The sequence below is a fragment of the Syngnathoides biaculeatus genome, chromosome 7 (genome assembly GCF_019802595.1).
Source record: "Syngnathoides biaculeatus isolate LvHL_M chromosome 7, ASM1980259v1, whole genome shotgun sequence".
Taxonomy (NCBI): domain Eukaryota; kingdom Metazoa; phylum Chordata; class Actinopteri; order Syngnathiformes; family Syngnathidae; genus Syngnathoides; species Syngnathoides biaculeatus.
The window spans coordinates 29,489,200-29,633,378 of NC_084646.1; the positions used below are offsets into that span (position 1 = coordinate 29,489,200).

The window sequence follows — 144,179 nt, forward strand, 5'->3', positions numbered from 1 at the left end:
CATTGTAAGTGCATGTCCACTGTGAGAGAGATGATCTAAAGAAAAATCCAGAAATCACAATGTATGATATTTTAACGATTTATTTGTGTGAAACAGCTGCAAATAAGTATTTGAACACCTGTCTATCAGCGACAGTTCTGACCATCAAAGACCTGTTAGTCCGCTTTTGAAAGTCCACCCCCACTCCATGTATTATCCTGAATCACATGCACCTGTGTGAGGTCGTTAGCTGCATAAAGACACATGTCCACTCCATACAATCAGTAAGACTCAAACTTATAACATGGCCAAGACAAAGAGCTGTCCAAAGACACCAGAGACAAAATTGTATAACTCCACATAGCTGGAAAGGGCTACGGGGAAATTGCCAAGCAGCTTCGTGAAAAAAGGTCCACTGTTGGAGCAATCATTAGAAAATGGAAGAAGCTAAATATGACCATCAATCTCGGACTGGAGCCCCATGTAAGATATCACCTTGTGGGGTTCAATGATCCTTAGAATTGTGAGGAATCAGCCCAGGACTACACGACAGGACTTGGTCAATGACCTGAAAAGAGCTGGGACCACCGTTTCCAACGTGACTGTTGGTAACACATGAAGACGTCATGGTTTGAAATCATGCATGGCACGGAAGGTTCCCCTGCTTAAACCAGCACATGTCAGGGCCCGTCTTAAGTCTACCAATGACCAAGACGATGTCCTCCCTGTCGTAGAGCTCGGTCCTTGGGGATGTCACTGAAACAATATTTCAGAGGGGCTGTTTTCTTTTGGGTGGTCCAGTGGATCAGCTAGTAAAGCATTGGCCTCACAGTTCTGAGCACCCAGGTTCGAGCCCAGCCCCGCCTGTGTGGAGTTTGCATGTTCTTCCCGTGCCTGCATGGGTTTTTTTCCAGGCACTCCAGTTTCCTCCCACATCCTAAAAATATGCAACATTAATTGGACACTCTAAATTGCCCGTAGGTGAGATTGTGAGTGTGGCTTGTTGTCTCTATGTGCCCTACGATTGACTGGTAACCAGTTCAGAGTGTACCCTGCCTCCTGCCTGTCGACAGCTGGGATAGGCTCCAGAACTCTCATGATCCTCATGAGGGAGAAGATAAGTATTTAAAAAGTATATTCCAAATGAGATCGAACTGATTGAATTGACAGGTCATTCCATCTATAGGTCTCGAAAGTGAAAATGCCCGGGGAAAACAGTAGATCTCTACTGTAAATAAAAAAAAAAACCTCAGCACTTTCATGTAACAACACATATTAGTTCCCTAAAGTTTTTGATATTCACAAATAGCACATGTAGGATCTTTGTGCTTGGCACACTTGTATCTCTTGAAACATTAATGAAAAAAACACTTCTTCTTATCCAACCATTTTCATGCTTAAATCAAGAAAACTCTTGACGATATATCAGTAAAGATGTTAAAAATTATGTTTTTATTTTGTTGGAGTGGTCACATTTACATTTTTTTCTCTCATACAAATAAACTGAACTTTCTAAAGAGGTGAAAATTTTCCACATGTTGAAAATATAGATAAATTTATTATACAAGATCACATCTACACACAAATAATGTGTGTAGGTGTTTGTTTCTTACTGCGGTCCACGGAATATACGCTCCACATCAAAATCATTCAGTGTGAAGGGCATCAAAGTGAAAAGCATTTGGGGACTTATGCACAGAATGTATAGAGATTGTGCCTCTATAAGTAGAAAATTATCCATCCATCCTTCATCCGTGGCGCTTATTCACACAAGGGTCATGGGAGTGCTGGAGACAATCCCAGCTATCTTTGGGCAGGCAATGCCACCCCGAAATGGTTGCCAGTCAGTCGTAGAGTTAAATTCCCCCTTACGAATCATTGCTACTGACTGCCCCACAATGCTTGCCTCTTCTACTCTTCCTTCTCTCTTATTTTCTTAATTCATTACCTTCTCATAGTATTATTTCCATATATCCTGTACACTGCTGGCAACACTCTCCTGCCCATCTCTCTGCTCAACTTAGCCATAGTAGTCCAGTCTTCCGGGAGCTCTTCCTGTCCACTGAGAGCCTGTCTCACCTCGTTCCGCAAGGCTGCCCAACATTCTTCCTTTCTCCGTTTCAACCACATGATTCTCTGCTCTACCTTTGTCTTCTTAATCTTCCTACCCACCACCAGAGTCATTTTACACCACCCTATGCTGTCTAGCTACACTCTCCCCTACCACTATTTTACACCTCCTTCAGATTACAACCTCTTAATGAAATGTTATCCACTTGCATACTTCATCCGCTGCACTTGTAGGTTATCCTATGTTCCTGCCCCTTCTGAAAAAAAAGTCATCACAACTGCCATTTCTATCCTTTTTGCAAAATCAACCACAGCCTTTGCCTCCAAGTTCCTTTATTAGATGCTGTACTTTACCATCCATCCATTATTCAAGCTGCTTGTCCTCACAAGAGTCACAGGAGAGCCAAAGGCTATCCCAGCTAGCTACAGGCGAAAGGCGGACCACACCCTGAACTGGTCGCAAGTCAGTCACAAGGGAGCTATCAACACCACCACTGAGCCTGAATCGTTCCCACGCTGCCCGGACCAAAGTCAGGCATCTGTACAAAAACACCATCAGTGACTCTGTACTTACCCATCACTTCTTCATTACCCGTTTCCTTCACCAACATGTCCATTACAATCTTTATCCATAATAGCAACTGAAATTAAGGCTTACCCCATACTCAATGTACCAACCTTATTCCAATGAATTTGGAATGCATTGAGAAACATACACTAAATAAATAGAGAATGCAAGGATTTGCATATCATGTTCAACCTATATTTAATGGTATACACTACACAGACAAGATATCTATCTAACCATTTTTTGAGCCACTTATCCTCACGAGGATCGTGGGATGGCTAGAGCCTATCCGAGCTGTCATCGGGCAGGAGGTGGGGTACTCCCGTAACTGGTAGCCAGCCAATCGCAGACAGACAAGATATTTAATGTTCAAACTGAGAAAGTTTATTGTTTTTAGCAGATAATCCATTCATCACTCCATTTTCTGAGCTGCTTATCCTCATGAGGGTCACGGGAGTGCTGGAGCCAATCCCAGCTCTCATCAGGCAGGAGGCATGATACACCCAGAACTGGTTGCCAGCCAATTACAGGGCACAAAGAGACAGACAACAGTCGCACTCACAATCACAGCTAAGAGCAATTTAGAGTCTCCAACTAATGCATGTTTTTAGGATGTAGGAGGAAACTGAAGTGCCCAGAGAAAAGTCACACAGGCACGGGGAGAACATGCAAACTCCATACAGCAAGACCAGGATTTGAATCCTGGTCCTAAGTAAATAATCATTAACTTAAAATTCAAAATTTATGGCCGCAAAACTTCCCGAAAAAGCTGGTAAAGGGTGATATATTCCACTGTGTTACATCACATTTGTATTTAACAACATTCAAATTAAACATTGAATTCTTGCCCATTCTTGCTTGATGCTTGTAGCCTCACCGACTCCAGCCTTGCCTATGTGGAGTTTGGATCCTTGGGTGGGTTTTCTCCAGGTACTCCGGTTTCCTCCCACATTGCCAAAACATGCATAGTAGGTTAAGTAAAGAATGTAAATTGACCATAGGTGTGAATGTGAGTGTAAATAGTTGTTAGTTTAAATGTGCCCTGCTATTGGCTGGTGACCAATTCAGGGTGGGCGGCATGGTGGATCAGCTGGTAATGTGTTGGCCTCAGAGTTCTGAGGTCCCGGGTTCAAGCCCGGACCCATCAGTCTGGAGTTTGCATGTTCTCCCCGTGCCTGCGTGGGTTTTTCTCCAGGCACTCCGGTTTCCACCCACATCCCAAAAACATGCAACTTTAATTGGACTAGATAAATTAAATTGTTTCATTGGGTGGTTTATTACAAGGTTTGGTAATACAGCTACTAAGATGAAGCCCAGTTGTGCCACAAATAAATCAAAATAGCTCTGAAAACAGAAGCATGAAGATGAAAGATTGTTTAAAAATATTTCATTACTGCTGATTTGATGAAGTCTTTGCGTGCACTTTTATTATTAATATGTACTCATATCACTGAACACTCATGTGGTTGATGAATAGTAAAGCTAATGAGTCGGACGAGCTGTAAATATATTGTAGCTACTGATTAAAGCTTAGTTGTGCTCCTAGATTTTTAATCACCACTTTAATGTATGTTTCAAATGACATGTGTTGGCCTTCTATAAAAAGATTTTTTTTATTTTTTGAGAGGTGTTTTGTGTAAAATTAATTGGAAGCAATTTTGATTGCAGAGATACAGAGGCAGTTGACTTGCATCTCGTAAGCCCGAGTGCTTCTCATCTGAACAAAATGAAGGTTTTTCAAAAACAAACAGATTTTGACAGTGAAAGCTGAGGTTTGTAGATCACAACGAGGTACCTCCGACTGACACTTCAGTGTCAAAGCGCAGAGAAAGGCTGTCAGGTTTTCAAGCTAATTAAAACCCTTAGCTTCACTTTTTTCCCAGATCACTCCTCACAGAGACCCATGAGTGGCATCAATGAGCACGCTCAGGCTTAAGTGAATGTTTACTTCCCCTAATGACTATCTGCCTCAGTGCTGCGTAAGTGCAACAACTTCTAAAATCCTCTCTGCCACTCGTTGACTCGTCTCACGTGGAGATAGTACCTCAGCCTGGGGTCTGTGTACCAGCTGTTCACCGAGGCTAGATAATTTGCTGTCCATTATTATTTTGCTACGTTATAATGAGCTCTCAGTGGTGTGCGACCTCAGAGGCAGGCAGTGTTTGTCAACAGCAGAATGCATATTTTCTGACTGAAAATATTTTGTATTTTTGCTGTGGCCGAGGTCAGACAGATAAATGAATAGGAAATAGCCGCATGAATCTGTTATAGAGCTTATTTGCTCAGGATCCCAGTGTCAGTCATAACCATTATATTATATACCCGCTCGTTACTGCACATTGGGCTCATTGATGTAAATTGGAGCTGGAGTTTATCTGATTAAAGATACATTTTCACTTTTCCACCAGACCCCGTTACATTAAAATGTGGGGCAGCAGAGTCACACCTACTTTCCTGAAATAAATCTATGAAGAAGCAAATGACATCTATATTATATATAAACAATAAGCACTACGGAATACTTAGACTCAATATGAAATATGTGCAAATAATAGGTGCAAAATGCCGAGTTGAAAATCTTTATATGACCTTGTTTTACCCTTTGTTTTATTTCACACCTGTTTATTGTATGATATAGTGAAATGTGACCAGTTCATTTCCCTAATTGACAAAGATTTCTAAATCGCTTCCCAAACACACTGTTTTCATTACTACTTTATTTTTATTATTATTTTGTAAATTGCACAAATAGCAAGTGGTTAATTAATCTACATGTTAATTAAAAAACTGAACAGTAAACAAAAAGTATACCGACAGTTTGACAAACAAGCATTCATACTTGCATTGACACTTGAATATTTAGTCTTCTACTAACCGATGTTTAGAACGAGGGAAGAACCTGGGGAAAACATTCATGCAGGGGTAGCATATGCAAATCCTGCACAAGAAATCTGGATATGAACCTTTGTCCTCTGAACTGTGAGGTGGTCACGTTAATCATATATAAAACGGTTTCAAACATGATCATTTTGATGGTTTTTACAACAACAATGGAAATACAAAATCTGGGTGTGCTGTTTTCAGTCGATGTTGGACTGCTTATTGGAAGTGGGCTTGTCGTGTACTTGTCCTTCAAAGTTATAATGGATGTAGTAGGGCCAAAGAAAAGACACTCAATCCCAAAACATGATGATGAAACTATGACAAATTAACTCTTTCGCTCAGTCCACTTTCTGCAAGTCCCTGTGCCATGGGATTCCAGAATTTCTTTGAGTTTGGGAGTCAGTGAATCTCATGGCTCAGTGGTGTTCATTTCTATAATCCAATTTCCGTATAAAACCTCCTTTGAACATCTACAGAAAAGCTGAAAGACAGCACATCTCCCTCCCTTCTTTCTTCTGGTCCCTGCTGCGTTGATTTACGCTTAGATTCCGACGCACAAGCACTGGAACAAAGCCGAGATGAAGCCGATCTAATTAACTTTTCATATGATGAGAGTGATGATTATGATGCTGCAAGAATGAGCTACAAGACGAGGGGCAAAATGATAACGTGAAGGACTTTTAGGTTTTATATGGCCCCCTCCTCTTGATCACCATCAAGATCACAACAACCATCATTAGCACTGGCATTCTCCAAATGATTGAACATGTAGAGGAATTATTTTGCCTAATGATAAGATTCATTTTCAATATACATTTACTTGATTGAACAATTACAGAGTAGTACAGTGTAAAAAAAACGATTTTGGAGAGTGGTAAAAATAATTCATGAAAATCACTGAAAATGTGCATTAATTTTAGATAGGTAAGGTACCCTAAAATAGAGGGTAAGCTTTACTTGCACTACCGATTTGACAACAGTAAAAAGTAACAAGAAAAATCAACCTAAAATCTATTGGTACTACAATATGCATCATGTGATATGTGCATGCTATAGTAATTGGCTGACGTATCATCAGCTCATGTGCGCATGCAGTAGTAGAGTGGTCATCTCACGAGTCCCAACCTGGATGTGGAATTGCTTAATGAGTAATAATTGATGTATGCCACCTCTTACGCAAGGCCAGTTGAGATAGGATCCAGCACACCTCTAACCCTTGTGAAGATAGAAACATGGATAATTGTGAGCAGTAGTGAGCACTAAATTAATCAACTGTTCTCAGTGAGCAGTTTTCACGCGTGGCTTGCAGATTCTCTTCGCCAGATTCAATATGCAAGATGGTGTTGCCTATTGGTGACATTTGATCACTTTGTTTGGTTGTTAGGTGAAGAACGTGCATAAAAGGAAACGAGTGGAAAAAGATAAAGGCATAATATGGTCAAACAATCGTAGCTAAACCTTGATTATTTGTTCCTGCTTGTATTTCGAGTCTGTCGGGTTAGGCTAGCCGGCTGTATCTGTATTTAATTTCATAAAAGTGTGTCTGTGGATTGTATGGAAAACAATAATTTCTTGGCCATGCCCACAACAGTTTTTGAACGGTAAAGGGGTAACGGTCAAAGTTGTCTGTGTTGCCATCCTATTGGGTGGCCAGTTGAGTGTTTCTATAAGTCTTTGGACGCTGCACTTTTCAAATTGAGTGTACTTACATCAGTGAAATGAATATACTCTGGCAGAACACATAGTATACAAGCTATAAGGTAGTGGTTACGTACTCTCCCACGTGACTCCTTCCCCACAACTCAGCCACTGTTTTAGGAATGTAGGGTAAACTTCATCTCAGTTTTTGAAGTATTTAAAGGGCTACTGTCATGAATGGATGAGTATGTTATTAATGAAAAAACGTCAGCCAATATGGCCCCATGTGTTTTTTCACCACAAAAAAATGATTTTGACGTATACAGGTTTTTGTAACTCCCACAATGAAAATCCTCTTGAGGGATTTGTTTTCGAGAAGAAGCAGGAAGTGACGTAAAAGACAGCGGCGCCCCCAAGTGGACTCGTTTGTTTTCATTATTTTTACCTCCGGGAAGGTAGCTCGTTGTTCCTTCGTGTTAGCCAAAATGCCGGCTCATTGCATTGCTGGACATGGCTTGAACACTCGGGAGAATGGATTAACCCTTCATAATTTTGCAAGAGACCCTGTTCGTTGTGAAAAATGGATTGCACTGGTGCAGAGGATGAGAGCTACGTGGTTTCCAAATAACAGATAGGTGTGTATACAGCGACTAAAAAAAATAATAGTTTGGGGCGGGCCACGTAATCGGTCTCTCATAACATAACAAAAGATCCGCGTACGAAATATGTCGATGTGCGCGTCGGGCTGCTGTGCGGACGGCAGCGAATCTGAAGAACCCAGCCAAGAATGCTCTCTAACCGTGTGCACGCAGTAATGCGCCCCAGCTCGACGGTGTTCATTGAGAACTGCGGTGGCTATGAACAACCCCCTAAAAGCAGCATGGCTCTGCTCCATTATATACCCCCACAGCGTCAAAAATCAGCCACACCGGCTGAGGCACCACATTCGGCGGTCACGACTTCTGCGAAGGCTGCGCGTCAGGCTTTGCGGACCAGGGCGGCTCTGAAGAACCCAGCCGAGAATGCCTCACTCAGCCGCGTGCGCGCAGTACAGAGCCCTGGCTCAAATGTGTTGCTCATCGCGTACTGCGGCGTCTGTGAACAACCCCCTAAAACAGGACGACTCAGCTCCGTCATAAGCCACACTGGCTGGCTGCGATGAGCCCCGATGGTTCATCCCCGCCACGGAAGTGGATTGGACAGGGATGCGGTTTGGTCGTGATCGCATATCATCTGAATATGGCTCGAAACAATAGTGTAATATTGCCCCGGTAACTTCACTCGGTTGTGTGGCGTTCTCCTTTTCGAAAAGAGCGTCCGTGTAAGAAGTGGCATGCTTGTCTACCATAGTAGATGGCGCAGTGTCTTTTCATTGGCGAATGTCTGGGTGACGTCACGGACGGAGGATGCAGCCAATATGGCGACCCCTTGGATATTGTAGAATGACAGTTCTGCAACTTTGCGCATGGATGACACGCTCTCCGCTCACATTTACTTTTTCGTATAGACATTGGAGTGAATAATGTTATATGTATTTTTCATTACAATATGTATTTTAGAAGGTTTATAGGGTGACACTTGGGCTTTAATAGCTATCGAATGAAAATATTCTTCACCCACAATGTGTGTGTTTTCTTTCGGCTTGTCCCTTTCGGGGTCGCCACAGCGTGTCATCTCAGATGAACGCACATATGTTTGGCACAATTTTTACGCCGGATGCCCTTCCTGACGCAACCCTTCTCAGGGAGTGGAGGCCAAGTGGCTGTTTTTTACCCTACATTTAATGGGTGAGTTATATAGACATTTTTTCGCAGTGTACTGACTTGTAGAGAGGCAATGTTTTCGCTGCTGTTAGTTACAAAGGACGCCAGTAGTACTTTACCGCTGAAATGTGTAATGTGTGTTTATGTGTGTGGTGTGCCTGTGTACCATTGCAGCACTAGATGCATGACCTTCTTTGTTCTCCTGGCAGTTTCTTAGTGCTGGGGTTCTGATAGTTTCTTGGTGCCTTGAGTACTTGGCTCGCTTGGGACGGGATGGACTCAACACCTTGCTGTACTGGCAAGAGGTTACTGGCACGACCTTGGCCCAGCACATCAGCAATCACTGTGACCCTAAATTTTGAACTGGTCAGGCCCAGAATAGGTGCTCCATCAGTGATAAAGTGCCACAACTACACTATGTATTGAGATGAAGACTCTTGCAATTTGGGGGAAAAGGGGATGTCTGTATGCAGTAGTACAAATCTGATTATTGCTCAAATCCTTGCCTTGATAGTTTGCCTGCATGTCAGTCTTAACTTGCCACATAGATGGTGTAGCACAACCTTTATGGGTGGCTTAATTAAACAAGTTATGAAAAAAGTGCATTTATTTATTTTTTATTTATAATTTTAGCAAAGGCGGTGAGGTGCCTCCTGCCCAATGACAGCTGGGATAGGCTCCAGAACTCCCACAACCTTTGTGAGGATAAGCGGCTAAGAAAATGGATGGATGGATGGAATTTTAGCTCAAGAAAGGGCAGGGATAGGACACTGCACTGACACGGAGTGAAATAAAACTTGTAAACGAAGACCAAAAAAATAATAATAAATGTTTTGCTTTGTACGAGTCTTGCCAGAAGCCACGTAGCCTAAAAAAATACATATAACAGAAAAAGAAAATTTGCTGTGGTGTTTGCCAAATAAACTGAATACATTTTGGTGCGGATCCAGATAAAAATGCCCTTCTCTTCCAATGTTTTGCTTAATTTTTTCTCAATATGTATGAATCTTCATTGCCGGTGGTATCAGAGGAAGTCCTATATAATATACTTTATATAAGGCTGTACAATTTAGTGCTGAACGTGCTGCAATTGCAAATGTGAGTACTGGATGAATTCAACGTAATATGAACGTGAACTAAGCGCTTTTCAGGAAGTGCAAGAAGCGAAGATGAAGGAATAAGTGTTCATTTATTTAGTTAAGTGGTTATTGGACATCATCTACCCTTGGAAGAGTCCTCCACTCAGCTCTTGCATCCCCTGACCACCGCCTCCTTCTGAACACCTCCCACTCTCACTGCTTCCATTACGAGTCCCAGCCAACTGGGAGCGCTTTCGCTGCTCGAATAAATTAAAAAAAAAAAAAAAAAAAAGAGACTGTGCGTTCAATACTGGAGGGAGAGGGCGCCGATCATGCTATTCACACAGCAGTACGGTCAGCGTCAGTATGTCGTGTGCGCATCGAGGTGAGATTCTTTGTGCACTCCTAGAACATCCGGGACTTGTTCTGTGGGGTTCTTTCATTTGAGCTGGATTTAAAAAATAATTTAAAAAAAGAGTGGGAGAAAAGAGTAGCAATTCTCGGACTAATCGCGCAGCCTTGGGCACATTCAGTGCTAATGATACAACTGCGTTAAAAAGTAGTTTTCTAATGCTGGCTGGTCTGTCGTGGAGCCATTCACAACTTCACTCGCCAATAAAAGGATTTTATGGAGACCAATTCCCCCAATTTACGGACTACAGCGCTTCCCAATCAGGTAACAAACGCATTAATTTCAATTAAAAATACCTCAAGTGATGGAATAGCAATGGATCCAGTTTTACTGGTCAAGTCCAGTTAATAGTGTAAATATTTGATTTTATATTGTCTTTATTTCATTTGCGCCTTTAGATTGTTTGCCTATAATGTGTCTGTTTTGTGATTATATCTCGAATTCGCTGTTTGTTGGTTTAATTTGTTATTACTGACTCAGGGACATGCATAAGGATTCCAGTCTGCCTGTTCCAAACTATTTTTAACTTGTATAAATGTAATAAATTCTATTTTGTTCTAAAACAAATATGTATCGTTAGATTGAATTATGCATAATTTATACCTCTTACACTTCACTTTTTTATATTGATTCTAACATATAAAATGTGTTTGCATTTATTATTTCACCTATTATTTTCATTGAATAAAACCAGGTTACTAAGTGCCCTTTGGGTATTTCTGTTTCCTGGATTGTGAAACCCCCTGAGGAAATTAGGTGTTAAACTCAAAAGCAGGACTTGGTGAAGCAAGTCAATCAGTCCCAAGATTTATATTTTGGTCCTCTGTCAGTCCCGTAAGTGTCACTCAAATCCAAGTCTGACCTGGATACCAGTTCGTACTACCAAAATACAGGAAATTGTCGAATGATGTCTAAACACTAGAGCACAATTCCCGGTATCTCTGAGCTCAGTTCTATAGGAAAATGTGCTCACACTTGACCAAAAAAAAACCCCAAAAGACCCAACTTAATCTCTGTCTCAACTCATCCTTCTTTATTTCCTTTAGGACACATACGTAGTGCAAGGAGAATGAGGAGTCAAGGGCGACGGTGGAAGCAGCATGAGTGGCCCCTGTATCACTGTTAGATTGACGGCCCTCATGTTTCTATGGAAGTGGATAACACTAAGCCTGCTACTGAGCTGGATGTTGGTAGGGGCCCAAGCAGCCGAGCCCGCACTTGCTGGCTTCACTGGGTCTGCAGGGGCCCTGGGCTGGCTATTGACAAGCAAGGGCCCTTTCCACCATTCTCAGGAGTTTATTGATTTCACAGAGCGCTACCAGCAAGGATTCACCACCAAATACAAAATATCCAGGTATGATTTCAGAAGCTGAAATAGAAATAAGGTTGCTTACTTATGGAAAGCAGGAACATTCTTGAAGCTTAATTTATTACTATGTTTGACTTTGCTGGGGGTTCCATCTTAAAATGGGTTTTTAAAAATTCATTTTTTTTTATTTTTTAATTCGACTATAAAAATGCTGCAAACAATTGAAAAACCTATGTGCATGTGTGTTTGTCTTACTAAGGTTTTATACTGCATATCAATAAAAAGTGAAGATGCCACACACACATTTGAGCAAAGGAGATATCCTCCTGAGCCAGTTGATGTGTGAGAAAGTAGTGAGAACCGCTTCAGAGGTGTTTGTTAGGAAGCACAGTGGGTGTGTGCATATAGAAGCCACAGGGTATTGTTGGAATTCTTCTTTCTGATATTTCTGCAGGTTGAAGAGAGATTAAAAAAAATCAGGAAAGCATTTTGAAATCCTCCTTAAAATCCTCCTTAAATGAATGCACACGATGATACACATGAATATGTTTGTGCTTTGTGAGTCTGTTTTTGAAAGTTAAATTCATAGATGTAACATGTGCGCGCTTCATATTCAGCAAGCAAATGAAGGTGTAATTTCTTCTGGTATTTTCCCCTTGAGTTGAATTCTCTTGTGAATACAAATATCGCTGAAGAAATTCAAACTTTGACGGACTCACATAAGCTGAAGTTTATCATATCTGTAAGATTGCAAAGCACACATCATCTAGAAAAGTATTGTCGGATTCGATAAAGTGTATTTTAACAGTGCATCATACTATTTTTCTAAGATTGAGTGAAAGGAGTCAGAGGGTTTCTTGTTTGTTTTGCGATCATGTGCCAGGAAGGTGGATGCTTTGTGGAAAGAGTAATGCTGTCAAAGTATCTATGCTGTATTAGATGACAAGCTGATACAATTTGGACACAGGTTTTATTGGCGCTGGCATTTAGCAACTGACAGAGGTGACAATGTCAGGAAGGGACAAAGAATTTACCATTGTTGGCTTCACAAAATATAAGCATAAAGGAGCCGAGGAAAGACTATCAATTTCATCCAAAACAATAACATTAAAATGATATTATACATCTGTACATTTGTTACATGAACAGTATTAATTACATATCTAAATAAGATAACAGATTTTTACAAAATAGCCACTTAACTAAACTGTGTTAACGGCCTAACAAAATTTATTTCAATGCAACTGCAACAGGAAACGCAGACTGTCCCAGGAATATCTTAAATTCTTTATGCCAACAAAGTAACAAACAAAAAAAAAAACAGTTCAACACAAATTACTTCTGCGATGTAGGGGGGAAAATAGTAAACATCATAAAGTGCTATTAACAAGAGGAAAATGAGTATGTAATAATTTGAATTAAAAATTGTGTTTTTTTTAAAACAAGCGCTATGTTAAAAGCAAAAAGGCATTTTAAAAAAGAAGGATAGCTCATCCTGGAAAAGAAAAAAAATCATAATAGAGCGAGAAAGGAGCCAGGAAGACACCAAAAACCAGGAACACATCAAAGATATCTTACATGTAGTCCAAAAAATGGGAGTGCGACAGGATACAGGATAGTCATCGGTAGTAAAAAGGCTGATTGAAATTAGTATCCAGGTATGCCTTGATAATAGCCACACTGCAATCAAGGGACAAAGGAGAACACAAGGAGGAGAGCAAAATGAAAAACAAGAAAGAACTCATCAGGATCATGACAGCCATTGCATTTCACACATCTGCTTGATGATTGATGATTGATGTTAAAAGCACAGAAAAGTGTGTCTTTGTGATACTGTAAGTAGTACACAGCCAGCAATAACTCCTCATTTCTGGACTGTGGCATTAAGCAATTAAGTACAAATTAAAAATGCAAAAGTTGCTCAATCCCTCCCTCTTTTCAGAGCAGAAATGTTGACAGCAAAGGCAGAGGTAACCAAATTTATTCTCCTTTGTACACACACAGTGCCCATTACATGCCAGTAAAATGTTTGTTGTTTTCTGTATTTTCTCTACTCGTTCTATGTCATTAAATGTTAAAACGGACTTTGAAAACTATCATTAAAATATTCTCAGTGTTAAGATCTCACAGTTATTGTCTTTAGTATTTTTAAAAGAAGGATACTACAATAGTACCTGCATTTAAGTGTGAAATCACACAGCAATTTTTTTTTTAAAAACCAAGCCGTTCAAATATCCATCCATCCATCCATCCATTTTCTGAGCTGCTTATCCTCATGAGGGTCGCGGGAGTGCTGGAGCCAATACCAGCTGTCATCGAGCAGGAGACAGGGTACACCCCAAACTGGTTGCCAGCCCATCACAGGGCAGATAGAGACTGACTCACTCACAATCACACCGAGGGGCAATTTAGAGTCTCCAATGAATGCACATTTTTGGGATGGTCCTCAGAATTGTGAAACCATCGCTCACCAGCTATGCCATGTGCTGCCTCGTTCAAATAATTTTAAACAATCCAGAGAAGGAAAAAGAGAAACTGTGCGCATGTTTCACAACATCATAAAATGTATCGCAGGATTAAAAAACATGGCGGTCAATTTTTTTTAACAATATCGTGAAACCCTATTTCAGTCAATTCACTACATGTGCAACATCATGTGGATTAAGTGAAAAAAACGATAGTGGCCTCTCTTTGTATGCAATGCTTACCAGCAAAATTAGGATTGAATGCATGAGTGTGTACAGCTGAACTTTCTAAAATTAGATTTTCTTTATTGCTGGTTGGTTTGAACAAATATTGAATACATGTATGTAATTTATTTTATTCAAATATGCTCACACATGTAAACAACAAATATCAAACACCGTCTACTCTCATCTTTGGCGGCTCTGTGGTGACATCTGTGGTGTTTAAACAAAGACATAGTAAACGTTTAAAATTCCTTCGGGTGCTTTGAAATGGTCCTCTTTCTCTTTTCACCCGAGTGAAGGCAAAGTGTTTTTACCTTCTTGCCTAATGTGGAAGCAATATAGGCATATAATGGATTGCCTTCAAAAGTTGGATTGAAAACAATGCTAGCCTTCGTTACGCAAATCCATTCTTTGGTTTGCACCTGCCACAAAAGGGGAGCAGTGTCTTATGTTCATAAGACGGAACCACCTCCTCAAAACTTGTGGAACTCAACAGGGCCGTATTTCTTTATTCTTGGGTATTTTAACTGAGGTATGTCATAGACATGTTAAGATACACCTTGGTTTTAAAATTCGAAGCAAAGTGAAATACATGTTCAGTAAGTAAAAAATAAAAAATATATGTGTAAAATGTTATCAACACATAGCGTTTCACAGAGCCAACCAGGGGACATGTCATTTTTTTCTCTTCATATAAGTCCTTGCCCCCCTTCCCTACCCTCCCTTGTCAAATGATCTCATGAGCTAATTTTTCTTTCTGGCTCATAAATATTCTATAAAGAAAAGTTGGCCTATGCTGTCTCTCACTGGGGCATGGAAGTTAGGGATGAGATGAAAGGCTGAAGGAGTTGGCTGGATGAGGGCAAAAGGAGGGAACCAACACCTTATTATTCCTACTAGTGGGTCGCTTCCACCCACAAGAACATTTTGGATATATTTGTTTCAGTATCTTCTAATATATAAAGGTTTGACGTTCAGTCTTTCTGAAACACTGTACCATAATTTACGATCCATGGAATGTCAAATATGACACCCTCCCAAAAAAACTCACACCATGTGGAAAATAATATGGATGAAAAATGTGTGGATTTTAAAAATAACAATGATGTTAAGTATTTGGTAAATTTAGTAAGCTCTAATAAACAGCCTTGATACATTAATGGAATACTTGAGTTCATAAGAAGTGAATCACAGGTATGAAAGCACTTGCAGGAAGCAATTTTGCTCCTTTGCATTCAGAATATGTAAAGCAATTAACGTCAGTCCTTCACTGACTGCTCTTTCTTCGCAGACACTAACAGAATAAGTTTGACATTTTCTTTTCCATCAGCAGCTGGAATTGGAAAGATGAGAAAAATACAATACTGTGATGAGATAGTATTTGGGGTAAATATGAGAGGCTCTTAAACTGTAGCATCAAGAGCAGCACCATATTAGTCAAAATGTCAGCTCCTTTTTTATCCTCTTCATGGACCATAACTTTTATATCACACCTCATCTGCCATGTTTTATCCTCTCATTTTTCTCATTCCCTCAGTGTTTTAAAGCTTCTTTAGATGTAAGTAGTCCATGTAATTGTTCCACAATTATTTGGGATGCACCAATACCAGCTATTTTCAGACTAAGTATGAGTGCAAGTACAAGCCAATCCCGACAGATACCAATACTGGACTTGAGTTGGCTGCAGCAGCATAAGTTTGAATGTAAACAAATAACTGGAGTTTTCAAACAGAAATTAGTTCAACTGTTGGTGAGTAACTCCAAAAAGAACGAATGGTTTCCTTCACTTTCCTTCACTGGAGCTCTAGCTCTCTTCCGAGATGCATTCTGTGCTGAGGGGACACCACCTGGGTGATTGTTATCTTAGGAAGGTGAAACTCCTCGCAGTTGTAGTATTGTAGGCAAATGACGAGAGCCTGCGCACACTCAGTGAGGCTTTTGATACCAGTAGAATATAACATACTGCTGAACTGGTTGGAAATGAAAAGGACTTAATGGAACAGTCTTTAGATGGTTGTACCTGGAGGAAAGGAGTTGTTTTTTTTAACCACTGGTAGTGTTCATTGTCATCGATTTGCCTAGGGGTCCCTCTAGGATCAGTTATTGAACCACTCCTGTTCAGCCCATATATATATATAATTCTTCAGAACCTTAATATTGACTATCATAGATGTGCAGATGACACACAGTTACGTATGTCCACCTGTTTCTCAAAAATACTACAGTTTAATTGAAGTGTTGTGTCACTGTCTAAAATAATTGGATGAGCCAAAAGTTAATTTTGTTGAAGGTCAGAGGACAAAGATATTTTTGGGTCAGTTAAAATTTACATTTGCTTGTTTATATATGTAAAACACGCATGCCACTTCCAACAAGTTGCCAAACATACTTTTGCGTGTGTTTTTTATTACATGTATTGAGCACTCCCTGACCATAGATGAAGCTCAAGACACTGGAGTGTGGTTACTCAATCCACTGCAAGGTCTACCAGAAGTGACACTGCAATTGACAAACACATCGTGCTACACTCTCTACGCAATGGCGAACAATGTGTTCGAATATGAGGAGCAGGAAGAGGAGGAGGATTGGGACATACAGGAGCACCCAAGTGAACTTGGAATCATGAAACTGTACATGTTTGAGCTGTTCAGGAGATAGGAACCTGACAATGATGACAACTAGCAGCCAAGTAGCAGCTGTACAAAAGAAAAAGAGGGTGGCTACTGGCTCGATGTGACGGTATGTCAAAAGCATGTCTTTTTAAACCATCATGGCTACAAATTATGGCACAATAAAGGTACAAATACTTGACCATGACTATAAATATATATTCGTACGTTTTAGTGACATGGCAGACCTGCCTAGTGCATAATAACCAGAATAGAGTCAGAGGTACAGTTATATACAAGGAAATACTCACCTCTTCTCTACCCCGCTTCGCTGCTGTACAAGGACATGCAATGAAATAATTTATAAATAACACCTTTTGCAATAAATAGGCCTAAACCAAATGATATTATACTCCATAAAGTAATCCGTCCATAATTTTTCTTCGCCCCTTATCCTCACCAGGGTCGTGGGGAGTCCTGGAACCTATCCCAGCTGCCAGGAGGGCAGGAGGCGGGGTACAGCCTGAACTGGTTGCCAGCCAATTGCAGGGCACATTAAGACAGACGCACTCACAATCACACCTAGGGGCAATTTAGAGTGTTCAATTAATGTTGCATGTTTTTGGAATGTAAGAGGAAACCGGGGTGCCCGGAGGAAACCCACGCAGGGACGGGGAGAACATGGAAACTCCACACAGGGGGGTCCGGGATAGAACCCGGTACCTCAGAACTGTTAGGCCAACGCTTTACCAAATGAACCACCGTGCCGCCCTCCATAAAGTCACAGTGCACTAATTGAACATATAGTGTAGAAAATTTACATTTAGCAATTATCTATGATTAAGACATTTTCGAGTTCTTTGACGACGTTGTCATATAGTCGGAGAGCGTCAATGTTTTTTTTTTTCAAAATTCATATTGAACACATAGGTATTTAAGTATTTAAAAAAATGTTATGCGTGGAAAAAAATTTGCACTCCATTATCACAAATATTTACAAAAATGATCTGCACTCACACGATGTCAAATTTTACATATTTTCCATAAACTATCTCGGTATTATATTAGTAGATGTAGTTCTTGAAAAAACGTGCTGAACACTAAAATAAAAATGTATCTTTCAAATCCTGATTTTATAAATGTCATGGTGCTTACCGTGTACACACATCCACTTCTTCTTCTTCTTCTTTTCCTTTCGGCTTGTCCTGTTAGTGGTCGCCACAGCGTGTCATCTCAGATGAACGCACATTTGTTTGGCACAGTTTCACGCTGGATGCGCTTCCTGACGCACCACCGATGCATTTTAGCCGGGGAGAGAAGCTTACAGCACCTGGTATTCCCAGATGGTCTCGATCCAAGTACTAACCAGGGCTAAACCTGCTTAGCTTCCGAGATCTGATTAGATCGGGCGTTCTCAGGGTAGCTTGGCTGGAAGCACACACATCCACTAATAGCTCTTTAACTTGTTACCATTACAAGTTAAAAAAGAAACCCAACCTGAAAAACACATACTGAAAGACTATCAATCCATCCATTTTCTTTGCCGCTTCTCCTCACAAGGGTTATGGGGAGTGCTGGAGCCTATCCCAGCTGTCAACGGGCAGGAGGCGGGGTACACCCTGAACTGGGTGCCAGCCATTCGCAGGGCATATAGAGACAAACAGCCGCACTCACAATCACACCTAGGGGAAATTTAGAGTGTCCAATTAATGTTGCATGTTTTTGGGATGTAGGGGGAAACCGGAGTGCCCGAAGAAAACCCACGCAGGCACGGGGAGAACATGCAAACTCCACACAGGCGGGGCCAGGATAGAACCTGGTACCTCAGAACTGTGAGGCAAATGCTTTACCAGCTGAGTCACTGTGCCGCCCTGAAAGACTAATCTTAACTAGATACATGTTGTGTGCAAGGTTCACCCACACTTCATTTTTTATTCCAATACATTTTCTCAAACTGCCCTGAAGCAATTTTGTGATCCTCTTCATACTTGTCCATTGGGCTATTGTGCTAAGTACTTAAAGGTAATTTCTTGCCATGTGCGCTGGGATAAACTCAAGCTTACCTGCGACCCTTGTGAGATAGAGTGGTACATAAAATTGCTAGTTGGATTAGGTTATTTGTAAACTTTAGATATAGATCAAGGGTGTCAAACTCATTTTTGTCACAGGCCGCATCGTAGTTACAATTTCCCTCAGAAGGCCATGATGGTGAAACCATAGAAATCCTGAATCACCTCATCATATTTACGAATTTATGAACTACTTTTGGAATCAGAAATCAAGTGGAATGGGTTTTTCAACCATTGTTCATGTTTGGTAACAAAAATATATTTATGTTATTTGCAAATTTGAAATGTTTGGACATATTTTCAAAAGAGTCACAGATTTTACCACCGAGGATTGCCTTTTCGGGCAACATAAAATTATGTGGCAGGCCAGATCTGGCCCCCGGGCCTTGAATTTGACACCTGTGATATAGATAGTGCTTGTTTTATGTTGATTTAGAAAATTACAAAGCAAGTGGCGCACATGTTGTGATGCAAGAGCATCTATACAAGTGTAACAGGAAAAATGTAGTTTTTAGACAAATTATTTTATAATTATGAATGGCCATGAGGCTTGTCCAGGGAGGCAGTTGTGGTTGAATAGAAGTCAATCTCTGTGTCCTCCAGTCATAGGTTGACTGTGTCTTCAGGAAAAAAGACAGAGCAAAGTCATTCCCCCGGATTACCAGCAGCAATAGCAATGACGAGGACATCACCCAGCACCGAGCTTATGACTTGTGACAAGTGTGTGATGGAGGAATGATCGGTGCCAGAGGTTTATGGAAGCAGTCCCCCTTACCCTAAAGATTAAGTCTGTGTGCTTGTAAATTGAAGAGAGGAGAATTTTGAAGTGACAAAGTGATCAACAGCTTAAATAGGTCAATATTTTATCATAATTTATGTGTATTTCCCCTCCCCATGAAAAATCATCCACACTATCTTGATATAAAGTAAAAACAAAACAAAACAAAAACCAAGATGCTAATTATTCATATATATAGCCACATGACTTTATTGTTATTGTAGTTTATGTTCAGTTTTGGCTTTAAATCGATACAGCGAACCCAAGAGACAGCAGCTGTATCATAAAGAGCACCATTATGGTTGTTGATTGTCCTTCCATCTTCTATTGTTTGTGTTTTTGTGGATTATGTGAATATTTGCACTTTATGCATTAACATAAGTACACAGTTCATTATGTATCATACAATTAACTGCATTTGTTGATGTTTGAGTGTGAACACACATCACTTGTCATAAATGTTACGACAAATTGCAATACAAAAGAGATCAGTAGGTCAGTTGTCAATACACTCCTCTGAAATCATGTTCTCATGCTGACTCGTGTTGTTTTTTATTGTCAGAGATTTAGTGCCATCCATGGATGCAACAAATCAATACTGCAATTTCCCTGTTTAATAAAACTCTCATCCTAAGGTTTTGTGGTTTTGTCACACTAAGTGGGATTTAACTGTGTCTTATGGATACATTGGATCGTTATAAGAAATCTGAAAACAGATAATATAAGGTCAAGAGATCATCCTATGATTGCTGCTATTATTTTTTTATGTTGTTAAAATGGTACAAATTTTTAAATCCATATATCCGTTATCTGAGCCACTTATCCTCACAAGGGTCGCGGGGCTGCTAGAGCCTATCCCAGCTAATTTCGGGCAGGGTAAACCTTGAGCTAATCACAGGGCAAATTAATACATTAATGAAAAAAATGAACATGTCATGAATGAATACAGACTATATTAATCTGTATTAACATAACACGTAGGCCACCTCTAACCGCCTCTAATACGAACACATCTAATACAAATTAAGTTTTTCAGGTGTTGAGTTCCAGCCTTGGTCACCCATCATACAGAAAAAAATAAATAAATACAGAGGAATCTCTGAAGTCAAATTGCTTACAAGTGGGAATAAAACCATCATAACTGTAACTGTACGAAAACAGTTTAAAAGTATTTTTCTGCATCTTTTTTTTTTATAAATAATTAGATATACAAACCCCATTCCAATGAATTTGGAATGTTGTGTCAAAGATGAATAAAAACAGAATGTAATGATTTGCGAATGATGTTAAATTCCATTTTTTTGTCATCATAGCACTGTACATGTTAAACCGATATTGAATTGAAGCCACCACAAAGACAAGCTATGTAGAATACAAACAGATAAATCTTAATGATTTTAGCAAATAATCATTAACTTGGAATTTTATGGTTGCAACACGTACCCAAAAAGCTGGGGCAGTTGGCAAAAAAGCCTGAGAAAGTTGAGGAATTCTCATTAAAAACCTGTTTGGAACATCCCACAGGTGAGCAGGCTAATTGAGGACAGATGGGTAGCATGATTGGGCATAAAAGGAGCTTCCCCTAATTGCTCAGTCATTCACAAGCAAAGATGAGATGACGCTTATCTCTTTGTGAACAAGTGAATGAGAAAATAGTCAAACAATTTATGGACAATGTTCCTCAATGTAAATTTAGAAATTTAGGGATTTCATCGACGGTCATCAACATCATCAAAAACGTCAGAGAATCTGGAGAAATCTCTGAATGTACTGGATGAGATTTTCTCTTTTTTGAGGGAGAAAGGTTTGGTCTGAAACCAAAGTAGAAAGTGCAGGAGTAGATGGTGTGTAATGTTAAAATTCCACCTCGGCGCAGCTTGATTGAGGATGAAAGCATAGATGATACATTGCCCAAAAAGCTAATGCTGTATTTTAAATATAGGAGGCAACATAAAATTAACCTTAAAACAGTTTTGGAGCATCATTCACCTTTCAACATGCATTGCGAAAGATATTCTGCAAGCAATAATTCAGTTTTACATCAAGAAAAACAGAAGGTGATATCATTGTGGGTGAAAAAAAAATTTAACAAAGTTGGAAGCGATATTTCAGATTTATAATTAACAGTTGGCTTGGTATGTATTTGTATTGTCATGTAATTATTTGGTTGTTGACATTATTAGTTTAAGTTTGCAAAAACAAAGTTATTCTTAAAATGTTCTAATGGAAATGTAATCTGAACCTTTTAAAGGGGCATATAACTTCAATGGATGACACTGATTGACCACAGTACATACGTCTGATGTTGCTAAAAGTGGTCAAAAGGAGCACTCACGGCCTTAGTGTGCTTGGTCAGACACCTAAAAAATTAGAGGGAACATTGCTCAGAAGCACTTCAGAATATCCATGTCAGTCAATACAGTTGGTTGATCCATCTTCTACCGTTTATCTGAAGTCGGTTCAAGTTGTCAGTAGTAGGACTCCGAGACTTCCCTCTCCCCAGCCACTTCATCTAGATTTTCCGGAGAGATGCTGAGAACCTGAAAGACGTAGTCACTCCAATGTGTCCTGGGCCATCCCTGGGGTCTCCTTCCGGTGGGACATGCCCAGAACATCTCATCAGGGAGGCGTTCAGAGGCATCTGAATCATATGCCCCGGATGACCAAGCTTCTAACTCTATCTCTAAGGGAGAGCCTGGACAATCTGCGGAAGAAAGTCATTTCAACTACTTATATCTGGAATCTTGTTCTTTCGGTCATGACCTACAGCTCGTGACTATAGGTGAAGGTATGAACGTAGATCGGTGAATTGTGAGCTTCGCCTTTCAACTTAACTCCTTCTCTAGCACAACAGACCGATACAAAGTCTGAATCACTGTAGACATCTTCCTGTTGAGCTCTTGTTCCTCTCTTCTTTCACCTGTGAACAAGACCCGAAGATCCTTGAACTCCTTCACTTGGGGCAGGATCTCAGCCCAGACCTGGAGACAGCACACCACCATTTTGAAGGCCATGGTCTCAGATTTTGAAGTGTTGATTCTCATCCCAGCCACTTCACATTCAGTTACGAACCTCTCCAGTGAGAGTTGGAGATCACCGCTTGAACACAACAGAACCACATCATCTGCAAAAAGCGGAGTTAGAATACGGAGGTCAGTAAACTTGACCCCCTTTATGCCTTGGCTACACCTGCAGATTATATCCATAAAAGTTATGAACAGTATCAATGACAAAGGACATTCTTGGTGGAGTTTAACCCTCACCAGAAATGAGTCTGACTTACTGCCGGCAATGTGGGCTAAAATCTGGCACCAGTCATACAGGGGCCCAACAACTCATATTAGGTGATTCAATACCCCATACTGCCAAAGGACTCCCCACAGGATTCCACAAGGGACATGGTTGAACAGCTTCTCCAAGTCCACAAAACACATGTAAACTGGTTGGGGAACTCCCATACACCTTCGTGGATCCTGCCCAGAATGAAGAGCTGATACATTTCTCCTCCTGAAACTGAAGTTCAACTTCCCAATGGACACTCCTCTCCATCACCCCTGAATAGATCGTATCAGGGAGACTAAGGAGTATGATTCCCCTGTAGTTGGAACACAAGACACCACCGCAGTCTGCCATTCCAGAGGCACTGTCCCCGATGTCATCACGAGGTTGCAGAGACGTATCAACCAGGACAGCCCCACAACATCCAGAGCCTATAGAAACTGTGGGTGAACCTCATCCACACCCTTGCCACTTTTTAACCACCTCAGTGACCTCAACCCCAGATAAGAGACCCCTCCTCAGAGAACTCAGACTCTGCTTCCTCATGGGAAAGGAATGTTGGTGGAATTGAGGAGGTGTTTGAAGTATTCTCTCCACCGACTCACAACATCCTGAGTACTGGAGAGGAGGTTCCATTGGCAAGTTGAATCTCAGATTCAGGAGTAGCAATGGGATTTTCGTACTGGCCATGGAACAGTGGAGCAGCTCTACACCCTTAGGAGAATCCTTGAGTTCGCCCAACCAGTCTGCATGTATTTTGTGGACTTGAGAAGGCGTTTGACCATGTCCCTCGGGGAGTCCTGTACGGGGTTATGGGGTACCAAACTCCTTGATACAGGCTCTTTGTTCTTGTACAACCGGTGTCAGAGTTCGAGGTGCATTCCCGGGAAAAAGTTGGACTCGTTTGAGGTGAGAGTTGGAAAAACTCTTGGAAAAAACATTTTTTTCAGTTTCACAGTTACAGAGAATAAACAGCACAGACACGTACTATTTGAATTTCAAAATAATGGACTTTAACCCATGGCACGGTGGTGCAACTGGAGAGTGTTGACCTTACAGTTCAGAGGAATGGGGTCCAAATCCCGGCCCCGGCTGTGTGGAGTTCAGATGTTTGCCCCATTTTCTCTGGACACTCTGGTTTCCTCCCACATCCCAAAAACATGCATTAATTGGAAACTCTAAATTGCCGCGAGGTGTGATTGTGAGTGCAACTGTTGTCTATCAACTGTTGTCTGCTATTTGGCTGTTCACTTTTCAGGGGTAGATCTGGTCCCAATTAAATGTGAAAAAACAAGCGATTACTGTAGAATGATCTGTGAATCATGTTCACCCTCTATATAACTGAATACACTACAAGACAATAATGCAGCCCTATGGGAGCACAAGCCAGTGCAATCTGGAGGCCGGTCCCAAGTCCGGATAAATGCAGAGGGTTGAATCAGGAAGGGCATCCATTGTCAAACTGTGCCAAACAAATATGAGCTTTCACCTAAAGAATACCATACCAGATCTGCCTGGGTTAACAAACCAACGTTAGCCTGCAGGGCGTCAGTGGAAATTCAGCTATTGTGGGTCGAAGACAAAGAAGAAGAGGAAAGCAGATTCATTGACAGAAGAAAAAGAGGAAAGCACAGAGCCTACAACTGAGTGTAAGGACTTTGAATGTCGCGAGTATAACAAGAAAAGCTCAGGAGTTGGTTGATATGATGATTAGGAGAAAGGTTGACATATTGTGCATCCAAGAGAGCAGGTGGAAAGGTTGTAAGTGAAGAAGTTTAGGAGCAGGGTTTGCATTATTTTACCAAGGGGCGTCAGAAAAATCCGAAAATCTCTGTTGTTCCTCTCCCATAGCAGGTCCCACTACATGTTTTCAATTGGGACTGTCTCAGTGTGGCATCTGCAGATGATGTTGCCGAAAATATGGCTGCTACTGGGATGTCGAGTGAGACTTCTGCAACTTTGCGCATGGATGACATTTTTTTTTTGATAGACATTGAAGTGAATAATGTTATTTGTATTTTTTATTAAAATATCAATTTTAGAATGTTTATAGGAATGTCGGTTGGGCTCCTAAGGTGGATGTGGTAATGTATCAGAGATCAGCTCTGAGCCCCTTCTTGTTTGCTGTGGTAATGGATAGGCTGACAGATGAGGTTAGACTGGGACCCCCTTGAATCATGATGTTCGTAGATGACATTGTGATATTCAGTGAAAGCAGGGAGCAGGTGGAGGAAAATTTTGAAAGATAGAGGCATGCACAGGAAAGTAGAGGAATGAAGATTAGCCAAAGTAAAACAGAATATATGTGCGTGAATGAGAGAGATGGAGATTGAAGCTCCAGGGAAATGAGATAGTTAAGTTGGACGATTTCAAATACTTGGGGTCAACAATACAGAGCAATGGAGAGTGTGGTAAGAAAGTGAAGAAACGGGTCCAAGCAGGTTGGAACAGCTACCGAAAGGTGTCTGGCGTGTTATGTGACAGAGGTTTATAAAACTGTCGTGAGGCCAGCCATGATGTTCATGTTAGAAATGGGGGCACTGTAGAGACAGGAAGCAGAACTGGAGGTGGTAGAAATGAAGATGTTCAGGTTCTCTCTAGAAGTGAGCACGTTGGTTAGGATTAGAAATGAGCTCATTAGCAGGACAGCCAAAGTTGGATGTTTTGGAGGCAAGGTTTGAGAGAGGAGATTTTGATGGTTTGGACATGTCTCGAGGCGAGAGAGTGAGTATATTGGTATAGAAGGCTACTGAGGGTGGAGCTCCCAGGCAAAAGAGCAAGAGGAAGACTAAAGAGAAGGTTGATGGGTATGGTGAGGGAAGACAAGAGGGCAGTGGGTGTTAGAGAGGAAGATTCAGGAGATAGGCTTGGATGTAAAAAGATGACACACTGTGGCGACACCTCATGGGACAAGCCAAAAGAAGAAAGAAAGAAAGACAGAAAGAAAAAGCCACTCGAAGACAATGTATTTTATGTTCAAACTGATAAACTTTATTGTTTTTTGCAAATAATCATTAACTTGGAAAATTATATTATACATATATATTATATTATATTATTATGGAGGTTACTTTCGGCTTGTCCCTTTCGGGGTTGCCACAGCGTGTCATCTCAGATGAACGCACATATATGTTTGGCACAATTTTTACGCCGGATGCCCTTCCGGACGCAACCCTTCTCAGGGAGTGGAGGCCCCAGTGGGATATGAACCCACAACCCCTGGTTTACCAAATCAGTGCTCTAACCACTGAGCTACGGGGCCTCCTTCATATTATATTATTATATATTATATTATTATATATTTATATTTATATATATTTATTATATAATTATATATTATATATATACCCCCAAAAAATTGGGGCAGGTGGCAAAAAAGACTGACAAATTTGAGGAATCCTCATCAAACACTTGTTTGTAACATCCTGCAGGTGAACAGACTTAATGGGAACAGGTGGGTTTTTCAGTTATTTACAAGCAAAGATGTTGCAAGGTTGACTTCTTTATAAAAAAAAAATGCTGGAGAAAATGGTTTACGGAACAACATTCCTCAATGTCTAATTTCAAGGAATGTAGACAATGTAATGTCTACAGTTCATAATTTTGTCAAAAGGAGAAAATCAGGAGCAATTACTGCATTACAATGCAGAAAAACAACATTTAATGCCTGTGACCTTTGACCGCTCAGGTGGTCCTGCATCAAAAACTGACATCAATGTGTTAAGGAAAGGGGTGCTCAATGTGTCTTAAAAGAGCAATGCATTTAGATTTATCTGAGCAATTAGATTAATTTGCCATGACTCTGCCATGACAATAACTTTCAATAAAAATGATGAACTTTCAGAATCTCTTCATGTGAGAATGTACTTAACCAAAACCAAAAAAAGTTAATGTTGTTTTTGTCGCGACCCATCGGTACGGAGGAGGACCCAAATGCAGGACTCCGGACACGCAGAGGCAGTTTGGGAAAAGTGTTTATCCGTTCCAAGGGCGGGGATCAGGCAGGCAGTTAAGTAGAGCAGCGGTAACTAAGACGTCGGGCATAAAGAGCAGGTCCGCAGGCAAGCAGGGGTCGGTACACGGGAGATCGATCAGAGATAGCAGGAATATCAAAGACGTCAAGCCTCCGGGGTCGGTCGGAGGACAGGCGGAGGTCAGTACACCAGGGTTCACGATCAGGAATGCGGGAGTGCGGGAACGAGGCATGGGTGGTGACAATCTGGCAAAGCCAGACCATCCACTGGGTCCTATATATACAGGGGTTAATCACTGCCGATGAGGCGCAGGTGTGCGCCTTCTTATCAGTACAGCTGTGTGGAGACCCGCACAGCCAGGGCTGGACCAGCAGTACCATGACGGTTTTGGGCTTTCTTGGATACAGTATGGCAGGGGTGCTCAATGCAGGGATCATGATGGAGGCAGTCTTGCTTGATTGCAGGCGTGCCCCCCCCCAAAAAAAAAAAAAAGTCAGCCAATGTTCTTTCTAAACTACACGCATGCACAATTGTGCACCGCTGGTGCAGTCACTTCACAGATATTCTGTGGCGCACAAAAAATAATAATAATCCAATGCAAATTGTTGGTGAAAGTTAAAAAAAGAAATGTTGTTGTTTTAGGATGCAATGACTGTCGGAGTATGTGAATAATGGAAGAAAAAGTGATTAAACTGGATCAGATTTTCTTTTTTCGTGGGGGAAAGATCTGGTCTGAAGCCAAAGTAGAAAGTGCAGGATAAGATGGTGTGTAATTTTAAAATTCCACCTTAGCACAGCCTGATCCAGGATTAAAGCACAGACAATACAGTGCACAAAAAGCTAATTCTGTATTTTAAATATATACATATATATACACAGTATAATTGGATCGGGCATTTCACATAAAAGGTAACTCAATGTGCTTTACATCATTAAAAGCATTAAAATCCCCCACTTACTCCCCAAAAACACCTTACAAAAAAAAGGACAATTAGAACGGATTACAGTGCAAGAAATATTGAAAAGAGGAAGTACTCTAAAACGCATGCACAGCCTCCAGTGCTCTGTTTTTTAGAAGAAGCTCCACAGCAGCTACCGTATTTTCCGAACTATAAGGCGCACCGAAAAGCCTTTAATTTTTTCAAAAGCTGACGGTGCGCTTTTATAATCCAGTGTGCCTTATATATGGATCAACATTGAGTCTTTAGTGCAGCTCCATCTAATGGAGTCATAACGTAACCCCAGCCTCCACTGGAGCGTCTATTCTAAATGCCTTTTAATGCGGTGCGCCTTGTATATGAAAAAAGTTTTAAAATAGGCCATTCATTGAAGGTGGGCCTTATAATGCAGTGTGCCTTATAGTGTGGGAAATACTGTACTTTAAGAGCTTTGGAAAACTCACCAGACTGAAGTGAGCAATTGATTATTTGCTGCAAATCAGCTAGCACTGACATCATAATAGTTTTGAAAAAGTCAGATTCTATTGAGTCAAGGCAGCTTGTTGATGGCTTTAGCTGCTGAACCATTTTCTCTACATTTTTTTTGGTCAATGTATCAATTTCTGACATGGTAATAGAATTTTCACAGGGTGGCTTCAGATGTAAAATAATTTTAACATTTTGCTGATTTATGCTGACATTTGACCTGATGAATTGTATTTTTTCACGAAAATAACAGTGGAAACTCATTGCATTTATAAGCTGTTATGAAATCTGGAGGGGGGGTGGTTGTGAGCTTGTCAACCACAGCAAACAGAGTGCAAGTATTTTTGAAGATTTTACTGAGGATTTCAGAAAAGTGTTGCTGTCTAGCCCTTACGAACTCTTGGTTAAAATTACAAAGACACTGTCTGTACCAGTCATCCTCAATTAATAGTTCAGTTTTTCTCCACTTGCCTTCTGCTTTCCTATGAATTGTTTTCACATGACATCACCCCTTGTACTGCCTCGAACTGCGGAGATTTTCGATCCCTGAGCTCCGTTACTCATACATAACCTAGGTGGACGACATTAAGTTTCTAACTCCATTTATTGAAGACGCGACCGACAGCACATCAAACCCAGACTGACTACAAGGCTAACTGGCATACACACATCATGGGACTCAGGACTGAATCACAAAAGGTGCAGTATTATACCCTTGATCTTTTACTCTATGTGACAGAAATCACGAAGGAGGAGCAGTGGAATGGACACTTGTCTGCTCAAGACACTTCGTAAATGGTTAGTTCAGTCTTGTTTTTTATAGTTGGGCTGTTGTAACTAACGAAAACTGCTGTAGTGAGTGGTGAGCACTGTAACGACTGTGGACCATTCCTCGTTGATATAAAAGCATATTCCACCGCTTTTTTGTTTTCCGTGTTAGCATACTACATACATACATAAAAAAATATATATGAGCACTTACCTGTATGCTAAGATGGAAAATGAAAGGCGGTGGAATATTATTTTTTTAATATTGAGACAAACTGCATTTAATCTATTTTTTCAAAAATTAAAACCTGTATTTTAGCTCACCACAAACAAAGTGAAATGTTTCTTATTTGTTTAAAATTTGATGACTGGCAGAAAGACAAAAGAATAAACAAATCCAGTATTTCACAAAATTCTCAAATCCTTTCAAGTGGCTAACAAAAAAAGGATCTTAACTGTAATGTTGGCATTCTGAAAGAGTATCGATTAAGCTTGTTAGTTTCGATCGGCGACACGACGATTGAGGTTAAAGCCGGTCAGCGTGATAGCAGCGTCGGGAGCTTGTCCACAAAGCCATGTCTTGGTGAAGCACAGAGCCGCTTCATTGCGAGGCTTTGAAGAGTGCGCTGATTAGCAACTCTGGAAAAAGCGTCAGCGAATTGGCGAGAGTTGTTGAAAAAAAGTCAGAAGAAGTGTCTGAGTCCCGAGACGCCCGTGAAACACAAAAACACAAACGGTAACGGAAAGCATTCCGACGTCTACAACACTGGTACGTGTTAGGTAGAGAGGTTAAATGGCGGCGCATAGTGGCGTATGTGTAATTCAGCAAAAAAAATGTGACGTCAGTGAAAATAACTCATGGTTTGATTTAGAGCTCTTGACCATTATTGTGGTCCTCCACAGTGTTCTAGGTCGCTTCAAGATGGTCTTTGTTTTAACTGGAGCAACAGTATTCATGGCATTTGATATTTTCGAGGTGAATTTATCTGAAAGTTCATCAACTGTCTTAGCATTCACAGTTTGTGGCACAGTCACAATCTCCATAAATTTAGTGGCAGTATTGTCATTTATGTACATTTTCCTAATAGACATAGAGGTTGTCTGAACTTTGGAAGTATCTGTAATTCACAAAATACACAAGAATAGTCAGAAATAGCTTCATCCTTTATGTCAATTGAGAGAGTCTCAACATCCTGAGAGATAACCAGGGCTAAGATATGACCTTGAGTGTGGATTGGACACTTAATATGTTGAAGAGGTCAAATGTGTCTTGTATGGCAAAGAATTCTTTGGATTCCCCCCGGCCCACATGTTATTCTCAACATGAATGTTAACATCTCCCATTATGACAAAATAGTTGGAGTTAGTACAAATAACTGAGGACAGTTGTGAAAAATCCTTCATAAAATTTTCAATTGTATTTCAGAGGGCTGGAAAATATTAAAACAATAACCTTTGAGTTACCTTTAACTAAAAAACATAGATATTCAAAAGAGCTTATATCACCCAATATAATTTCTTTACACTGAAAGAATGACATAAAAATAATGATACTGCTACCTTTTTTTCTTTATTCTAATTATTAATATATAATATAATTATTAATAAAATTTAAAATTGCTGATGTTTACTCATTTAAAATGCTAATAAAGCCAGAACTCATGTGTTATTGTCGACATGATGATGTCATGGAGAAACATATGCTGCCAACCAAACGTCTTTCTATGGACGTCCCTGCTTATTTCAGCAAGACAATGCCAAACCACATTCTGCATGTGTAACAACGTGGCTTTTTAGTAAGAGTCTGGGTACTACAATGTGTGGTGCATTATGAATCGTAAAATACCTCAACAGAGACTGTTGAAAAGCTGAAGCTTTACATCAAGCAAGAATGGTAAAGAATTCCCCCCACAAAACCTCCACAATTCATGTTCTCTGTTCTCAAATATGTATTGAATGCAGTTAAAAGAAAAGGTGACGCAACAGAGGTAACATTTTTGGGAGTACGTTACAGCCAGGCGGAGGAGCTGGAAAGTGTTGGCCTAACAGTTCTGAGGACCCGGGTTCAACTCCAGCCCTCCCTGTGTCGAGTTTGCATGTTCTCTCCATGCCTGTGTGGGTTTTCTCAGGGCACCCCAGTTTCCTCCCACATCCCGAAAACATGCAACATTAATTGGACACTCTAAATTGTCCTTAGGAGTGATTGTGAGTGCAGCTGTTTGTCTCCATGTGCCCTGCGATTGGCTGACTTATTGCCCTCCAGCTCAGCGCTTATACATTGGCGTTCACCACAATGGACAAGACGGTAGCCCCCCCTGCCTTTTCCTGACTGTTGTTTGTGCCTATGCACCAAGCAACAGTTCAGAGTACCCACCCATTTTGGGGTCCTTAGAGGGAATGCTGGAGAGTGCCCCTCCTGGGGATTCTATCAATCTGCTGGGGACTTCAATGCTCATTTTCCAGGAGTCCCATCGAGCATTTTTGACCTGTGGGACTCATGAGGCAGCTATTGAGTACCGGCTAGCCAAGCGAAATGGAGCTTTGGTGGGCGTTAAAGCAAAAACATGTCCATGGGAGCAGTTTGGTAAGGCCATGGAGAAAGACCTCCAGACATCTTGGAGGAAATTCTCATCCACCATCTGGCATCCCAGGAGGGAGAGCCAATGCAGCATCAACACTGAATAGTTTTACAGAACTGTGGATTTGTTTGCCTTTGTTGTGGAACAGTTTTGCTCTACAACAGGGGAGTTTTAAATACTCCCTCTGCTTATTTTTAAAAATGGTGATCATTCTGATGTTTGTTGAAAATGCAGTTCGACACCTGGTTAAGGACAAGCTAGAAGACAGAAAAAGGGATGACAGAACCAGATGTGGGAAATGAACAAGGGAGTACTACTGACAAAAAAAAGAGGAGGAAACCGGATCCATCGTCAGAAGAAAAAGAGGAATGCACAGAGCCTACTACTGAGTGTAGGGACTTTGAATGTTGGGACTATGACAGGAAAAGCTCAAGAGTTGGTTGACATGATAATTAGGAGAAAGGTTGATATTCTGTGCATCCAAGAGAGCAGGTGGAAAGGTAGAAGTTTAGGAGCAGGATTTATATTATTCTACCACGGAGTAGATGGGAAAAGAAATGGAGTAGGGGTTATTTTAAAGGAAGAGCTGGCTAAGAATGTCTTGGAGGTGAAAAGAGTATCAGATCGAGTGATGAGACTAAAATTTGAAATTGAGGGTGTTATATATAATGTGGTTAGCGGCTATGCCCCACAGGTAGGATGTGACCTAGAGTTGAAAGAGAAATTCTGGAAGGAAGTAGATGAAGTAGTTCTGAGCATCTCAGGCAGCGAGAGAGTTGTGATTGGTGCAGATTGTAATGGACATATTGGTAAAGGAGACAGGGGCGATGAAGAAGTGATGGGTAAGTACGGCATCCAGGAAAGGAACTTGCAGGAAAGGAACTTTGAGGGACAGATGGTGGTCGACTTTGCAAAAAGGATGGAGATGGCTGGAGTGAACACTTATTTCCAGAAGAGGGAGGAACATATAGTGACCTACAAGAGCGGAGGTAGAAGCACGCAGGTGGATTATATTTTGTGCAGACGATGTAATCTGAAGGAGGTTACTGACTTTAAAGTAGTGGTAGGGGAGAAGTGTAGCTCAACAGCATAGGATGGTAGTGTGTAGGATGACTCTGGTGGTGGGTAGGAAGCTTAAGAAGACAAAGGTAGAGCAGAGAACCATGTGGTGGAAGCTGAGAAAGGAAGAATGTTGTGTGGCCTTTCGGAAAGAGGTAAGGCAGGCTCTCGATGGACAGCAGAAGCTCCCGGAAGACTGGACAACGACAGCCAAGGTAATCGGAGAGACAGGCAGGAGAGTACTAGGTGTGTCTTTTGGTAGGAAAGGGGAGAAGGAGACTTGGTGGTGGAACCCCAAAATACAGGGAGTCATCCAAGGAAAGAGATTAGCGAAGAAGAAGTGGGATACTGATAGGACTGAGGCGAGGCGAAAGGAGTACATCGAGATGCAACGTAGGGCAAAGGTAGAGGGGGCAAAGGCTAAACAAGAGGCATATGAAGACATTTACACCAGGTTGGACACGAAAGAAGGAGAAAATGATCTCTACAGGTTGGCCAGACAGAGGGATAGAGAATGGAAGGATGTGCAGCAGGTAAGGGTGATTAAGGATAGAGATGGAAATGTGTTGACTGATGCCAGTCGTGTGCTAAATTGATGGAAAGAATACTTTGAGAAGTTGATGAATGAAGAAAATGAGAGAGAAAGAAGAGTTGAAGAGACAAGTGTGAAGGACCGGGAAGTGGCAATGATTACTAAGGGGGAAGTCAGAAAGGCACTACAAAGGAGGAAAAATGGAAAGGCAGTTGGTCCTGATGACATACCTGTAGAGGTATGGAAGCAATTTGGAGAGATGGCTGTGGAGTTTTTGAACTTAATCAACAGAATACTAGTGTGCGAAAAGATGCCTGAGGAATGGAGGAAAGGTGTTCTAGTTCCCATTTTTAAGAACAAAGGGGATGTTCAGAGCTGTGGGAACTATCGAGGAATAAAGTTGATGAGCCACACAATGAAGTTATGGGAAAGAGTAGTGGAGGCTAGACTCAGGACAGAAGTAAATATCTGAGAGCAACAGTACGGTTTAATGCCTAGAAAGAGTATCACAGATGCATTATTTGCCTTGAGGATGCTAGTGGAAAAGTACAGAGAAGGTCAGAAGGAGCTACATTGTGTCTTTGTGGATCTAGAGAAAGCCCATGACAGAGTACCAAGAGAGAAACTGTGGTACTGCATGCGTAAGTCTGGTGTGGCACAGAAGTATGTTAAAAGAGTACAGAACATTTATGATGGCAGCAGAACAATGGTGAGGTGTGCCTTAGGTGTGACAGAGGAATTTAAGGTGGAGGTGGGACTGCATCAGGGATCAGCTCTGAGCCCCTTCCTGTTTGCAGTGGTAATGGATAGGCTGACAGATGAGGTTAGACTGGAATCAACTTGGACCATGAAGTTCATAGATGATATTGTGATATGCAGTGAAAGCAGGGAGCATTTAGAGGAACAATTAGAAAGATGGAGACATGCACTGGAAAGGAGAGGAATGAAGATTAGCCGAAGTAAAACAGAATATATGTACATGAATGAGAAAAGTGGAGGGGGAAGAGTGTGGCTACAGGGAGAAGAGATAGCGAGGGTGGATGACTTCAAATATTTAGGGTCAACAATCCAGAGCAATGGTGAATGTGGTAAGGATGTGTAGAAACGGGTCCAAGCAGGTTGGAACAGCTGGCGAAAGGTGTCTGGTGTGTTATGTGACAGAAGAGTCTCTGCTAGGATGAAGGGCAAAGTTTACAAAGCAGTGGTGAGGCCAGCCATGATGTACGGATTAGAGACGGTGGCACTGAAGAAACAACAGGAAGGAGAACTGGAGGTGGCAGAAATGAAGATGTTGAGGTTCTCGCTCGGAGTGAGCAGGTTGGATAGGATTAGAAATGAGCTCATTAGAGGGACAGCCAAAGTTGGATGTTTTGCTGACAAGGTTCGAGAGAGCAGACTTCGATGGTTTGGACATGTTCAGAGGCGAGAGAGTGAGTATATTGGTGGTAGGGTGCTGAGGATGGAGCTGCCAGGCAAAAGAGCAAGAGGAAGACCAAAGAGAAGGTTTATGGATGTGGTGAGGGAAGACATGAGGGCAGTTGGGTTAGAGAGGAAGATGCAGGAGATAGGCTAAGATGGCAAAAGGTGATACGCTGTGGCCGAAAGGAAAAGAAGAAGAAGAAGAGTACTACTGACAAGTGGTGTCGTGTGATTCTTGTTAGTATATGTACACATGTTGGTATAACCTGTGTTGTTATTGTTGGTCCTAGCACAAGCAATTAAAGCCTATATTGTGTCTATCAAACCTATTAAAGATTGAACATCATATCACAAGCATGTTTTTTTTTAACCATAAAGAGCCCCTGTGCATCAACTCAAGCAGCTAGCATTTAACATTTTGCGACTTTGATGTACACTGTAGGTTTATGGCTGAGCATTTATGAGACTAGACCATCTGACTAGGAATAAGAATATTCTTGGTGTTGCTACAAGTTTTGGAAATGCTGGATTTTTTTCGAGCTAAAATTAAGAATTCGGGCAGCACTGTGGAGCAGCTGTTAAGTGTTGGCCTCACAGTTCTAAGTCCAAGTTTTACTCCCATCCTCCCACATGCATTATTTGGACACACTAAATTGCCCTTGGTGTGATTGTGACTATTTTCTGTCTCGATGTGCCCTGCGATTGGGTAGTCACCAGTTCAGAGTGTACCCTGTCTCCTGCCCGTTGACAGCTGGGATAGGCTCCAGCAGTCCCGCGACCCTTGGGGATAAGTGGCTAAGAAAATGGATGGATGGATGAAGAATTCTCAAAAAAATACATATATTTCTTTCATCTCCTTCCACCAAAACCCTCCTGTGTTTGAGTGCATCATTTTACTCTTCTTTTCTGGCCATATTTGGCATGTTTTTCACCTATTGATTACAATTTTAGTTATTTACAGACCTTCAGATTGCTCATTTGTCACATACTAAGTGCAGTGAGTAAAAAGCACACTGCATGTACCACTATGGTTGCATTATACTGTCCTTGTTACGTTAAAAAAAACAAAAAACGAAAAAAACAAGCTCCACATTCAACAATACTCAAGAATTAAAAAAGACATTCCAAAGCCTGGATGGTTAATGTTATGTTAGTAGACTAACGTTAAGATCACTGATTTGTACTGTTAACTTTGTCCTTCGAATCTCATGACGCAGCATCATAGAGAAAGGTTCATGTGACATCAAACTGGTGTTTGCGTGGCATTTCACTCTAAATACTATGACACTTTCACCATTTTTTTCTTGATAAGTTAACTCTTTTCAATTCAGCGTCACATTTTGTAACCCCTGTGTTCCCACTCCTCTACCAAATATCTTAACTTACATGTCCACACATCTGTGAGCAAACCATTTTATGTCACAGTTGTCACTGCCTGCTTGTCTTCATGGCCATCTCAACACTAAAATTGATTTGATACTGTGCTTTTGAATGTGTTTTTTTCTGCACAAAATGCTAAATTTGACCTGCCAATTGTGATGCAAAATTGCTTAGTTTTCTTGTATTTATTCAATGTACTCAAACTGTAAGCGGGAGGAGGCCCCATAGCTCAGTGGTTAGAGCACTGGTTTGGAAAACCAGGGGTTGTGGGTTCATATATCACTGGGGCCTCCACTCCCTGAGAAGGGTTGCGTCAGGAAGGGCATCCGGCGTAAAAATTGTGCCAAACATATGTGCGTTCATCTGAGATGACACGCTGTGGTGACCCCGAAAGGGACAAGCTGAAAGAAACACACACTCAAACTGTGAGCGAGCCACAGTGTTGTGGCCAAACACAAACACCATGTAGCGGCTCGTATCTGAAGCTTGCTCATACTGCAATTTTTGGATCACCCTGACAAAGTGGATAAATTGGTACACTTTTAAGTCAAGTTAATTATCACAATATTTTCCAGGAGTAACAGCTATTTGACACAACTCCATCGAGACACTCAAATACTTATTTTCTTCTTGAAAATCACAATCATCATGGAATAAAACGACAGCAGAGTCTATTGATACCACTGGAAGTTACAAATATTTGCTTTATTTCTTTGTGACATTGAAATACTCCAATGACTACACCTTTTGGGAATATAGTCTGTAGGTCACCACACATTAGCCTGTCTGAGAAGCAGGTTGTTTTGAAGTAGTGAAATGAAAAGTTTTTGTTAACCTTGGATTTTCATGGTTTCCCTCTGGGTGCGCTGGTATCCTCCTATGGGAAACATGCTTGTTTCATTTGTTTCAGACCATGGATGTGAATCATCTTGTCTGTTTCCAAGCATTCAGTCCTGTTATTGACTGGAGAATTGTGAGGTGTGCTCACTCACACATGCCCTTGGCAAATTGAGTGGGATTAATTTGTGCGATAGATTTTATATGATGAGAGAACCTCATTGGGTGTTTAACTGTTTCAATGCGACAGTTATGTGTGTTTTTATTTGATCTTGATAAATGTGATGATGTCCACCTTTTGTTATTTTTACATTGAGAATGTAAGAATAATTAATTCTTTCAGACTTTCTGATGACTGCAAGAGTTTGAATTAATCAGGGCTCATAATTTTACACCCATGGAAGTCCTGATGGTTTTTTTTTTTTTTCTCCCAAAGGCATTTTCCACAACGAATAATGACATTGGAGCCGATGCAAATATTACTGTAAGTCAGTCACTGCCAGTGTCATTGTTCATGTTGGACATACGTTATAGAGGCATAGTAAGTACACTCAATTGGAAAACTTTATCTGATGTATTAGCCCACCTGTCTTGAAAACAAGAAGAGGACCATCCAGCATTTATTGCTGTTTTGTGTTTTATTTTGGTGAATTCTCAACTATTTAATTTTGAGCAGGAAAGAGCATTCATACTGGATTCAATTGTATCCATCCAGATTTTAAATAACTCAGTGAAATTAATCAGGGATAGCTGTTAAACTTTGCTTTATAGTTATTAATGTATATATGTATTTTATTTTGCTTTATGTATTAGAGCGGAATTAAATGGTAGTTTGAAAAGAAAAGCAAGATTCTTTAAAAATTACACAACCAATTCCAACTCCCCCTCCTCGAGCTGTCACCTTATCATGGAAGAGGGCTTTGTTCGTCCCAATGATCATAGTGAAGAAAATAAGTATTTGAACACCTTGCTATATTGCAATTTCTCCCACTTAGAAATCATGGAGGGTTACGATATTTTCATCGAAGGTGCATGTCCACTGTGAGAGAAATCATCTAAAAAGAAAAATACACACGTTAATATTTGGTACAGTTGCCTATTTTTGCAATTACAGAGGGCAAACGTTTCCTGTAGTTGTTCACCAGGTTTGCGCACACTGCAGGAGGGATTTTGGCCCACTCCTTCACACAGATCTTCTCTAGATCAGACAGGTTTCTAGGCTGTTGCTGAGAAACACAGAGTTTCAGCTCCCTCCAAAGATTTTCTCTTGGGTTTAGGTCTGGAGACTGGCTAGGCAACGCCAGAACCTTGATATGCTTCTTATGGAGTCACTCCTTGGGTTTCCTGGCTGTGTGCTTCGGGTTATTGTGCTGTTGAAAGACACAGCCACAACCCATCTTCAATGCTGTGAATGAGGGAAAGAGGTCCTTCCCCAAAATCTCACAATACATGGCCGTGGTCATCCTCTCCTTAATACAGTGCAGTCTTCCTGTCCCATGTGCAGAAAAACACCCCCAAAGCATGATGCTACCACCCCCATGCTTCACAGTAGGGATGGTGTTCTTGGGATGGAAGTCATCACTCATCTTCCTCCAAACATAGTTGGTGGAAATGAGACCAAAAAGTTCCATTTTGGTCTCATCTGACCACAAAACCTTCTCCCATGACTCTTCTGTATCATCCAAATGGTCATTGGCAAATTTAAGATGTGCCTTGACATGACTGCACTGTAATCAGGAGAAGATGACCGTGGCCATGTATTGTTAGATTTTGGGGAGCAACCTCTTTCCCTCTGTCAGAGCATTGAAGATGGGTTGAGGCTGGGTCTTTCAACATGACAATGACCCGAAGCAAACAGCCAGGAAAACCAAGGAGTGGCTCCGTAAGAAGCGTATCAAGGTTCTGGTGTGGCCTATCCAATTTCCTGACCTAAACCCTATAGAAAATCTTTGGAGGTATCTGAAACTCCGTGTTTGTCAGCGACAGCCCAGAAACCTGTGTGATCTCGAAAAGATCTGTGTAGAGGAGTGGGCCAAAATCCCTCCTGCAGTGTGTGCAAACCTGGTGGACAACTACAGGAAACGTTTGACCTCTGTAATTGCAAACAAAGGCTACTCGACCAAATGTCAACATTGGTTTTCTCAGGTGTTCAAATACTTATTTGCAGCTTTATCACACAAATAAATTGTCAAAAAAATCATATATTGTGAGTTCTGGATTTTTCTTTTTAGATTATCTCTCTCAAAGTGGACTTGCACTTACGATGAAAATTTCAGACCCTTCCATGATTTCTCAATAGGAGAACTTGCAAGATAGTAGGTTATTCAGATACTTATTTTCTTCACTGTAAGTTGTCTAGGAGTTCATGCCCTTGGAAGGGTAACTCATGGCAAAGAGGTCCAAGGTGAAAATCAAACGAAATACAACACCAAAACCCCTATGACGAGTACAAAAATTGGATCTTAGTTTCCCTTACCCGGACGAGGCTAACCGGGGCCCCCTCTGGAGCCAGGCCTGGAGGTGGGGCTCGAAGGTGAGTGCGCTTGCAGGTAAGGGGACGGATCCTGACTGTCGTTTGTGCTTATGCACCAAACAGCAATTAAGAGTACCCACCCTTTTAGGAGTCCTGAGAGGGAGTGCTGGAAAGCGCCCCCTCTGGGGACCCCATCATTCTGCTAGGGGACTTCAATGCCCATATGGACAATGACAGTAAGACCTGGAAGGGCGAGATTGGGAAGAACAGCCCCCCTGATCAGAACCCAAGTGGTGTTCTGTTACTGGACGTCTGTGCTCATCACGGATTGTCAATAACGAACACCATGTTCAGGAATAAGGATGTCCACATGTCTACCTGGCACCAAGACACCCTTGGTCGCAGTTCGATGATCGACTTTGTGGTCGTGTCATCGGATTGAGACCACATGTCTTGGACACTCGGGTGAAAAGAGGGGCAGAGTTGTCAACTGATCACCACCTGGTGGTGAGTTGGCTCTGATAGTGGGGGAAGATGCCGGTCCAACATGGCAGGCGCAAACATATTGTGAGGGTCATCTGTGAACGGCTGGCAGATTCCCCTGTCAGAAGGAATTGACCCTTCCGTGGATATTGCGCAATCCGCGTCACTGACCAATCAGAGGCCAGAGATCTGCGTAGACCAAACCCCGTTTTTGCTCCCGCCATTTTCTCTGACAACATTGAATGGTCCAGTATAGGTTTAGTTAGCATTTTATCGCGTATTTGGGTTATTTAACAAAAAATATGGTTAAGAGGTGTAGTCACGCACTTTGTAATAGTGACGACAGGTATCCTGAAAGGCTACTTGGTGGAGTTCGATTCGTACCCTTTCCAAAACCGAAGACCCAGTACGAAAAAGGCCTTCGATGGATCAAACTTAGTGGAAGACCATATCATCAACTAAATCCATCTAATATCAACCGGAACACATATGTTTGCACGAAGGTATGCCCTATATTTGATTTTCAATACATGTCTCGTATAAATGAATTCGAAGTTCTTCGCTAGCATAACACTGCTGCATGTGAACGATTGACACACTTATTCTTTGTTGAGCGATATTTAGCGATGATCAGACTGCACAAACGTATTGATTTCTTGCTGGCTCGCGGCCAGAAGCTTAACCAGATGGTGTTTGCACGAAGATATGCCCTAAATTTGATTTTTAATACATGTCTCGTATATATGAATGAGACGTTCTCCGCTGGCATAACACTGCTACGTGTGAACGATTGACACACTTATTCTTTGTTGAGCGATATTTAGCGATGATCGGACTGCACTGTATTGATTTCTTGGTGGCTCGCGGCCAGAAGCTTAACGAGACGGTGTTTGCTCGAAGATATGCCCTAAATTTGATTTTTAATACACATCTCGTATAAATGAATGAGACGTTCTCCGCTAGCATAACATTGCTACGTGTGAATGATTGAATGAAATCAGAAGCATGGCGTCTCTCTCAGTTAAGAATGTATTGTATTTAGAATCTATAATATATCGTTGATTTGAATGAAATCGGAAGCATAGAGTCTGTCTCAATTCAGAATGTATTGTATTGTATTTGCCATTTTTACTGTTTGTCTTACGTGAGCGCATGTGGCGTGACGTCACTTCAGGAGGCATGGTTAAGTGCCCTGTACGGAGGGGTCAATTTCAACTCCTACCTCCGAAAGAAGTTTGCTCACGTCCCAGGGGGGTTGGGGGACATTTTGTCCGAATAGATTATGATCCGCGCTTCCATTGCTGACCGGAACTGTGGCTGTAAGGTGGTCAGTGTCTGTTGTAACGGCGACCCACAAATACGTTGGTGGACACCAACAGTGAAGGATGCTGTCAAGCTGAAGAATGAGTCCTATTGGGCATTTTTGGCCTGTGGGACTCCCGAGGCAGCTGATAGGTACCGACTGGCCAAGTGGAATGCAGCTTCGGTGGTTGCTGAGGCAAAAACATGGGCGTGGGGGGAGTTTGGTGAGGCTATGGAGAATAACTTCAAGACAGTTTAGAGGAAATTCCAGCGTCTCAGGAGGGGGGAGCAGTGCACCAACAACACTGTGTATAGTGGGGTTGGGGCACTGCTGGCCTTAACTCGGGATATTGTGAGCCAGTGGGGAGAATACTTCAAAGACCTCCTCAATTTCACCAACACACCCTTCCATGAGGAAGCTGACTCTGGGTGCTTTGAGGCTACCTCTGGGGTGGTTAAAAAGCTGCTTGGTGGCAGGGCCCCAGGCGTGGATGAGATTCACCCTGAGGTTAGGTGTTCTGGGCATGTCCCACTGGAAAGAGACCCCAGGGACAACTCAGGACACGCTGGAGAGACTATGTCTCTCGGCTGGCTTGGGAATGCCTCGGGATCCCTCCGGAAGGGCTTGAAGAAGTGGCTAGGGAAAGGGAAGTTTGGGTATCCCTGCTGAAGTTACTTCCCCTTTGACCCAACCCAGAAAAGCAGTAGAAAATGGATGGATGGAATTCCAACTCATTGGAGAGGTGTCACATTTACTGAGTAGTATATATAACATTTTATGCAAAGACTTTTTGGAAAAATATGAGGCATCCCGGAATCCAAATTGCCCCATCTGTCCGAACATAGTGTCAATATTTATTCTCTCAGAATGAGAAAGAAGCCGGATTTGACAAATAATAAGTGCTCAAATCCGGTTTACTGCCTATCTGATTTTTTCATTATTACTATTTACTTATTTTCAAAGGACACACTGTTAGATTTCTCTCCTGTGCATGGTGGTCGTTTGGTGATGAGCCGTGTTGTATTTGTGCCACTTTTGAGAATTTCGGCCAGATTTATTTATTTTATTTATTTATTTATTTTTAAATTGAGCCAGCCTTGGATGTTTTTTTTTTTGGATCGTAATTCTTCCATTTTGCCATCCTACCACATAGCTGAGACATATGAAGACGACAGGAGATTGTTGTCACATCTACTACAATACCGACTAGTTGCCAGGAATTCATCAGTGTTGCTGATCACCTCTTGGCAGGCTCTCTGACCATTTTTTTTTCTCGTCTTTCCATCTGCTTTGGAGGGAGTTTCGATTTCGGTGTGTTCTTGTTCTCAGGTGTTGTGTCATATTTTCTCCACTTGTCTGATGACTGAGTTCCATCGTATATTTAATGTGTTGGAAATGCTTCTGTACTCTTCTCCTGGCAGCTACATTTGAACTGTGACATCCCTCTGATCCTGTTAAAGCTCGCTGCGGATCGTCGCTTCTGGTGAAAGATATGACAACAAAAATCACAGAAAATGCCCACAACGACATCCGAACGTTATTCAGGGTCAATCAGGGTTACTTTAAATGATCGCAGGTGTGCTGAATCCCATTAACCCCCTGTTGAACCATGTTGCATTTTTGCACATGGTACATGAGGGCCACTTTTCCAGTTTACTGACTTGGCATTTGCCATGATTGACCAGTGTTGTACAATTTCAGATAACCCTGGTTGGTAAACAGAGGGTTAAACATTTGAATGTGATTGGTTAAATCCAGACTGCACGATGGCTCAGCTGGAAAGCGTTAGCTTCACAGTTCTGAGGTCCTGGATTCAATCCCGGACCCGCCTGTGTGGAGTTAGCATATTCTCCCTGTGTCTGCGTGGGTTTTCTCTGGGCACTCCGATTTCCTCCCACATCCCGAAAACATACAACATTAATTTGACACTCTAAATTGCCATTAGGTATATTGGTGAGTGCGCCTGTTTGTCTCTATGTGCCCTGTGACTGGCTGCCAACCAGTTTAGGGTGTACCCTGCCTCCTACTTGGTGACACGTGGGATAGGCTCCAGCACTCCCATGACCCTTGTGAGGATAAGCGGCTAAGAAAATGGATGGATGGATGGTTAAATCTGAATACAGCCACATACCCACTTATAGATTGGTGTACACACTTTTGGTAGCATATTTATTTTTACTTTACTTATCTAAAAGATTTTGAAATACATAATTCAATTGTACAGGTTATAAGTCACAATTAGTGCTGGAATAAGGTTTGATTTTTTTTCTTTGTCCCTATTTTGACTGCAGAAAAAGTTGACATTGTAATAGGGCTATGTAGACTTTATGTATCCCATCTGTGGTCAGGGATACAGTAGGTAATACAAAGCACCACATTTTGTTTTTTCTTAAGTTTACCAAGGTTGAATAACTTGGTAGCTCAAGAGTAATTCTAGTGTGTTGTGTTGGTTGGTGTGTTTTTACCACATCATTCATTCACCATTCCTCAGGTTGTTTCCCCTATTTGCTATATTCAGTGCAGGGCTGCACTGTAGGGCACCCTCAATGCTGTGATAGATTTGAGACACCTGAGCTCTGATGGGCAGCTAACAGGTTACTACACCCTCCCCCCACAATCCTAATCACAGCCATGAAGCTGACTCCTGCTGATAAACAATGTTCCAGCTCCCATGAAAAAAAGTCGTTGACAAGTAGGATTACATCGAGACCCTTGTTAAAGGTCTTGTCGGAGTGGACTTGTATGTTTTTCATTGGTCATTCTATGTACTCGGGATGTCAAATCAGTCTTCATTTTATAAACATCATATCCTTGTGTAACTGTGATTCGTGTAAAATTATAGTTGAGTTCCAGACTCAGCTCTCGTACCAATTAGAAGTGTCAAATGGGAAGATACATATCACTTTCAAACATCCATTTCGAGTAGATCCCTATTGATAAAGAAAAAAAAAAAAATATATATATATAATGGTGACTCGTTCGGGAGGGACAGACACAAAAAAGCAATTAATGAGCTGTTTTCAGTTTCATATATTTCCCAGGGTCTCATTGTTTTTGGTGAGAAATTGATCGGGAGCAGGCCTACACCCATGGGGGCTGAAAGATATTCGGTGTAATCTAAAATTAATTTCAGCACGGGTAGCTTTGTTTTGCAGTTTTCAGTTGCTGGATCTGTGACTCACTTAACTTTTTATAGGGAAGCTGGTGACCTTTCAAGGATTTGGAGTTTGAGATATATATATATATATATTATATATATATATATAAGTTATCTATTCTTTTCCTTTCGGCTTGTCCCATTAGGGGTCGCCACAGCATGTCATCTTTTCCCATCTGAGCCTATCTCCTGCATCTTCCTCTCTAACCCCAACTGCCCTCATGTCTTCCCTCACCACATCCATAAACCTTCTCTTTGGTATTCCTCTTGCTCTTTTGCCTGGCAGCTCCATCCTCAGCACACTTCTACCAATATACTCACTCTCTCGCCTCTGAACATGTCCAAACCATCGAAGGCTGCTCTCTCGAATCTTGTCTCCAAAACATCCAACTTTGACTGTCCCTCAAGTGAGCTCATTTCTAATCCGATCCAACCTGCTCACTCTGAGCGAGAACCTCAACATCTTCATTTATGCCACCTCCAGTTCTGCTTCCTATTGTTTCTTCAGTGCCACCGTCTCTAATCCGTACATCGTGGCCGGCCTCACCACTGTTTTGTAAACTTTGCACTTCATCGTAGCAGAGACTCTTCTATCACATAACACACCAGACACCTTCCGCCAGCTGTTCCAACCTACTTGGACCCGTTTCTTCACTTCCTTACCACACTTACCATTGCTCTGGATTGTTGACCCTAAATATTTGAAGTCCTCCACCCTCGCTATCTCTTCTCCGTGTAGCCTCACTCTTTCCCCTCCACCTTTGTCATTCACGAACATATATTCTGTTTCACTTCGGCTAATCTTTATTCCTGTCCTTTCCAGTGCATGTCTCCATCTTTCTAATTGTTCCTCTGCATGCTCCCTGCTTTCACTGCATATCACAATATCATCTGCGAACATCATGGTCCAAGGGGATTCCAGTCTAACCTCATCTGTCAGCCTATCCATGACCACTGCAAACAGGAAGGGGCTCAGAGCTGATCCCTGATGCAGTCCCACCTCCACCTTAAATTCCTCTGTCACACCTAAGGCACACCTCACCATTGTTCTGCTGCCATCATACATGTCCTGTACTATTTTAACATACTTCTCTGCCACACCAGACTTACGCATGCAGTACCACAGTTCCTCTCTTGGTACTCTGTCATAGGCTTTCTCTAGATCCACAAAGACACAATGTCGCTCCTTCTGACCTTCTCTGTACTTTTCCACTAGCATCCTCAAGGCAAATAATGCATCTGTGATACTCTTTCTAGGCATGAAACCATACTGTTGCTCTCAGATATTTACTTCTGTCCTGAGTCTAGCCTCCACTACTCTTTCCCATAACTTCATTGTGTGGCTCATCAACTTTATTCCTCGATAGTTCCCACAGCTCTGAACATCCCCTTTGTTCTTAAAAATGGGACCTAGAACACCTTTCCTCCATTCCTCAGGCATCTTTTTGCCCGCTAGGATACTGTTGAATAAGTTGGTCAAAAACTCCACAGCCATCTCCCCAAATTGCTTCCATACCCCTACAGGTATGTCATCAGGACCAACTGCCTTTCCATTTTTCATCCTTTGTAGTGCCTTTCTGACTTCCCCCTTAGTAATCATTGCCACTTCCTGGTCCTTCACACTTGCCTCTTCAACTCTTCCTTCTCTCTCATTGTCTTCATTCATCAACTTCTCAAAGTATTCTTTCCATCTATTTAGCACACTACTGGCTGCAGTCAACACATTTCCATCTATATCCTTAATCACCTTTACCTGCTGCACATCCTTCCCATCTCTATCCCTCTTTCTGGCCAACCTATAGAGATCCTTTTCTCCTTCTTTCGTGTCCAACCTGGTTTACATGTCTTCATATGCCTTTGCCACCTCCACCTTTGCCTTACGTCGCATCTCGATGTACTCCTTTCGCCTCTCCTCAGACCTCTCAGTGTCCCACTTCTTCGCTAATCTCTTTCCTTGGATGACTCCCTGTATTTTGGGGTTCCACCCACAAGTCTCCTTCTCCTCTTTCCTACCAGAAGACACACCAAGTACTCTCCCGCCTGTCTCTCTGATTACCTTGGCTGTCGTTGTCCAGTCTTCCGGGAGCTTCTGCTGTCCATCGAAAGCCTGTCTCACCTCTTTCCGAAAGGCCACACAACATTCTTTCTTTCTCAGCTTCCAGCACATGGTTCTTTGCTCTAACTTTGTCTTCTTAATCTTCCTACCCACCACCAGAGTCATCCTACACACCACCATCCTATGCTGTCAAGCTAAACTCTCCCCTACCACTACTTTACAGTCAGTAATCTCCTTCAGATTACATCGTCTCCACAAAATGTAATCTGCCTGCGTGCTTCTACCTTCGCTCTTGTAGGTCACAATATGTTCCTCCCTCTTCTGGAAATAAGTGTTCACTACAGCCATCTCCATCCTTTTTGCAAAGTCCACCACCATCTGTCCCTCAAAGTTTCGTTCCTGGATGCCGTACAGACCTATCACTTCATCGCCCCTGTTTTGTTTACCAACATGTCCATTGAAATCTGAACCAATCACAACTCTCTCGCTGGCTGGGATGCTGAGAACTACTTCATCTAGTTCCTTCCAGAATTTCTCTTTCAACACTAGATCACATCCTACTTGTGGGGCACAGCCGCTAATCACATTATTCAGAACACACTCAATGTTGAGTTCCAGCATCATCGTGCGATCTGATACTCTTTTCACCTCCAAAACAATCTTAGCCAGCTCTTCCTTTAAAATAACCCCTATTCCATTTCTCTTCCCATCTTCTCCATGGTACAATAATTTAAACTCTGCTCCTAAACTTCTAGCCTTCCTACCTTTCCACCTGCTCTCTTGGATGTACAATATATCAACCTTTCTCGTAATCATCATGTCAACCAACTCCTGAGCTTTTCCTGTCATAGTCCCAACATCCAAAGTCCCTACACTCAGTTGTAGTTCTCTGTGTGTTACTCTTTTTCTTCTGACGACGGATCCGGTCGCCTACTCTTCTTTGTCTTCGACCCACAGTAGCTGAATTTCCACTGACGCCCTGCAGGTTAGCAGTGCGGGGGGCGGGCGTTGTTACCCCGAGCCATGACCAATCCGGTATGGGATTCTTTAGATGAGCGCTCATATTTGTTTGGCACAGTTTTTACGCCGGATGCCCTTCCTTACACAATCCTCTGCATTTATCCGGACTTGGGATCGGCGTACAGATTGCACTGGTTTGTGCCCCCATAGGGCTGCATTATTACATATACTTACATATATATACTAGAGCTTTATTTATTTTTCCATCATTATGGTGTCTTTGGAAAAAATCATCTTTACTGCATAGTGAAGTTATAGTGATAAAAATCAGCATGCAGTTACTTCGAACTGGTACACTCCTTGAATTAAAATGATATTTCCATAACACCTATAACTTTCAAGTATACAGGAAAGTATGTTGAGAAACTAGGAGAGTGCAAGTTATTCTTTAAGTTGAAACAATATATTCTAAGTAGTACTTGAGTAGTGGTAATCTATGTATCAAGTCTCTGGTTCTGCACTCGATAGATAAAGACACTTTGGTATGCTCCAAGGCCAGGCTGGATATTAAATGGTTTCAGGTGAAATCTGCACTAAAAGAAGTGCTCACAGGTGCAAGGGTACAGCTAGTAAATGAAAAATACAAAATCATGATAATAAGAGCAAATGAGAAAATATCTGCCAATTATTATGAATAATCCTCAGAGAAATGCAATGTTTTTCAGAGGTTCAAAGCCATTTTCACAGACAGAACCAAGAAAAGTGTGAATGTGCAAGCACATTTGCACACACTGATTTATTTTCGGGGATGGAGGGGGGAGAAAATGACATTTTACATACTTTTGATGCAAAATGCAAAAAGCTCAGTACAAGACCTTGAATTGTATCATTTCCCATAATGTGTGGCTTCGATATTATTTTGTTTTAAATATGCATACATTGTGTTTTTTTTCTCTCCTTTTGTTTATAAATTTCAGGAAATTTGGACGATGGAAGGTGAACAGCCTGGCCTTGGAAATGCATGTGAACAATGGCGTTCCCTTGCCGATGGACCCCGAGTTCCTACAGACCATTAGAAATCTTGGAAGGCGACCCAGTCTCAGCTCCATAACTGACAAAATTATTCGGAAATACGGAACCCACTTCCTTCTTTCAGCCACACTGGGAGGTAAAATAACAATGGTTTTGTTGTAATATTCTATGTTATCCTACGATGAATCTGGTAGTCAGAACACTGGTGGACCCAAATGCTGGGAAGGAGGGACGGCAGGAGAGGAAGAAAAAAATGTTGCGGTTCACAAGACTTCTGAAAGTTTTTAATTATTTGGTAGATTTGTTCTTCAGCTATTTTAAATCAGTTAATATTCTGTGAACAACAACAGACAAAATACAGACCATCTGAGTCACTTATCCTCACAAGGGTTGCTGGAGTGCCAGAGCCAATCCCAGCTGTCATCGGGCAGGAGGCCCATCTCAGGCGCAGCCAAGTGGCTGAATTAGTTTTGAACTAATAACCTAACTCAGGTGTTAGGCCCCCCCACTTGTCACAAATGTTCTGTAAATGAGAATTATTCTCTACTTTCTACTCAATTACTGAAAGGGAACTGATGTTTTGGCTCTACCTGAAAAAAAATGGTTTGTGGTGATCAGAGGTGGGTAATAATGTGTTACATTAGTCACATTTACTCAAATAGCATCCATCCATCCATCCATTTTCTTAGCCGCTTATCCTCACATGGCTCGTGGGGAGTGCTGGAGCCTATCCCAGCTGTCAACAGAGGCAGAGTCTATCCTGAACTAGTTTCCAGGCAATTGCTGGGCTACTTAAATAGCATTTTGGATAAATTCAACTTGTTCAATAGTTTTATTATTTATGCACCCCAATGGGGGTACAAGCCAGTGCAATCTGTAGGCCTATCCTTAGAGATGACCAGGTGTCACGACCCATCGGTACGGTGGAGGACCCAAATGCAAGACTCCGGAGATGCAGAGGCAGTTTGGGAAAAGTGTTTATTCGTTCCAAGGTCAGGGATCAAGCAAACAGTCAAGTAGAGCAGCGGCAAATAAGACGTCAGGCAAGGGTCGGTAAACGGGAGATCGATTACAGATAGCAGGAGTATCAAAGATGTCAAGCTTACGGGGTCGGTCGGAGGACAGGCAGAGGTCGGTACACCAGGGTTCACGTTCAGAAATACAGGAGTGCGGGAACAAGGGATGGGTGGCGACGATCTGCCAAAGCCAGACCGTCCACTGGGTCTTATATATACAGGGGTTAATCACTGCCGATGAGGCGCAGGTGTGCGCCTCCTAATCAGTGCAGCTGTACGGGGACCCGCACAGCCAGGGCTGGACCGGCAGGACCATGACACCAGGTCTAAGATCTGACCTTGAGTTTGAGTTGAATTCTTAATATGCTAATGGAACAAACAATTCTTTGGATCTTATTTCCATGTTGTCAACATTAATGTAAAAGTTTCCTGTTGTGAAAAAATAGTCAGTACAACTAATTGACAGCAATTTTTAGTGCCATGGAGGTATATAAATTATCACAACAGTATTTTTTGTGTCAGCGGCACAGTGGATCAGCTGTAAAGTGTTGTCCTCACAGTTCTGAGAACTGGGGTTGAAATCCCGCCCTGCCTGTGTGGAATTTGCATGTTCTCTCTGTGGTTTGCTTGTATTTTCTCTGGGCACTCCGGTTTCCTCCCAAATGCAGTCCTATGGGGGGCACAAGCCAGTGCAATCTGTAGGCTGGTCCCAAGCCCGGATAAATCTGCAGCTGTGTCACAAATTTTGCCAAACAAATATAAGCGTTCATCTTAAGAATCCCATACCAGATCTGTTGTGGCCCAAGTTAACAACGTCTTTGAAAATAAATATGTGCCACCAGGATTTTAATTAAAAATCCATTCATTCAACCGTTTTCTTTGCCGCTTATCCTCACAAGGGTCGCGAGCAGTACTGGAGCCTATCCAAGCTGTCAACAGGCAGAAGGCAGGGTACACCCTGAACTGGTTGCCAGCCAATCGCAGGGCAAATAGAGACAAAGAGCCACAATCGCAATCACACCTAGGGGCAATTTAGAGTGTTCAATTAATGTTGCATGTTTTTGGGATATGGGAGGAAACCGGAGTGCCCGGAGAAAAAACACGCAGGCATGGGGAGAACATGCAAACTCCACACAGGCGGGTCCTCAGAAGTGTGAGGCCAACGCTTTACTAGCTGACCCACCATCCGCTGAATTAAAAATGCCACTGAAAATTTTATGTTGTAAAATTCACATTGTTATTTCAAAATCACATTTTCAATAGCTGTATATCAGTTAATGTTTACACACATTTACTTCCCGAAACATCTGCCCCTGGGATCGTTAACCTGCAGTGCGTCAGTGGAAATTCAGGTACTGTAGGTCGAAGACAAAGAAGAGGAGGAAAGTGGATTCATCAGCAAAAGAAGAGGAATGCACAACAACTGAGTGTAGGGACTTTAAATTTTGGGACTATGACAGGAAAAGCCCAGGAGTTGGTTGACATGATGATTACGAGAAAGGTTGATATATTGTACATCCAAGAGAGCAGGTGGAAAGGTAGTAAGGCTAGAAGTTTAGGAGCAGAGTTTAAATTATTGTACCATGGAGAAGATGGGAAGAGAAATGGAGTAGGGGTTATTTTAAAGGAAGAGCTGGCTAAGAATGTTTTGGAGGTGAAAAGAGTATCAGATCAAGTGATGAGGCTGGAACTCAACATTGAGGGTGTTCTGAATAATGTGATTAGCGGCTGTGCCCCACAAGTAGGATGTGATCTAGTGTTGAAAGAGAAATTCTGGAAGGAACTAGATGAAGTAGTTCTCAGCATCCCAGCCAGCGAGAGAGTTGTGATTGGTGCAGATTTCGATTAACATGTTGATGAAGGAAACAGGGGCAATGAAGAGGTGATCCAGGAAAGAAACTTTGAGGGACAGATGGTGGTGGACTTTGCAAAAAGGATGGAAATGGCAGTAGTAAACACTTTTTTTAACAGAAGAAGCAGGAACATAGAGTGACCTAAAAGAGCGGCGGTAGAAGCAGGCAGGGGGATTATATTTTGTGTAGGTGATGTGATCTGAAGGAGATGAAAGACTGTAAAATGGTGGTAGGGGAGAGTGTAGCTCAACAGCATAGAATGGTGGTGTATAGGATGACTTTGGTGGTGGGCAGAAAGATTAAGAAGACTTAGGTAGAGCAGAGAACCATGTGGTGGAAGTTGAGGAAAGAAGAATGCTGTGCGACCTTTCAGAAAGAGGTGAGACAGGCTCTAGATGGGCAGGAAGAGATCCCGGAAGACTGGACTAGTACAGCCAAGGTGATCAGAAAGACAGGCATTTGGTGTGTCTTCTGGTTGGAAAAGGGAGAAGGAGACTTGGTGGTGGAATCCCAAAATACAGGAAGTCAGACAAGAAAGAAGTTAGCGAAGAAGAACTGGGACACTGAGAGGACTGAGGATAAGTCAAAGGAATCCATTGAGATGCGATGTAGGACAAAGGTAGAGGTGGCGATGGCTAACCAATATTCATATGATGACATATACTGTTATGTGTGTGTGTATTTTTATTCTCTATTCTCTTTATTTTCCTATTATGCTTTTAAGTTGTTATAATGTGGGTCATTGTGACACTGTTTCCTTTCATACTTTTAAGTTCTTATGATGTGACATGGCTTCCTCTAATGCCCTTGGGTCCATGTGACACGAACTCTGTGTCGTCTGTGGCACGGCCTGTATAAGGACGAGAAAGACAGACAACGAGGCTTCTTGTTACGACCTCACCTCTGCTCTGAGAAACTACGCTGCTTGGAACACTGACTACACAGACACCTGCTGCCTGGACCGGCTGGAACTTTTGCTAACTTGGAATACCCGCTGGGACGAACATTTGCTTGTTTGGGAACGCTCGTTCAACATTGGTGACTATTCGCCGTTGTGGCTCAACTACTCTGTTCTTGAACGCCTATTTCGTGTTAGCTATTTTATCGTGTTTGTGTTGTGTTGATGTGTGTGACATTAAATTGTCAGAAACGCAATACAACTGCCTTGTCGCATTTTGCTGGTTTGAACAAAGGGGACATTAGTCTAAATTCACACGTAACAGTACGCCAGGTTGGACACGCAAGAAGGAGAAAAGGATCTTTACAGGTCCAGAACAATGGTGAGTATGGTAACGAAGTGAAGAAACGGGTCCAACAGCATTGTTGTGCCACTACAACCAAGTCTCGTTCAGCCTTGTTATTTCCTGGTAGTTATCTGACCTTGTTTTCATGTTTTTGCATCTTGGCTTTTGCCACATGTTTTTGTGCCTTTGCCTTTGTTGGACTGCATACCTATGTATGACCTTTGCCTGGAATAAACCCACCCTCGAAATCATGTCAACAACAGCTGTTTGTTGAAATTATGTGCGTAACAACAATCCTCGACATTTTGTCAGACGTCTATTGCATTTCATTTCACAGCTCACTTGCTCACATGCTAATATTGACCTGGATTTTCTAAAAGGGACTAATTTTCCTAATCACAAGTTAGTCACTTTGAAAAATCACACAGAAATCCAGATGCAGTTAAAAAAAAAATGAAGCATCCAGAGACCAATGCGTGCATCATTTCAAGTGGCTCAGATTATTGGAAGGGCCAAAAAGCCATACATTGAAGGGTAATTTATTTAAAAAAAAAACGCTTCGGTGATGTCACTTAAATGTTGTGTCCTGAAAACAAAAATCTTAAACCATTGTTATCAGCCCTTCAACTGTCCTGCCACATTGTTGAATAGAGAATATTGGACACAAGCATGATTACTGATTCACAGTTGCACTCAGACCTCCAATCTTGGGAGTATTTTAGTATTGTATTAGATGAGAGTTGTGACATACAAAACAAGTCTTGGTTGAGCTGGTAGTTGGTCTGTATGTGGAAAATGACTAAAAAATATGTATTTATTGTTAATTACTGGCCTGTGGTCTTGGTGCTCTGTAGGAGTCGATTTTTTTTTTATCATGTTGGTTTGTGACATTTACAATAAATCTGTCTGAGCAAAGGTATGTGTGTGAAGACGGAATGATATCCAGATGTGTGATATGGGTCTTTGATGTGTAGTATGCGTCTCTCTGCCCTAACAATGTAAAAAAAAAAATTGTCTCTTCATCCCTGACTGGTTGGCCACCCCTGATCGAGAACATGTTGAAGTTTCCGTCTCATTCTACCACAGCCCCTGAAGTTACAGTCTAGATTGACTACAATAGAGAGTGTGAGCAGTGGTTTATTAGCAAGGGATAGAACCACCATAATGAGTAATTACAACTGTGTATCAATTAATAATTGATACATTTGCTGTGAATAGTTTCATCTTTGTTTTTTGTTTTTACATTAATGATTCAACAGATAGCAGCATGGTGGTTCGTCTGGTTAGAGTGGTAGCCTCACAGTTCCGAGGACTGGGGTTCAAATCCTGGGCCCACCTGTGTCAAGTTTGCATGTTCTCCCTGTCTGTGCCTGCGTGGGTTTTCTACGGGTACTCCAGTTTGGCAAACACATGCATTAATTGGATACTACAAACAATGTTTTTAAGACACCCAAAAAATTTATTAAGTGTGAAAAAAATGTGCCTGATGTAGAGTTTTATTAAAATTCTATTTTGTGAGTGTGAATTGGAGGCTTATAGGAAAATGGTCGACTGTACTCTATCGCTTTGTTTGCTCTAGGGAAATGAAGGAATATGAAAAAATGAAGACCCAATCACCTATTAAGCCAGATGTTATTTGAAGGATTTTTCAATTGCAATCTTCTACTGCATACCAGTGCTGTGGTTGTCATGAGCAAGGCTTGGCCAATGCCAAGAGGGGCGTGGCCAGGCCACTGCTCTGGGCGGTGACAGCTGTCCCCGGTCAGAGCTGCTTCACATTCGGACTGTAATTAGACAGGCATTTAAGTTGGAGTTTTTGTCACTGGCATTTGCCAGTTTGTTGCCTTGCATTTGTGAGTTGCATTCACTGCCTGTGGGACTCTCCCCTTCTAATCGTCAGTTAGAGTACCCCTAGTCACAGCGATTCTGTGCCCTTTTGTTTCATCCTGTCCTGTTGAGTTGTTAGTTTGCCCCATAGTCATCGGACCTTGCTGCATGTCTTTTGGATCCCATCTAGCCGAGCATTTCTGTACCTCTGCCTTGAGGGACTGCTACACCATGTATGACCCAGTTTCCAGAATAAACTACATTGAATATTATGCCTCCGCCCCGAAGTCCTCCATTTGGGTCCGACCCTGTACCGGAGGTTCATGATAGTGGTAGCTTTATATTTGCACTTAAATAAATGTCCCATTTTGTCTCTTATAATGTGTTAGACCAGTGATCCCCAACCTTTTATCACTGCAAATCGGTCAATCCTTGACAATTTTTCCCGGTACAGGGCAGGGGAATGGGGGGGCGTTACGTCGACTTTTTGTATTTAATATTGAATATAATAAACATGATAATTAATAATATAAGAATGAAAAAATAAAATACTCGTGGAAACATGAATAAAGAACAAGAACCATCAATTCCACATTTTTTCTTTTATGTAAATATACCTACACAACAGTTCAATTTATTTTTAGTAAACACTCGATGAATATTATTTTTCAAAAGCTGAAATAAACCATCTCTGTATTTTTTTAAAGATTTTACTTGTCTTTGAACTGACCAATGGGATTTTAATGATTTAATATATCTTTGCAATTAATTCAGGGGAAGAGTCTTTAATGATCTTTGTGGACAAGCAGAAGTTGAGTCGATCAACTGAATTGAGTGACACTAATGGTACATCTGTGACTCTGGAGGCTCTCCATCAGCTGGCTTCATCCTACTTCATTGACAGGGAGACCACACTGCACAAGCTGCACCATATCCAGATTGCCTCCACTGTCATAAAGGTAAAACCCTGTTCATCTCTTCGATTGTATATAAACATAAAATGTATCATTTACAGTAAAGAAAATAAGTATTTCAACACCCTGCTATATTGCAAGTTCTCCCACTAAGAAATCATGGAGGGGTCTGGAATTTTCATCGTAGGTGCATGTCCACTATGAGAGAGATAATCTAAAAAGAAAAATCCACATGTTAAAATTTGGTACAGTAGCCTTTGTATGCAGTTACAGAGGGCAAACATTTCCTGTAGTTGTTCACCAGGTTTGCATACACTGCAGGAGGGATTTTGGCCCAGTTCTCCACACAGATCTTCGCTAGATCTCACAGGTTTCTGGGCCGTCGCTGAGAAACACAGAGGTTCAGCTACCTCCAAAGATTTTCTATTGGGTTTAGGTATAAAGACTGGCTAGGCCATGCCAGAACTTTGATATGCTTATTACGGAGCCACTCCTTGTTTTTCCTGGCTGTGTGCTTCGTGTCATTGTCATGTTGAAAGATCCAACCACCACCCATCTTCAATGCTCTAACTGAGGGAAAGCGGTTGTTCCCCAAAATCTCACAATACATGGCCGCAGTCATCCTCTCCTTAATACAGTGGAGTCGCCCTGTCCCATGTGTAGAAAAACACCCCCAAAGCATGATTCTACCACCACCATGCTTCACAGTAGGGATGGTGTACTTGGGATGGAACTCATAATTCATCTTCCTCCAAACAGGGTTAGTGGAATTATGACCAAAAAGTTTCATTTTGGTGTCATCTGACCACAAATCTTTCTCAAATGACTCCTCTGTCATTGGAAAACTTAAAACGGGCCTTGATATGTGCTGGTTTAAGCAGGGGAACCTTCCGTGCCATGCATGATTTCAAACCATGACGTCTTAGTGTATTACCAACAGTCACCTTGGAAACGGTGGTTCCAGCTCTTTTCAGGTCATTGACCAAGTCCTGGGCTGATTCTTCACCTTTCTAAGGATCACTGAGACCCCACGAGGTGATATTTTGCATGGGGCTCCACTCCGATTGAGATTGACTGTTATGTTTAGCTTCTTCCATTTTCCAATGATTTCTCCAACAGTGGTCCTTTTTTCACAAAGCTGCTTGGTAATTTCTCCGTAGCCCTTTCCAGCCGTGTGGACAATTTTGTCTCTGATGTGTTTGGACAGCTCTTTGGTCTTTGTCATGTTATAAATTTGAGTCTTACTGATTGATCTGGATTTTTCTTTTTAGATTATCTCCCTTGCAGTGGACATGCACCTACAATGAAAATTTCAGACCCCTCCATGATTTCTATGTGGGAGAACTTGCAATATAGCAGGGTGTTCAAATACTCACTTGGGATTTACTAAAAGGCAATTTTGCCTTTTTATGTAACATCAGATTCAAAGAAATATAGAAATACAAAACCCTTTTTGGTTATTCAGTGGGCAGATAAAACAGAATTGGGGTGTCACTGCCAGTCTGTCTTTCAGTAAAACCTCCATCAATCCGAGCCAGTTATCCTCACCAGGCTACAGGAGTGCTGGAGCTTATCCTAGCTATCTTTGGCAAGGAAGCGGGTTCCACCCTGAACTGGTTGCCAGCCAATCACAGGGCATATAGAAACAAACAACCATCTGCTCTCACAATCATACTTAAGGCCAATTTAAAGTCTCCAAATCATGCATGTTTTTCGAATGCAGAAAGAAACCGTATTGCCCATTGAAAACCCACCCAGGGACGGGGAGAACAGGCAAACTCCACACAGGTGGGGTTGGAATTTGAACGACTGGTCCTCCGCAGATGCTCTCACCCACTGGTCACCAACGAGGTGACTGCGAGGACCCTGAGGCATGTTCAAAAAATAGCACAGGTCACAAACTTTTATTATTATTACTTGTGCTTTAAATTTTGAATTTGACTTGGTTACGTTGATGAAAATTTTAAAATAAAATCCTATAATATATATAAAATATTTTATGCGTAATGAACTCTGATTCTGAGGTTTGCCACAAACAGGTCATGGAGCCCTTCATACTATCCATGCTCAGAAAGTAGCCCCCAACCTAAAAATTATTGGTGAGCCCTGCTCTAACCAGTTGCACCATCGTGCCACCCTCAGTAAAACATTGAAAACAAAAATACTGTAAAGCATTTGTCAGATATACATTAGTAAAAAAATAATGTGCAGTACCAGGGATCCCATTTGTTGTGCATCCGTCATGCATAAATTTTTCAGTCCACCTCTGCAATAAGTGAAATTCATGAAATAGAAATCCTTCCATCCATCCATTTTCTTCATCACTTATCCTCATGAGGGTCACGGGGCGTGCTGGAGCCTATCCCAGCTCTCAACGGGTAGGAGGCGGAGTACACCCTGAACTGGTTGCCAGTCATTCGCAGGGCACATTGAGAAAAACAGCCGCACTCACAATCAAACCTAGGGGAAATATAGAGTGCCCCATTAATGGTGCATGTTTTCGGAATGTGGGAGGAACCCACCCAGGCACGGGGAGAACATGCAAACTTCACAAAGGCGGGTCCAGGATTGAACCCGGGACCTCAGAACTCTGAAGCCAACGCTTTACCAGCGGAGCTACAGTGCCGCCTGAAATAGAAATACTCTATTTAAATGCAACATATGTACTTTTTGTGCAATTACGCCACTTACAAAAATATTGTATAAAATCATACAATAGCTCTAATCAAAATCTGTAATATATCGTTGGTTCTTCTCTGTGAGATGTTTCCACCAGGAACGGTTATTGAAAGACACATGAAACACTATTGTGAAAAAAAAACAATGGTTTTGAAGGAACTATAAAACGGTTCCGTTACTAAAAGTTGTTAAATTGAAAATTTTTTTATCAACTTGTTCTTATTTTGAAAATGATAAAAGCGCAGCTTTTATTTAAGAAATGAGAGAACATTACATTTTTGTCTTCATACAGTATGTTTGATGACCAGGGAAGAATTCTGCAGGAAGAATTCATAAAATGTGGACAAATCTATATGCATTTATACATCCATCCATTTTTCCGTCCCACTTTATCCTCACTAGAGTCACTGTGTGTGCTGGAGCTATCCTAGCTGACACTGGGGGAGAGACTGTGTAGACCAACCAGTCACAAGGCATAGAAACAGAGAACCATTCACATCATAAATGTGAAATTACATTAATTATGCTGTAATATTAGTGGCATGAAAAAACATCAACAATACTATTGTTGTGAAAGTGTTGGGGAAATTATATCATTCTAAAAAGTCTGCCATCATGGCAGGCCTAAGCTTATAATGTGAGAGAACAAGAGCAATAGATGCAAAAATATTATCCAAACACTATAAATGATGTTACATGTTACAACTGCAATAGAAATCTGCAGTATAGCGTGACCACAATGCAAGAACGATGATGTAGAGGAGGATTACTGTGTCTATATTCCGTGATGATAAATTGCATCAACTCATTGTTCCCGGTTTGGGACTCATCAGTGGAGTCAGGAATGTTTTTTGACTTTAGCAGCCACATGGAATGAATGTTGGTATTATTTTGAGTCAATGCAGTGACAGCCTGATGAAAGAGGCTGTCTCTGGGTCTTTTCACTTTTGTTTCTGATGGACTGATAGAACCTTACAGAGAGCAGAACGTGAAAGAGGTGGTGGGCAGGGTGAGTGTCGTCACTGGTGATTTAAAAAAAACAAAGGCTGGATAGCGCATACACATCAAGCCGTATGTCGATTGGTTTGAAGCCAGTTGGCCGCCATCTTGGTATTCCCAAAAAGTGTGGCGGGTTTACAGGTTGGATTATGACGGGGTTTTATCAAAGTTTGGTATGTAGAATTAAAACTGGTCGTGTGAGCTTGACATTTTTTAAGTTCTGGTAACATGAGGGATTTTTAATTCAACTTGGTAAGCCAAAAAAGGCTAACTGCAAAGGAAAGACATATAACACTGTGACTACCAAGAAACCTTGCATATGACCTAGGGCTCGATTTCCTGAAAATGTTAACTTGTCCCAAAATAAGCTGTGAAGCACTATCATCATAACATAGCAAAAAAATAAGCATTTTTCGTCATCAAAACATTCAACTTTAAGTCAATCAGATAAATATATTTTTGTAAATAAGGACTCACAATTGAAAAATACATGCTAAACGCATTGTTCATTTGTTTTCTCTGCGACGTCCTATCTCAGACAAAAAATTTAAACTTGTTTCCTCGCATTTGAAAATCAAATTCAACGTGCAGAGTTATGTATTATGAAATTCATAAAAAAATCACAGAAAATGTGTTTTCTTCCTCATCCACTGATGAAGTTTGGGAAGATATTTACTTCGCTTTTTCGTGAAAAACAGTCGGCCTATAAAGGTGAAGCAGAGAGTGAACAGTGAACAACAACAACCATAAAAAGTTTGTTCAAGTGAATTAAACTCATCAGAAAATAAAAAAAAAACTTTACAAACTAACTTTAACATTATTAAAGTAAATCTTTCTAACTTACCTGTGGAATGTTTTCTCACAGCCACGAAACTGGCAATGAATGCATTTAATCGCTGTTGCTGCGCAGGTCGGTATGGTTGTTTTGGGAGTATCAAGATGGCGACTTCAGTTTTGGTGGCCAATGAGCCATCCAGTCTTTTTTTTTCTTAGATTAGTGGTCGTCACCTATAGATGCCTCAGGTCTTCTGAGGCATCAGGAGGTGAAGTCACCATTCAGGAAGCGGAGGGGGCAGCCAGTGATCCTCGGCTCCGTCTTGACCACTCACTGGAGCCTCTTCTATTCTGCCTCAGTCTAGTGGGAGAACCACACCACGATGCGGTATGTGTCAGAACGCTTTTGATGGTTGAATGGGAGAAGGTCACAAACAGCTTTTGGCAGATGTTGTTTTCCCTGAGCACCCTCAGGGTGTGCAGATGTGCTGTGCTTTCTTGATGACAGTCAAGGTTTTTCCAGACCAGGACAGGTCAGCAGAGATTGTGATGCTGAGGAAGCTGAAGGTGTGTACAGTGAATTTTGAAGACTATTGAGTCATTCTGGAGTGAAATGCGTTCCCGTGTGTCAGAAAGCTTAGTCTTCGGACCAGGTCATGAGTCCTCCAGACATCGTAAACATCCATAACATTCCAAAATGGCTTAAAATAAGACATTTAATGTAGCCTTCTATCTGTCTCAATCTGAATCATGTGTGAAAGGGGCATCGTTGAAACTTGGCATAAATGGTTGTGCAAACAAATATTAAAAGTTAATTTTCCTATCATTGTTGTCAATTTCTATTAATTACTTTTTGAAATAAATCAATTTCACCACATAATAAGTAATACTTTGTTTCTATAAATTTTTGGTACATTTTCAGTTGTTGTTACTTTAAAGTTATTTCAGTTGCTATTCTGGATTTTTTCTTCTTCAATAGTAGGAGATATGGAGAAACCTTTGAAATACCAATCCATCCATATTCTAAACTGAATATGCTCATTAAATTTGTGGCTGGGTTCGGGCCTATGCCAGCCGATTTTGGACATGACCTTTTTGTAACATTTTCCGGACTGATTGTTTTCACTTTTTTTCTAATTTCTTCTTGAATTTCTTTGGATCTTAGTATGATGCATTGGTTGTAGAGATCTTGAAGCCTTCTTCACATTCTCTGACAAGTTCTATTTAGGTGATTTCTTAATTCAACAAGTACAGTGGTCATCAGAATCACTTTCATTATGTATGTAATAATTATGTTTGGGTGTGGCTTGTGAAATTGTACTCACTTTTCCAAAATTTGTGGTTAGACTTTGTCATTTAACAATGTGTCTCATAGTAAAATTACTTTTTCACAGAGGGTCACAAAGGTTTGGATTTGTGTGGGTGTGTGTGCGTGTGTGTGTGTGCGTTAATAAATTGAATTGTCATTTGAAACTGCATTATGTATTTCCTTGGATTATCTCTGTTTGATATTTAAATTGGTGTGATGATTGAAAGCTTTGTGTGTGATATGCAAAAAAAAAACAGAAATCAAGAAGGGGCAAATACTGTAATATATATATTACTGTATAAACAAAGGGAGAAAGTCAGTGAGTTGAGAGAGAGAGAGGAGAGAGAGAGGAGAGAGAGAGAGAGAGAGAGAGAGAGAGAGAAAGATTACTTCAATTGTAGCGCTGATGAAACAGTTTCTTAGCTTTGACATACTTTTACACTATACTGGACAGATTTACGAATGACTACGAAAAATTCAGGGTACCTCTTGTTACATACTATTTTCGGTTTGCAAATGGTATGGATGAATGGGTTGATCTATGTTGTGTTTCTACTCATGTTTGCATGACGAACACTGATTTATTTGCATAATGCTTGGATGTCAGCACATTCAGCAAATACAAATGCAAACAGCAGCTGCCACATTATGAATGGAGGCTGAAAGAAGTGCACTATCATCGCACAGATTGAAAAAAAAAATAATAAGAAGAAAGGGGCTAAACAGTCAAAATACACCAAAGATATAAAGGAACAGTCAAAGTATTTTGCCCCCTTGTACTTTTCAACCCTTTGCCACATTTCAGCCTTCAAACATAAAGATATGAAATATATATATATTTTTTTTTTGTCAAGAATCAACAACAAGTGGAACACAATGCTGGAATGGAATGAAATTTTTGGAATATTTTAAATTTTTTTAACAAATAAAAACCTGAAAAGTGGGGTGTGCAATATTATTCGCCCCCCATGCATTTATACTTCGTAGCTCCACCTTTTGCTGGAATTACAGCTGCAAATCGCTTGGGCTGTGTCTCTATCAGTTTTGCACATCAAGAGACTGAAATTCTTGCCCATTCTTCTTTGCAAAACAGCGCGAGCTCAGTGAGGTTGGATGGAGAGCATTTGTGTACAGCAGTCTTCAGCTCTGCCCACAGCTTCTCAATTGGATTCATGTCTGGACTTTGACTTGGACATTCTAACACCTGGATACGTTTATTTGTGAACCATTCCATTGTAGATTTGGCTTTATGTTTTGGATCATTGTCCTATTGGAAGATACATCTCCATCCCAGTCTCAGGTCTTTTGTGAACTCCAACAGGTTTTCTTCCAGAATGGTCCTGTATTTGGCTCCAATCATCTTCCCATCAATTTTAACCATCTTCCCTGTCCCTGCTGAAGAAAAGCAGGCCCAAACCATGAGGCTGCCACCACCATGTTTGACAGTGGGTATGGTGTTTCAGGGTGATGAGCTGCGTTGATTTTACGCCAAACATATCGTTTTGCATTGTGGCCAAAAAGTTCGATTTTGTTTTCATCTGACCAGAGCAACTTCTTCCACATGTTTGGTGTTTCTCCCAGTTGGCTTGTGGCAAACTTTAAATGAGACTTTTTATGGATATCTTTGAGAAATGGCTTTCTTCTTGCCACTCTTCCATAAAGGCCAGATTTGTGCAGATACGACTGATTATTGTCCTATGGACAGACCCTCCCGCCTCAGCTGTAGATCTCTGCAGTTCATCCAGAGTGATCATGGGCCTCTTGGCTGCATCTCTGATCAGTCTTCTCCTTGTTCAAGGTGAAAGTTTAGAGGGATGGCAGGGTCTTGGTAGATTTGCAGCGGTCTGATACTCCTTCTATTTGAATATGATTGTTTGCACAGTGCTCCTTGAGATATTTAAGGTTTGGGAAATATTTTTGTATCCAAATCTGGCTTTAAACCTCTCCACAACAGTATCTCGGACCTGCCTTGTGTGTTCCTTAGTCTTTGTGATGCTCTCTGCACTTTAAACAGAACCCTGAGATGATCACAGAGCAGGTGCATTCATACGGAGACTTGATACACACAGGTGGATTCTATTTATCATCATCAGTCAACATTGGATCATTTAGAGAGCCTCACTGAACTTCTGGAGTGAGTTTGCTGCACTGAAAGTAAAGGGGCCGAATAATATTGCAGGCTCCACTTTTCAGTTTTTTATTTGTTAAAAAAGGATAAAATATCCAATAAATTTCGTTCCACTTCATGAGTGTGTCCCAGTTGTTGATTCTTGAAAAAAATTGAAAATTTTAAGTCTTTATGTTTGAAGCCTGAAATGTGGCGAGAGGTTGAAAAGTTCAACGATGCCGAATACTTTCACTAGGCACTGTAAATTAGTTACTATAGTGTTAGGAAGCATGTATTATAGATGAACAGAAAGATCTATGTGTTGCGCAACCGTCATTGACTATCATGCAATGCAACTATGGTTGGTAGCTACTAACTAAAGAAAATGTGAACGCACTTGCTGGTGATCTCGGCAATAAAAAAACAGATCAAAAGAAACATGGTGCAAATTGGTTAACAGAACAATTAATCTTTGTAATGACAACGGGATATCTGAATTGTAAGTTTCCCTAGACTGATTTGTTGGGCGACAATCAACCAATGGATTAGAAAAGCAAGCAAAAGATAAAAGAAAACAGAGCAGCATCAGAAATTCCCCTTATAATAAAGGAAGGTGTGTCTTCACTCAGCAGCTTGGACGTCCTTCTCTTTCCCCTCCTGAGTTAATGAGCAAATAGCTGTTGTCATATTAATTGTTTTACATATCTATAATAGTGTTTTCACTTTTTCTATATTGCACAGTATTTTTGTAACCACATACTGATCACAAAAGCTAAGTATGGTAAGATGTAATATGTCTTTGGAGACGACATCCCCAAAAGCAGAGAGACCTACAAAGGAAGAAATGATGTGAGCCGCACTGTTTGCTCATTGCTCATGTGTGTATTTTTTGTCTTGGAAGGCAAACACCCAACTTTGCATATCAAGATATGCTTTTGTATGTAAATATCGCTGTGCATCTTTTAGTGCTTAATACCTTCAGGGTGTGTTCATTCATCACTCTGTCAGTTCTTATGAAGCAGAAGCAATTAAATTGGCTCAGTTTGTCCTTTGCACTGCAGACAGAATTGTCATTGTCATTCATCACATGTGTTTGATGTGTTTTTAGTTCTTCTTTTAAACAACATATCAACATCACACACTTGGGTAGTATCAGCTTTTGAATAATCAACGAATGATCTATCATTGTATCGAGTAAAGTCAGACTTTTCTGAGAATAGTACATTCATCAGGAATAATTTAATTTACCATATTAAAATGCAATCTTTTTGCTTTTCAGGAATTTTTGCGGTCAAATTGTTCATAAAACATTTGCAAATGCAAATTAGTCACCTTTCGGAGTTTTGAAGGCGGGTGTGAGTGTCATCGACACCTTCACTGACGTCTTAGGCTGTTTCATACTCCTTGAACGCTGGCAGCTTGATCCATTCCAAACATCCACCATCCACTCACACACATGTAATTGTAAATATTACACTGCAGCAGACTAATATGCAAAAGCATTGGCCTGAGGTTCTGCATTTGCGCTCGGGACCTAATTTGGATAAGTTACAGGAGTTGACAAGAGCAGAAAAAACACATGTGCCATTTCTGCTAAGGGGTAACAGTACTTGTACTTTGTTTTACTTTTCTGTTTTTGTGTCACTCGCTACTTTTAGTTACCATCCAGCCATTTCTTAGCCACTTATCCTCACAAGGGTCACGGGAGTGCTGGAGCCTATCCAAGCTGTCAACAGGCAGGAGGCAGGGTACACCCTTAACTGTTTGCCAGCCAATCGCAGGGCACATGGAGACAAACAGTGACACTCAAAATCACACCTAGGGGCAATTTAGAGTGTCCAATTAATGTTACATGTTTTTGGGATGTGGAAGGAAACCGAAGTGCCTGGAGAAAACCCACGCAGGCACGAGGAGAACATGCAAACTAACTCCACACAAACGGGGCCCTGATCGAACCCTGGACCTCAGAACTGTGAGGCCAACACTTTATAGTTGCGCCACCATGCCGCCCTTTTAGTTACCAATTATTGCTTATCTATCAATTATTTTGGGCACAAGACTTGAACTTCTGTGTTCAGTGCTGTTTTCTCCAATGCAATTTCAACGCAAGTGAAATTCAATTCTAGTTCACCAAACAAATGACACAAAAAAGTGACATGACCTCACACAATTTCTTCTATTGGGCTAAACAAGCCCCACTGACTATGGCTATGTTGGGATGGTCGTAGTTAGCACGAAGGCAATGATGCTCTACTCCTATTTACACGCCGACTTACAAAAGCAACAGTAATCATGTATTGTAGGAGTAGTGCCCAAAAGTAGACATTTCAGCTCGCTTACTACATGTGAAAACACCGTGTAGTATTGCAGATATTTTGTTGTAGTTTTGACTGTGCAAACGCAGAAACACACACACACACATGCACACACAGCAACATCAGAAATTGCACATTCACGTTTTATTTTTTTATTAATTTATTCCTGGAAGGGTGTGACAGTGGCACAGCTGGAGAGCATTGAACTCACAGTTCTGAGGACTGGGATTCAAATCCCAGCCACCCATGTGGGCTTTGCATGCTCTCCCCGTGCCTGCGTGGGTTTTCGCCGGCCACACCGGTTTCATCCCACATCACAAAAACAAGCATTGATTGGCGACTCTAAATTGCCCCTTGTTGTGATTGTGAATGTGACTGTTGCCTGTCTCCATGTGCATTGCAATTGGCTGGTAACCAGTTCAGGGTTTACACTGCCTCCTGACCATTGACAGCTAGGATAGGCTCCAGCACTCCGACAACCCTTATGAGGATAAGAAAATGTATGGACGGATCGATAGATGATTTCTGGAAGCCATCACCTTATCGTGGTTTTTATGTCCCAATGATCTGAGGAGCTAAGAGGCCTTCATGCCATTGCTTGGATCAGTCTAGTACCCGCATTATTATTTTACCGGCATCGTTTCTTGGATGTTGTTGATAAATGCCTTTTGCTTTGCATAGTAGTTTTAATTTTAACTTACAGATGTCCCCTCCCTAAGCCATCACCGTATCATGGTGGAGGGGTTTGTGTGTCCCAATGATGCAAAGAGCTAAATTGGTGGGCCTTCATGTCCCTGGTAGGGTCACCCACAGCAAAAAGTCCTAGATGAGGGAGCAGACAAAGCATGGGTCCATAAATTGCAAATGGTGCATATAAAAATTGGATCTAGGATTCCCTTGCTCGGATGCAGAGTCACTAGGCCCCCACCCACCGTGGAGCCAGGCCTGGAGGTTGGGCTTGAAGGCAAGGACCTGATGCCTGGGCCTGCATCCATGGGGCTCAGCTGGGCACAACCCGAAAGGGTAAGCTGTGTCCCTTGTCGCGTGGGTTCACAATCGGTGGGACCGGCCATAGGGGTCGAGAACAATTTGAGCTGGGCAGTGGCACAAGGCAGGGGCCGTGGAGATCTGATCCCTGGCTACAGAAGCTGACAACAGAACCTGGCTTTAGGGATTTCATCTCTCTGGTAGGGAAGGAGCCCGAGCTGGTGTGTGAGGTTGAGAAGTTCCAACTACATATAGTTGGGACAACTGGTTAAATTGTTAGCCCCATAATTCTGAGGTCCGGGGTACAAATCCCGGCCCCATCTGCGTGGAGTTTGCATGTTCTCCCCATGCCTGCATGGGTTTTTACGGGCACTCACGTTTCCCAAAAACATGAATTAATTGGGGGACTCTAAATTGGCCTTAGATGTAATTGTGAGTGTGATTGTTGTCTTTCTCTTATGTTCCCTGGGATTGGCTGGGAACCAGTTTAGGGTGTACCGTGCCTCCTCCCCGATGATAGTTGGGATAGGCGACAGCACCACCATGACCCTTGTGACGATAGGTGGCTCAGAAAATGAATGAATGAATCATTTTAATCTTTAATTTGTACATCAACATGTACTTGAGGGGTGAAAATAAATGTTTTTTTTTTTTTTTTTCCGTGAACAGAATTTGTGTATCTTGTCTTACTGTACTCGACAGTCTTCAAAATTCTTCTTCTTTTCATTTTTGGTTGTCCCATTCGGGGTTGCCACAGCGTGTCATCGCAGATGAATGCATATTTTTTTGAGACAGTTTTACAGTGGATGCCCCTCCTGATGCAACCACTCTGCATTTTAGCTGGAGAGAGAAACTTACAGCACCTGTTATTCCCAGGCAGCCTCCCATCCAAGTACTAACCAGGGCCAAATCCGATTATCTTCCGAGATCTGACGAGATCGGGCGTTCTCAAGGTAGCATGGCCGTCAGCAGACAAATGTTGACACATAAAGGTTAATTTTAAGTTTGTGTCCAAGTTGAGGAGATGAACTTGAAATCCATTGGATCTCCTTGCATAGGTTTAAATCATGCCAACAACATTGCCTTCAAGTACACTTCATGAAAAATCAATTCCTGGCTTCTGGAGTTTTTCAGGAACCAGACTTTGGAAATTTAGGGTTGGGTAGGTCAGGATGGCCGAGTGATCAAATGTGACAAACTCAAGGTATGTCTCATTCCTCAGTGAAATGGAACTTCTGGTCTCCAAATGGAGCTGTGAGTTCAAATGCCACTCAGCTCCTAAAACCTCAGTGACCAGACTTGAATTGAGCTTTCCGAGGATACGCAAGTTGTCACGCGTTACCAAAACCCAGTAAACTCTCCAAGCTTAGTTAAAAATACTGCTGACATTGTGATGACTTTCCAGAACTTGGTTTGTTTTACACCGACTCAGTTGCTAGTACAACAAGAACAACAAACGATTAACTGTTGTGTACAGGCAAAATCAGACGTTTAAACGGGTTTGAATTAGATTATTTCATCAACAAAGTGTACGTAGATTTCTTGAGGCACCTACCAGTCTGTGTTTTGGGTGCAAGGTTCCACGTCAACTTCCTCAGGTTTCGCCAAATCCTGCCCTTGTGTTACATTCGCCAGTTAGAACATACTGTATATGGTTGAATTACACCTGCATGGGATGTTTTTCGAACATGGGAAGAATCACAAAATTCCTCCTCTTAAATTCCTAGCTCTTCCACAGAGCATTTTGGAGATTATTCGTTGTTTGTCACTATGCCGAGTATGGGCATACACCTCTCCTAGGTGTTATGGGTTGCGCCCCTAATCTATGTTCTAGTTATTTACCTGCAGCAGTCTATGTGTAGCCGCTCACTGTGTTCCATGTCCTCGGAGTTAAATAAACACTCATTGCTTTGGAAAACTGTGATTTCTGATGCTTTCACAAGAAGCGAGTAGCATTTACACATTCCATGAAAACTTCTTCATCACTGCGGTCTATCTTCTTTAGATCACACTCGCGTGTACGATTAACTGTGTAGGATGCCATTTCTATACTGGGTTGCATTTGCGTGACGTCGCACGGGAGCAGTTTCAACAGAGCCTCGATTTGAAACAGACATAGGAGGCATTCGGATTACAAAGAGAATGTGTACTTTGGCGCTACTTTATTTCATTTCTGTTGTGTTGAGAATTTTTTGAATATTTTTTTATGACATTTTAGCTACATTTGCATGAGATACAAATAAAATACATTTCCTCTGGATAAGACCTTTAAATTGTGTTTTCTTCCGGATGTCTTATTTAAAAAAAACAACAAAACAAACAAAAAAACAAAACTTCCGCGCTTGACTCTTTGGCTAGTCTTTTCCTTGCATGGGCAATTTTGCCCTCGTAAAATGAACCAGAAACAGTTCAATGGAGAGTTTCTTTGGAAAGGGTATACAAGACAACGATGAGCCAAACTGCTTGCAAAAAGAAAGCTGCATTTAAAAGAAAATGCCAAGATTCCAATATATGTTACGGGTTCATCGCAACAGGTGACTCACAAGCCCCACACCTGTGGCAACAGGTCGATATAGAAAACAACGAGAGCTCAAATGTGTGCGCTCGTCTGTTTATTTAATGTGCCCATTACGCTCGTTTCTACGTGGTTTGAGCTTGTTGTTTTGATGGCGACTTGATGCCATACATTTGAAAAAAACTTTTTGGCGAGGCTGCAGTGAAAAAGGTTGGAAAAGTCCCGCTTTCAGCAACCACAACAAAAAGAATAAATGAAATAGCAGGTGAGATTGAGGCAGAGTTACTTGACAGGATAACGCATGACTATGCATTTATGGTGAGTTCAAATTTTCAGGCATTTAACATTCATTTTTAAGAGAATCATGCAACTTTATTTTTGTTGTGTGTTTGAAGAATGTGTGTGTGTGTGTGTGTGTGTGTGTGTGTATATATATATATATATATATATATATATATAATATATATATATATATATATATATATATATATATATATATATATATATAGCGGCAGGTTGATCAGCTGAAAAGTGTTGGCCTCAGTTCTGAGCTCCAGGGTTCGAGCCCGGCCCCGCCTGTGTGGAGTTTGCATGTTCTCCCTGTGCCTGCGTGGGTTTACTCCAGGCACTCCGTTTTCCTCCCACATAACAAAAACATGGCATTGATTGGAGACTCTAAATTGATTTAGGTGTTATTGTGAATGTGACTGTTGTCTGTCTCCATGTGCCCTGCAATTGGCTGGCAACCAGTTCAGGGTTTACCTTGCCTCCTGCCTCCTGCCCAATGGCACCTGGGATTGACTTCAGCACTCCTACAACCCTCATGAGGATAAGCGGCTAAGAAAATGGATGGCTACATATATATAAATTGCACATACAGTATAGACACAGAAGCAATTCACATTCAAACCTGAGACTTCAAGGAACTTAACTTACATTTTTGGGGCGTGTGGGCAGAAAATGGGGTAGCTGCTGAAAACCTATGCATGCCGGGGGTGAATCTTGCAAGCATTACAAAAGAAGGCCTGAGCCGAGATTCGAACGTCCAACCTCTGATCTGTGAGACGAATGTGCTAACCATTAGGTCTACTGTGGAAAATCAAAGTTCCATTTGTTTAAATATCCTCTAAGAGCATCTTTCATCTATCGAAGAATTTTTACTTGGAGTTAAGGTGTCATATAAAACGGATTTGATGGGAGAGGAGATGAGGACAAACGCGCTTTATTTAGCAGGCCTTTAGCCCACGATGGAATTACATCAGATACAAAGGAAAATCTGCATCAATCAATACTCATTTCTTTGATTTTCAGCCCAGGCTCCACTGTATTGAAGAGTCATTAAACTAAAGTTTGGAAGAGGATTTCATTGATGGGGAGGAGAAGTGATAAGAAATGTTTGATCCAATTTGATCTGTATGCCTTGAGTATTCAGTCAGTCATGTGGTGTTACACTTCATTCGTCAGAGTGGAACGTAACGACTGATTTTTATATTAATTCATAACCATTCGAATGCCAATCATCCTTCCAAGTATCATAAACTTTAAAAGCATTGATGTGGGCCTTTCCTGTTTGGGTATTAGTTAAACTAGAGGTGCCTCTAATATGATCTATTCTCCTGATGACCAATATTTCAAAGTTGTCCTACTGGTAAATATCTCCCGCCCTCTACATACAACCGAATTAACTCCTTTAGTTTTTCTACAGAGGACGGAAAACTTTTCAATAATAACAAATGTAAGGGGGTGGGGATTTGTTACCTCTGGTTACATTATAAAGAAAAATGCCTATGTCAGTGCAAGAACATTTTCGTGGAAGAGTATGATATTTTTCAATGAGCAATATTTGTCTTAAATTGTCGTTGGCACATTTTCCACAAGTCTCTTAAAAACATACAAATGGTGTCTGAATTATTTGAACTGTATTTAAGATTTAAAAAATGCCCTCCACTGTGGAAATACGTATTTCTTCCTCCCTTTTCTTCATTTTTTTTTTCAAATGACAAGAAACTAAGTCATTCTTTGATGCGGAGAGAATTTTACTGAAAATTGTTGCTGACACTCAATTATTGAGTTACCTGATGAAGGACCTGAATATCCATTGTTTGACCCAGAAACAGAGCAAGATGATTCAGGAAGCTCCAAGGATGAAATTCAGGCAGGGCTAGGAGGTGATCAGGAGTTAAGCAGTCATGGAGAACTGTCCACGTTTACATCCAGTTGGCGTCTACTATGGAACAAGAAGACAAAGTACACCTTGAATTTGTATTAAACATTACATAAACATTACATACAATATTTTCTCTAACAATTAAGGCTTATTTGAACTTTTTTCATCTCTGTTTTAAGATTCAAATTCTGACTTTGTAATCCTCCCATTAAACAATGCAATGTTGCCATGACATGTCAAAAGTGAACCCCACTGGAATATTTTATGCAATGATTGAATGTTTGAAGGAATAGCTTGATGCTCAAATCAGTGTGGAATATTTCTGTCTGGCACAACACAAAATAGCACTCCAGAAGTAACTGAAGACCTTCATCTGGTATTCTATTTTCATGGGCTTCCAAGAATATTCAAACAAATGTTGTGGGCCTCAAAAACCAGAGCGCAAAATATGGAAGAATCAATGACGAGAAATTGTTTTACAAGGTAAGGAATTCCATGAAGATCGTCAATGACCTTGATGTTTCAGATGATGATAAAAGAAGAGATCTCTTGTGGAGGACTGTTCCCTTCTTGACCAAAATAAGGTAAGGATGTGTGAGCCCTTCTCGAACAGGAAACTTGTGTATTGATGAGCAAATAGTTCCATTTACTGGGCGAACCCCAATGGAGCAGTATGTACTGAACAAACCAAACTGAACTGGATTTAAGGTGTTTTTATCTTGGCTTTACCAATTGGTCTACTTTTGGACTTTGTGGTCTCCCAAGGGAAGACTACCTTGAGAGATACAGGGGGAAAAGGCATTGTAGAACAAGCTGTTATTCTTTTGGGAGCAACTTTTCCCAAGGAACCCACCTGTCTTTGGACAGATATTTCCAACAATCTACCATTTTGACACCCTGACGATGAAGGGCTGACAAGAGACTGGGACCCTCATGCATAACAGGTTTCCAAAGGTGCAAGATTAAACAAGATAAGGCAGACGGACATCAAGAGATGGTAGTCAGACAAATACCTTCTGAACTTTCATAAAGTGGTTGGTCATCAAGCAAGAGGTCATGATGAGGATAAATCCAGGAAATCAGTGCTGGGCATAAATGGTGTTCCATGTAATCGAGCCTTTGTTGCGGCACAGTACACGTCACATCCATGCAAGTAGGTCATGCGACTTGCGAAAATGGCAGCGCTCCTGGAAATTCATAATTGTTTATATTAATTATTAATAAAAATCTTCTCAAAACACTATTAAATGAGAGAGGACACATCATACATCATATTGTCAAAATAGAGTACATATTACATTACCTATTGGATACAGTGTTAATGGAAACCACTGGATTTACCCTTTAAAGCCTTGCCACTTTTGCATCCAGTCAGCAAAACTTCCTGGGGTTTTCACACATCTCACCACTCAAGCTTTACAAGTGATATTTTATGGTGTTTTCGTGGAATTATTCATGTTTCATCACACATCTAAATGTTCATTAGTAAAATACACTTGTGGAGCTGGTTTTGTAATGATGTGTAATTCTTTCATTTTTAAATAATGGATGTGCCTCAGAGCAATCAGTCTCAATGGACCATGTTAACAGTTTAAATATTGCAGGGTCAATGCCAGAGACTCACACCAGTGAGTCAGAGGCTACTCATCTCCATATGGTGCAACACTGAATACTACTGTACGTTTGTATTTGCATCTGCAATGTATTTCACAGAAGCAGTTTTATATATCATACAGTACATGCGTTTTAAACTTAATGGAGGCTAATGAGTATTATTATAGAACAGGGGTGCTCAATCCATCGATCGCGATCGGTCGATGGCGAGGCAGTCTTGGTCAATCGCGGGACGGTGTGCCTAAAAAAATGCGCCATTGTGCACCACTAGTGCACTCTCTTCACAGATATTTTGCGTTGCGGCCAGAAAAAAATAATAAAATCTGATGCAAATTCAAAGTATAACGTACAGCTATTCAGTTTGTGGCATTTTGCAATGTGATTCAATGAGTGAGGGATGACTGTTGTTACATCCAATGGCAAAATTCACATAGCAAGTTTCTTTCGGTTTGTCCCATTAGGTGTCGCCACAGCGTGTCATCTCAGATGAAAGCTCATATTTGTTTGGCACAGTTTTTATGCTGGATGCCCTTCCTGACGCAACCCCTCTTGGGAAGTAACCAATGGCACAATTCACATACGTACTGGAAAAAATGAAAAGAAGCCACTGGTTTCTTTAGACAGCACACGGAACTTTCTGTGACAACACCCGCTGCTCCGCCACACTGTTTCCTACTATACCTTACACCCTCCCCCCACTCTGAAAGATGTACAGTCATAATTACAAATGTTATAGTACTTAAGCAGCCCATCGATGTATTTTATAATGACAGCGTCCACCACCGCTACTTAAGTTAGCAAAATGTAGAGCAGAGACGAGCTAGACATGCTGCTTATGTTTACTTTCAATATTAATGGAGAAAGTTAAAAAACGAAATGCTGTTGTTTTAAGACGCAATGACTGTCGGAGTGTGTGAATAATCGAAGAACAAGTGATTAAACTGGATGAGATTTTCTCTTGTCCGAGTGGGAAAGGTCTGGTCTGAAGCCGAAGTAGAAAGTGCAGGATAAGATAGTGTGTAATTTTAAAATTCCACCTTGGCACAGCCTGATCCAGGATGAAAGCACAGACAATACAGTGCACAAAATGCTAATTCTGTATTTTAAATATAGGAGGCAGGCATATAACATTAACTTTAAAACGGTTTGAGAGCATCATCAGCACCCACACCTGCCCTGTCGGTAGCTCGCGAGAGGCTGGCTGCTTGAAAAGTAGATCTTGGTGTAATAAAGTCTGGGCACCCCTGTAATAGAAGATATTGTAGTTAAAACTCTATTCTGAAAATATTTTCTTTGGCAAAATTCAGGTCAATCCACACAGTTTGGAGTAGGCAAACCAAATCACATGCTCAATTGCAACTTCCATCTCGAGGGATTTGTGGCCATATTCTGCAGCTCTGCTGATATGCTACTTTGGATTCGAAATGACCCCTGCTGTCCAGATGGTATTTTGCTGTCATAGTAGCTATACTCAAAACAAAATGAAAACCCACTCAGGTCATGTACTCAATGCAGAAAAAAAGTATCGCAGTTGTCATTGTCAATTTCTTCAAAGTTTGCATTAACAGTGTATCGAATAGGTTATGTAATATGTACTCTATCTTGACAATGTGATGTTACATCATCTCTCATTTAATAGACAATTACGAATTTTCATAATTGTCGATAAAAATATTCTTAAAACACTATTAAATGAGAGAGGATCTAACATCACATTGTCAAGATAGAGTACATATTACATTACCTATTGGATACACTGTTAATGCAAACCACTGGATTTCCCCTTTAAATACAGCGCATTGGACACAACAACTGGATTTTTGTCAGATGTATTATTGGTAATAAATAACACTTCATGTTCTTCTTTTCCTTTTGGCTTGTCCCGTTAGGGGTTGCCAAAGCGTGTCACTTTTTTTCCAACTAAGTCATTTTTTTTCCATTTCGACAAAGTAATATCTTCTTCTTCTTTTTCTTTCAGCTTCTCCTGTTAGGGGTTGCCATAGCATGTTACCTTTTTCCATCTAACCCCATCTCGTGCATCCTGCTCTTTCACACCCACTGTCCTCATGTCTCTCTCACATCTATTAGCCTTTTCTTTGGTCTTCCTCTCACTCTTTTGCCTGACAGCCCCATCCGCAGCACCCTTCTGCCAATATACTCACTCTCTCGCCAAAGTCGCTCGAAGTCTGCTCTCTCTAACCTTGTCTAAAACATACATTGTGATTTCTGGATTTTTCTTTATAGATTATCTGTGTCATAGTGGGCATGCACCTGGATGAATATTTCAGACCCCTCCATGATTTCTAAGTGGGAGCCCTTGCAATAAAGCAGGGTTTTCAAATACTTATTTTCTTCACTGTACATTATCTGAATTTCTACCTACGCCATGCAAATTAACAGTGCCGGGGGTGGGCATAGTTAGCCCGGGCCACGACCTATCCGTTATGGAATTCGTTTGATGAACGCTCATCTATGTTTGGCACAGTTTTACACCCGATGCCCTTCCTGCTGCAACCCTCTACATTTATCTGGGCTTTGGACTACAGGTTGCACAGAATAGGTGCCCCCCTTCAGGCTGCAGATAGTCAAAACAAGCAATCAAATAAAGTCAGCACATAAGCGACACAATTTATATACTACCTAATCTATGTTCAAGTCAGATAAAACAGTCAGCACATAAGGTCCACAAATCACATACTACCTGTGTAAAATATAAAGGATATGTGGATAGAAGGGATTCAAACCACAATGGCTCTCACTCTAGTGTTGAAGGTTGAGCCAAGTTTGATGTTTGGTCCTCGTATACAATACGTAGGTTTTGCAGGTGATGTAGGTAGTCGCATTTAATGCTTTCCTCAGTAAATATTTGATTCCAGCTGTGTCTTGTTGTTAGCACACTAGGCTAGGCTAACTTATGCTGAGCAGCTTCAACGTTAATGATACGGCTCCAATTTTGGTACTAAAATGTACTAAGATAAGACTTATTAAATTTCCTATAAGTCCTCATGGCCCTCGTTGTACAAGTTATGAAGTTGCTCACATTTGATGTTTCTTCAACAGCACGGTTTGATCAAAAATGCAAAAGGTAGCCTGGGCCTATAAGTGTAGCGCCGGAGAAAAGGAGTCGGAGGCGGAGTGTCGGACACAGGAACAGAACTTGCTTTATTGTTCGACATCAAAACACTACTCGCATAACGGCGGGAACTCTCTTAACCTTTCCTCCGTAAGCGCAACAACAAAAACAGTCCGTGCGGAACCCCGCACCCCAACTCGAGGTCCCGCGGGTGAATTATGTAAACACCACACAAGCCCCCCCAGAATTCACCCATAGTCAAAATCCTTGTGCCGTGGAGTGATGATGACCCGACCCCGGCGGGTGTGCACTGTAGGGGCCGAGGGGGGCGGGGCCGCACTGTCCATTGAGTCACGGGACAAGGGCTCAGGCGGGGTCAAGGGTACCCCGGCAGGCGCAGGGGCACAGGGCAAAGGGGGACGACCCCGGCGCGGGGGGAGGGCCAACCCCAAAGGCTGGGCAATGTCCAGGTGCGTGGGTTTGACCCTGTCCACGGAAACAGTCTCGGGTCTGCCGCCAATGTCCACGAGCAGGCTCTTATCCCCGTGCTCTAGGACCCTGAACGGCCCGTCGTATGGGGGGCGGAGAGGTCCACGGTGGGCGTCATGACGAACAAACACAAAATCCGCAGAGCGCAGGTGACGGGGCAGCCGGGCAGCTGGGGTGCCATGTTGCGACGTGGGAACCGGCGCGAACCCTTTTGCGGCCTCCAGCAGGGAGGACCGTTGCCTGGCTGCGGACCAGGGCGCTGTGGCGTCCGGGATGAATTCGCCGGGGACCCGCAGTGGCTGGCCGTAGACGAGTTCGGTGGATGAGGACAACAGGTCCTCCTTGGGGGCGCACCTGAGGCCGAGCATGACCCACGGGAGCTTATCCAACCAGTTGCCGTCCGTCAAGCCGGCACGCAGGGCTGCTTTCATGGAGCGGTGGAACCGCTCGCAAAGACCGTTCGCCTGGGGGTGATAGGCGGTAGTGCGGTGCAGCTTGACCCCCAAACTCTCAGCGACTGCGTTCCAGAGTTCAGAGGTAAACTGAGGGCCACGATCTGAGGAAAGGTCGCACGGTGTCCCGAAGCGTGCAACCCACGTGCCGATGAACGCCCGGGCCACGTCTGACGACGTTGTCGAGGAGAGGGGAACGGCTTCGGGCCAGCGGGTCGTCCTGTCCACCATGGTGAGCAAGTAGGTGAATCCGTGCGAGGGAGGAAGTGGACCTACCAAGTCGACGTTGACGTGGTCAAACCTCCTCTCGGGGACAGCAAAGGGCTCCAAGGGGGCTTTTGTGTGGCGATGCACCTTAGCCCGCTGACAGGCCACGCACGAGTCGACCCAGGCCTGCACATCTTTCTTGAGACCGCGCCACACGAACTTCTGGGCCACCAGCCTCACGGACGGTTTCCTTCCGGGGTGGGAGAGGTTGTGGACCGCCTCGAAAACAGCTCTTCGCCAGTTTGCAGGGACCAGCGGCCGAGGCTGGTCAGGTGAGAGGTCGCACAGCAACCTGACGCCCGAGTCACCAACCGCGACTTCCTCCAGGCGCAAACCCGTGTCAGAAGTCTTGAGGGCCTGCACCCCGTGGTCCGAGGCCTGGTCTGCGCTCATGCGGGAGTAGTCGAGACCCAGATGCACAGTGCCGACGATCGCCCTGGAGAGGCAGTCCGCGACCACATTGGATTTGCCGGCGATGTGTTGGATGTCCGTAGTGTACTCAGAGATGAACGACAGTTGGCGTTGCTGGCGGGCGGACCATGGCTCGGCCACCTTGGACATGGCGAAAGTGAGGGGTTTATGGTCCACATATGCCGTGAACTCACGGCCTTCCAATAGGGAGCGGAAGTGGCGGATCGCCAGCCAGAGGCCAAGGAGCTCTCTATCGAACGTGCTGTATTTGCGCTCCCTGGGGACCAGCTGACGGCTGAAAAAGGCAAGCGGTTGCCAGGCGCCGCCGACCCACTGTTCGAATATGGCTCCAACAGCGTAGTCCGATGCATCGGTAGTGAGAGCGACAGGGGCCCCGTGGGTCGGGTGGGCCAGCATAGCGGCACGACTCAGTGCGGCCTTCGTAGCCTCGAAGGCTTCCATCCTCTCGGCCGTCCATTCAACGTCCCGGTTGGGGGCCTTGTCTTTAAGAGCCTCATAGAGCGGGTGCATGATGTGGGCCGCCCGGCGGATGAACCGGTGGTAGAAATTCACCATCCCCAGGAACTCCCGGAAGCCCCGAGCCGAGCGAGGTCGGGGAAAAGCGGAGACGGCCTCCACCTTTGCCGGAAGGGGGGCGGCGCCGTTCTTGTCTATGAGGTGCCCGAGGAACTGGATAGAGGGCACCCCGAAAACACACTTCGCCGGGTTGATGATCAGGCCATGCTGCTCAAGTCTTGCGAAGAGGTCGCGGAGGTGCATCAGATGTTCATCCTCCGAGGAGCTGGCGACGAGGATGTCATCCAAATAGACGAACACAAATGGCAAGTCCCTGAGCACAGAATCCATTAAACGCTGGAAAGATTGTGCCGCGTTTTTAAGACCAAACGGCATCCTCAGAAACTCGAACAGTCCAAACGGAGTGATTACAGCTGTCTTGGGAACGTCTGAGGGGTGCACGGGAACCTGGTGATACCCGCGCACCAGGTTGACCTTGGAGAACAAGATTTTGCCTGCCAGGTGGGCTGAGAAGTCCTGAATGTGTGGAACAGGGTAGCGGTCGGGTGTAGTGGCGTCGTTAAGGCGGCGGTAGTCACCACACGGTCACCACCCACCACTCGGTTTAAGGACGATGTGTAGTGGCGAGGCCCACGGGCTATCCGAGCGGCGGACGATGCCCAGACGCTCCATGTTGGCAAACTCGGACTTAGCGACTGCTAGCTTCTCGGGATCAAGCCGTCGGGCCCTCGCGTGGATCGGGGGGCCCTTGGTCTCAATGTGGTGCTCGACCCCATGTTTAGTCGTGGCAGAGGAGAAAGTGGGCCGTGTCAAGCCAGGGAACTCACCAAGGAGGAGTTGGTACTTGGTGCCGTCCGATAGCGAACTGGAGAGACCACCATAAGTCGCCTCATTGCGGACGCAGGCGACCGTGGAAAAAGTCAGTGCATCCACCAGACGGCACCTCTTAACATCCACCAGCAGCCCGTGGGCACAAAAAAAATCAGCGCCGAGGAGAGGGAATGAGACATCCGCAGTGACAAAGTCCCATGTGAAGCGCTGACTCCCGAAACACAAGTCCACAGTCCTCATGCCATAAGAGCGGATAGGGGAGCCATTAGCGGACAGTAGGGGTGGCCCATGAGTCCCGCCAGCGGCGTCTTCCGCAGTGGCCGTCAGGACGCTCCTCTGGGCGCCGGTGTCGCAAAGGAATTTGCGCCCGGAAAGGTTGTCCTTGACGAACAGCAGCCGGCTCTTCGCGCCCACGCTCACGGCCGCTGCGAAGCGTGGGCTTTGGCGTTTCCCGACGCGTCGTAGTTGCAAGGGGCGCGGCACCTCTTCGCTTTCCCACCGAAACGGGCATGGAAGTAGCACAAGCCTGTGCCAGCACGGCCGTCGGTGCCGAAGGGGCCCCTGCTGGATGCCACCCCCGCGCCCGAAGGTGAGTAACTGCGCGTCGCGGCCAGCGTCTCAGGGGGGAAGCGCTGGGTTGCCAGGAAGAAACGGTCGGCCTCCTCGGCCAGGGCCTGGGCCTCAGTGGCAGTACTGTTCGCGAGCGCCGTCTGAACATGCGGTGGCATATGCCTGAGAAACAGTTCCATGAAAATGAAATTGGGCTCTTCCGTGCCCAGCAGGTTTAGCATCATTTCCATGAGTTCGGAAGGTTTGCTGTCCCCCAGTCCATTAATAGCCAACAGACGTCGGGCACGTTCCGGCCGTGAAAGCTCAAAAACCTTGAGAAGGTGAGCCTTGATCCCAGCATACTTATCTCGGGCCAGGGGAGAGGTGATGAAGTTCACTGCTCTGGCCACCGTTGAGCTCCCGAGTGCTGAGACAACGTGATAGTAACGCGTGGAATCATCTGAGATCCCGCGGAGGGCGAACTGAGCCTCAGTCTGTGTGAACCACGCTGCCGCGGACGTCTCCCAAAACTCCGGCAATTTGCGGATGGCGGTTGCCATGTTCGTTTCAGTCTCGAAAACGCCGGGACTGACGTCGGGGTCACCAGTGTAGCGCCGGAGAAAAGGAGTCGGAGGCGGAGTGTCGGACACAGGAACAGAACTTGCTTTATTGTTCGACATCAAAACACTACTCGCATAACGGCGGGAACTCTCTTAACCTTTCCTCCGGAAGCGCAACAACAAAAACAGTCCGTCCGGAACCCCGCACCCCAACTCGAGGTCCCGCGGGTGAATTATGTAAACACCACATAAGCAAGTTGAAGTTGACGTTTCCACTTGCCCTACTTCTAAATAAGTACTCACGGTCCTCGTTGTAAACGATACATGGGTTTTACAGGGTGTGTAAGTACTAGCATTTGATGTTTACCTCAGCAAATATTTGATTACATATGTGCTTTAACGTTAGCGAGGTAGACTATTCTAGGCCGCGCAGCTTCAATGCGAACCAATACTGTTCCAATTTGGGTAATAAGATTACGCAGATGATGATTTTAGTCCACTGAAGTCGTCACCAAGGGCGTCCCAGGTTGAGTACTCAGAACATTCGGTCCAAATTCAGCAGGATTTATTTATTGTACGGTTGTGCGGGTTGGAGCCTCCTCGATTTGTTGTCACCAGTTCGGGAACAGGAAACCAACATCCAAATAACACGTCATGTTCTAATAAAATTAAATGAAGTAAATCTATGTTGAAAATATTGATCATTGCAACTGTTTAAAAAGTATTAAGTGGGTTACATAAGAAAGCAAATGGGCAACAAGATGCCTCAATAATAGGTGATCATATTGAAAATGAGTTGGCAATACAATCCCAATTCCAATCATCAAAATAAATTAAACGTGTCTAAAAATACCCTCACCTTTTCGGAGGGCCCTATGGTGTACATAACACAATAAATTAATGTAAATATCTAGTACATCTCTTCTGGTAAGAAAGAGAGTTTAATACTTTGTACCACTCAAGGGGGGTATCACTGTACGGATTAATTTTGTGTAAGTAGAGGTAGCACTGCACCTCTGTCTATGAAATTAATCCATTCTGGAAGTTGTTTCATAACATGAATTTTTCATAAGTAGAAGCGCATTTTACATATATATAACATAATCTGTTCCAAGCCTCCCCCCAACACCAAACAAAAATAAGCATTCAAAGTACATAACGTAAAGAATAAAAACTATGTTCATTTACCATTGCCGTTGGGTGACTTTACAAAGAGAAGGCTGACAAGCAAAAGGCACCGTGTGCGACAGAGGAGGAGGCAACATTTGACAGCCAAGAGAAAACCTATGTACGAACATATGCACTCCCACAACTTAATTCAAGTAAAGTTTTTTTTAGGTCCATGGTGAAGTAAGATGAATAAACGTGCAAAAAGCACAAATGAAAATGCTGTACCTTTCCAATGGCCGCTAGCTTGTGGCACTGTGTGAGAGCATTAGCGTGATTCAATGACAGTCGAGCATCCAAAGGAATTAAAAAGCACAATGGGTAAACATTGAGCCCCCTCCTAGCCAATGGGATGCCCGGAAGATGCTCCGGCGAAAGCCAATGAGAGAGCAGCAATATCATGCCACACAAACCATGATACAGGATGTGCATCATGGGTAAAAATTGAAAGCCATCGGGATAGCAGGAGGATGCTACGGCAATGACCATTGGGAAAGCAGCAATATCATGCCACACAAACCAAGATATAGGATGTTTCTGTTCGGTGGGATTTGGGAAATCGAGCGCCTTTTTTTTCTCCTTTCATATCCTGAATTTTCCTTCGTAACTAGAGACTATTTTTCCGAGGTGGCATTTCGTAACCTGAATTTTTCGGAAGTAGAGGTACGACTGTACCTGGCAGTATAAATACAATTCTAATAGTGCTATAGATTAGAGAATACCAAGAGAATTTTTAAAATAATATCTGCCACTCAGATTCACAATTAAATTAGTGTCTAATTATGAACAACTGTTCTAAACCAGTCACTTGTTCATTTACCTGACAATACTAGATAAACAAATCGCTTAATCAAAATCAAATACCAGCTCAAAGCTGTTTAATAAATAGGATAATGGTATGGTTCTAAATTAATCATGTTTATCATTGCGCCTTTGAATTCTTCTTTTCCCCGGTGTCAAATCAAAGTAGAGAAACAGAATTTCTCTTTTCCAGTTTGTCCAAGCACACAAACACTCAAATGCCTTCCTTTGAAAGTTGTTTGTGTTGCCTTGAGCATGTGAGTGACAAAGAAAAGCGATCACCCTCTCTAGTCTTTCCCAGAAGTTGTCGTCTCACTGTGTTATCTCTATCTATATTCTTGTACTGAACACATTTTGAGTAGAACACTTTTTATTCTTCCTCTCCTTTTTCATGAGCTGAACTCAACAATCTTATATATTTTCTGTGTACAAAGTATCACGACCCATCAAGACAAAGGTAGGAACCAAATGCAGGAGTACACGGGAGATGCAGAGGTAATTTGGGAAAAATGTTTGTTACACGGTCGGGGATCGGGTAGGCAGCAGCGGTAATCAGGACGTCAGGCGTAGAGAGCAGGTCAGCGGGCAGCCAGGAGTCGATACACGGGAGATCGATCAAAGCAGGCAGGAACATCAAAGGAGTCAGGCTTACGGGGTTGGTCAGAGGACAGGCGGAGGTCGGTACACACGGGAATACAATCAGAGATACGGGAATGCTGGAACGGGGCATGAGTTGCAAAGATCTGTTGCCGGACCATGGTCCTATATACACCGGGGCCAATCAGCCAGCATGAGGCGCAGGTGTGCGCTTCCCAATCAGCGCAACCGTGCGGGCACCCGCACAGCCAGGGCTGGACCGGCAGGATCATGACACAAAGAAGTCTTGTTTCTTTCAAATATTGTTTACAAATGTGTTATCTCTGTTGGCAAACACAGCATTTTGAGCAAGAAACACATCCCCATTACAGGTGTGTTCAGGTCAACATGCTGACTCGATTAACGTGAGTATTGCACAGGTGTGCCTTAGGCTGTCCACAATAAAAGGCCACTCTATGTGATAAGACCCTGTGCAGTTTTATCACACAGCATAGTGTAACAGAAGTTGCAAGTTTTGAGGGAGTTTGCAGTTTTCAGGAATGTCCTCCAGATCTGTTGCCAGTGAATTGAATGATCATTTATCGTAAGCGGTCTCCGAAAGCCATTTCAGAAAATTTGACAGTACATCCACCTTGCATGACAAAAGCAGACCACATGTAACCCCACCAGACCATGATCTCTGCATCCAGCAATGTTACATTCTCAATGTCTGAGACCAGCCACCCACACAGCTGTTGAAACAATTGGGTGTCATAACCAAAGAGTTTTTGCACAAAATGACAGAAACCTCCAGTAAACTCATTTGCATGTTCTTTGACATAAATTCAATTTGTCATTTTAACCAACTTCAGCAGGTAAGGTGTTACATTTGATGCCTTCTGACACTTTAAAGATGTTTTTTCTGTTCAGAGATGAATCCCAAAGTTCAAAGATAAATCTCAAAGTTCATTATGTACATGACAGACAGCGAATACAGGAACATTTGGGTGATTGGTTTTATTGATGTCAACTTTATGAATTGAGTTGCAAAATCGTCCATTTTATTCATGGCATTTTGTGTCATACTATGATGAGTTCTGAAAGCTCATTGTTGTGCCCTTAAACCACAATCTTTGGCTCTTGTTACAGCATTATAATGCATGGCTCCATGTTGCAAATATTTGTACTAGAAATGTACTGATTGTTCCATGGCTGACATACTTATCAGTCATATCACCCAATAAACATGGACCTAATGTTCTGGGAATGGCAGATACAGCAGTTTTGTTCCAGTTCCTGCCAATAACCAGCATATTTGCATTGCCATTGGAGTATGTGAATAATCGAAAAAAATGTGGTAAAACAGGTTGAGGTTTTCTCTTTTTTTAAGTGAGAAAAGGCTGGTCTGAAGCCAAAGTAGTGCAGGATGAGATGGTGTATAATGTTAAAATTCCACCTTGGCACAGCCTGATCGAGGATGAAAGCACAGACAATACAGTGCACAAAAAGCTAGTTCTGTATTTTAAATATAGGAGGCAACATAACATTAACCTTAAAACTGTTTGGGAGTATCATTCAGCCCCCGCCCTTCGCCATCGGTAGCTCGCGAGAGGCTGGCTGCTTGAAAAGTAGATCTTAGGGTAAAAAAAGCCTGGTCACCCCTGCTCTACACAAATGGTGGTTACACGTGGTACTGACTGGTTCTGTGATGCCATCACCACCCTATCAGACTCCAATACCCATATATAATATCTACACATTTTAGAGTGGCATTATATTTTGGGCTGCCTGCAATAAATTGTTCTGTCTATTCATCTTCTTGATATGCCACATCTCTGAGGTGGATAGATTATTTCCACAAAGGAGAAGTCCTCTCAAAGATTTGTGAGACATTTGGAACAAGTATGCCTTTTGGAAGACTAATGCAAAAAAAACAAAACAAAAACAGTGATACTCATTCCTGTCACTCCCATTTCACCCGCCCTACTTCTAAAAAACAAAACAAAACATTTAAATTGAGAAAAAACAGGCTTAAAAACAGCTTCTGCCACCAAGCTATAAAATGCATCTGACCCTCAAACACACAGTCAGAACTACTCTACTCCCTACACCCTCTTTGCACGTATTAAGTGTAATCTAATGCATATTTGTCTTTTCTGTGATTCTGATTCTGATGTGAACAATTGTATGTAAAAAAACTGGCTTTTGATAATTGTGTTTATACATCTACTTCTTTTTTTTACTTCAATGACAGAAATTGTGAGGTGCCTAAATGGGTTTTATTGTCCCTGTGACAATGATGACAAAGCTCTGTTCGATTTTATTTTATTTGGGTGGCGCATCTGGAGAACGTTGGCCTCACAGTTCTGAGAACCGGCGTTCAAATCCCAGCCCCGTCTGTGTGGAGTTTGCATGTTCTCCCCGTTCCTCCGGGGGTTTTATCCTTGGGTTTTCTCCGTGGGCTCCAGTGTAGTCCCACATCCCAAAAGCATGCATTAATTGAACACTCTAAATTGCTATTCTCCATGTGCCCTTCAATTAGCGAGCAGCCAGTTGAGGGTGTAACCTGCCTCCTGCCCGATGACAGCTGGGATTGACTCCAGCACTCCTACAACCCTCGTCAGGATAAGCGGCTCAGAATATGGATGGATGGATAGTATTGTGTACATGCAGAAGAATAAATCATAGATGTTTGAACTCACCTCTTTCAAAATGGGAGCAAAATAAGTATTCCATTTATATTTTTTTATTGTACACATAGGGAAACTGGAAGCAGTCCTGGCAGCATGAGTACCGGTAAATCAGCAAAGTGGGCTCAAACACATTCCAAGATTTATATAAATGTTTGTAATGTTTTCAACATATTACAACAAAGTGGCTAGTATGCTGCTACCAATGTGCACCACAGTTTAGTTGCTGGGGTTCTGAAACAAAAAAAAATCTAAATCAAGACAATTACAATACATTAGCCCTCAGGTGTGAATATGATTCAATTAAAAATGCTAATATATGCATGGTAAGAGTTTTGTATTCTAATGACAAAATGCAAGATGGTGTTTGACGAGGCGGCACGGTGGGTCAGCTGGTAAAGCATTAGTTTCACAGTTCTGAGGTCCCGGGTTCAATGCCGGACCCGCCTCTGCGGGGTTTGCATGTTCTCCCCTTGCCTGCATGGGTTTTCTCTGGCACTTAGGTTTCCTGCTGCATCCCCAAAACATGCAGCATTTATTGGACACTCGAAATTGCCCCAAGGTCTGATTGTGAGTGTGGCTGTTTGTCTCAATGTGCCCTGCGATTGGCTAGCAACCAGTTCAGGGTATACCCCGCCTCCTGCTAATTGACAGCTGGGATAGGCTCCAGCAATCCCCGTGACCCTTGTGAGGATAAGCGGCGAAGAAAGTGGATGGATGGATGTTTGAGTAGCAGCAGTACAAGTTAAATACTGTACCCACGTCTGAAGTGTGTTTTTAGCATAAAATCATAAAATCATTACCTTTAATATGAATTGTATGAGGCCTGACAAAGTGACTACATCACTTTAGTGAAGATATTTTTTAAGGTGCATGAAAGAAATTGTGTTGATAATCTGATTATTTATGGTATTTTAGCTTGAGGTCTCTCATTTTTTATCATTATTATATTTACTCAGAGGGGGCATGGTGGAAGCTATTGAAAATATGACAACTTTGAAATAACAACAGAAAACAGTAAACCCTCACACTCACAATCACTCCTAAGGGGAACTTAGAGTGTCCAATTAATGCAAGTCTTCGGGATGTGAGAGAAATTCGGACTGCCTGGGGAAAACCCACGCAGGCACGGGGAAAATATGCAACCTCCACACACGTGGGGCTGGGATTCAAACCCCAGTCCTCAGAACTGTGAGACTAACGCGACACACCAATAAAGCCATTTCTGACTCTGATCAGTCCCGCCACAGTTCTGCCAGTTTCCTTTTTAATTTAATCTAATTGTTATGCATTTTTGTTTTCCCCCTTTAGGTGACTGAAACAAGGACAGGCCCTCTTGGATGCAGTAACTATGACAACCTCGACTCAGTCAGTTCTGTTTTGGTTCAGAGCCCTGAAAACAAGATTCATTTGCAAGGTTGGCCATTCATCATTGAACTCGGACAAATTTGTAATGGAATTGTCACACTGTCTCTTTTCGAGCAAACTCAACTGCAGCACAAAGTCTGTCAGAATGAAGCCAGGCATCAGTACTTTTTTGGAGGTCTTTGAAGTGTATACCAGGGAGTGATGACAGAAGAAAAGCAGCAGCAGAAATCTGCTTTTCTGTCTTTCCTGTCTCCAAAACATCCAACTTTGGCTGTCCCTCTAATGAGCTCATTTCTAATCCTATCCAACCTGTTCACTCCAAGCAAGAACCTCAGCATCTTCATTTCTACTACCTCCAGCTCTGCTTCCTGTTGTTTCTTCAAAGCCACTGTCTCTAATCTGTACATCATGGCCGGCCTCACCACTATTTTGTAAACTTTGCCCTTCATCGTAGCAGAGACTCTGCTGTCACATAGCACACCAAACACCTTCCACCAATTGTTACACCCCGCTTGGACCCGTTTCTTCATTTCTTTACCACACTCTCTATTGCTCTGTATTGTTGATCCCAAGTATTTGAAGACATCCACCCTTGTTATCTCTTCCCTTTATAGCTTCACTCCTCCTCCTCCACCCCTCTTATTCACGCACATATATTCTGTTTTACTTCAGCTAATCTTCATTCCTCTCCTTTCCAGTGTGTACCTCCATCTTTCTAATTGTTCCTCCGTCGGCTCCCTGCTTTCACTGCAGATCACAATATCATCTGCGAACATCAAGGGGGATTCCAGTCTAATCTCATCTGTCAGCCTATCCATTACTACCGCAAACAGGAAGGGGCTCAGCGTGGAACCCTGATGCAGTCCCATCTCCACCTTAAATTCTTCTGACACACCTACGCCACATCTCACCGCTGTTCTGTTGCCCTCATACAAGTCCTGTACTATTCTAACATATTTCTCTGCCACACCAGACTTGCGCATGCAGTACCACAGTTCCTCTCTTGGTACTATGTCATAGGCTTTCTGTAGGTCTACAAAAACACAATGTAGTTCCTTCTGACCCTCTCTGTACTTTTCCACGAGCATCCTCAAGGCAAATAATGCATCTGTGGTACTCTTTCTAGGCATAAAACCATACTGTTGCTCGCAGATACTTACTTCTGTCCTGAGTCTAGCCTCCAAGACTCTTTCCCATAACTTCATCGTGTGGCTCATCTTTAATCCTCTGAAGTTTCCACAGTTCTGAACATCGCCTTTGTTCTTAAAAATGGGGACTAGCACACTTTTCCACCATTCTTCTACCATCTTCTCTCCCACTAGTATTCTTTTGAATAAGTTGGTCAAAAACTCCACAGCCACCTCCCCAAATTGCTTCCATACCTCCACTGGTATGTCATCAGGACCAACTGACTTTCCATTTTTATTCTATTCAGTGCCTTTCTAACTTCCCCCTTACTAGTCATTGCAACTTCCCGGTCATTCACTCTACCTTCTCCCTCATTTACTTCATTCAACTTCTTAAAGTACTCTTTCCATCTACTTAGCACACTACTGGCACCAGTCGATATATTTCCATCCCTATCCTTCATCACCTTTACTTGGTGCACATCCTTCCCATCTCTATCCCTCTGTCTGGCCAACCTGTAGAGATCCTTTCCTCCTTCTTTGATTCCAACCTGGTGTACATGTTGTCATATGCCTCTTGTTTGGCCTTTGCCACCTCTACATTTTCCCTACGACGCATCTCAATGTATTCCTTATGCCGGTCCTCTCCGTTTCCCACTTCTTATTCGCTACTCTATTTCCTTGGATGACTTCCTGAATTTTGGGGTTCTACCACTGTTTTATTGAAAGGATCGGTGCTGGTCGGCGCTCAGGAGACAAAGATGACATTCAACAAAAGACCAACGTTCCCAAATGCTATTTAGCCTCAATAACTGGCATATTTATTTCGACCAAATGCAAGTTCTCAAAACACGGTTGACATTGCGTGAAATCAATCATATGAGCCCCTTACCTAGGCCGAAAAGGTGGAGAGACGTCACCCAGGTAGAGGTCCGCTTTGTCAACCAGCTGGGCGTTCGTACGAAACCCGCAGCAGACTCTACCTATTTGTACTCTGCATCTCTCTATTATACTTTTCTGTTGCGTGCGAGAGAAAGGGCGGGTGGCCTACCCGTCCCACCTGGCGCCGCAACAATTGTAGCCAATTTACATTTGACACCTAAGTGTGTCCTTCAGGCTCTGAGAAACATAACAAGATATCCCACAACAATGGTCGTCTTTGAACCAGATAACAAGTGAGTGTGAAACGGTCTAGACGTCTTGACTAGAAAAACAAGTGAGATAACAGTCAAGATATCCCACAACAATGTTGTCTTTGAACCAGATAAAACAAGTGAGATACAATACATTCGGGTATTCAACGGTTATGGGAAGCATCACTAATTAACACTCCTTTCAACCACCAACTCTCCTTCTCCCCTTTCCTACCAGAAAACACCCCAAGTATTCTCCTGCCTGCCTCTCTGAATACCTTGGCAGTAGTATTCCAGTCTTCTGGAAGCTCTTCCTGATCATCTAGAGCCTGTCTCACCTCTTTTCAAAAGGTCACACAACATTCTGCCTTTCTCAACTTCCACCACCTGATTCTCTGCTCTACCTTTGTCTTCTTAATCTTCCTACCCACTACCAGAGTTATCCTACACACCACCATCCTATGCTGTCGAGCCACATTCTCCTCCACCATTACCTTATTGTCCGTAACCTCCTTCAGATTACATCGTCTGCACAAAATATTATCTATCTGCGTGCTTCTGCCTCCGCTCTTGTAGGTCATTCTGTTTCTGTCTCTTCTGGAAATAAGTGTTCACCACTGCCAATTCAATCCTTTTTGTGAAGTCCACCACCATCTGCCCCTCAAAGTTCCTTTGCTGAAGGCCGTCCTCACCCATCACTTCTTCATCGCCCCTGTTTCCTTTGGCAACATGTTCATTGAAATCTGCACCAATCACAATTCTCTCTCTCTCTCTCTAAACGAAAGCAGAAAGAAATATGAGCAAAAATAAAACTTTCAATCAGCACATTGTGTGTTATGCTGAACACGTTAAGTATGTCAGAGCACAAGAAAATTTGATAGCCTTGTCTTTAATGCTTTTCGGATAGACCGTACAACAACAATCAAATCATATTTCACCACCATTTGCTATATTGGTTAGTTATCTCTCTGACATAATGTCTCCATGATTCAGGCCTTCATGCAATACTGCCAGAATATCTGCGGGACAGATTTGTGCAGGCAGCACTCAGCTACATCGGATGTAATGAGGAGGGCCAATTTGTGTGCCGGGACAATGACTGCTGGTGTCAGTGTGCTGCAGACTACCCAGAGTGTAATTGCCCCGAGTTGGATTTGAGGTCTATGGAAGCCAGTTTGCTACAAATTCAAGATTCCTGGACCAAGGCCAACCAAGACTTTGAGGAATCAGGTCTGTGTTTGTGTTCTTAGTTGTACTTTCTGTGCCTGTGACATTTTGTTGACAGATAACCCTGAGCAAAACCCAATGATTGCCACTAACTCGAGACAATCAATCATCATTTGGCTTTTTAATAGCATGCAAAATGGTTTGAAAACAACAAAGGAGGATATGCCATAACTATTACTGGAAGTGTCCTCATATCCTCATATATTTATAAATTTCTAAACATCTTGTGATGAATATTAAAATAAATAACCAGAAGAAGCAGTATATTACTCAACATAGCCCCACGGCTTTGTGGATTAAGCTTCTTTTAGAAATGAAATTGTACCATTTCGAATGTCTGTGTTCGCTGCTGCGGCAAATAAGAAGGATAAACCATCTGCGGTTACTGAAAATTTAAAAGAAAATTCAGCTAATTTGGACCCCGGCAACTTGTACATGAGAATTACACAATGCCGATTAAACTTATCAGCGCCTTTAAGAGCTTTCTGTATTTTGCAATGTTTGATCTTTTACATTTCCTATCAGCCAGTTATACCCGCATTGACCTACTTGGGTCGCACAAAAAATGGGATAGAGGAAATGACAAATTGGAAATTACAAATTTTACTAAGCATTTGGTGCAGCGTGCCCCCTTGTCCCTGTTTGTGAAAAGCTATCCAAACATTATTTTTGTAGCAGAAAAAAAAATGAAATAATTACTGTGTAAAAACAAAAAATGATTTTGAACAATTGAAGATAAATTTAATTGAAGATATTTACATTCAGCTATTTTGTGGTTTTAATACCTTGTTAGTCATTATAAGACAAGAAACGCATACCAATAATATTTATTATGTAACACAATGAATAAATAGCATGAATAAATAAATACTTTAAAGCATTTTAGACAATAGTGTAACCTGCCTCACCCCCGGGGATATCTGGATTAGGCTAAAATGAATGAATGAATGTATAGAATCCATCCATCCATTTTCTTAACCGGTGACCCTAACAAGGGTCACGAGCAATGTTCCCTCTAAAATGCACTTGTCGCACACTCTCAGCGCAGAGGCAAACAGATCCAGCGCAGTGAACTACAGCCTGACGTTTTTCTTTTTTTTCCTTAACATGCCAGCACATTGCCTCTCACAAAGAACTGCTGCTTGGCCACACCAGTCCACACACTCTACTTCATAGTTTACCCAACACGCCCCCCTCCATTTTAAAGGGGGACACTCATAATTACAAACACTGTTGTATGTGAATAATAGAAGAAAAAATGGTGAAACTGGATTTTCTCTTTTTTGACTGAGAAAGGTCTGGTCTGAAGCCAAAGTAGAAAGTGGAGGATGAGATGGTGTGTAGTGTTAAAATTCCACCTTGGCACAGCCTGATTGAAGGTGAAAGTACAGACGATACATTGCCCAAAAAGCTAACTCTGTATTTAGACATAGGAGACAACATAACATTAACCTTAAAACTGTATTGGAGCATCATTCAGCTTTCAACATGCATTGCGAAAGATATTCTACATACAAAAATTCAGTTTTACACCATGAAAAACAGATGGGGATATCATTCTGGGTTAAAAAAATGAAACTAAGTTGGAAGTGATATTTCAAATTTATAGTTAATAGTTGGTTTGGTATGAATTTGTATTGTAATGTATTTTTTTTGTTTCGTGATATTTTCAGTGTAAGTTTGCAAAAACACTAAATTGTTTTTACAATTGTTCTGATGGGAATGTAATCTGAACCTTTTAAGTGCCATGCACAATAAATAAAATAAGTATTTGAGCACCCGTGCTATATTACAAGTTCTCCCACTTAGAAATCATGGAGGGGTCTGAAATTTTCATCGTAGGTGCATGTCCACTGTAAGAGAGATGATCTAAAAAGAAAAATCCAGAAATCACAATGTATGATTTTTTTTAACGATTTATTTGTGTCATACAGCTATAAGTAAGTATTTGAACACCTGTCTATCAGCTAGAATTCTGACGCTCAAAGACCTGTTAGTCCGGCTTTAAAAGTCCACCTCCACTCCATGTATTATCCTGAATCAGATGGACCTGTGTGAGGTCGTTAGCTGCATAATGACACCTGTCCACCCCATACAATCAGTAAGACTCACAGTTGTTAACATGGCCAAGACCAAAGAGCTGTCCAAAGACACCAGAGACAGCTGGAAAGGGCTACGGAGAAATTGACAAGCAGCTTGGTGAAAAAAGGTCCACTGGGAGTGCTGGAGCCAATTCCAGCTATCATCAGGTACACCATGAACTGGTTGCCAGCCAATCGCAGGGCACATGGAGAGAGACAAGTCGCACTCACAATCACACCTCGGGGCAATTTAGAGTGTCCGACTGATGGTGAATGTTTTCGTGATGTGGGAGGAAACCAGAGTGCCCGGAGAAACCCCACGCAGACACGGGGAGAACATGCAAACTCCTCACAGGCCGGTCCAGGTTTGAATCCGGGAACTCAGAAATATGAGGCCAACGCTTTCCAGCTGCGTCACCGTGCCCCTTGTATGGAATCAATGTTTCTTCATTTTAAACTGTAATAAAAATGCAATGGAGAATAATAGAAAACATTTCTGCAACACAATCCATAATAAAACCTTTATTTCAAAGATTATTGGTGCCGACTTGTTCACTTTTGTGTTGTGTCAGAAGCTACAAGAATGTAATCAACTCAAGCTAACAAATACACCTTCCTTGGGAGACTGTTATACATTATTCATAAAGTTAACCAACAGCATTCCTCGGCAGAAGACTTGCTTGTTTGAAGTAATCATTTTTCTTTTGCTGTTTTTAAATTTTTTTTTAGATCAAACAACCTCTTGTTGTTGAGTGTATTTTCATGAAACGTCAACCCTATGTATGTGTGTCAGTTAGTAGTGGAGAGAGTAAAAAGTCAAATAAAATGTGAGGAGAGGAAAAAGCACAGTGGTCCCTGGTTAGCGTGAAATTCTATCAAGCACGGCACTTAGACATCTAAGGCACCCCCCCATGAGCCATTTCTTAAATAAAAGTAGAAGGGACATGTTTAACCACGCGATGTTGATATTCTTTGTGCCAAAAAATCTTATTAAAGAAATTTAACCAGCAATTTTCGAACACACGGTGGCTCAGCTGGTAAAGCATTGGCCTCACAATTGTGAGGACCCAGTTTCGATCCTGGCCCCGCCTGTGTGGAGTTTGCATGTAATCTCCCTACCTGCGTGGGTTTTCTCCGGAGACTCCGGTTTCCTCACATATCCCAAAAACATGCAACATTAATTGAACACTCTAAATTGCCCCTAGGTGTGATTGTGAATGCGAATGTTTGTCTCTATGTGCCCTGCGATTGGCTGGCAACCAGTTCAGGGTGCACCCCGCCTCCTGACTGTTGACAGCTCGGATAGGTTCCAACACTCCCCGCGACCCTTGTGAGGATAAGCAGCTAAGAAAATGGATGACTGGATATTTCGAACATTTATTCTAATGTTTTAAGCTTTCCACACACAGCTCAGACGTTTTCTCCTTCTTCCTTGTTAGTTTTGACAGTCAGGAACAGTTTCAAACACTCATCACCCACTGGAATTAAGTGGAATAGCAATGACCCAAATGAACCGTGAACAGTGAGCTATGTACAGTAACTCTCAGTCGGCTAAATTTGACTGTTGTCAGCTTACCCCAAGTCGTGACCTAAAATAGAAGGTCATTTCTTATGAGAATGCAAATTGTCAGAATAAAATTTATTTCACCCATGGCTAACAGGTCATACGACTCCAAAACCCCTGTGATGACAACAAAAATTGGATTTTGGTTTCCCTTGCCCGGATGTGGGTCACCGGGGCCCCCCTCTGGAGTTGGGGCTCGAAGGCAGGCGCCTGGTGGCCGGGCCTGCACCCATGGGTCTCGGCGAGGCACAACCTGAAAGGGTAACATGGGTCCCCCTTCCCATGTGATCACCACCTGTGAAAGGGGCCATAGGGGTTGGGTGCAATGTGAGCTGGGCAGTGGCCAAAGGCGGGGACCTTGGTGATCCAATCTCCAGCTACAGAAACTAGCTCTAGTGACATGGGATTTCACCTCTTTGGCAGGGAAGGAGCCCAAGTTGCTGCATGAGATCTAGACGTTCTGACTAGATACAGTCCTCTTGAGAGGGGTTAGACCCTGTCTGGGTGCTCTTCTATCTCTGGGGTTGAGGGTTGAATGTGGTTTTCGTCCTGGCTGTGGAACAGCGGACCAGCTCGACACCCTTGGCAGGGTCCTCGAGGGTGCATGGGAGTTTGCCCAATTGGTCTACATGTGTTTTGTGGACTTGGAGAAGGCCTTCAACCATGTCCGTCGGTGAGTCCTGTTGGGGGTTCTTTGGGAGTATGGGGTACCGAATCCCCTGATACGAGCAGTTCGGTCCCTGTACGACCGCTGTCAGAGTTTGGTCCGCATTGCCGGCAATAAGTCAGACTCCTTTCTGGTGATAGTTGGACTCTGCCAAGGCTGCCCTTTGTCACCAATTTTGTTCATAACATTTATGGACAGAATTTCTCGGCGCAGACGAGGCGGAGAGGGTGTACAGTTTGGTGGCCTCTTTGGTGGCCTGGTTCAGTTGACTTCATCAAGCCGTGATCTCCAGCTCTCACTGGAGCAATTCGCAGCCGAGTGTGAAGCGGCTGGGATAAGAATCAGCACCTCCAAATCTGAGACTATGGTCCTCAGGCAGAACAGGGTGGCGTACCCTCTCCTGGTCGGGGATGAGATCTTTCCCTAAGTGGAGGAGTTCAAGTATCTTAGGGTCTTGTTCACAAGTGAGGGAAGAATGGAGTGGGAGATCGACAGATGGATCGGTGCAGCGTCTGCAGTGGATTTTGTCCGTTGTGGTAAAGAGGGAGCTAAGTCGAAAGGCGAAGCATTCAATTCACCAGTTGATCTGCTTTCCTACCCTCACCTATGGGCGTGAGCTGTGGGTTGTGACCGAAAGAACAAGATCCCGCATACAAGCAGCCAAAATGAGTTTCCTCAGCAGGGTGTACGGGCTCTCCCTTAGAGATAGCTTGAGAAGCTCGGTCATCCGCAGGGGTCGAGCCGCGACTCCTCCGCATTGAGAGGAGCCAGATGAGGTCGCTGGGGCATCTGATTCGGATGCCTCCTGGACGCCTTCCTGGTGAGGTGTTCCGGGCCTGTCCCACCAGAAAGAGACCCCGAGGATGACCCATGACAAGCTGAAGAGACTATGTAAGAGCTGGAAAAAGTGGCTGGGGAAAGGGAAGTCTGGGTATCCCTGCTGAAGCTACTTCCCCTCCAACCCGACCCGGAAAAGTGGTAGCTAATGGATGGATGGAAAATTTATTTCAGTGCCACACACAAAATCTTCACACTTTATGATCTCATAACTGTTGGAATAATTGGCATCAGCTTATACAGTGCCATAAATAGGTATTCGCCCCCTTCTTGATTTCAGTTTTATTATTTTGCATATAACACACAAAGGTTTCAAATCAAAACAATTTTGATATCACTAACAGACAACCCAAGAAAATACAAAATGCAGTTTTTAAATGACAATTCAATTAAGGCAAAAAAAAAAAAAAACTTTCTGACCCCTGTTAAAAAGTAGTTCCCAAGTCAACCTAATTATGGGTTGTTCCACCCTTGGCAGCAATAATGGAAACCAAGCATCTGCGATAAATGGTGATGAGTCTTTTTCATCTCACTCTGGAGGAATTTGTCCACTCTTCTTTGCAGAATTCTTTCAACTTTGCCATATTGGAAGTTTTTCTAGCATCAACTGTCCTTTTCAGGTCACACTGCAGCATCGCTATTGGATCCGGACATTGACATTGACAAATTCAACATTTTTTAATTTTAGCCTTTCTGGTGTGTTTCAGCATGCATGTTATAATGTGCAATTTTTACAACAGATGTAACAGGCTGCACACCTTCCAAAAAGTTCAATTTTTGACTCGTCATTCCACAGAATGTTTCTCCAAAAGTCTTGAGAATCATAAAAATGTTGTCTGGGAAATGTGAGGCGAGCCTTTGTTGACAGCAGGGCTTTTTGCTTGGGCTTGGATGTCAATTTTGGCAGGTGTCTTTCTGATGGTAGAGTTATTAACACTGACCAGGCCAGTGAGCCCTTCATGTCTTTAGATGTTTTTCAAGATTCTTGTGTGACCTCTTGGATGAGAAATCGTTGCACACTTGGAGTAATTTTATTTGGTCGTCAACTCCTGGGAAGGTTTGCCACTGTTCCCAGTTGTGGATAATGGGTCTGATAGTAGTTTGCTGGAGCCCCAAAGCCTTAGAAAATGGCTTTGTAACCTTTTCCAGACTCCCCTGTGTGGTTAATCACAGTGACTGAAACAAGAAATATATGAATACGAGGCACAAGAACGTAGAGACACGGCAACGTAGCACATACACTCAACAAGAAGTCCATATACTCACGCGTATACTCCTTTTGGCACAGATTACAATAGCTCACTAACCACAAGCGACGTTGTTCCCCGGTAGAAAACAAGAGCAGGCTAGCTGATGACCTAAATTGCTTTTACTGCAGATTTGAAATAGACACTTCCATACCACGCACCCACCAACCCGTACCACAAGCACGAACAATATGTATACAATATATATACTAACAAGATATATAGTGAAGGAATAGTGTTTGAACACACTTCTATATTGCAAGTTCTCCCACTTGAAAATCATAGAGGGATCTGAAATTTTCATTGTAGGTACATGTCAGCTATGAGAGAGATAATCTAAAAAGAAAAATCCAGAAATCACAATGAATGATTTTTTTTTAACTGTTTATTTGTGTGGCTCGGTAAACCAGGGGTTGTGGGTTTCTATTCCACTGTGGCCTCCACTCCCTGAGAAGGGTTGCGTCAGGAAGGGCATCCGGCGTACAAATTGTGCCAAACAAATATGTGCGTTCATCTGAGATGACACGCTGTGGCAACCCCGGAAGGGACGAGCCAAAAGAAACAGACTTATTTGTGTGGTACAGCTTCAAATAAGTACTTGAACATCTGTCTATCTATCTTTGTACTTATTTTCTTCACTGTATCAGAGCACACCACACACGATACGACCCCAACTGTTAAATGGCCAATTTTTCATCTTTATGTGTGGGGTCTGCATGGTAGGCTAACTGAAGACAGAATTGCCCATCGGTGTGAATGTGACTGCAAACGGTTGTTTATATGTGCCCTGCATTAGTCAGTGACCAATTAAGGGTGTACAGGGATAGGTTCCAGCATGGCTTCAATTATAGTAAGGGTAAGGGGGATTAGCTGGAAAGCGTTGGACTCACAGTTCTGAGTACTCGCACCCACCACCCATGCCTGACTGGAGTTTGCATGTTCTTCGGGAGCTGAAACTTCGTGTTTCTCAGCGGTAGCCCAGAAACCTGCCTGATCTAGAGAAGGTCTGTTTGGAGGACTGGGCCAAAATCCCTCCTGCAGTGTGTACAAACCTGGTGAACAACTACAGAAAACATTTCACCTCTGTAATTGCAAACAAAGGCTGCTGTACTAAATATTAAGATTGGTTTGCTCAGGTGTTCAAATACTTATTTTGAGCTGTATCATACAAATAAATCAATAACACACCTATCGCTTATCTATTCTAGATGAAGAAAATTTTACATCTTGCACGACTCTTAAAAGGAATAGTTCCTATCAACAGAAAAGGCTTGTTCTTATTTTTTGTTGTTGCTTTCCCTTTGTTTGTTCTTTGTTTTGAATGTCCAACTGCCGGAGAAAAATTCCTTGTGTGTTTTTACTTACTTGACCAATAAGGCTGATTCTAATTCTGATTCTGAACGGACTGGCAACTACTGACGACAAACAAGGCTTAAAAACATGACATAATTAACATCAACGAGGTGGAGGTGAGGAGGCAGCTTCCAGCAGCAGATACCCACGAGGCAGTGGCATGACCACGCCCCTGCCATGCAGAATGATGGATCTGTTTGCGTTTTGTCCTGGAACAGTATTTCTGTGCAACTCCAACTTTGAAATACTCCCTATCCTTATTTTGTTTTTGTTTTTAAATACTCTGATGTTGCAGCTGGATAGAAAAGGGTTTTAGGAGACAGAGGCCCAGAACGGACAAAGGGAAAGGGGTCCAAATCACAGCAGAACAATAGGCAATCTAGATATTTGAGGACAAGTAATGTTATAACAGTCAAACTCTTCTTATTTGTGGATAGGTTTAGCTATTAGAGGTCCAAGCCCAAGCGAAGCCAATAATATATTTATGGAACGTATTTGAACATCATATTACAAGCATGTTGGTCATATAGTGTAAGGAGTTACTGAGCGGGCATTGAGGAAGGGTGGGTCTCCTCCACCAGCAAGTGAGGGCTGAGCCAAGGGAGCCCATTTAGTGGGGGACCCAACTACAGGGTTGACATCCACTCCCCAGGACCCAGGGTAGTCCCCAGCCCAACTGAAGCTCAACCAGTCCCAAAGGGAGAAGTGGCAGGTCACAGGACTCAAGCCTAGGAGAGATGTGAATACCTACCACACACCCAAAGGTTTTGTTTAAATATAAGTAAATGAGAGGTTGACCATCATTACACCATGGATGTTTCACTGCATATGTCAATGTTATGACAATATAATTTGTATTTTAGAGTGTATTTGTAACCTTCTAATTTGGATTTCAAGATGAAAAAGTTGTGCTCACACTAAAAATAAAATTATTTTGAAAATATTTTAGTGTTAGGCAGCAAAGTGAGGCGGCTATAGAGCATTGGCTTCACAGTTCTGAGGAATGGGGTTCAAATCCCGGCTCCACCTGTGTGGAGTCTGCATGTTCTCCCCATGCCCATGCCTGCATGGGTTTCTGCACTCCGGTTTCCTCCCACACCCCCAAAACATCCAACATTGATTGGACACTCTAAATTGCCCCTCGGTGTGATTGTGAGTGCGACTTTTGTCTCTGTCTGCCCTACGATTGCTGGCCACCAGTTCAGGGTGTATGACCGCTGGGATAGGCTCCAGCACTCCTGCAACCCTCATGAGGATAAGCGGCTCATAAAATGGATGGATGGATTTTAATGTTAAATGTCATTTATTATGCATGTTTTCATATGAATGCAGCCTCTCGATTTTACAAACATCTACAGTGATTTTTGACTGAAATTATCACTTGGGAAGAGCTTTTATTACATTATTTATCAAATCTTTCATCATTAAGATGACTGATGGCCTCTAAAGCAATCATTTTATCATCTGAGTTTCAGATCAGTGAGAATAAATAAATTGTTGTTGACTACCCTGGAAATTAATCTGTTAATGTTAAACTCTGCTTTTATTTGATAGTTGCTCAGATAACCTGTAAGTTCCCATCCCTTGTGCTCTATGTCAAACCTATTTTCTTTTCAAAAAGAAATAAGCTCTGGAAGAGCTTTCGGCATTTCATAAACTGAAAAAAAAACAAGCCCTTATTTAGCTCTGCCGTTTTTCATTATCATATTCATCAAACAATATCACTTCCAGTTAGCCCAACAGCTGCCCATGTGGCCTGTATGAAGGGATTTTCTCATCTAGTCCGATTAAATTAGCCAAATATAGTTAGAGCAAAGTGGGGAAAGCTTGTGTGTGGAAATAATAATTAAATATAAGTCTTCACATTTATCTACCCACCTTTCAGATGAGTTTCAGAACTTTGTTCGAAAGCTTCCCACATCATACGCTTTGAACACCTCTGCCATCGAGTACTTGTGGAAAATCGAGCCAGCAATTCATCAACGCTACAAACAGCTGGAACTCAACACCCAACAGTTTCTGAGCAAATCTGGGCACATCATCAACAAGCTCTTCACCCTCAGCAAGAGGTGCCGTACCAAGCCCAAAATCATTATGCTGAGAGAGAGGTGAGATACTCTGGTGTTGTTGAAGGATTCCTGCTGACCTTGCTGTTGGCATGAAGTGTGTGCTTATGTGTATGTGTCAGTGTGTGTCTGTGCCAGCATGCAACACTATATGAAGTAATAAGCAAAAATTCGAAACCCTGCAGCCACATCACATGTCCTTTCAAGCTGTCTGAAAATGGCACAGTTCATTTAGTTTCTTCTGCTTGCTCTGTGCACAGCAGTTTGGCAATTGCCTGAACTAGGCATTATGGTAATCTTGCACACAATATATTGTATTATGCCTTTGATATTCAAGGTGCTTCTGACGTTGGCTATAGTCTCACACCTGATGAGGTTTAGATGACCTGCTTTACTATAAGGAAATTAAGACTCCTGTAAAATCAAAGTTTACGGTATTTATAAAGATGATCAAAAAAATGTTTGGATTATAAGAACATGTTGTAGGTTTCCCCGTTCTGATTAATATTGCCTTTGTGGAATCCGAAATAAACAGAGATTGTGAATAGATTTATCCGTTTGCACCCATCTGTGGGGTCTGCCATGCTGAGTGTGATCGCCCTCCACAATCGACTGATATTTATGTCTTAACTGCCCTCACACATGCATTGCAAAAGTCACATGACCAAACCCACAAAACATGTTAGCGAACCCTCTGTGGATGCTGCTATATGAACAATAAACACATGATGACATGATGGTGGGAACCCAGAACGAGTCAATTTTCTTCAAATAATCATGAACCCATTTAAATCCCCACTGACATCCCTGTAGACATTGTAAAATAGACATTGTAATGAAAAATACATTATAAGATTACATTATTCACTTCAATGTCTATATGAAAAAAATAAATATGACCGATCTGAGCGCTGCCCCATGCTGAAAAGTCTCCTTGTGATTAATGCACATGCATTACTAACAGGGGAACTCTGGGTACGTAGCAGACTCCTACTGGGAAATCACCCGCTCTCATAGTTCCGCTTCTTCTACATAGAGGGAGCTAACATATGTTATATCCTAACCCTAACCCGAACCTAACCTTAAAACAAAAGTTGATAAAAAGATATATACATATATGTACGTTCGCTGCGTTTGTCTTTCTGAGACGACCATAGCGAACATGAACACTCGGCGACAAGTTGTCGAATGGCACACATTGAAGCATGGATGGGGATGTTTCAGACTGGCTGGAAGTTGACAAAACATACCCGCATGCGCATTAATCACAAGGAGACTTTTCAGTACCGGGAGTGTCATCCATGCACAAAGTTGTGGAAGTCTCATTCGACATCAAAGTGGTAGCCATTTTGCCTCCAACGTCATCAGCAGATGTTACAATGGGACATTCGGCATTGAAAACGCATAGTGGCACCTGCTATGGAACACGGAAGCTCTTTTCAAAGAAGAGAATCCCGCCGAAGCCATCCACAGTGCCGACGGGCACATTGACTCATTTAGCACCCCTGACTTACGTACGTGGATCTTTTGTTACATTCTGAGAGGATTACGCCCCACCCCCTCCACAACTATTGCTTTTTTTAGTAGCTGTATATCCACCTACCTGGCATTTGGAACCCACATAGCTCTTGTCCTTTGCATCTGTGCAATACATTTTTCACGACGAACTGGGTCTTTTGGAAAAGTATGAAGAGTAAATGCATTCTCCCGAGAATTGAGAATTGAGATTTTCCTTTGAATATGTTTTGGATTACTATCCTGCTGGAATGTTCAGTTCCGTTTTCATCATCCTTGTAGATGGCAGAAGATTTTTGTCAAGAATATCGATGTACATTTTCCCATTCATTCCTCCTTGAATAACGTGAAGTTTACCAGGAAAATGTCCTCAAAAGCAGCCCCATACCATCATTTCCCAACACCGAACTTCACAGTTGCTATACTGTTTGTCGGATGATGTGGAGTGTCATTTTTCCTCCAAACATGGTGTGCAATATGGCATCCAAACAGTACTGAGTTCTCCAAATGTCCATCCATCCATCCATCCATCCATCCATCCATCCATCCATCCATCCATCCATCCATCCATTATCTGAGCTGTTTATGTTACAGGGTTCAAAACAAAAGTTTGTATGACAGTTCACTGCACTGCCAATCTACCTTTAAAACATTGAAATAGTTGTAGGAAGGAGAGATGGAGACATGTTGACGTGAACTTCATTGTGGCAATGACCTTATTAAACATATCCTCCAAATACAAAGCTGTTCAAAATTTGCACAATTGTGCTAATTTATACGAAAGTATAATATGTACAGGAAGTTTCCATTTCACAGATTTCACAAGCAACGCAAACATTTTCCTCATATTTGAAAATGTCAAATTCACCTTTACTTACAACTAACTAACATATATAACTCTTCAATATAATGATATAAGTTATAATTTCTTATATGTAATTGTATTTTGCATACATTTGAGGTAACAGAATCAGAAAGAGAAAAAGTAAACATTCGCACCTATTCAGGACGTGTGTGTGTGTGTCAGTGTGTGTGTGCGGCGCGAAGCGGCTCGCCCCACCACTACTACTGCCTAAACATAAATGCTTTCCACATTGCATTTCCAAACATTGCATGCTCAATTTGGGATTCTACCCAACACAATCCATTTAGCTGCGGGCGAGTGAATTGCGACCAAACTGCGACATTTGTCGGAAGGAGAGACAGAGACATGTTGGTGACTGGTATTTCACTGAGACAATGACACAGAGGTGCTTATCTTACCGCCTATAGAGCTCGTGCACTTACGTCACTGAAATTACGTGACTGGCCATATTGCCGGTCAAACAAAGCATTCTTCAATGCCAAGTCCGTTGATACGAAACGAAACAAATCTTCGAAGATTCGAAGGTAATAATAAATGAAGGCACGTTGAAAAATTAGAGACACTTTGCATAGAGGACCCATATTTAATGTCGAAGTCAATGGTTCGCCAATAAGAAAGTGAACTATTAACTCGCTTCCGCTTGTATTGGTCAAGTGGATCTACACATGTATTTGCGGAGTAAGTCTTCAAGATTTACACAGATGTTTGAAAGGGTATAAAAGTCTGGACCCATACAAATATTTCGTTGCTGGATATGTTCTCAATCAAGAATAAATCCCACATAGTGATGGGGAAACGCAGATTTTTTTTCAATACAAATATCAATATTTAAGTAAATGACCCCTGGTTTTACACAAACTCACATTCATTAACTATGACTGGAAAAAAAAAATTACAGCGAGTCAGCTCCTCTGTACACAGAAGCGTGTTGGGGCCACACCTTAAACTTCGGTAATCCACTTCGTGACAGATGTTTTTTTTTTTTAAATATCCGTTGTTCTCAAATGAGTCCAATACGTATTTAAACAAAGAAAATAAACCGCTGGGAAAGGCTTCAGCCCCCGTACAAGGAAGCATGTTGCGGCCACACGTTAACGTATGTAACTGTGACAGACGGTTTATTTTCTTTTTTAAAATATGCATTGGACTCATTTGAGAACAATGCATATCAAAAAGTGTGGCCGCAAAACCCTTCCGTCTACATTGGAGAGGACTCCCTGCGATATTTTTTTTAAACGCATTGTTGTCAAAAGAGCCAACTTGGCATTATAAATACTTCTTGGGAATTTGAGATTGAGAAGAATAATTCCTACCTGAAATGATGTGATTGCTACACAATCGTGTGTAATTGGTTGGGCACCATCCATCACATTTAATAGCCGAAATCCATCAATCTTTTCTCGTCTTTTCAGTTGGTATTATATAGAATGATCTCTTTGAATATCTGTCTCATCTGTTGTAACAACCAACAGTACAACAAGTCTCAGGCATTGTGAAAATTCTGCTCCGGTTCAATGTTACCCACACTGTTGAGCAGCTCTTTTTGACCGGCAAAATGGCGCAGTGAAAATGGTGACATCATGTGCACAGGCTCAATAGACTTTGTGGACCTACGTCACTGAAATCATGTGACTGGCCATATTGACGGTCAAACAAAGCATTGTTCAATGCTAAGTCCGTTGAAACGAAACGAAAATGTCTTATAGCACGACGCTCAGAGTTTTTTCCGATACCGTTAAACATTTATAAGGTGATAATAAATGAAGGTATATAGAAAAATGAGAGACACTTGGCCTATAGGACCCATATTTAATGCCGAAGTCAATGTTTTCGCCGATAAGAAATTGGACTGTTAATTCGCTTCCGCTTGTCTTGGACAACTGGATATACACATGTATCTGGTGAGTAAGATGTCGAGATTTACACAGAAAGGTTTGAAAGCGTATAAAAGTCTGGATGCATACAAATACTTCTTTGGCATAAATCCGACATAGTGACGCATTGACGGCTCGTGAACACGGAAGCGTATTTGACTACACGTTAGTCTTTGCTGGAATCCATCGATCTTTTCAGCTAGTATTCAATACAAATACCAATATTTAAATAAATGACCCCTGGTTTTACACAAACTCGCATTCATCAACTATCATTGGAAAAAAAAAGATGACGGGTTGACAGCTTATGAACGTGGAAGTGTATTCAGCTACACATTAACCTTAGCCGGAAACCATCAATCTTTTCTGCTCGTATTAAAAAAAAAAAAAAAAAAAAACACTATTTAAATAAATGGCCTCTGGTTTTACACAAACTCTCATTCATCAACTAAAGAATCGTCTCTACGGAACATACATGGAAGTGATGGCGGCCACACGTTAACCTTTCTGCTACGACAAGTGGTTTATTAATTTTTTTTAAAATACGCATTGTTCTCAAATGTGCCAACATGGCATTATAATTTTTCCTTGTAAATTGTGATTGAAAGAATAATTCCTACCTGAAATGAAGCGATTGCTACACAGACGTGTGTATTTTGGTTGGGCACTATCCATCATGTTTAATTGCCGAAATCCATCAATATTTTCTGGTCTTTTCAGCTGGTATTCCATGGAATGATCTCTTTGAATATCTGTCTCATCTGTTGTGACAACCAACAGCACAAGAGGTCTCGGGCAATTTGAAAAATCTGCTCAATGGCTCCCGCAGAGCAGAGCAGCTAGATTTGACCAGCAATATGGCGCCATGCAAACTGTGACGTCATGTGCATGAGCTCTATTGTCGCCGCCAACACCACCCAGTCCCCCACATTGCCCCTTCCTGTCCCAGAGGCGTACTACAACCATTTCACAGCCCATGTGGAAAAAGCAACTGTAAAAACCTCTGAACATTAACCAACGAAAACAGTGATTATAACAACAACAACAAAAATCAAATACCCTCCTTGTGCACACTAGGGTGTCACAGTTATCCTCACAAGGGTCACAGGAGTGCTAGGGTCTATCCTAACTTTCATCTGGCAGGAGGTGGGGTACACCCTGAACTGGTTGCCAGCCAATCACAGGGCAGATAGAGACAAACAACAGTCACACTCACAATCATACCCAGGGCCAATTTAGAGTCTCCAATGAATGCATGTTTTTGTGATATGAGAAGAAACCGGAACCCCCGAAGAAAACCCACGGAGGAATGGGATGAACATCCAAACTCCACAGAGGCGAGATTGTGAGATTGGGATTTGAACCCTAGTCACCAGAAATGTGAGGGCAGTACTCTAACCAGCTAATCCATTGTGCTGCCTTTCACAAATGTTATTTAGGAAACCTTAAAGAAGCTTTAAAAAAAAAATCTGTAATAGGGTCATGCATGGTAAATGTGCACAGAGGCCGTGACGGCAGAGTAGGTTACTTACTGTTTTCTTTGTGACTACGGTACCCGTTAATTCCATTTTTTTTTTTTTTTAACTCTCCATAAGTAGTCCTTGGTTCTTGGACACTTCTTCAGAATTTTCTATTCACTCCTCGGTCAGAAATCTTCTGAGGAACAACTGATTGAGACAAATGTATGGTGGTATTATTGGCAGTCCACTTGAGTATTTTGACCACAACCATATTCACTGTAACATTTAGAAGCTTAAATAGGTGCCAATTACCAATGGCATCATTATGTTTTGCAACAATTAGTTTGTGATGTTCTTGAGACAGCCCTAAGCTTTACCCATCATTAGATGTCTGGACTCACACCTCGGAAATTAGACTTTTTTGCTGGTCTTCAATTAGGAGAAAATATCTGATATTCATTTGCAACGACAAGGGGGTTGATTGCTGTTTGATTATTGATAGATTTCACTTTTTTCTTGGTTTTCTATGGCTTTTTCGTCTTCATTTCTTCTTTGTTCAATGTTTTTTCCCTGTCATTTCAGTTTTACATACAACTTAATTTCGGATCTTTTTTGTTCTACTTTCTTTCGATGTATGAATTATTAGCATTGTTCCCAACATCTGTATTGTATATTCAGTTGGAAAAATGGTGATGTGTTCAATACTTAGTTCAGTGGCTGGTGAACAGCGGTCACCAATGCGGTGCCCACAGGCAGATGGTTACCAGTGAGGACCACTTAACCATGAGGGTTATCCATGGGATCACATATGACCCAGTGTAATTAAGGGCCCACTGTATAAACACAACGTACCACAGTTACTCTTTTTACCCTTAAAGCCCAACGTCTCACATGTGTCCACGTTAGAGTGACTGTTTGTGGAGATTCCCCTATTCATGTTTCAGAGGGAGGCCTCTTCCACAACCGGAAATTAATGAGTACATTTTTCCAAATATGATGTTTTTTGTACCTTTGATGCTTATTGACTAATTTAGTTTGTACATAAAATTTCAAGAAGTTTTGGATGTCTTGGGTTCTCTAAGGTTAAGGTGGCCGTGAGGGATGTTCTGAAAATAGTCCCGGTCACAATTTGTTGTTAGTGTCATTATTTTTGCGTAATTTGAATTTTTAATCAGAATTGGTTACATTAATGTAATATTTAAAATAACAAAATATAATGTAACAAAATTTTTTTACATATTTTATGTATTACGAACTCTGACCTAGTTTCAGAGTTCCTCATCACTTTTGTGATACAGTGCAGCAATGTTGAAGAGTTAGCTTACTTGTACTTTGCCCCTCCTCCCCGAAAAAAAAACATGGCAGAAAAACAAAAAAGTACTTATAATTTTCACAGTGATTAGGAGGAAAACTCATTTTTTACATCTTTTAATGAAAAACTATTACTACTACTAAAACTACTACTATTGTCTTATTTGCGAGACGAGTGTTCCAAAAGCCAAACAACACAGGATGTTTCGTGTGCTATTGCAGGAGTTGTTTGTGGAATATGATGACCTGTTACTTCACACAGAAATCTGATGGCTCAGCAAGGGATGAATTCTGCAGCGTTTTTTGGTATTTCCGAGTGAAATCAAAACCTTCATGATGTCAAAGGGGAAAATTGCATCACTGTTTGAGGACATGAAACGGATACTTGACCTCACGTTTTTAGGAGATTTGACTGAGAAACTGAACCATTTACATCATGAGTTGCAAAGTAAAGGAAGACTGTTGGTCACATGATAGGTACAGGAAATGCATTTAGAGCACAAATTGTTCAGGGGTCATTTACAGAGCAAAAAATGCCACACTTTCCCTCCATGTGGTCAGTTAGATAACCATGCTTCTGCCCCTGGAGCTTTGGATAAAGCAGTAATCAGGTATTTCCAAGTCATATACAGACTAGGACACGAATTTTATAACTGCACGTAAGCGGCATGGCCGAAAACTAACATTGAATGCCTATGACTTCGAACCCTCAGGTGGCACTGCATCAAAAGCTGAGATCAACGTGTGAAAGATATTAGCACACAGGCTCAGGATCACATCAGAAAATCAATGTTAGTAAATACAGTATGGCACTACAGCCGTAAGTGAGACTTAAAAATCTTCTGTCCAAAGCAAAAGTCATTTATCAACCCAAGACACTGCCGGCGCATCTAAGATGGACTAATGCAACGTGGAAAAGTGCTCTATGGTCCAACAAGTCCATGTTAGAAATTGTTTTTGAGAAATTGTGGACGCAAAGTTCAAAAGCCAGCATCTGTGGTGGTATGAGGTTGTCTGAGTGCCAAAGGGATGTGTACACATCTATGAATGCACCATTAATGCTGGAAGGTACATACACGCTTTATGGAGAAACATATGCGACCATACAAGCAACGTGTCTTACATGAGACCATACAAGCAACGTGTCCTTTTCATGGACACCATAGCTTGTTTCAGTGATAGATAGATAGATAGATAGATAGATAGATAGATAGATAGATAGATAGATAGATAGATAGATAGATAGATAGATAGATAGATAGATAGATAGATAGATAGATAGATAGATAGATAGATAGATAGATAGATAGATAGATAGATAGATAGATAGATAGATAGATAGAATTCTGCAAAATGAGCTGCCAATTTGCAAACTTAACATGCATGAGGCAAAAATTATAAGAACCCTGTATAGTCCGAGAGCAACTGTGAACCAAAATCCAACCAAAAAGAAAATCTCTTATTTTTGCTATCTATTAAAAGCATTATTTTGACATATTATAATCATCCATCCATCCATCATCCATCCATCCATCATCCATCCATCCATTTTCTTAAGGTGAGTGCCCTGGTGCCCTTTTTAATATTTTTAGAATGTACATGGGTGCACGGTGATGCAGCTGCAGAGCATTGGCCTCACAATTCCGAGGACCAGGGTTAAATCACCTTCCTGTGTGGAGTTTGCATGTTCTCCCCGTGCCTGTGTGGGTTTTCGCCCAGCACTACAGTTTCATCCCACATCCCCAAAACATGAAACAGTTGGAGACTAAATTGCCCCGAGGTGTGATTGTGAGTTTGACTGGTGTCTGTCTCCATGTGACCTGTAATTGGCTAGTAACCAGTTCAGGGTCTACCCCGCCTCGTGCCCAATAATGGCTGGGATTGGCTCCTGCACTCTCACGACGCTCGTGAGGATAAGCGGCTCAGAAAATGGATGGAAGAATGGATAGATTCTACATTGTATGTACAGTGAAGAAAATAAGTATTTGAACACCCTGCTATATTGTAAGTTCTCCCACTTAGAAATCATTGAGGGGTCTGAAATTTTCATCGCAGGTGCATGTCCACTGTGAGAGAGATCATCGTAAAAGAAAAATCCAGAAATCTCAATGTAAGATTTTTTAAACAATATATTTGTGTGATACAGCTGCAAATAAGTAATTTAACACCTGTCTATCAGCTATAATTCTGACTCCCAAAGACCTCTTAGTCCGCATTTAAAAGTCCACCTCCACTCCATTATTATCCTGAATCAGATGCACCTGTGTGAGGTCATTAGCTGCACAAAGACACCTGTCCACCCCATACAATCAGTAAGACACAAACTTGTAACATGGCCAATACCAAAGAGCTCTCCAAAGACACCAGCGAGAAAATTGTACAACTCCTCATGGCTGGAAAGGGGTATGGAGAAATTGCCAAGCAGGTTGGCGAAAAAAGGTCCACTGTTGGAGAAATCCTTGGAAAATAGAAGAAGCTAAACATGACAGTCAATCTCAATCGGAGTGGAGCCCCATGCAAGATATCACCTTGTGGGGTCTCAATGATCCTCAGAAAGGTGAGGAATCAGCAACAGGACTACACGACAGGACTTGGTCAATGACCTGAAAAGAGCTGGGACCACCGTTTCCAAGGTGACTGTTGGTAATACACCAAGAAGTCATGGTTTGAAATCACATATGGCATGTAAGGTTCCCCTGCTTAAACCAGCACATGTCAAGGCCCATCTTAAGTTTACCAATGACCATTTGAATGATACAGAGGAGTCATGGGAGAAAGCTTTGTGGTCAGATGCAACTGTTTGGTCATAATTCCACAAACCATGTTCGGAGGAAGACGAATGATGAGTTCCATCTCAAAAACACCATCCCTACTTTGAAGCATTGGTGTGGTAGCTTCATGCTTTGGGGGTGTTTTTCTGCACATGGGACAGGACAACTACTCTGTATTAATGAGGGTATGACCGTGGCAATGTATTGTGAGATTTTTGGGAACAACCATTTCCCTCAGTCAAAGCATTGAAGATGGGTCGTGGCTGGGTCTTTCAACATGACTATGACCCAAATAAAACAGCCAGGAAAACTAAGGAGTGGCTCCGTAAGAAGCATATCAAGGTTCTGGTGTGGCCTCGGTAGTCTCCAGACTTAAACCCAATAGAAAATCTTTGGAGGGAGCTGAAACTCAGTGTTTCTCAGCGACAGCCCAGAAACTTGTCTGATCTAGAGAAGATATGTGTGGAGGAGTGGGCCAAAATCCCTCCTGCAGTGTGTGCAGTTGACCTCTGTAATTGCAAGCAAAGGCTACTGTTCTGAATATTAACATTGGTTTTCTAGGGTGTTCAAATATTTATTTGCAGATGTATCACACATATAAATTGTTAAATTTAAAGATTTATGGCTTTTTCTTTTTTGATTATCTCTCTTGCAGTAGATATGCACCTACGATGAAAATTTCAGACCCCTCCATGCTTTCTAAGTGGGAGAACTTGCAATATAGCAGGGTGTTCAAATACTTATTTTCTACACTGTAGCTATAAAAACCGGTAAACATTTTGTCCCTCCCTCCACATTCGTTGCTATGAGCCGCTACCATCTTGAACCTCCAGGTAAAGTTGTTGAATTGACTTTTGTCATTCATTTTGGAGGTACATTGCTTTGCTTTATCTGAAGAAACAAATGGTTTATTTTTTTTTGTTCATTTACACATCATAATTTTTCCCATGAATTTCAATTATTGCAGTGATCTTTGTGAAAATAGCTGTGAGAGATGAATAGATAGGAGCCTGGGGACTGATCTTCTCCTTTGCCTGTCGTTCATACTGTGTCTCCTCGACAGTTTACATGTCCCGCTGACACTCTTCATCCAGATGACAGAACAGCTTCCTCACACCTGCTGTGCACAGCCACAACAGCAATGAGATGTGCATAACAAACAGATGGGTCTCAAAGAAAACAGTCAACGCCAAAACTTTGAACACATTGACTGACAATGTGATCAGTTTAATTATTTTTTGTGTTGTATAAAATTCTAATAAATTTCAAATAACTGCAAGAAAAGCCAGTTTAACAACTCTTAATTGGTTTGATCAGGATGGCATAGATTCATGGTACTAAAAAGGCCAAAAAGGCCATGGTGAGGTTTCTTGTTTTCTTGACACAAGAGTTCAAGCTTTTGACATGTTTCAGAGTTACAGTCACTAGTCTCTTTTAAAGGTGGTACTTCATTAAAAAAAATCAAATTAACTGGAGGTGTTTTAATTTATCAAATTAAATGATAAATATGATTTAAATCATACTTTCACATCATATCATACAGACTACTACTTCTTCTTTTCCGTCCGGCTTGTCCGGTTAGGGGTCGCCACAGCAAGTCATCTTTTTTCTGTCCAAGGTCCTGCATTTTCCTCTTTAACACCCACTGCCCTCATGTCTTCCCTCACTATACCCATCAACCTTCTCTTTGGTTTTCCTCTCGCTCTTTTGGCTGGAAGCTCCATCCTTAGCACCCTTCTACCAATATACTCATTCTCTTGCCTCTGGACATGTCCAAACCATCGGAGTCGGCTCTCTCGAACCCAGTCTCCAAAACATCCAACTTTGGCTGTCCCTTATTTCTCATCCTAATATCTAACCCTATCCAACCTGATCACACCAAGCAAGAACCCCGACATCTTCATTTCTGCCTACTCCAGTTCTACTTCTTGTTGTCTCTGCAATGCCACTATCTATAATCCGTACATCTGTCCGGCCAACATGTAGAGAATCTTTTCTTCTTCTTTTGTGTCCAACCTGGTGTACATGTTGTCATATGCCTTTTGTTTAGCCTTCGCCACCTCTACCTTTGCCCTAAATCGCATCATCGACAACGCCGTAAAGCGCCCCGGCTCGACAGTTTTGTTCATCGCGGACGGCGGTGGCTATGAACAACGCCGTATGGCTCGAAACAATAGGGTAATATTGCCCCGGTAACTTCACTCGGTTGTGTGATGTTCTCTTCTCCGAAAAGAGCTTCCGTGTCAGAAGGGGCGTGTTCGTTCCCCATAGTCGGGTCCACTGCGTGTATTCAATGGCGAATGTCCGGGGTGACGTCACGGACAGGGGATGCAGCCAATATGGCGACCACTTGTATATCATCGAATGACACTTCCGCAACTTTGCACATGGATCGCATGTGCTCTCTGCTCATATTTATTTTTTTGTATAGACATTGAAGTGAATAATGTTATATGTATTTTTCATTACAATACCTATTTTAGAATGTTTATAGGGATGACACTTGATCTTTAAAGAAGATCTGAATGTAACGTGGGGTTCAAATGCTGTTACTGTGTGTTTGTGCACAATACTGAACTCTTGAGTGCACTTTTTTTTGTAAAAGACATGAAACTAATGTTTTGGACCGCTGACTTGAGGCACAACCTTCCTGCACAGAAGACACAGAGAGGGTGGGGGTATGGGGAGCATTTTGGCTCAGGGGTTTTGACACAATTTTTAAACATATAGCAGCAATACAGCACATGTTTTTCAGATCCACAAATATACCCATGACTTACATGTTTTTTTTTTTAATGCTGTGTGTGGATTTACGACTTTGCATCTTCGCACCGTTGTAGCATAATGGCCTCACAGTTCTGAGGACCGGGGTTCAAATCCTGGCCCCCTTGCGTGGAGTTTGCATGTTCTTCCTGTGCCTGCATGGGTTTTCTCCGTGCACTCCAGTTTCCTCCCACATCCCAAACACATGCATTAATTGGAGACTCTAAATTGCGACTGTTGTCTGTCTCCATGTCCCCTGTGATGGGTGGCAATGACTTCAGGTTGTACCCCACCTCCTGCACTCCCGTGACCCTCGTGAGAATAAGCGGCTCAGAAAATGAATGGATGCATATCATTTGTATACATTAAATTCTCCTTGTGACTAGTCGGGGCATTTGCAGATAAGAGGGCACACAATGATTTTTTTTAGACAAACGTAACCCAGTTTTCAAGATATTCAAACACAAACGCGTTGACATGTGTGAGAAGGTTGTCCCTTCATCCTCTTGGCAACAGTGTTGTGGTTTCTATTGATGACTTCAGTTCAAGTCATTTTTATGGCATATCCTATATCACATCTCAATGTATTCCTTCCACCTCTCCTCAGTCCTTTCCATTTCCCACTTCTTCGTCGCTAATCTCTATCCTTGTATGACTTCCTGTATTTTGGGGTTCCACCACCAAGTCTCCTTCTCCCCTTTCCTACCAGAAGGTACCACAAGTACTCTCCTGCCTGCCTCTGACAATAGTATTGGCAATAGTTTTCCAGTCTTCCAGGAGGTCTTCCTGTACATCGAGAGCCTGTCTCACCTCTTTCTGAAAGGCCACTCAACATTCTTCCTTTCTCAACTCTTGGATGCACAATACATCAACCTTTCTCCTAATCATCATGTCAACTAACTCCTGAGCTTTTCCTGTCATAGTCCCAACATTCAAAGTTCCTACACACAGTTCTAGGGTCTGTGCATTTCTCTTCTTCTTCTGCCGACCAAGCTGCTTTCCTCTTTTATATTTTTGATCTACATTATCTGAATTTCTACCTATGCCTTGCAGATTAACATTGGTGGGGGTGGGCATAGTTAGGCCGAGCCACGACCTATCCTTTATGGAATTTGTTTGATGAACACTGATATATGGTTGACACAGTTTTACTCCGGATGCCCTTTGCAGTTATCTGGGCTCGGGACCGGCCTACAGGATGCACAGGAATTGTGCCCCCCTTCGGGCTGCACATACTCAAAACAAGCAATCAAATAAACAAAGTCAGCACATAAGATACACAATTCACATTCTACCTAATCTATGTTAAAGTTAAAGTCAGATAAAAGCAATCAAATACTGTCATGATCCTGTCGCTCCAGCCCGGCTTGTGCGGGTGTCCGCGGTTGCTCTGATTGGGAGGTGCACACCTGCGCCTCATGCAGCCTGATTATGCTGTGTATTTATATGACCCCGATGACGACTGGCCGGGGCCAGTTCGTTGAGCTTCATGTCCCGTTCGAGTGCTCCGGTATCCCTGATCGTCAACCTGTGTGTACCGACCTTCGCCTGTTCTCCGACCAACCTTGTAAGCCTGACTCCTTCGATACTTCTGCCTGCCTTGATCGTTCTTCTGTGTACCGACGCCTGCCTGCCCGCTCACCTGCTCTCTTCGCCCGACGTCCCAACTACCGCTGCTGCATCTGACCGCCTGCTCAATACCTGACCTCGGCATATAATAAATGTTTCTCCTTGAACTACCTTGCATCGTCCGAGTCCTGCATTTGGGTCCTACCCCCATTCCAATGGGACATGACAAATACAGTGAAGAAAATAAGTATTTGAAAACCCTGTTATATTGTAAGTTCTCCCACTTACAAATCATGGAGGGGTCTGAAATTTTCATTGTAGGTGCATCTCCACTGTGAGAGAGATAATCTAAAAAGAAAAATCCACAAATCACAATGCATGATTTAAAGATTTATTTGTGTGATACAACTCCAAATAAGTATTTGAACTTAAAGACCTGTTTGTCTGCCTTTAAAAGTCCAACTCCACTCCATGTATTATCCTGAATCAGATGCACCTGTGTGAGGTCGTTAGCTGCATAAAGACACCTGACCATCCCATACAATCAGTAAGACTCAAACTTGTAACATGGCCAAGACCAAAGAGCTGTCCAAAGACACCAGAGACAAAATTGTACAACTCCACACGGCTGGAAAGTGATACAAAGAAATTGCCAAGCACCTTGGGGAACAACCTTTTTCCATCAGTCAGAGCATTGAAGGTGGGTCGTGGCTGGGTCTTTCAACATGACAGTGACCCGAAGCACACATCCAGGGAAAGGAAAACCAAGGAGTGGCTCCGTAAGAAGCATATCAGGGATCTGGTGTGGCCTAGCCTGTCTCCAGACCTAAACCCAATATAAAATCTTTGGAGGTAGCTGAAACTCCGTGTTTCTCGGCGACAGCCCAGAAACCTGTCTGATCTAGAGAAGATCTGTGTGGAGGAGTGGGCCAAAATCTCTCCTGCAGTGTGTGCAAACCTGGTGAAGAACTACAGGAAAAGTTAGATCTCTCTAATTGCAAACAAAGGCAACTGTACCAGATATTAACATTAATTTTCTCAGGTGGTAAAATACTCATTTCCAGCTGTATCAAACAAAAAAAAATCATATATTTTGATTTTGGGATTTTTATTTTTAGATTATCTATCTCACTCACAGTGGACATGCACCTATGATGAAAATTTCAGTCCTCTCCATGATGTCTAAGTGGGAGAACTTGCATTATAGCAGAATGTTCAAATACTTATTTTCTTCACTGTAAACACAGTCAGCACACAAGGTGCACAAATCATATACTACCTGTGTGAAAATATAAAGGATATGGCGATTTAAAGGATATGTGGATGGAAGGGATTCAAAGCACAATGGCCCTCACTCTAGTAGTTGAAGGTTGAGGCCACGTTCGATGTTTGTTCCTCGTTGTATACTCTACATAGGTAATGTTGTTAGCGCACTAGGCCAATTTAGGCCAAGCAGCTTTAACGCGAACTATACGGCACCAATTTGGCTACTAAGATGTACTAAGATAAGCCTTGCTAAATTTCCCATAAGTCCTCAGGGCCCTCATCATACAAGTTAGGAAGTTACTCACATTCGATGTTTCTTCAACAGCACGGTTTGATCACAAACGCGTCTCGTTGTTAGCCAGCTAAGCTTAGGTAGTCTGGGCCTATAAGCAAGTTTAAGTTAAGGTTTCTACTTGCCCAACTTCCTACTAAGTACTCACAGTCCTCATCATAAATGAAACATAGGTTTTGCCGGTTGTGTAAGTACTAACGTTTTATGTTAAATATTAGTTCAGCTCAGTTAAATATTAGAATACTAAGATTGCACATATTATGATTTTAGTCCACTGAAGTCATCACCAGGAGCGTCCACATCGAGTATTCACAACATTCGGTCCAAATTCAGCAGGATTTATTGAATTACGATCGGGCTGCCCAGAGCATCCTGTTTAAGCTGCTACCAGTTTGGGGATCGGAAAAGTGTGCTAGTCCCCATTTTTAAGAACAGAGGCGATGTTCAGAAATGTGGAAACTACAGAGGAATCCTGGTGGCACTAATTTACTTCCTTAGGAGGCTCGCTGATCAAGATATTCATGATTTATTTGCCGGAGGGAATATGTGTGTGTGTCACAGAACAACTTACATTTTCCAGTTTAAGGTACCCCTATGTATATACAAAATGGAACACACACACTTTTTATTGTTCTATCTTTTTATTAGCACTACATTTCACGATCCAGGAGCCATTAAACTACTCAAAATGCATATTGGCCCAACTCAGACAATCATCATTAACAATGAAGTGAAAGAACCGGAAATAGTTTTTAACCTAATATCAGAAAACACATGACATTTATGCTAATTAATTGAATATTAACACAATCTAAATTACAGACCAATGTGCAGGACAGTAATATTTATATATATTAATATTTTGGATATGATTATTGATGGCCCAACTAAATTAATGGGAGCATGGTACACAATTATAATAGCATCCATCCATTTCCTCAGCCCTTATCCTCACATGGGTCATGGGAGTGCTTGAGCCTATCCCAGCCATCATCCGGCAGAAGGCAGGGTACACCCTGAACTGGTTGCCAGCCAATCGCAGGGCACATAGAGACAGACAACAGTCTCACTCAAAATCCCACCAATTTACAGTCTCCAATGAATGCAGGTTTTTGTGATGTGGGAGGAAAAAGGAGTGCCCGGAGAAAACCCACGCAGGCACGGGGAGAATATTCTGACTCCACAAAGACATAGCCAGGATTGGAATCCCAGTCCTCAGAACTCCCGGGCCAACACTCTAACCTGTTGCGCCACTTTGCCATAAGAATAGCATTGTTCAGTCGTTTAGGATATACATCATGCATTTACTGCTGTTATGTTTTGCTGCCAATAAGCCAATAATTGACTTAATGAACTGGTGTGAGAGTAACAGTATCAATAATTTATACCATTTTCTCCATTTTGTTAGGCCATGTCTTTCTGAAAACTGAAGCGCCTCTCTTACTGTTTCAGACCTATGACCTACTGGCTGAACTACATCCTCTCCATAATGTACTGCAGTGAAAATAATCACATTGGCTCATACTTGGAAGAGACCCACAGTTGCTCCTGCCCCTATGAGCACCCTCCATGTCAGGGTGTGATTCCCTGCACAGTGGGTGAAGGCACCTCCTGTGGATCCTGTTCCTATGAGAACCGTTCCCGCTGTGCCACGTGTAACCAGGGTTACATGCTTAGTCAGGGCATATGTCGCAATGAAGTTCCAGACTCCATTGACCACTACATTGGCTTCGAGACGGACTTGCAGGACTTGGAGTTACGCTATCTACTGCAAAAACATGACAACCGCATCAGCATCCATGGGATCTTTGTCAGCAATGATGTCAGACTAAATAACTGGTTTGACCCATCATGGAGAAAGAGGATGCTGCTGACTCTGAAGAGTAACAAATACAAGTCAAGCCATGTCCACATGCTTTTGGGGATTGGGCTTCAGATTTGCCTTACCAAAAACATCACATTGGACCCAGTGCTGTCTGTCTACATAAATCCATTTGGAGGAAGTCACTCAGAGAGTTGGGTCATGCCTACTGACCAAAATAACTACCCTGACTGGGAGAGGACTAAATTACTCCTTCCCCATGACTGTTATAACTGGACTTTGACATTGGGCAACAAGTGGAAAACCTTTTTTGAGACTGTTCACTTTTACTTACGGAGTCGGATCAGGGGCCATTCAAGTAATGGAAATGTAACTGTACATTATGAACCGTTGGAATATTTGGTACCCGGGCAACATCTTGGCTCCATGAAAATAAACAACATACAGGTGTTTGGCTATAGTATGCATTTTGACCCCGATGCAATCCAGGACTTAATTTTACAGCTGGATTATCCATACACTCAGGGATCACAGGACTCTGCCCTGCTACAGCTACAGGAGATCCGGGATCGGGTAAACAGGCTTTCCCCACCCGGAGCTCAGCCTTTGGATCTCTTCTCTTGTTTGTTGCGGCATCGGCTCAAATTATCCACAACAGATGTTGCCAGGATCCAGGCTGCGCTGCAGACTTTCAGTGCCAAGCAGCCTAACTCGATGGAATACGAAACAACCAAATTATGTAGCTAATAAGTGGGCAGGAGGCCAGGTGCACAGATGGAAAACTCTTATGACATACTCCTGAGAATGGTTAAGAGCAATTTTGGAGCTGTGCAAAGGATGTTTGAGGGACATTCTCAACGTCATCATGAAGCTCAAGAGTACACTTTCATCATTCATAGAAATTCGTACAACATTAGAATTACATCACATCATATTCACATTCTCCTTTTGGAAAAACAGACACTTATACATATGTACAATATAATCAGACCTGCAACACCATACATTATGTTTTGAGCACAAATGCACAAACTTGAATAACAGTCATGTTCTTATAAATATTTTTACACCAGCATATTTTACATTTTTGTTGTCGTGTTTTACAACCTTTATTTTGCAGTTAAGACAAATATTATCTGCTACCGATATAGCTTGACCTATTATTTTAACACGTGACTTGATTGGCTGCTCCTTGTTTTCAGTTTCCTGTGATGATATCAAGTAAAAAAAAAAACTTTGTGGGAAAAGTGTTACACATATTTGTATGAACATATATCCAAGAAATATATGTACTCCACTCAAATAATCACATTGTTTATTTTTCTATTGTTTTGTGTGTGTGTGTGTGTGTGTGTTCGGAGGGGGTGGTGGTGGACACTGTATAAAATTGTATTACAACATTTAATAGAGAACATTTGTTAATACAGAACTCTGAATAAAAAGCTTTTTATGTGTGAGATATAGATGGTGTATCATGTGGAGTATACTAATCATCTTTCAGAATATTCATTTCGTAAATACGAGGTTATAATTTCTAGAACATGGGACTGGGCATTGTTAAGAACCTTAAAATTCAATTTGATTTTGATTCTTAGGTTTGTCATTTGATTTAACATCAATTCTTTAGGTTTACAAATCGAATTGATATTGATTTACAATGGCTGAAATAAGCATTTAACCAATCACATTTTTTCTCACGAAATCAGAATCAGAATCGTCTTTATTCGTCAAGTATATCAGAAACATTTTTGGAATTTGTCTCCGGTAGTTGGAGCCCCTCTAGTACGACATACATAATCTGGCAATGACAATGATGGAATTTATTTATTTTGTTGGCAACTGTGCAAAGTATGCAGAGGCCTCTACCATTTAGACTACTTAGAGTGCCTAATAGAGCAATCGTCCAGTGCAATATATCATTGCTCAAAGTGTGCCAGGACTTCAAGGAACATATACAGTTTAAAGTGATTAGTCATCCGATAATCTGGCACAACGTCCATTGTGCAAGTGTTGCAGATATTCCTCAGTCGATTGTGCAAGTGGGGCTGATTGCCACTCAGGTCCGAGAGAGTCGTATTGGTCAACAACAGATGTGCAGATGGTGCAGCGTGGTGAGACCATTGCAGTGAGTGGGCGAGTAATATATAATATAGCATAATAATTGGCCCGGCAGAATTTGACAACAAACTCGAGACAAAAAAAAAAATTGGCAGCATGTTGATGTTGAATTTTAAAATCTGTTTAAGTTAATTGCGAGGGAGAAGAAGCTGTTGGTTTACATTGCTCGATACCGCCTACCTGAGGGAAGCAGCTGGGAGAGGTGGTGGCCAGGATGTGAAAGTTCCGATAAGAACCTGCATGGGATCATCGTAGTTCATCTGGCATGCCAGTCCTCAAAGGTGGATAATCCATTCAGCAGTTTTGACTGTCCGTTGCAGTTGGGAGTTTTTCCTTTTTTGTTGGAACTGTTAGAACTGTCTCAGCCACTCTCATGGCAGGCCGTGCTTCCTTAGGAGCTGCAAGAAGTTGTGTTTAGCTCCTGGCGTTGTTGGCTACACCAAAACTCCAGTCTCTCCACTTCCTTTCAATACGCAGACTCATCACCGTCTTTGATGAGGCCAATGTCATCTACTAACTTCAGGAGTTTGACACCTGGCAGCGTTGAGGTGCTGTCATTTGTGTAGCGAGAGAAGATCAGTGGGGAGAGGACACATAATACGTAAATGGAAAGCCAATCATAACACCAAAATTTGCCTCGATCATTTGTTCCTTTTAAGAGGCTCCATAGCTCAGTGGTTAGAGCATTGGTTTGGTAAACCACGGGTTGCGTCAGGAAGGGCATCCAGTGTAAAAAAAAATGCCAAACAAATATGTGCCTTCATCTGAGATGACACTGTGTGGCGACCCCTAACGGGACAAGCCGAAAGAAACTGACTATTTGCTCCTTGTAAGACTTTTGACAGATGTGTGCAACGAATAATCAGAATAATCAACTTATCCAAGAGCCATGTAGAGAGGTCCAGAAAGACCTGGAATTAGCAGGTACTGGTGTCACAAGGAAAAGAGAGAGTAATCTACTCTGCCGCCATAGCCTATATGCACGTTCACCACTCAAGACCTCATTACTTAAAAAAATTTCCAAATAAAAACATGTTGTTGGTTGTTTCGAGTTTGCTGAGCAACATTTGGACAAGTCAGTTAAATACTGGTTCCCACACTGTAAAAATAGCAGTAAGTGAAATTCGGAGGTGGGAATATGATGGTGTGGTGCAGCTTTTCAACAAATGGTACTCATGAACTTCACATTATTGAAGGAAGGATAAATAGACAAATATACTGCCCTCTATGAGAATCACCTCACTTGTAGCCAATCAAAATCAATAGAAAGAACTGAAACTCAAGCTCCATAAAAGAAGTTTACGGAATCTTCAAGATATGAAGACTGATTGTGTGGAGAAATGGGCCAAAATCACTCCAAAACCATGAATTTGAATGGTTTTCTGTACAGGAGGCATCTTGAAGCTGTTACAATATTGTAAACAATGACTTTTGTACGAATTATTAAATAAATACCAATTGGCATGTTCAATACTTTTTCCCTGTTATTTCACGTTACACATCACAATACACATAACCTTATTTCTGAGCTGATTTGTTCAACTTCCTTTGTATGTGTGTTGTGTTGTTTTTGAGGCAATGTAAAATCTGTTGACTCTCACCACATTTTCATAAAAATGTGGACATAATTTGATTGTATATAAAGAGTAAAAAAGTTAAAAAATTGCAGTTGTGTATTAACACTGAAAAGTTAAAGTGCATTAAAACTTAAATTTATTTATTTTGTCATATTATTAAGTGGTAAGCCCCCTCCTGTGCTGTCTACATACCTTTGACTGCAGCCCAGCCCACAAAAATAACATTACTGTCAAATTTACCGACAACACAGTAGTGGTCGGTTTGATCTCAAAGAGAGACAAGGCACGTATAGAGAGGAGGTCCAGAAGCTCACAACGTGGTGCTTAGACTATAATCTGACACTAAACACTAAAAAAACAAAGGAGATCATTGTGGACTTCTGGGGGAACAGAACTGAAGCAGGTCCAGTCTTCATGAATGACAAGTGCGTGGAGAGTCTGTGCATTCAAGTTCCTGGAAGTCCTTATCTCTGAGGACCGCTCCTGAGACATCATAGCTGCCGTAAAGAAGGTTCAACAGTGTCTACAATATCCTGAGAGTCCTAAAGACAAAAAAAAGTTGGACAGAAAGGTGTGGCTGGCCTTCTACCGCTCTTCCATCGAGAGCCTCCTGATGTTCTGTATCTCAATTTAGTACGGGAGCTGCATTGAAGCAGAAAGAGCAAGGCTTCAGAGGACAATCAAAGCAGCACAGAAGACTCGTGGCTGCTCTCTCACCTCCGTGGCAGACATTTAGTAATCTCGGTGCCTCAGCAGTGTTCAGAACATTATTAAGGACACGGTACATGAGTGTGGAGAGGAGGAAGGAAATCTCCCACCCTTCGCCCAGCATGGGTCCTCCTGAGTACCCAACATACACAAGACTTGTAAAAGAGTTGGGAAATTGAACAATTTTGAGCCGGTCATTTTGAATATTTGATCAGGTTCCTCGTCTTGTCTGTTGGGGAGTTTGTTGTCAGTCAGAAGTGATCAGCATATCGTCTAATATGTCTTGCTTCTGAGATGTTCTCTTCTTAGAAATGAGCTTCAATCTTAGAAGAGGCGTCACAAAACTCCAATTGCAGGTGGCACTGCATGCATCTTCACTTCTGCTACCTCCAGTTCTGGTTCCTGTTGTTTCTTCAGAGCCATCATCTCTAATCCGTACATCATGGCTGGCCTCACCACTGTTATATAAACTTTGCTCTTCATCCTAGTGAATACTCTTCTGTCACATAGAATACCAAACACCTTCCGCCAAGTGTTCTATCCCGCTCTGACCTGTTTCTTCACTTCCTTACCACACTCACCACTGCTCTGTATTGTTGACCCCAAGTATTTACTTACCCATCATTTCTTCATTACCCCTGTTTCCTTCCCCAACATGTATATTGCAATCTGCACCAATCACAACTCCCTCTCTGACTGGGATGCACAGGACTACTTCATCTAGTTCCTTACAGAACTTCTCTATCAACTCGCGGTCACATCCTACCTGTGGGGCATAGCCGCTAACCACATTATACAGAACACCCTCAGTTTCAAGTTTCATCATCATCACTCGATCTGATACTCTTTTCACCTCTAGGATATTCTTAGCTGGCTCTTCATTTAAAATAAGACCAACTCCATTTCTCTTCCCATCTACTCGATGATAAAATAATTTGAACCCTGCACCTAAACTTCTAGCCTTACTCCCTTTCCACTTGCTCTCTTGGATGCAAAATATATCTACCATTCTCCTAATTATCATGTCAACTAACTCCTGATATTTTCCTGTCATAGCCCCAACATTCAACGTCCCATACAATACACAGCTGTATGGTCTGTGTTTTTCTCTTCTTCTTCTGCCGGCGAAGCTGCTTTCCTCCTCTTTTTTCGTCTTTGACCTACATTATCTGAATTTCTACGTACGCCTTGCAGATTAACATTTCCGGGTGCGAGTGTAGGAAGCCCGTGCCACGGCCTAACCGTTAAGGAATTCGTATGATGAACACTCATATATGTTTGGCACAGTTTTACGCCGGATGCCCTTCCTGACGCAACCCTCTGCATTTATCCGGGCTTGGGACCGGCCGACAGGTAGCACAATAGTGTGTTGCCCAATGTGCTGGAGATAATCAAAAAGAAGCAATCACAATGAACACAGTCACCATATAAGGTATGCAAAATCACATACTACCTGTGTTTAAAAAAAAAAAAAAAAAAAATATATATATATATATATATATATATATATATATATATATATATATATATATATATATAAAAAGGATATGGCGATTCAAAGGATACGTGGATAGAAGGGCTTCAATCCACAATGACCCTCACTCTAGTATTTGAAGGTTGAGTTCAAATTGACGTTTGGTCCTGGTTGTATACACTATGTAGGTAATGTTGTTAACTCGCTAAGCTAAGTTGGACCGAGCAGCTTCAACGCAATTGATACGGCACCAATTTGGGTACTCATATGTACTAGGATAAGACTTGTTAAATATCCTATAAGTCCTCACGGCCCTCGTTATACATGTAATGAAGTTATTCAGGTTCGATGTTTCTTCAACATCCACGAATTGATCACCAAACCGTCTCGTTGTTATCAAGATAAGCTAAGGAATACCAGGCCGATAAGCAAGTTCAGCTGATGTTTCCACTCGCCCAACTTCTTCTGAGTACTCACTATCCTCGTTGTATACGATACGTAGGTTTTGCAGGACGTGTAGATACTCGTGTTTTATGTTTTCATCCTCAGTAAATATTATAAAACAGACGTTTTTGTTGTTAGCGGTCTGAGCTAGGCTAACTTAGGCCGGGCGAATGATACGGCTCCAATTTGGGAACTAAAGTTGCACAGATGGTGGTTTTACTCCACTAAAGTTGTCACCAGGAGCATCCCATGTTGAGTATTCACAAAATATGGTCCAAAATCAGCAGGATTTATTGAATTACGATCAGGCTGGTCAGAGCCTTCTGTGTAACCTGCTACCAGTTTGAAGATGGGAAGCAGTGTTTTCAAAGACCTGTTAATCCGCCTTCAAAAAAATTCTATTACCCTGAATAAGATGCACCTGTGTGAGGTCGTTAGCTGCATCAAGATGCCTGTCCAACCCATATAATCAATAAGACTCAAATTTGGAACATGGCCAGACCAATGAGCTGTCCAGAGACAAAATTGTACAACTCCACAAGGCTGTAAAGGGATACGGAGAAATTGCCAAGCAGGTTGGCGAAAAAAGGTCCACTGTTGGAGAAATCCTTGGAAAATAGAAGAAGCTAAACATGACGGTCAATCTCAATCGGAGTGGAGCCCCATGCAAGATATGACCTTGTGGGGTCTCACTGATCCTAAGAAAGGTGAGGAATCAGCCCAGGACTATACGACAGGTGTTGATCAATGACCTGAAAAGAGCAGGGACCACTGTTTCCAAGGTGACTGTTGGTAATACACTAAGACGTTATGGTTTGAAATCATGCGTGGAACGGAATGTTCCTCTGCTTAAACTAGCACATGTCAAGCCCCGTCTTAAGTTTGCCAATGACTATTTAGATGATATAGAGAAGTCATGGGAGAAAGTTTTGTGGTCAGATGAGACCAAAATTAAATAATTCCACTAACCATGTTTAGAGGAAGACAAAAGCTGAGTTCCATCCCAAGAACACCATCTCTTCTGTGAAGCATGCAGATGGTAGCATCATGCTTTAGGGGTGTTTTTCTGCACATGGGACAGAACGAGTGCACTTTATTAAGGAGAGGATGACCGCGGCCATGTATTGTGAGATTTTGGGGAACAATCTCTTTCCCTCAGTCAGAGCATTGAAGATGGGTCGTGGCTGGGGCTTTCAACATGACAATGACCCGAAGCACATAGCTAGCAAAACCAAGGAGTGACTCCATAAGAAGCATATCAAGGTTCTGGCGGGGATTAGCCAGTTTCCAGAGTTAAACCCAATAGAAAACCTTTGGAGATAGCTGAAACTCCGTGTTTCTCAGCAACAGCCCAGAAACCTTTTTGATCTAGAGAAGATCTGTGTGGAGGAGTGAGGCAAAATCCCTCCTGCAGTGTGCGCAAACCTGGTGAACAACTATAGGAAACGTTTGACCTCTGTAATTGCAAACAAGGGCTACTGCACCAAATATTAATATTGGTTTTTCTCAGGTGTTGAAATACTTATTTGCAGCTGTATCACACAAATAAATCGTTAAAAATATCATACAATGAGATTTCTGGGTTTTTCTTTTGATATTATCTCTCTCTCACAATGGACACGCACCTACAATGAAAATTTCAGACCCCTCCGTGATTTCTAAATGGGAGAACTCGGAGAACTTGCAATATAGTGGGGTGTTCAAACACTTATTTTCTTCACTGTAGCTGTAGTGACCATCTATGGCTGATCAGTCAGGTTTGAGGCAGCACGCGACACAGGCCTGCAAGATTCCTTGGTAATTTTCTGGTCTTATGTCCAAGGAGAGCTACTGGATCATCCTTTATTGTTTCCACAGGCCACATCTCTCCTCGCTGTTGAGCTAAGTGGCTGTCTGTTGGCACACTTTTGCTCGCCATTTTGAAACACCAATAGAGTGTTTGCATTCCCCGACTATCCAATTACATTCACATCCACTTCAAGACAGCGGATTTTCATTTCCAGGATTGACATCATCTGCACTAGTCTGTAGTAGTCCTTAGTGGAAAAGGGAGGAATCTTGATGGCTGGTCTTGTTGGCTACTGACAACAACTATGGCGACGTCTCCTATTCTACATCTGCCAGTGCTTTCCTTTTGTCCTTTTAAGTTTTTGGTTGTTGTGGGAATGGTGTCTTTCACTAAGGCTTGCTGCTGCGAGATTTGGGTATTTTACCAGCAGATTATCGAAGCTGGTTAGCTCCGCTCCAGTTAGTTAGCTCGCTAGGCTCATTTATTGCGAGGTCGCATTGAGTGCATGTCTGCCGTTCACTCATTGAACTGTCCTCGTTGTTACGGTTTTTGCTCATGGGAGCCAGTACAACGAAAACTGGGATATGGTCCAATGGACTCTCTGCGTCCTCCCACATCTGCTTACTGGAGAAAAGTGTTGTGCTAAGGTATTTGAGCAGTGACACCCACTCTCGCTGCAATCCAAAAAAGTGTTTCGAAGTTGAATGAGCACAAGTAACAGTCCAAAAGTGCTCAAAGATACGCAAACATTCACGTCAGTGGATAGACGATATACAGTATTTGGTAATTGATTTTGCGCAGCCAGGCATGTTGCAGCTTTTCAGTACACGATAAATTGTGTCGATGAACCAATTTTGGTGCAAAGCTCTGACTCCAAATACATTAGTCATTATCCATTCATCCATTTTCTGAGCCACTTATCCTCACGAGGGTTGTAGGAGTGCTGGAGCCAATCCAAGTTGTCATCGAGTAGGACGCCGGGTACACCCTGAACTGCTTGCCATCCAGTCACAGGGTACATAGAGCTAAGAAAACAGTCGCACTCACAATCACACCTAAAGACAATTTAAAATCTCCAATTAATGCATGTTTTGGGGATGTGGAGAAAAACCCACACGGGAACAGGGAGAACATGAACACTCCACACAGCCAGGCCGGGTTTGAACGCTGGTCCTCAGAACTGCTTAGGGTCTACAGCTGCTTCACCATACTGCCACATTTGTCATTAAATATTGCCCAATTTCAATCAGACAAAAAACTTTAGCGCTATTTCTGTCGCTCCTTGTATTGCATGTAACTCTTAATGGAATTTCTCATTCTGTGAAAAGTAATTAATGGTATTTTCAGTCTAATGGAAAATAAAGTACTGTATTTTCTGGACTTTAAACTACTACTTTTTTCCCGAGCTCTGAACAATTTTTTTTTCCTCGCATGGGGCTACAACAAAAACTCATTCGAACATAATGCTTAAAACATTCCCCATAATGCACTAGGGTTTGGGTATGCACAGAAGCCTCCAGTGTGTAGAACAGGGGTCAGGAACCTATATCTGTATCATAATCTAGATAATATCTGGCTCTTTTGATGGTTGCATATGGCTCCCAGAGCCTTCATAACGACGTACTGTACATGTCATATCTGTAGCATAGGCAACACAAATGAGGCGGAGACAGTTTGTCCTAGTGGGGTTGCTGTAGTTTGCTGTCCAAATAGGGTTAGGGTTAAATTGATGTGGGCAGACCCAGAAGGGTCAAACGCAGATCAGGTTGAAATTAATTGTGGAAACGCTTTTGACAAAGATGGCTAAAAGAAAAATATAAGGAATACTGCAGTTTTCAGCAAGAAAGGACAGAGGAATTCACCTTTGTGGAGGAAGAAAGTTCCTTATGTCTAATATGTAATGACAAAATTGCAACAAATATAAAGTGCCACTTCGACACATGGTATACTCCGTTTGGATCAAAATATCCTGTGGGGTACAGCAGGAAGAAAGCATGTCAAGAGCAACTGTCCAGAGTCCAAGCTAGTCAGCAGCAACTCTTTCCTTGGCCACACAACAAGGTGTAATTGAGATACTGTAGCTTTGCTGGTGTTTCAGCAATTGTGACAATTGGAATGCCATTCACAGTTGGGGAGTATACCAAAGCATTTATCCTTCATGTTGCCAATGAACGTTTTGACAACTTTTAACATAAAGACAAGATAATCAAACAAATAAAAGACATGCCTCTGTTGAAAAGTATTGATGATGAGCCAACATAAATGCGGAGAAATGGAAAAAAAATAAACTTCCAGACCGGCTGATTGTGAAAACTTGGAACGCACTTCCCATCACACACCACACACTGCATTGTGTGAGTATTGCTGTACTGACAATGTTTGGTTCTGCCTATGCATGTGAAAAGTCTTTCCCACATTTAAAAAACATTAAGACCAACCTATGTTCATGAATAATGGATGGAAGTTTCAACAGCTGCATGAAGTTGAATCTAATGATGTATGAAACAGACTACAAACTCATCAGCAAAACCATGCAGCAAAAGATGTTGCATTAATGGTAAGAAGTATTTTGGTCATCATTGGTTTTGTAGGGTTTTGCGAGTTTGGACCCTACGCGTGTTCACGAGTTAAGGAAAATATGACCAATGATTGGAAAAAGTTAACAGCAAATGGATTTATTACAAAGGAATGTGCAGTACAGACGTCTGGGTCTTATCTAGGTTATCTGCCGCACACGAGACGTGTGTCTTCTTGCAGGATAGCCAAAGAAGAAGACAAGAGCTGCCCGGTAACAGAAGGTTTTTTATATCTATGGGTCCATGGTAAAAGTGGCTACCCCACCCGCAGTCTGGTCCTGGGCCGGGATGGTAGCTTTCCGCTCCTTAATCTGCTGCTGTCCGTCTCCACGACAACGCCAGGGAGTGGAGGATGGCACCAGCCGTTTTTCTGTGTACAAAGATCAAGGACGGCTCCACAACACATCTTTGTCTGATTAGCAAATGGACAACACTTTATCTGTTGATTAAATGTATCAGGTCATATTTAAGCAAATAATGAAAGTGAAATAAATGTGAAATAGTCTTCAGTTTGCAACAGCATAACTATGTGATTTTAAATAATACTGAGACTTATTGTACCCTTAAAGTGTTGGTCTTACAAAAAATTCACAAATACACTCGTATTTAGTTTTAAAAAATATTGCATGGCTCTCCACTGAAAACACATCAGACCGAAGGACAACCTTTAAGAATAATCTTTAAAGATTTAAAATTGTCTGTATGTGTGCACTTGGCCCTAATTGACTTTGGTGTGGATGCATGTGATTGCTTGACGACCATTTCAGGGTGTACCCCCGCCTCTTGCCAAAAGTCAACTGCAATAGGCTCTCGCACACCTACAACCCTAATGACGATGAGTGGTACAGAGAATGGGTAGATGGATGGATGGATAGATGGATGGAAGTCCAGAGCCTGCACTGCAAATGAGTCAAAACACAGGTATTGTCATGGTTTGAGCTTTCATTGCTTCTTCTAGGGCAGGCTCATTAATCTTTATTGATGATTTAAAAGATGATTGGAGCAGCAAAAAGAACTAAAAAGTCCACAGAAACATTTTATCACCCAATTGTAGGAAATATTGCTTGGAAAAGCCTTCACTATTCGGCAATTATTACCCCAAACCCCAGATTAACATTATGACCCCACATGACCAAAAAAAGTAAATCTGCAGACATCAGCAATAGAGAGCATGCATTTTACCACCAGTAACTCCCAAAACAAAGAAGTGAATGAGGTGAAAGCCTGAAAAGGCATCCATCCATGCTTCCATTTTCTGGGTGGCTTATCCTCAAAAGGGTCAGGGGAGTGCTGGAGCCTATCCCAGCTCTCAATCGGCGGGAAACAGGGTACACCCTGTACTGGTTGTCAGCCAATCGCAGGGCACAAGGAGACAGACAACAGTCACACTCACAATCACACTTAGGGGCAATTTAGTGTCCAATAAATGTTGCATCTTTTGGGATGTGGGAGGAAACTGGAGTGCCCGACGAAAACCCGTGGAGGCACGGGGAGAACATGCAAACTCCACACAGGGAGGGCTGGGATTGAATCTGGTCCTCAGAACTGTGAAGCTGTGAGGCCAACGCTTTCCAGCTGTGTCACCACGCTACCTGAAAAGCTATCTAAACACTATTTTTGTAGCGTAAAATAAATGAAATAATTAGTGTCTTAAAAAATGATTTTGAATAAAATCAACATCGTTCCAATGAGGTCTGTCTCTTATTGTGTTTATTTTAAACTGAATATGTTAAAAATGATTTTCCGAGAACCCTTTTCCTGTCCAACAAGATGCGTGGCATAAAATACCTGTGCCAAACAATGCACAAAATGCTGCTTCAATAGAAAATGATTCACTGTCTGAATTGCACTGCCTGGAATATTTCTGTCGGGTATCTTTAGCACAAACGCAGAAAACGGTAATAATGAAAGTAAAAAATAATTGCCATCTCCTGCGAACTCAATTCATACATTTCCCCACGCACGCCTGAGCTGGCCATAAAGGTGCCTGACATAAAATAACCACTGTCTGAAGAATGGAGGTGCAAAGCAATTATACTGAAATTACAACAATTACATTTGAAGAATCAATCATTTGTATAATGTGGCATCCCGAGGAAGACGATAAGGACCTATGAAGGAAAAAAAAAAACATTGTAGCGCTGAAGAAACGGAGTTGGAGGCGGTGTGTTGAACACAGGAGCAAACCCTGTTTTATTGCAGACATGGACAGAGTGAACCCATTACGGCGCGAACTCTCTAACACACTAACACCAGAGGTGTAACCAACAATAACGTCCGTGCGGAACCTCGTAACCTAACTCGAGATCTCGTGGGTGAATTATGTAGACCACCACACCAGCCCCCCCAGAATTCACCTGTAGTCAAAATCCCTGTGCCGTGGAGGGACGATGGCCCAACCCCGGTGGGTGTGCACTGCAGGGGCCGAGGGGACGGGGCCGCACAATCCATTGAGTGAAGGGGCAATGCACTCCACGGGGGCTTTTGTGTGGCGATGCACCTTAGCATGCTGACAGCCCACGCATGAGTCGACCCAGGTCTATCCCCCGTGGTCCGAGGCCTGGTCCGCGCTCATACGGGAGTAGTCAAGACTCAGATGCACAGTGCCGACGACAGCCAGGAGAGGCAGTCTGCGACCACAGTGGATTTGCCGGCGATGTGCCGGATGTCCGTAGTGTACTCTGAGATGGCTCAGCCACCTTGGACAAGGCGACAGTGAGGGGTTTGTGGTCCACATATGCCGTGAACTCATGGACTTTCAGTAGGGAACGGAAGTGGCGGATCGCCAGCCAGAGGCCGAGGAACTCCCTATCGAACGTGCTGTATTTGTGTTCCCTGAGGACCAGCTGATAGCTGAAAAAGTAACCGGTTGCCAGGTGCCGCCGAACCACTGTTCGAATATAGCCCCAACGGCGTAGTCCGACGGTTCGGTAGTGAGAGCGACGGGGGCCCGGGGGATGCAGTGTTGATGATCAGGCCATGCCGCTGAGTCTCGCGAAGAGGTCCGGAAGGAGCTTCAGATGTTCTTCCTCCGAGGAGCTGGCGACGAGGATGTTGTCCAAATAGACAATCACAAAGGGCAAGTCTCTGAGCACCGAATCCATTAAATGTTGGAAAGACTGGGCCGCGTTTTGGAGTCCAAACGGTATCCTCAGAAACACGAAAAGGCCAAACGGTGTGACTACAGCCCTCTTGGGAACATCTGAGGGGTGCACATGGACCTGGTGATAACCGCGCACCAGGTCGACCTTGGAGAACAGGATCTTGCCCGCCAGGTGGGCTGAGAAGTCCTGAATGTGGGGGACAGGGTAGCGGTCGGGTGCAGTGGCGTTGTTAAGGCGGCGGTAGTCACCACATGGTCGCCACCCGCCCTCTGGTGTAGGGACGATGTGTAGCAGCGAGCCCCATGGGCTATCGGATGCCCAGGCGCTCGATGTTGGCAAACTCGGACTTAGTGACAGCTAGCTTCTCGGGGTCGAGCTGTAGCATGAATCGGGGGGCCCTTGGTCTTGATGTGGTGCTCGACCCCATGTTTAGTAGCAGCAGAGGAGAAAGTGGGCCATGTCAAGCCAGGGAACTCACCCAGGAGGAGCTGGTACTTGGTGCCATGTGAGAGTGAACTGGAGAGACCGCCATAAGTCGCCTCGTTGCAGAAACAGGCAACCGAGGAGAAAGTGCGTCCACCAGACGGCCCTTCTTCACATCCACCAGCAGCCCGTGGGCACAAAAAAAATCACCGCCAAGGAGAGAGAACGAGACATCGGCAGTGAAAAAGTCCCATGTAAAGTGCCAACCCCCGAAACACAAGTCCACAGTCTTTACGCCATACGTGCGGGTAGGAGAGCCATTAGCGGACAGTAAGGGTGGCCCCTGAGTCCCACCAGCGGCGTCATCCGCAGTGACGGTCAGGATGCTCCTCAGAAAGAAATTTGCGCCCGGAAAGTGTGTCCATAATGAAGAGCAGCCGGTTCTTCCCACCCGCGCTTTGCCGTTTCCCCGCTGCGTCGTAGTTGCAAGGGGCGCGGCACCTCTTCGCTTTCGCGCCAAAACGGGCGTGGAAGTAGCACAAGCCTGTGCCAGCGTGGCCGTCGATGGTGATGGGGCCCCTGCTGGATGAGACCCCCGTGGCTGGGGGCAAGTGACTACCAGCACCTAAGGGGAGAAGCGCTGGGTGGCCAGGAAGAAACGGTCGGCCTCCTCAGCCAGGGCACGGGATTCAGTGGTAGTACTGTTAGCGAACGCTGTCTGAACATGCCGCACCATGTGTCTGAGAAACAGTTCCATGAAAAGGAAATTGGGCTCCTCCATGCCCAGCAGATTTCGTATCATTTCCATGTGTTCGGAAGGTTTGCTGTCCCCCAGTCCAAAAGACGTCGTGCTCGCTCTGGCCGTGAAAGCTCGAAAACCTTGAGCAGGTGAGCCTTGAGCCCAGCATATTTATCTCGGGCAGGGGAGATGTGATCAAACTCACTGCTCTGGCCGCAGTTGAGATCCCGAGGGCTGAGACAATGTGGTAATAATGCACGGTATCCTCCGAGATACTGTGGAGGGCGAATCGAGCCTCCGTCTGCGCGAACCATGTTGTCGCGGACGTTTCCCAAAACTCCAGCAATTTGAGGATGATGGTTGACTAACAACCTAACACACTAACACCGGAGATGTAACCAACAATAACGTCCGTGCAGAACCTCGTAACCTACTCGAGGTCCTGTGGGTGAAATATGTAGACCACCACAACATCATTTACCCCTACTTCGCGGTCTTACCACTTTTCACAGGTGGGTCTGGTACCAATTAACCGCGAAAAACAAGGGATTCCTGTACTGCTTTTGATAAAATAAACATTTTCTGTTTCAACATCCACTGTGGGAAATGATAAAGAAATTGATACCATTTATATACATACCTTCACTGCATAAATGTCTCCCCCATATTCTTTTATACAGTGTATGCTGCAGTCGTCTGAGTACAGGTAGCTCTCTCCCTCTCTTTTGTTCTCTCTCTCTTTCTCTCCCTCTCTCACTCACACTGCCTTCTTTCGTGTTATTTCTACTTCAATATTTGTCAGAGCGTGCGGCCATTTCCTCATTATTCCTATCTTGATATCTGCCATGGTTAATGAGTGAAGGGAGTCTGGTTGCAGATTTTAAGTGTTTGGATTATGCAGCAGGGAAATTTGGAGATTTGGTTCATTACTGTGGATTTATGAAATTTCAAAGTTGTGTGATGGCCAGGCGAATGATGCTCCCTGGTAAACACCAGTCAGCCACTGCACCTGAATATGTTCTTTGAAATAGCAGGGATAAGAAGACAAGTCCACCCCTTCAGCCCCAACATTTTTTGTTGTACAAGTAATATTTCATATCCTGCTGACAGTAGATTACGATATTTTAAGAGCACATGGGGTGTACAGTACTGTATATGGTCTATATATTAATGTGTTCAGCAAAAGACAGGAAAGATAGATTTTGTTTTTTCCAAATTTGTTGGTTATCACATTTTGGAAAAAACTAGCTTTTCATATCATTTAGATAGACCTCAATGCTGTAAGTATTTAATTCTATTGTCCCGTGTTGACCAATATCTTATTTATTTACTTTTTAGAATTATAACAGATGAAAGGCAAAGATGTACTCACTGTTACTTTTGGTCCATTCATACATTTTCTGAGCCACTTATCCGCACAAGGGTCACGGGAGTGCTGGAACCAATCCCAGCTGTCATCAAGCAGGAGACAGGGGACATCCTGAACTGGTTGTCATCCAATTGTAGGGCACATGGAGACAAACAACAGTCGCACTCACAATCACACCTTGGGGCAATTGAGAGTCTCCAATTAATTTTGCATGTTTTTGGGATATGGGAGGTAAGCAGAATTTAATTTTATGCACAGGTGTTGAACAGGGAAAAAGGTGGTGGTATTGCTGTTATTTTTAAATCATTATTTCAATGTAAAGAAATTATACTGGGTGATTTTAGCTCTTCTTAATATCTGTTTTTTAGTTAAGGATGACACAAAGGTTATTATTTTAATAATTTATCGACCTCTGAGATACAATGGAAAAATTATGGAGAATTTTTCAGAACTGCTCTCAGTCATTTGTACTGAGTACAACTATTTTGTCATAACAGGGGACTAACCCTAACCATTCATGTTGACAATAACATGGAAAAAAACATCCAAAGAACTTTCTGCACTACTAGACACATTTGACCTCTCTCAACATATTAAGAGTCCAACTCACACTCAAGGTCACATCTTAGACCTGGTCATCTCTCAGGATGTTGAAATTCTGTCGACTAGCTATTTCTATTTCAGACCATTTTTGTGTATTTTTTGAATTACAGATTCTTCTAAAAGTTCAGACAACCTCTATCTCTATTAGGAAAAGGTCTATAAATGAGAGTCCTGCCACTAAGTTTATGGAGACTGTGAATGCTGAGACAGTTGATGAACTTTTAGACAGTTTCACCTCGAAAATCACAAATGCCATGAATGCTGTCGCTCCTGTTAAATCTAAGACCATCCTGAGGCGAGCTAGAACACTGTGGAGGAACACAATGATGGTCAAGAGATCTAAATCGGAGTGGAGGAAAGCGGAACGCAAGTGGAGAAAAATTAAACTCCAAGTTGACTATGACCTCTGCAGACAGTGTCTTTGTAATTTTAACCAAGAGCTATAACAGCAACACTTTTCTGAAATCATCAGTAAGAACCTCAACAATGCACGTGCTCTATTTGCTGTGGTTGACAAGCTGACACCCCTCCCCCCCAAATAAGATAGATCTAGAACTCGTAACAGCTGACAAATGCAATGACTTCGCCTGTTACCATCAGGGTAAAATGTCAGCACAAATCACCGAAAAGATAGAATGATCTCACATCGGAAGCCACCCAGAGAAATTTCGATTAACTTGTCAGAATTTGATAAAGTTGACAAAAAAACTGTAAAAAGAAAAGAAAACTGTTCAGCAGTTGAAACCATCAATGAGCTGTCTCAACTCAATACCATCTGACTTTTTAAAAACAATTGTGAAGTCAGTGCTACCTGATTTGCAGGAAATAATCAGTTGCTCTCTTCAGTCTGGTGAGTTTCCCAAAGCTTTCAAAGTAGCTGCTGTTAAGGTGACCATGTCTTTAATGTTGCAGAGCTTTGAAGGTCTTTGTGAAGAAAGCTTGAACATTTGTGAATGTGTCTCCTTTATAATACAGGTATGTGAGTTTATGGGAGTTTTTTTTTCTATTCTTGTCATCTGTTGTGATGTAAATCATGTTACCTGTTTTTGTGATATTTTTCACTTCCTCTTGTGTTTCTGACTTCTACGTGTAAGAGCTTTGAGCGTTTTACTGAAAAGTGCTCTGTGAGCATTTGTGAATGTGTCTCCTTTATACAGTGAAGAAAATAAGTATTTGAACACCCTTCTATATTGGAAGTTCCTCAATTTAGAAATCATGGAGGGGTCTAAAATTTTCATCGTAGGTGCATGTCCACTGTGAGAGATAATCTAAAAAGAAAAATCCAGAAATCACAATGTATGATTTTTTTTTTAACGATTTGTGTGATACAGCTGCAAATAAGTATTTGAACACCTGAGAAAACCAATATGAATATTTGGTACAGTGGGCTTTGTTTGCAATTACAGAGGTGAAACGTTTCCTGTAGTTGTTCACTAGGTTTGCACAAACTGCAGGAGGGATTTTGGCCCACTCTTCCACACAGATCTTCTCTAGATCAGACAGGTTTCTGGGGTGGCGGTGAGAAACACGGAGTTTCATCTCCCTCCAAAGATTTTCTATTGGGTTTAAGTCTGGAGACTGGCTAGGCCACACCAGAACCTTGATATACTTCTTACGGAGCCACTCCTGAGTTTTCTGGGCTGTTTGATTTGGGTCATTGTCATGTTGAAAGATCCAGCCATGACACATCTTCAATGCTTTGACAGAGGGAAAGAGGTTGTTCCTCAAAATCTCATAATACATGGCCGCAGTCATCCATTCCTTAATACTGTGTAGTCGTAATTTTCCATGTGCAGAAAAACACCCCCAGAGCATGATGCTACCACCCCCATGGTTCACAGTAGGTAGGAATGGTGTTCTTGGGATGGAATTCATCATTCGTCTTCCTCCAAACACGGGTAGAGGAATTATGACCAAAAATTTCCATTTTGGTCTCATCTTACCATAAAACGTTCTCCCATGACTCCTCTGTAACATCCATATGGTCATTGGCAAACTTAAGATGGGCCTTGACATGTATTGATTTCAGCAGGGGAACCTTCCGTGCCATGCATGATTTCAAGCCATGACGTCTTAGTGCAGGGCTGCTCAATGCGTTGATTGCGATTAACCAGTCGAATACGAGGCAGTCTTGGTCGATCACAGGACAGTGTGCCAAAAAAAAAAAAAAAAAAACGTCAGCTAATGTTCCCTCTAAACTGCGTGTGTGCGTCTCTTCGCAGATATTCTGCAATGAGTGCAAAAAAAAAAAAAAAAATAATCCAATGCAATTTGAAAGTACAACATACAGCTATTCAGTTTGTGGAAATTTGCAATGTAATTCACATATTGAGGGATGACTGGTTGTTACATCCAATGAAACAATTCATATACGTACTATAAAAAATGAAAACAAGCCACTGGTTTCTTTTAGGCAGCACACGGAGCTTTCTCTAATAATGACCGCTGCTCCGCCACACTTTCTTTTTCATAGTTAACCTTACACCCGCCCGCCATCCCCGCTCTTAAAGACATACACTCATAATTACAAATGTTACAGAACTTACGCAGCTCATCAACATATTTTAAAATGACAACGTCCACCACCGCTGCTTTATTTTGCAACACAGTCTGGGCACCCTAAAGCAAAGATGAGCTTAACATGCTGATTATGTTTACTTTCGATATTAATAACTATTATTAATAATTGAGAAAGTCAAAAAATAAATGATGTTCTTTTAAGATGCAATGACTGTTGGAGTATGTGAATAATTGAAGAAAAAGTGGGTTAAACAGGACGAAATGTTCCTCTTTTCGAGTGGGAAAGGTCTGGTCTGAAGCCAAAGTAGAAAGTATAGGATGAGATGGTGTGTAATTTTAAAATTCCACCTTGGCACAACCTAATCCAGGATGAAAACACCGACAATACAGTGCACAAAAGCTAATTCTATATTTTAAACATATATACATCCATAACATGAAGAACATGACATTGGGAGCATCATTCGTTCGTTCGTTGACAACTCCCGTGACTGTTCAATGTTTTTTCACAGACTTTTTTGCATTCTTTTGTGTTTGCACCTAACTGTCCAGTCAATCTTTTGGGCAGAGATCTTCTCACCGCCACGTGCCCTCTCATCAAATACAGCCCTGATGGACTTATCCTGGAATTTCCTGATGGTAAAACCTACTGCTGCTCTGCCGCCTCTGCCTCCAGTGCCACCTCCCAGTTTCCGCTTGTTGAACAACGCCCTGTGGCATGCGCCACTGCCGACATCTATTGGGCAAGAGTGGATATTGACTCCAGTGGTTGGTTCGAGGCTGAGCACTTTTGGACTTTCTGGTCAACTTGGGTCGGTAATCTCAGATGTTATGATATGGTAACTGATTGTATGCATTGCACTCTGTACTATTACAGATCAGGAGAAGAGATCTATTGCGAGGCATTTCAGGACATTGATAACAACATATGGGAATTAACATGGGTGATTTGTTAGTGGGCAAAGCAGGTGTTGCCTTTTCGGTGTTCGTGACTCCTGAACAACTCCAATGGTATAAGATGGCGGATCCTCCAGATACTTCTATGCCTCCTTGTCACCCACATATCTCCTTGATGCTTTCGCCTCAGCACACAGCGAAGGATCTTGGCCCGTTTGTCCTGACATGCACACAGGCCACTGATTGCCAAAATTCATTTCACTCTCGATTGCTCTATTCCTCATCACTTGATGCTTACTGGATTCAGTCTAAAACATTTTTGCCAACTTCTGTTTTGGAGCACAAGCTTCTGGATAGGCACCATGGACGTGAAACAACCAACAGTGACTTTGCTAGTCAACTTCTTGATTCCCTTCCTGCGTCGCTGTGGTCCACGAATCCCACTGATGTTGGTCTCTGTAATGTCTCACCTGTTGCGTTTCTGATGAAACCAGGACGAATATATGTTCCCCAAAGGCTGGAATGGTTGGCATTTCGGACACAATTGACGGCCTGCTCAAAGCAAGGGTGTTATGTCAAATTCCTGAATCTGATTATAACACACCAATTTTACTCGTTGAAAAGAAAGACACTGGAAAGTTTTGCATGATCCATGACCTGCGAGCAATTAATGTGGCTGTTTTAACTCCCACTTTGCCAGTCCCGAACCCTCATTCAACACTGTCCCAAATTACATCAGCCCACACTCATTTCACTTGCATTGACTTGGCGAATGTTTTCTTTTGCATTCCTCTCCATCCCTCAATGAGGCAATTTTTTGCTTTCACTTGGAATGGTGTTTGTTACTCCTACAATGGCCTGCCTCAAGTTTTTGTCCTTTCCTCCGGACTCTTCAACAACTGTCTTCGTCAGTTGCTGTCTCCGCTTGAATTGCCCAGTGGAGTTCTCCTGGTGCAGTATGTGGATGACCTCTTGCTGGCAGCTACAACTGAACCTTCTTGTCTTGAAGCCACCAGGTCTTTGCTCTCTCATTTGGCCTGTGTTGGCCTGAAGTTTTCCAAATCCAAACTTCAGATTGCCCGACCACAGGTTTCGTTTCTCGGATTACTGATTTCATCCCATGGCACAGGAATGTCTCCCTCTCACAAAGACAGCATCCTTCATTACCAAAAACCAATGAATGTCAAAACCATGCTGGCCCTTCTTGGTTTTTGCAACTACTCCAGACATCATCTTTCAGACTATGTTGACCTCACTCACCTACTCCGACAGATGGTAAATGACCAGTGTAAGTGGAACCTTTCTAACACTCTTTGTTGGACCACGGAAGCAAATACTTCCTTCATTTCCTTGAAACAGCATCTTTCCACTGCTGTGGCTCTTGCAATTCCTGATTAGAATCGCATGTTCTATCTAGACCCAACTGAAAAGGTGAGCAGTTTGTCTGCTGCCCTTTATCAGAAGGGGCAAGGAGGAAGTCAACAACACTGTCTGTATGCATCCACTCCATTAGAAAAATATGAGCAAAGACATCCAATATGTGCTGCCTTTGGATCTGCTCTAGCCAAAGTGATTCAGAAAACATCTCACATTGTTCTCCATCACCCACTGACTGTGCAAACATCACACAGTACAGTCCAGTACGTCACAAATCAAGTTTTTACCATGAATGGGCGAAGACAGAGGAAAATTGAGGCAATTTTAACACAACCACTTATTCTCTTTACTCATGAAGGAGTAAACATGGCTGAAGGTCTGCTCGAAGGAGAACCACATTGTTGTGTACGAAAAACTACGGAAGAAGACTCACTTCACACTGAACTCTGAGACACCGCTTGACAACTTGGACTTGATTCTTTTCACAGATGGATGTTGCTTCAAGGGCAACGATGGCCTACAATCTGGACTTGCAGTAACCCAACCCACAGAAACAGGTTTTGAAGAAGTCCAAGCTGTATGAATGTTATAACTTGTTTAGTCATGATGATGAAGATAGTTTGTTATGCTCTTATTTTATGATGCAGTTCTCTTGTGATGCTCTTTGTGATGCTCTTTATTTTCCTTTCATACGTTTGTGATGCGGAAACTGCAGATAGTATGGGAATGCTGTAAGTACTCTGTATCTTTGCACTTGTGATCTGCTACAGCCATTGTCTGTCACTCATTTGTGCCCAGGATATTTTGTAAGTTAAAGCTTCGAAGAAACTGTTCATCATCTCCAGCTTGCATTTGGATAACCAACATTCTCACTACCCGAAATTACATGAACACGCAGATGAAAAAGTGTCCTCCAACACAATTCAAAAGTTTCTTCTCCCTCAGATTTAACTTCTGAAACAGAAAACTTAACATTAAACTGCAGGTGCTGCCAAGTTTTGTCTTGAGTTTGTTGTCAGTTTGTTTGAGGGGACAGTTATTATTATATATCATATATTACTCATCCACTCACTATAATACTATCACCACCCTGCAACATCTGCACATATGTTGTTGATTAATACTAATCTCTTACACCTGGGTAGCATCTTCTCCGCTTGCACAATCGACCTCGTCTAGGCTGCCCAAAATGAGGAGCTTGGTTGAGCAGTTCAGGAGATTGGCGAGGATCCCAATTAAGCAACGGGAGACGGCTACTGGTCAGGCACCGCCGAGACATAAACGAGAGACGACTCAGGGTCAGGCGCTGATGAGACATGAGCAAGAGGCGACATGGGGTCTGCAGGTGCCTCCTCAGCCTGTTGCTATCGAGGCTTGGTTGGAGTGGATACGAGAGGGGCTTAGTACGCAGGGACTCGGGAAGGGGAACTGCGAAACAGTCTGAGTGTGCTAGGTGGCAGACCGGCAGCATCCGGGACCCTGCGTTTTTCCCGGTGGATCCTGTTCTGGCCAGTTTGTTCTGTCCTGAACATGGGACAATGGGTTTGACTCAAATGCAGGATTCCGAGGCAGTGACATAATGTAATAAAAGGGAAAAGCCACAAATATATGTGGCAAAACGCAAGGTCCAAAAACATTAAAACGAGGTTGGATAACTACTAACCAAAAACCAGACTGTACTATACTTGGCTATGGAGGCACAGGAATGGTGGGCCATGGAAATGACGCACATAAACTAGAAGAAGCTTGTACAGAGCGTACAGAGAGTCACAGAGACTCAGGCAGTCTCATACAACGAACTGGCAACTCGCAATACAACACACAAGGCTTAAATACATGGCATAATTAACGACAATGAGGCGAGGGTGAGGAGCTGCTGATGGTGGCAGCCTTGCACAAGATAGTGGCTTGGCCATGCCCCTGAAGATTACCATGTCAGAATTTGATGCAGTTGACCAAAAAACAAGAACATGGTTCAGCTGCTGAAACCATCAACGAGCTATCTTGACACCATAGAATCTGACTTTTTCAAAGCTGATTTACAGAAAATAATCAATTGCTCACTTCAGTCTGGTGAGTTACCTAAAGGTCCTGAAGTCGCTGCTTTTAAGCCTCTTCTAAAAGTGAGTGTTTTTTGCTTCCATGTGAGCTAGCTCTAGACCCATCTCAAATCTCTTTTTCACAGACAAGATTGTAGAGAAAGTTATATTTAAAGAACACTGCAATTTCAATAATTTAAATGGACTTTTTGACAAATTTCAATCAGGATACCAAACTCTTCACAGTACAGAATAAGCTCTTATCAAAGTGCTAAATTATACAAGGTTGAATACTTAATTGGGAAAGATTTCAGTTTTGGTCTTGTTTGATCTCAGTCTGGCTTTTGATACAGAAAATCATAACAGGTAGGAAATGTGGGTAGGACTAAATGGAACACCCCTTAAATGGTTCAGGGCCAAGCTGGAGGAAAGTGCTCAATCTCAACAAATGGCAATGACATATGCTTCACCTTGTGTCTTGTATAAATTACCCTCAACTCTCCACCTTAACAACTTTCTCTCACCAGCTGCACATCATGCACACATTTCCCAAGCCCAAACCATCGCGGCACTTTTATGTCAGTAAAGGTATAGTAAGATTAGGTTCACTTTCAAACTTTTTTTTTTTTACATTATTTTTAACTATTTATTACTGTCCTGGGTGATTTTAGGCCACAAGATAAGGTGCTTCAAAGTAAAAGACAATGTTTTTGGAACGGTGGCCCCTCCAACCTAAGAAGCCATTAAATCAAAATTGTTTTTAGTTGATGATGCTTTTCTGAAATGTTTGATTCTTAATTTGCATCATATGAAAGTAAAACTAAATGTGTTCCACCTGGCCCTTTGTGTTTTCTTTCAATAATTGTACCCATATTACATATTCTGCCTAATCAAACATATGAGCACAACTGTGTTTTTTGTCATTCACTCAATAAATGTAGGGCTGTGAATTTCCAAGAGGGAGCGAATGAAAAAGTTTTACATGTTCAAATAAAGTGCTTGATTTCAGGATATTTGTTTGAAAAAAAAAATGAACAAAATTTAGATAATACATTATGTTTTGATCATGGGGAGAAGCAAAGTCATACATTGTAAAAATCCATTAATTCTAGGAAGATGGGTTTTCAAGAATTTTGAGGTTGACTTTGGGAGTGCGGCATGGTGGGGCAACTAGTTATGGCATTAACTTCACAGTTCTGAGGAGCGGGGTTCAAATCCCAGTCCCGCCTGTGTGGAGTTTCCATACTCTCTCCGTCCTTGCTTAGGTTTTCTCCGGACGCTCCTGTTTCCTCCCATCTCTCTCTCTCTGGCAGTGGCGACCGGCCCGCGGACGCTCCACACTCCTGGTCTGTTGGCGACCGGCCCGCGGACACTCCACACTCCTGCTCTGTCGGCGACCGGCCCGCCGTCGCTCCCCGTTCCTGCTCTGTCGGCGACGGGCACGCCCTCACGTTCCTGTCCAGGAGGTGGCGACAGTTCCCCAGCCGCCTCACGCTCCCGTCCAGGAGGAGCTGGAGTTGGTGATGCTGCTGCCGCCTTCTCACGTTCCTGTCCAGGAGGCGGCGACGGGGTCGCTGCCTTCTCACGTTCCTGTCCAGGAGGAGGCGACAGGGTCGCTGCCTTCTCACGTTCCTGTCCAGGAGGTGGCGACGGGGTCGCTGCCTTCTCACGTTGCTGTCCAGGAGGGGGCGGTACTGGCGCCGCCTTCTCACGTTGCTGTCCAGGAGGGGGCGGTACTGGCGCTGCCTTCTCAAGTTGCTGTCCAGGAGGGGGCGGTACTGGCGCCGCCTTCTCAAGTTGCTGTCCAGGAGGGGGCGGTACTGGCGCCACCTTCTCACATTACTGTCCAGGAGGGGGCGGTACTTGCGCCGCCTTCTCACGTTGCTGTCCAGGAGGGGGCGATGGCGTCGCCGCCTTCTCACGTTGCTGTCCAAGAGGGGGCGGTACTGGCGCCACCACCTTCTCACGTCCCTGTCCAGGAGGAGCTGGGGAGTTCTGTGGAGCCATCCAGGAGCTGGAGAGACTTCGGGGTGGCGGTCATGGCTCTGGTCCTGCTCTCCATCATCTTCTTCGCTCCTGAGTGCGCCCAGCCGCTTCAGGACCTGGCCTCGTTGGCGACCAATCCCTGGTCGTCTTGCAACGACGGCGTGGGAGGTTCTCGTCCGGACCAGTGGCCTGCCTCGTTCTGGTTCCTGCTTCGCCGTTTGGTTCCTCACAGAGGTCGTCCGTCCGAATCGCCCCGTGGGGACCCTGGTGCTTGGCGTCCGGTTCGTCCTCCTGACCTGTCCACCCGGACGCCTCGTATGTCCCGTTCCAGCACTCTCGTATCCCTGATTGAACCTGTGTGTACCGACCCTCGTCCGTTCTCCGACCAACCTTGTAAGCCTGCCTCCTTGATACTTCTGCCTGCGTTGATTGTTTCCCCGTGTACCGACTCCTGCCTGTCCGCTCATCTGTTCTCTTCGCCCGACGTCACAACTACCGCTGCTGCACCGGACTGCCTGCTCGATCCCCGACCTCTGCATAAAATAAACGTTTCTCTTCTTGACCTACCTTGCGTCTTCCGAGTTCCTGCATTTGGGTCCTACCTCTCGTTCCGATGGGACGTGACAGCATATACAGGTTGAACAGAAGGGGTCCAAGAAATGACCTTTGAGGGACCACATAGGTCATTGCCATTTGTTGAGATTGAGCACTTCCAATGGTTGCAAAGCTCATTTCCCCCAGGTAGGACCTATACCATTTAAGGACCATTTAGTCCTACCCAAGTTTCCAACCTGTTCATCAGAATATTATTATCTACTCTGTCAAAAGCCTCACTGAGATCCAACAAGACCAACATTGAGACCTTTCCTGAGTCAGCATTCAACCTCATATCATTTAGCACTTTCACAAGTGCATATTCTGTACTGTGATGAGTTCAGAAACCTGAATAAAATTTGTCAAAAAGTCTCAACAA

General features: G+C 42.4%; 1 protein-coding gene, 1 non-coding gene and 2 pseudogenes across 6 annotated transcripts; 2 read left to right on the forward strand and 2 right to left on the reverse strand.

Moving 5' to 3' along the window:
- Positions 1–10,282: 10,282 nt before the first annotated feature.
- On the forward strand, positions 10,283–118,727 carry LOC133503969 (BMP/retinoic acid-inducible neural-specific protein 3-like). Of its 5 annotated transcripts, none has more exons than XM_061826011.1 (8): positions 10,283–10,365; positions 11,439–11,746; positions 48,508–48,698; positions 55,277–55,461; positions 86,597–86,702; positions 89,907–90,143; positions 99,775–99,997; positions 117,094–118,727. In XM_061826011.1, the coding sequence occupies exons 2-8, from the start codon at positions 11,493–11,495 to the stop codon at positions 118,208–118,210; spliced, it is 2,313 nt and encodes a 770-aa protein (XP_061681995.1). In that variant the 5' UTR covers positions 10,283–10,365; positions 11,439–11,492; the 3' UTR covers positions 118,211–118,727. The 5 variants fall into 5 exon arrangements, with proteins under 5 accessions (XP_061681995.1, XP_061681994.1, XP_061681998.1 ...); XM_061826010.1 differs by having other exon boundaries at positions 10,306–10,656; XM_061826014.1 differs by lacking the exons at positions 10,283–10,365; positions 11,439–11,746 and adding an exon at positions 16,815–17,130.
- LOC133504189 (5S ribosomal RNA) lies at positions 18,319–18,436 on the reverse strand (annotated as a pseudogene).
- Positions 36,480–36,552, forward strand: trnas-gga (transfer RNA serine (anticodon GGA)). Its single transcript has one exon. It is a non-coding gene; the product is annotated as a tRNA-Ser (tRNA).
- LOC133504186 (5S ribosomal RNA) lies at positions 67,438–67,556 on the reverse strand (annotated as a pseudogene).
- Positions 118,728–144,179: the final 25,452 nt, after the last annotated feature.

What these genes read in the sequence shown, in the direction of transcription:
- LOC133503969 (XM_061826011.1), top strand. Translation starts at nt 11,493, where the DNA reads ATGAGTGGCCCCTGTATCACTGTTAGATTGACGGCCCTCATGTTTCTA. An exon ending in AAACAAGATTCATTTGCAAG is followed by an intron (nt 86,703 to 89,906) that starts GTTGGCCATTCA and finishes TCCATGATTCAG; the next exon opens with GCCTTCATGCAATACTGCCA. An exon ending in CCAAGACTTTGAGGAATCAG is followed by an intron (nt 90,144 to 99,774) that starts GTCTGTGTTTGT and finishes CCCACCTTTCAG; the next exon opens with ATGAGTTTCAGAACTTTGTT.